This window comes from Gobio gobio, assembly GCF_949357685.1.
Source record: "Gobio gobio genome assembly, chromosome: 1".
Classification (NCBI taxonomy): Eukaryota; Metazoa; Chordata; class Actinopteri; order Cypriniformes; family Gobionidae; genus Gobio; species Gobio gobio.
In genome coordinates, this window is record NC_137097.1 from 81294012 (window position 1) to 81438190 (window position 144179).

The 144179-nt window shown below is 41.1% G+C and overlaps 3 protein-coding genes, 1 long non-coding RNA gene and 1 pseudogene across 5 annotated transcripts in view; 3 read left to right on the plus strand and 2 right to left on the minus strand.

The window, feature by feature from the left end:
• The first annotated feature begins 18174 nt into the window (after positions 1–18174).
• Positions 18175–20407, plus strand: LOC307123722. The gene is made up of 3 exons (XR_013816199.1): positions 18175–19692; positions 19837–19930; positions 20149–20407. It is a non-coding gene; the product is annotated as an uncharacterized lncRNA (long non-coding RNA).
• Positions 20408–21686: 1279 nt separating this feature from the next.
• On the minus strand, positions 21687–23444 carry LOC307123438 (annotated as a pseudogene). The gene has a single exon. The product of its transcript is annotated as an uncharacterized misc_RNA (transcript).
• A 37464-nt stretch (positions 23445–60908) lies between these two features.
• Positions 60909–69318, plus strand: LOC307129169 (uncharacterized protein). The gene is made up of 2 exons (XM_079821375.1): positions 60909–61158; positions 67758–69318. The coding sequence occupies exons 1-2, from the start codon at positions 61125–61127 to the stop codon at positions 69233–69235; spliced, it is 1512 nt and encodes a 503-aa protein (XP_079677501.1). The 5' UTR covers positions 60909–61124; the 3' UTR covers positions 69236–69318.
• Positions 69319–86009: 16691 nt separating this feature from the next.
• On the plus strand, positions 86010–102369 carry LOC307135959 (uncharacterized protein). The gene is made up of 2 exons (XM_079832692.1): positions 86010–86096; positions 100727–102369. The coding sequence occupies exon 2, from the start codon at positions 100732–100734 to the stop codon at positions 101878–101880; it is 1149 nt and encodes a 382-aa protein (XP_079688818.1). The 5' UTR covers positions 86010–86096; positions 100727–100731; the 3' UTR covers positions 101881–102369.
• Positions 102370–139932: 37563 nt separating this feature from the next.
• Positions 139933–144179, minus strand: part of LOC307129176 (uncharacterized protein) — an 8222-nt gene continuing 3975 nt past the window's right edge. The window contains exon 2 of the mRNA XM_079821388.1: positions 139933–141212. Coding sequence (XP_079677514.1) covers positions 140041–141207 — 1167 coding nt within the window. The 5' untranslated portion in view covers positions 141208–141212 and the 3' untranslated portion in view covers positions 139933–140040. The remainder of the gene's footprint in view (positions 141213–144179) is intronic.

Sequence of the window (144179 nt, forward strand, 5' to 3'; positions counted from 1 at the left end):
AAATTACAGATTTTAAAAACTACTTAAAAAAGTAGAAGTACACAGAAAAACTACTCAATTACAGTAACGCGAGTAAATGTAATTCGTTACTTTCCACCTCTGCTGATCTGTAACACAGAATACTAGCGCATACACAGATACACTCCAAGGTTGGTAGAGCTCCAGTTCTAACCATAAAGTTCTCCAAAACATACACATATCACTTTATTCTCTAAAGAAATATAAATTAAAAGAGGAACAATTCTTCTGTGAATTGGGTGCAGTCACAAATGGTCTGACCCTTCCGGACCCCCTGAGGTCAGATAACAACAGATCTTTTTGGAACTCAATGTATAATCAGATGGATGGAAAGAGGTCTGGAGTTTGCCCAGTAAATACTGTCTCACCAATAAAATTAAATAAATTACATATAAGGTTATTCATTTGATTTATCCAGTGAAACAAGTAGTCTCAAGATTTTTTAGAGACATGGAGACAACATGCATCTTTAGTAATATAGAAGAAGAATCCATAAAACACTGATTCTTTGAATGTGTATTGTTATTCGGTGTACAATCTAACTAGATCCCACACACCTTCTACCTATTTTTAGTTTACAACCTCAGGCTAGGTAAAGCAGGTCGAATCCTTAACTAGATCATAAATATATATTTATACTCACTTTCTAGAAGAACAGACCCCCTCCGTGTCTGGTTCAGATCAACTCGTTTAGAAAGCAGAGACGTGGCAAACGGTTTCTTTTATAAATCAATTATAAGTAGATTTATTTTTCTATTAACAAAAAGTTTTACATACAATCAAATAAAAGTTTATAAAAAGAAAAAGTCTTAAGTAACAAAAAGCGGCAGTTCACAAAAGTCACCAGCAGATGTCAGGCTCGGATCATCAAGCAATGGAGAAGCAGCATAACGCTCTCAGCTTCTGGTGTTCATACAGAGATCAATACCTTATATACCATTTCATTATCACACCTCTTCATCACATATTCAATTACATAGGCACAGTTCATCCAATCCTAGATTTTGAATGATTGTCAACTCCCTCAATTCCTTCAACATTTTAGTATATAATGCTCTGTATTCTTTCATTCTTCTTCTTCTGGCTTGGTTCCTTAATCTCCTCCTTCGTCTCGTCCGCAAGACATCATCCTGGGTAAAACCTGTTTCTTCATTCAATACTTGGTTACATTTTATAAATGACCTTTATACATATGACTTAGTGTTTTTCTTCATCTTTTTAATAAAGCAGATTGCCTAAAAGATATATCTCAGCATGTTCATTTCAATTATTCAATAAAATACTTTTACAAAGTCTTTGTCTCCATGTCTTTACTATAAAACCAAATAAAACATTTTTACAACAGTCTTTGCTTTCGTGTTTTTACTATAAAACCAAATAAAACATTTTCACCAAACCATGTGTCTGTATTCTTGCTATGAACCAAAGTAAAACATTTTTACAATATCATGTTGTCATGTTTTTCCATGCTTACAAAGTCATTCATGAAAGTTGTATAAGAAAAACCTCCTTTAGGCTCCTCGGCCTTATAAACAGCTTATACATAAAAGTTGTAAAATAAAAACTTCTTATAAAAGTTTCTTGGCCATATAAACAACTTCTTTATTTCACTTTGCTGCTTCTGTTCTACATGTGGCTCTTATAAAGTCCAGTATAAAGGTTCTCTATAAAACCTCCACTACATTTTCTATATATTTCCAACATCATAAAACCATGCATAACATATCTGTGTGGTTAACATAGGCCTCTTTACATTTGGCATCATCCTTGGTTATACATTGGGAGTAAGACCTCCTTACATCAGGCCTTATTCCTGTGTATATATTGGGAATAAAATAATTAATTTCATCATTATTCTAACAGTATCTACCCAATTGTTTTGGATTGATGTTGAATATCTGATATTTCTATTTACATTTACGCATTTGGCAGACGCTTTTATCCAAAGCGACTTACAGTGCACTTATTACAGGGACAATCCCCCTGGAGCAACGTGGAGTTGCTTTGCAAGTGCCTTGCTCAAGGACACACTGGTGGTGACCGCTGGGATCGAACCAGCAACCTTCTGTGTGTCAGTTCCATGGTTTAACCCACTGGACCACCATCTCACTGGACCACTATTTAAACTCACAAAATTAAAGATATGACTATCTGGTAAAGATATATTTTTGTTATACAACCCCAAATCAGAAAAAGTTGGGACAGTATGGAAAACGCAAATTAAAAAAAAAGAAGTGATTTCTAAATTTACTTTGACTTGTATTTCATTACAGACAATATGAACACAGAATATTTCATGTTTTTTTCTGGTCAACTTCATGTCATTTGTAAATATGCATCCTTTCCTGTCATTCAGACCTGCAACACATTTAAAAAAAAAGTTGGGACAGTAAAGCATTTACCACTTTATAATGTTGCCATTCCTTTTCACAACACTTAAAAGACGTTTAGGGACTGAAGACACCAAGTGATGAAGTGTTTCAGGTGTAATTTTGTCCCATTCTTCCTGCAAACAAGTCTTAAGGTGGGCAGCAGTACGGGGTCTTCGTTGTCGCATTTTGCGCTTCAGAATGCGCTACACATTCTCTATTGGAGACAGGTCGGGACTGCAGGCAGGCCAGTCAAGTACCGGTACCCTCTTCCTCCGCAGCCAGGACTTTGTAATGTGTGCAGAATGTGGTTTTGCATTGTCTTGTTGAAATATGCATGGACGTCCCTGGAAAAGATGTCTTCTTGAAGGCAGCATATTATGCTCCAAAATCTCTATGTACTTTTCAGCATTAATGGTGCCTTCACAGAAGTGCAAGTTACCTTTGCCAAGGGCACTGACACAACCCCATACCATGACAGACCCTGGCTTTTGGACTTGTTGCTGGTAACAGTCTGGATGATCCTTTTCTTCTTTGGTCCTGAGCACACGGCATCCATTCCTCCCAAAAAATACCTGAAATACTGATTCATCTGACCACAGTACACGTTTCCACTATGTGATGGTCCATCCCAGATGCCTCCGAGCCCAGAGAAGTCGACGGCGCTTCTGGACACTGTTAACATAGGGCTTCCTTTTGGCACAGTACAGTTTTAACTGGCATTTGTGGATGTAACTACGTATTGTGGTACTTGACAAAGGTTTGGCAAAGTAGTCCTGAGCCCATGTGGTGATATCGCTTATAGATGAATGACGATTCTTGATGCAGTGCCGCCTGAGGGATCGGAGATCACGGTTGTTCAGCTTAGGCTTGCGCCCTTGTCCTTTACGCACTGAAATTCCTCCAGATTCCTTGAATCTTTTAATTATGTTATGCACTGTTGAATGTGAAATATCCAAATCTCTTCCTATCTTTCTTTGAGGAACATTGTTTTTAAACATTTCAATAATTTTCTCACGTATTTGTTGGCAAACTGGCGATCCTCTGCCCATCTTTGCTCCTAAAGGATTAGACCTTTCTTGGATGCTGCTTTTGTACCAAATCATAATTACAATCACCTGTTGACATCACCTGTTTCAAATCACATCATTATTTAACCATTTTACCTCATTACTAGCCCTAAATAGCTCCTGTCCCAACTTTTTTTTAAATGTGTTGCAGGTCTGAATGACAGGAAAGGATGCATATTTACAAATGACATGAAGTTGACCAGACAAAACATGAAATATTTAGTGTTCATATTGTCTGCAATGAAAGACAAGTCAAAGTAAATTTAGAAATCACTTTGGTTTTTTTTTTTTTGCGTTTTCCATACTGTCCCAACTTTTTCTGATTTGGGGTTTTACAAAAATAAGAGTTTGGAGAGAAAATAGTGGTAAATTATCACCCGTTTGTAAAGTGGTGTCACAGTGTCGGGTTTGTGTTTGTTCTTGTGTTTGGATTGACTATTTGGAGTTTTACCCTTGCCTGGACTGGTTTTGTGAGTACGGATTACCCTAATAAAGATACTGCAAATGGATCTTACTGTTTCCTGTGTGTGTCTGTCGTGACAGAAGGACTCCGTCATGCATAGGTCCAGCAGTGGGGGGTTTCATGTCTCTTCCCCAGCTACCGAGAGGGAGAGGAGGAGGCATGCTCAGTCTGGAGATGTTCCGGCTCGTATGAACATTTTCGAGTGTTTTGCGTTGTGGGCTCGAATCACTGAGGAGACCACTAGGCCCCCTGTGAATTCCGAAGAGACAGCAGCGTTGACTCGCTCTCGAAGACAGCGGGGGAGAAAGAAGACTTTCTGCCTACCTAACGTCCCTGAACTGCCCGCTGTTGTTCCGGTGGTCCCTGTTCTGGTGATTCCAGTTCCGAAACAGAGGAGGAGAAGGAAGACTCCGTCCGGGACTGTTCCGGTGGTCCCGGTTCCGGTGGTCCCTGTTCCGGTGGTCCCAGTTCCGGTGGATCGTGTTCCAGTGGATCGTGTTCCAGTGGTCCCAGTTCCGGTGGTCCGTGTTCTGGTTGTCCCTGTTCCGGTGGACCCTGTTCCGGTGGACCATGTTCCGGTGGATCGTGTTCCGGTGGTCCCTGTTCCGGTGGTCCAGAGTGTTCCGGTGGTCCAGAGTGTTCCGGTGGTCCAGAGTGTTCCGGTGGTCCCGAGTGTTCCGGTGGTCCCTGTTCCGGTGGATCGTGTTCCGTTGGTCCCTGTTCCGGTCGATCGTGTTCCGGTGGTCCCGAGTGTTCCCTAGTCTGGTGGTCCCGAGTCCTGACACGGCCTGGAGGGCTGTGATGGGGTTCTTCGTGGCGGCAGTCCTGCGTGCCTGGGAGGAGCACAGGGTTTCCTCTGGAGTGGTCCCAGTTCCGGTGGTCCCGGTTCCAGTGGTCCCAGTGCCAGTGGTCCCAGTTCCGGTGGTCCCGAGTCCTGACACGGCCTGGAGGGCTGTGATGGGGTTCTTCGTGGTGGCAGTCCTGCGTGCCTGGGAGGAGCACAGGGTTTCCTCTGGAGTGGTCCCTGTTCCGGTGGTCCCTGTTCTGGTGGTACCGATTCCGGTGGTCCCAAGCCCAGAGACCATCTTGAAGGTTCCTGCCATGTCCGACGGGCCGCCCTGGCTCCCGAACTCTGCGGGCCGCCCTGGCCTCCCGAACTCTGCGGGCCGCCCTGGCCTCCCGAACTCTGCGGGCCGCCCTGGCTGCCTGAGGGGGGAGTCTTCCTCCTGGCCGCCCGATGGACTGCCGGTTTCGCTCTGGTCGCCGGTTAAGCCGTCACCCCCTGTTCCTGTTCCCCTTCATGGACCTGGCCCCCCATCCCTCCCCCTGATCCTCCACCGTTCCACCTCCCTCCTGGACTTTTGTTTTGTAGTTGTGTCTTGGAGCGTCTGGTAGCCGCTCCGTAGACGGGGGGTTATGTCACAGTGTCTGGTTTGTGTTTCCCCGGGTGACCACTAGAGGTCCTCCTCCCCCATGGTGTCATTCACTTCTAAACTACATTTCCCATCATCCTGTTCTGTCACTCATTGATCATTGCACACAGCTGTTTCCCGTCACCTTGTTAGTATCTGTGTGTATATATACCCTGTTTGTTTCAGTGTTGTTACGGAGTCCTTGTTATATGTCACGTCACTGCCGACGTCTGGGTCACTGTCTTCTTGTGTTTGTTCTTGTGTTTGGATTGACTATTTGGAGTTTTACCCTTGCCTGGACTGGTTTTGTGTGTACGGATTACCCTAATAAAGATACTGCAAATGGATCTTACGACACACACACAGGAAACAGGGACAAGTGGCAACTTCAGCTCCTAAAAGTAAAAGTTTGAGATCATTCGATTTTGTTAATTTACTTAAACCTTTATTTTTCTTTTAAATTATTTCAACTATTCTAATATTTACTGTATAAATGTACTATAAATATAGGCTACTAGAACAGATAACTTCTAGATACTTCATATCAACCCTGTAATGAGTAATGACCATGGGAAATGTCAAATATATACATAATAATAATACAAAATTTGCGTTGTATTGCTCTTTATTTTAGAGGTAATTGTCAGTTTCTGCACATAAAACTATATCATGTTATGATCTAATTTGTGTTGTAATAAAATGACAGTAGTTATTAGATTAAGACTCATATGTAGATATTATGCGGTGTAGTTATATACATGTAGAGGTTCATGAAGATGAAAGTCTCTATTTTATTGTTATGTTCTACACTTGTCATATTGTGAGATATTACAGTATTGTCTTTCAGTAGAGCAGTTTAATAGTCTTTTGTCATATATCCTGACTGGAATAATGTGTTTGTAAGAGCAAACAGTCAGAATAAAGTGAGATGATCTGCTGATGATCCTGAATGTCTTGTTGAATGAGTGTTGATAGTCTGAGGCTCATCAATATTAACAGAGCTGCTGAAAAGACTCTTTATTTCATCTCAATAGTTCCTGTTTTCACCTCATTTATTATGATGATGTCTTCACATCTCCTGCAAATTCACACTTAAAGCTCATTTCATTGGTGTCAACTAGGGTGGGAAAGCAGCCGCAAACATTCCACACATTTTCCATGGGAACTTAATCAGGGGAATTTTGGAATTGTTCCAATTTGGAGACTTAACAGGAATTTAGAAATGGATATATACAAACATGTATATACAAATCATATACAAACATACATATAACAATTTTATTTTGTCATGAGCTGACAGTATTTATTTATTAATTTTATTTTTTGCAAATTGAAAATATTTTCCAATTAATTACTTAATATAGTAAATATGTAAAATAAATATTTTATTGCAACAATTCTGCACATGTTATTTATTTCCCTGTCACATGATCCTTCAGAAATCATTCTAATATGCTGTTTTATGATCAATGTTGGAAACAGTTGCACTGCTAATGTTTGTTTGGAACCTGAGTTCATTGATGAATAAAAAGTTTTAAAACATCATATTATCTTCATCATATGAGAATGATTTCTGAAGGATCGTGTGACACTGAAGCCAGGAGTAATGATAAATTCAGCTTTGCATTACAGAAATGAATTATATTTTAAAGTCTATTAAAATAAATAAAAAACAATATTTTAAATTGTAATAATATTTCACAATATTACAGTTCCCTTTCGAAAGGGAACTCTCGCTGCGTCTAGCTGACGCTATGGGGGAACGCCCTCGGCGTGACTGGTGTCTGAAGCTACTATCGAATCACGGCAAAGTCTTTGACCGACGTCAGCCCATGACGTCATCAACGTGCGACCCGGAAGTATAAAAGGGCGCCGTGCCAACACATACCCATCTTTCTCGTCTTCAGGGACTGTCTGTTTGAACTGCTATACGAGTTAAGGTAAAACAAATTCAATTATTAATACACACGAGTGTGTATTTACTGCCTGGGATCAAGAGCATGCACAGTCAAGTTCATTTGAAGTTGTTTGTGTGTGAGTGTGAGCGGTTTTCAATCTGAGATCGCTCCACTCTAGTCTGGCTTTTTTCCTGAGGGAAGAAAGTTTGGCATCTGGGACTGGATGATGCTGTCCCGCTCAAGCTGAGGCTGAGCGTTGGCATACATCATGGGTTCTCAGATGCAGCTCGCCGATCGTCGCGACGATCTGGCGGCTAACGAGACTAAACAGCAAGTGCTCTTAGGGATGGCTGGTGAGAGTGGTATGAATCCTCTCAGCCACCTTGACCGTGTATGCTGAGCTGATGAATGTTATGGAACGTGCTGCGGGCAGGCTGCTGCTGCCATGTTGGCGCGTTAGAGGAGAGATCGCTCGTGATAAATTGCACGATCGATTTCTCCTTGGCCATAAACCATCAGCTCAGATGAGCCTTCCATTCCTTCTTGATCTTCTTACAGAGATCGAGAGGGCATGGAAGAATCCATATTCTACCCAATGTTCATCAACATCAGCGTTTTAACTTCGCTGATGTCGAGGGGATAGGGGAATATGGATATGTGTTGATGCTACCGACTGGCGAGGAAAGTTTGCGAACTTTTCTCGCATTTCGTGGGCATCAACACTGAAGAGCTCAAACTCTGCCTTTCTAAATCACGTTGTGCTTTAATGGCAGGGGCATACACGGCAACGGGTCAGGCTGGTGCTGCTTTTCACACCATGGCGGTGTTTTTCAGGCGGACCTGCTGGAGGATCTCGACCAGGGGGCCGGGCTGTCCCCTGAGGCGGTTGCTGAGCTGCGCCGCACCACAGATCTGTCTCTCCGGGCCACCAAGCAGACTGCTGCTGCTATCGGCCGCTCTATGGCGGCTATGGTGGTTACGGAGAGGCATCTGTGGTCGGGCCTGGCTGATATCGGGGAGAGAGAAAAGGGTTTTCTCTTCGATTCGCCGGTTTCGCCTACTGAACTTTTCGGCACCTCCGTGGAGGCGGTGGTTGGAAAGTTCAGGGAGGCGAAGGCGCGCTCAGCGGCATTTAAGAATAAAACATGCATACCGCTGAGATCCAGGCAGGCGGGACCTGGCCCTTCACGGTCTGAGGACCGTAGGCAGGACCAGAGTGCTAGCGTCTCCTCTCATGCCCCCCCCCCCTCCTTGGAGGAGCAGGGTACAGAGGAGATGGGATTCCCGCGGGAAAAAGGATCTAAGGGAGGTGATCCAGGACAAACGTTCTCAACGAAGGCGTTGGTGATGGATCACTTCCCTTGAGGGCGATTACATCATAGCCCTCTCCTTTTTCCTTTTTAATGTCTTTTTATGACTTTTACCCAGGCACCTCTTACATCAGGCCTGAGGCGGGCCTATGGTGAGTAGAACTATGTTCTGATGGCCCGCCCGGACTTGCTCAGTTAGAACGCCCCTTTCAGGCATTCAAGGGCGGTAGAACATGGTGGTGAGAACCGCACAATGAGTCTTCGCTCAGCATGCCGCAGGTGAGAGTGGTCATTTTTGTGTGTTATACTAAAAATATGTATTTCTTACAGACCCCAAGTTCCTGTATAGAGTTGGGTATTCATCAGAGAGAACTGTCTATTCCCCTGCTTAGTTAGGCTTTAACACAGCACCATTATCTGGGCTATGTTTGTAAGCGTGTGTTGGCTTTCCCTGGTTGGTCAAGATGGCGCCAGATAGGCCACCGCTTATGGTTATCAGAAGATGGGCCTCCTCTCATTTTGAGAGCAGTGTTTAGGCCGCCGCTCTTTTCTTTGAAATGTTTGCGGATTACTAGGCGGTAGCACACTTTTCTGATAGAATGTAGTGTTTGTCTACCGCCTAGGGTTACTATGTGTCTTCGGTTCCCTAGCCACTGCAGGTTGGATTAGTTTGTCTCTGTTACGACTGAGCGCTACGGCGTCAGTTGGTATGTGGATGAAGGAGGCGCGTTGCTGAGGCACCGTCACCTTTTTTGTTGTACTTAGATCGGAGGCCTCCTCTCATTGAGAGTCGTTGGTTTTAATAGCAGTCAGTTTGTTTGTCTGGCAGTTATTTCTCGTTTTTTGCGAAACTCGTACAGCTTGTAGGCTTCTACAAGCCTCCCTGGAACGGGTCCCCATAGTAATGGGTAGCTATCATGTGTTAGGCCTCAGCAGGCCTCCATGAAAACGAGCCGTAGGGTCTAATATTACTACAACCCACATTTTTCAAATATGGCTGTCCCAGTTAGCAGGAAGGATTGCACCGTTCTCAAGAGTAAACGGTGACAGTGGTAGGCCTTATCAGGCCTCTAGTAAGGCAGGTGACAATGCTTAAGCATCAAGGTACTACTAGCCTAGCTGGCTATCAGGTTAAATAGGGGTAAATACGCTCTCCTGAAGGTCGGCTGTCAATTGTAGGCCTCAGTAGGCCTCTTGAACAAGGCGCATTATCAGTTGGAAGGCCTCAAACAGGCCTCACTGGAGGTATGTACCGATGTGCGCATCAGGACAGCTAGCCTGGAGGCTATCAGGTTGTAGGCCTCATCAGGCCTCCCCGAAGGCCCGCTGGTAGGTGTAAGGCCTTACTAGGCCTCCTTGAGGGTGAGCTCTCAGGTTGTGATCACTACCAGAAGCAGGTTGTAGGCCTCATCAGGCCTCCCTGAAAGGCCTGCTGTTAACTCTAAGACCTTACTAGGCTTTCCTGAGGGTGAGTTCCCAGATTGTGGTCGCTCTCAGAGGTAGGTTGTAGGCCTCATCAGGCCTCCCTGAAAGCCTGCTGTTAATTCTAGGCTTTAATAGGCCTCCCTGACTCGAACAAGGTAGTAGGCCTCATCAGGCCTCCCTAAGGTGTTCCTGGGGTCCAGTCATCTGAAACAGTTAGCACGCATTGCAAACAGGTAGCAGGCCTCTCCAGGCCTCCCTAAAGGCTGCTTATCAGGTAGTAGGCCTCCCTTGAGGGCGAGTTCCTTAATCAGGATGCTCGAAAAGCCTGCGTAGCTTGACTGTCGAGTCCCAGATGGTGGTCACTCGAACGAGGTAGTAGGCCCCATCAGGCCTCCCTAAGGTGTTCCTGGGACCCAGTCATTTAGCACGTATTGCAATCAGGTAGTAGGCCTCTCCAGGCCTCCCTAAAGGCTGGTTATCAGGTAGTAGGCCTTAATAGGCCTCCCTTGAGGACGGGTTCCTTAAACAGGATGCCCGACTAGCCTGCGTAGCTTGACTGTCAAGTAGTAGGCCTCCATTAGGCCTCCTTGAGAAAACAAGGGTAACCTCAGCAGGTGGTATTGCTGTCAGGTAGTAGGCCTCACTAAGGCCTCCCTGAGGACGGAGTCCCGAGCCTGGATGCTTGGGTTTCCAGCATGGCTTGCGGTTAGGTAGTAGGCCTCTATAGGCCTCCCTGGAATACCCGCTATCAAGTAGTAGGCCCACAGGGCCTCCTTGAAGTTGAAGTTCCTGAGCTAGGCACTTTGATTACCAGTTCTTTGTGAGAACTTGTGGTAGTTGGGCCTATAGCTGGAGGTTACTCGCCAGGCAGGCTCAGCTGCTCCCCTCAATGAGGGTCGTCTATGAGTGCTCAGCCGCCTGAGCCTGGTCAGACGGTCGTAGGCCTCTCATGAGGCCTCCCTGTTAGATCAGTCCTTAGGCCCTTTCGGCCTCCCTACTGCTTTGAAACACAAGCACCTGGTAGATCCTTGATTTGAGCAGGCAGACTCCCCTCGATAGCAAGGGTTGAAAAGCACTACGCTGAGTGTTGCTCTCTTGGATAACCCGTCTCTGAGTTCCGGGCTAAGTAAGACTGCCTGTGTTTCAGTCCCTTAGCTTGGACGCCCTTTGGGCACCATCCAAAGGCTCTGTTTTGAACAGACAGGGTTGGCTAAACCGAAGTGTCCATAACACTTAGGGCACCAGGTCAGGCCTCCCTGGTGGCACTCGGGAGAACTTTTTCCCGAGTAGTGACTGGCTGGGGTTCCTTCGGGTCCCCTAGCCACATTCCCTTGAAGGGACCCCTTCATTGGAAGTAGTGGTCCCGGGCCTTCGAGCGGTCTAGATGGAACTCCACGCAGTGCGTTAGGGTTCCGTTTAGTTGTATAGCTCGGGCTATGACCGTAGGGAGTGCTGTCACTGTCAGCCCAGGACCTGAGGGGGAATCGCTCAGGTTTTTCTATGAATTACTTGAGTTGACAGTTGTCACTGCCAATGGGCAGACACTCCCCTCAGCATGGTGGCGTTGGTATATCGTTCCCCATAGCGTCAGCTAGACGCAGCGAGAGTTCCCTTTCGAAAGGGAACGTCTAAGGTTACGTATGTAACCTCTGTTCCCTGAGAACAGGGAACGAACGCTGCGTCACGTTGCCATGCTTCAGGGCCTATCTGCCATACAGTCCCTTCAGACGAGAAGATGTGTATGTGTTGGCACGGCGCCTTTTTATACTTCCGGGTCGCACGTTGATGACGTCATGGGCTGACGTCGGTCAAAGACTTTGCCGTGATTCGATAGTAGCTTCAGACACCAGTCACGCCGAGGGCGTTCCCCCATAGCGTCAGCTAGACGCAGCGTTCGTTCCCTGTTCTCAGGAAACAGAGGTTACATACGTAACCTTAGACGTTTTTTTTCTGTATTTTTGATCAAAAGTGCATGTTATGGAGGAATGCTCAGTGCATGCAGGGGTGTGGCCTCAGTTGTTTGTGTGTGTGTGTGTGTGTGTGTGTGTGTGTGTGTGTGTGTGTGTGTGTGTGTGTGATAGAGGTAGATATTCAATTGAAAGCGCATTCAATCTGGTTGTTTTAACCAAGATTATACTGCACATTTTTTTCAAATACATTTAAGTTCCCTGTTACAGGCTAACCTGCATTTTTGGAAATTCACAGTTTATTCCCATTAATTCCCACTGAAAATGTCCAGCCCTGAAAATTCTCGGAATTTTGCAAGCTTAGTGTCAACAGACTGAGGGTATTTGTTGACTACAAATATGTGCATTTATTTAGGTCTATGCTTTCAACTGTTTTTCTTACCATTATTTATATTTGGAATAATTTAATTTCATTATTTATATTCTGTTATCATTTAGAATAAAAACAAACTGATATATTTTTGATTTTGGCAAATCAGCCCCTCCCACACTGGAATTCATCATCAGTGAAGCTCCTCCCACAGCAGTTGATCAATAAATGCTGGAATATTCCCATCAGGCTACAAGTGAAGACGAGCATCAATGCATGAGGAAGAGCTGAAATCTGCAAAGACTGAGTTTATTAAAGAGGACAGTGAGAACACGAGTGATCCAGAACCTGCAGAATGAAACACACTGAAGATCCTGAAGAACAAAGAGGTTGGTGTTCATTCTTCATTCATTCATAATGCTGGAGAACATTCATGTTAGGAAGATACAACACTTCAGCATATTTAGAGAAACAGTTAAACTATCAAATAGGTACAAAAGTTTTTAGTTTTCAACAAAAGCTCAGTAAATGGAGGTTTGAGAAACGTTCATATTGATTGTCAAACTAAATATTATTTTAGCTCTTTCATCTTACATTTATATCTGGTTCACATTTTTTATAGCCATGTTATCAAACTTTTATATCTCAATATAGTTTACAACATATATTAGCAATAAACCCCAAACTGTATCATAAAAACTGAGCCAATGGATTGAGATAATTTTCTTGTCCTCCCATCATGCTTCAGAAAGAGCTCAAGGGCCGTATTCACAAAACATCTCAAGGCTAAAAGTAGTTCCTAACTTGCCGATTTAAGAGAAACTCTTAAAAGTAATGGGTGTCAATCCTAATTTTAGGCACTATACAATATACAAAGACACTATACAATATTGATAAGAGATGTATCTTTAATAAAAAATAATGTCAGATTACCTGTGACAGTTGTTTTTACAAGTTTACACTTACAAATGATCGAATAGAGTAAAAAAATATAAGCATATTAGGTGCACTGTCCGAAGGGATCGAGGGGTCCGAGCTTGGGATTTAGCCCAAACCCAGAGTTCTGCCCCACATTGCAGACCGCATTACTCTTAGCTTAAGACTTATCTCTATTCCATAGTAAAAGTTGCTCTCAGCAGCTTTGTGAATATGTTTTAAGAGAAAACTCTTAACTAAGAACTTTTACTGCCTTTTAGGAGAACTCTTAGTGCTAGGATAAAATGTTTTGTGAACACGGCCCCAGATAAGTAGCGATACTGATTTTTGTATAACCAATACAGATTATTTGCATGTTTATGTCCCTCATAACCAATATACAGAACCAATATTTATTTTCAATATTTTATTTGTTTTTGACAATTAGAGCAATAGCACTGAACTATAAAACTGATTATCAAATACAAAAAAATAATAAAGTTAAATAGAGAGCATAAAGTAAAGTAAAGTGCAGTCAGTCTTTTTCCTAAATAACAAGAATAAAGCATGTAATAAAAATACTTCAAACACATTCAAAAAACATAAAGTCTAAATCCCCTGAATAAAACCAACGCTGCTTCAGTGTAGTTTAATAATCCCAGTTGCATCTTTTATTTGTAACAACAGCATTTATATAACCTATATGCGAAATATGCTCCGGGTTTGAAGCCAATCAGGATAGGGGGATTATTAGGAGGTCATGCTGGACAGAGGCCAATGGGCAAATTTGGCCAGGATGCCGGGGTTACACTCCTACTCTTCAGAAGGACATCCTAGGATTTTTAATGACCACAGAAAGTCATCGTTTTGGACGTACCTCTGAACACAGTAGCTCCCTCCAAGTGCTCCTTCAGAGCAGCGTCCAACGACGAGGCGAAGTTAACAAGGCCCCTAAAAATGCCTGGGTTTTCAGAGGCTTCAGTCTCGTCGTGGCCACGCAAAGCCAATTCAAAGGCACCACAAAATTTTACACAGTCAATCAGTTTAGAAAGAATATATCGATTCTTGTCCACTTCCTCATTGTGCCTTCTTATACAAAGTCGATGGCCATCATCCAACTGAGTAGCAATGTTAGCCTTCCCCAGCAACGCAAATTTCAGGCAGTTGTCCATATGCATCTTTGTGTGTTCGTGTTTTCTTATTTTTTCCGAAAAATGTTTCATGTCCTGAACACCGTTTTCACACCAGGCTCGATCGGTCACTGCAGTTTTAAAAAGCAAACAAGGGAAGCAAAACACCGGTTAGCCACGGCTTCCTAGTGCACAATGTCCGTGAAAAGCCTCTAGTATAAGACGCTTCCTTGTCTTTCACCTGCTGTCTGATGTTAATTTGTGGCTGGTCCGGTCCCATTTCTTTTATTTTTTGTTTTTCAGCCAGTGGTCTTCTTTCAAACGGAGTTTGAAGAAGAGTTTGCACAGTTTCTTTCTCATGTGACGCCGGCGCCATTGTCAACTCGAATCTCACTGCCACGTGACCACACCAAACTCATGTTATTCTCCGATGGGCGCAGAGGCAAAGCGCCCATCGAAGAATTATTACTGCGCGTCACTGATTGGTTGAATTGATCATATTTAGTGACGTTTTATAGCATATCAGCGCTCCATTGGTTAGATCCCCCCCCTCCATTCTAGTGTGAAAAACACGTAAGTTTTTTTCAAACTTAATTTTTTTTTTTTTACTTGGTAGGAGGGGCGGCGCCCCAGCGCCCATAATAGATCAGCCGCCCCTGGTTAAAATTTAACTCTTTCTGGAGTTAAAATACTAATCCTACGGAGAGTTACTGTAACTCTGAAATGTAGTTCATTATAATTTAAACTTCTTACCAGTGTTAAAAATTAACACTTAAAACATATTTTATTTAACACTTCTTAAAGTTAACATTTATTTAACACAATATGTTTTATGTGGAAATGACTACACTGAACACCATAATCTTGATTTACTGCCTTTATTTGAGCAAATTCACACATTTGGTTCAGAAATTCAATGCATGCTGTCATACTGTAAAATCTAACAGCAAAACATATAGGCAGCTAACAGAGTGAATTACGTTACCTCGTCGGCATTAAAGTTAGTTTGTGGAAGCTGAACAGGTTTCTTGAGCTGAGTCGCCACTTCAATTTGACGGCAAAACACTCATTTCACGAGTTCACACTTACATCAAATTAAATGGAGTAAAGATTATGCGTATTTGGCGTGCTGTCCAGGGGAGGAATTTTGGCCCCCCATCCCCGCGATAGGATTGGTCTAGAACTAGACTGTATTTCATTATAGATTGAGTTGACGTCTAATAGGTTTTTATTCAATCAAAGTGAGGAGATGGGGTGGTGGAGGGATGCTAAGAAACTGTCAACGAAAGGAAGGTGAGTCAGCTGTATATAAACACTGCTCCTGTTGTTGATTGAATTGCTTAGTTTAGTATGCTCCACTCGTGTTTAATTAGGTTTTAATTATCTGGACGTGCTCCACTTGGGTTTGCTTAGGTTACATTATCTGGCGTGCTCCATTGTTTAGATAGGTTTAATTATCTGAACGTGCTCCTCCCGAAATTAGTTACTAAAACTTCACTTTCAGAAACACGGTGAATGGAAAGACGGTTAGCTCGTTTACATCGACAAAAAGCCTGGGCAATTAGCCATTTCAAATTTTGAAACAAGTTATACGTTCATACGTTGCCATGGTCGTTGACGTTAGTACACAGTATATAACGTAACAGCTACGACAAAACGTGTTTGTCAGAAAATATAGAACATGTTGAAATAGTTTTTTTTTGTATATATATATATATATATATACACACTTTTACCTACCTCACGACGAAGCACATAAGTCCATTATTTGTACTGCAGAACCAGGGTCGTGTCGTGACACACTACTCAAAATGTAACTCCAGATGTAGTGTTAAAACACGCTCCTGAACACCAATGAATGAACGCCAAAATATAACACACACGGTAGTCAAAATTTAAAAAATTATCATTCACTCATTCACACTTTTTTGTCTAACTCATGATTTTTCAACTCCTGAAATTTGCTGTGTATCAAGCTAGTTAAACGTGTTTAATGTGTGAGTTTTGGATAAAATGCAGTCATATTATGGGCTGTTGGCATGAATTGTACTCATGATGGAGCAGTAGTGGAGAGAGTAAAAACCACAACGCTCCGACTTTTTAAAAAAATCCACTCCTCACTCCATTTAAAATTACTCCGCTCCGACTCCGCTCACATACTCCGGTTACTACACCCTACAGTTTGCTAGCTAGCTATGCCTTCATCATGTAAATGCATATTACCTGGTTGGGATAATATACAAAACAATGATATGATGAAGATGTGGGTTAATTTTGGGTTAGTTTTGTAAAGAGCCATCTTGATGGAGAGTTGACGATCACACCAACTCTGCAATGATAATTTTACACCTAATCATTTTACAAACTTTCATCTGAGACAACTGGGATTCACTGATAATCCTCTGATACCGAAATGACTTATCTCCTATCTTGCCGACGAGGTGATTTCTTTTGTTTGTGCATCAGTATGACTCATTTGAGAAGTAATTTGAGGGAGATGGCATCTTTCTTACGAGTGGGTGTGGTTTCAGAGCAGATACCATACATGCCCCCAGCGTTTGAGAGCAGAGAATACTGCTTACTTTATCAAGATTTTGATAAATGATTTCATTTACTTGGCAGTTTCTCTGATGTGACAAACTCAGAACACATTTGAATATTGCTTTACAGGGACTATGTAAAACACAACAACGAAACAGTGCACTAACAAACTCGCTTAAATATGCGGCTTTACATTTCACTTTGAAGCCGAATCTTTCGCCGTCGTCTTGTCAGCTCCTCACTCTTGTGATGAATGAGATATGACGGCTGGTCATTGAGCAGACACGTTCAGTTTGAAATTGTAGTGTCTGTTCTCTAACTGAACTAAATGATTTTATTACTATACATTTTTTTCTTTGATTTCAGACATGATGGATGAGAGCGCGGAGAGTGAAGAACTGAGTGAAGTGGAGGAGGAACATCATGTCAAACCTGGAGAAAAACCTTTGAGTCCCTCAAAGACTACAAAGACATTAACCTCTTAACAAGCGCCCCATTTTTGTGGAATTTTTTGAAAACGATATACCCAAATGAAAATGTCTGCAGCTCTTAAACCCTATGGTCTATATTCATAAACCTGGTCTTATTTTAAACTAGACACTTGAAATATTGCTACCCAAGAGTCATAATAACTCAAAGTAATATGGGAACAGAGTAATATACATGTAAATATACATGTAAGTGACTCACGTTTTTTGTTTTTTGTATTCACTTAAGGAAAAAAATATTATAATTTAATGTTAAGAGCCTGAAAATAACTTAAATATAAAACTGAATGTCTAATCATGTCATGATTCAAATATGAGGATGATTCTCTCAGTAATGTAGCTTCTGTGAGCTTTTATGTCAAGAAAAGTCTAGGCGTCATTTCAAAAAGGCCATTTATTTCAGAACATTTGCTATTGTAAAGAGTAGTTTTTCATTCAAATAAATCTGCAATAAACTGCAATATACTACTAATTATAATGGATAAACAGTTACTGAAAAACTAAAGCAACTATTTACAGAGATTACAAAGTGTAAAAAACTCATTTAGCTGATGGGAAGCGTCAGTGAGAGACAGCGCGCTCCACTGGAGTTGCGCCATGGAGAACGTGCAGCCAGCGCGCAAACTGTATTCACCAAAGCCTACTTACGCAAACTGCGCAAGATAATGCCTTTTGATTGGTTACTAAGTCCATCAATCAAACCTTTGTTGGAAAGGCATTGGCTGGGCACCGAGTGCCTTTATCCAACGAAAACCATGGGCGCAATGATTGACAGCTCACCAAGCCTGTAAGGCACTTCCTCTATATGATGCATCCCAGAAGAGTCTCTGATTGAAGGAGAGAGACGGGGGAGGGCTTAAAATACGTGGGAGAAGCCATTCTAGCAGGGGGAGTTTGCCAGACACGGAATAGAATCGATATTTCATTGAAAATGGACATGATTGATCACGCTAACTCAAAACTCTCTTGCAAACAACGGAGGATTTTTAGTTTTTTCCCTATTTTTTCGTTGTTTTGGATTAAAAAGTGGGATGCATTTTGAAGAGTGGACTCTTACACAGAGATGTATGCGGGTGTTTATTGGATTCGTCCGATCTGATCTGAACGACAGGAGATGAAAGATGAGTAACGCTGATATTTTTCTAATGTTTACATGGCTGGTCCTTTAGGGTTTCATTTAACCCTTTCCTCTCTGATGTATTTATTGCAAAAACAAGTTCAGAACATGAATCTTGAGTGTTTTAGCTTTCAAATGATGCATAGTTTGTGATAGTTGATTGAATATTTTGTATAAAACAAAAGTAAATAAAAGTACACACACCCCCACTTCCGTCAACCCCCCCGTCCACGAACCGGTGCGGGTTATTAATAAAGAAAACAAGAGCCAAGAAATCTACAACCTGCACTCTGTGTGGAAAGAGTTTTACAACCAAACAATGTCTGGAGCGGCACATGAGAGTACACACTGGAGAGAAGCCGTTCACATGTGATCAGTGTGGAAAGAGTTTCACAAGGAAACAAGCTCTAGTGATTCATTTGAGGATCCACACTGGAGAGAAGCTGTTTTCATGTGATCAGTGCGGGAAGAGCAGCACACAATCATCAAACCTTTATTTTCACATGAGAATCCATAAGGGAGAGAGGACGTTAACATGTGATAAATGCGGCAAAACATTTCTTAGTGCATCAAACCTGAAGGCACACCTGACAGTTCATACGAAGGAGAAGCCACATTCATGTTCTGTGTGTGGAAAGAGTTTTTCACTGCTACAAAACTTACTTAGACATGAGAAAACACACACTGGTGTGAGAGAGTACATGTGCTTTGAGTGTAAGAAGACTTTTATTTCAGGGAGTGATTTAAAGGTGCACCAGAGAATTCACACTGGAGAAAAACCTTACAAGTGTTCACACTGTGACAAGAGATTCAGTCAGTCATCAAAGCTGAAAAGACATGAGAGGATTCACACTGGAGAAAAACCTTACAAGTGTTCACACTGTGACAAGAGATTCAATCAGTCATCAGATCTGAAAACACATGAGAGGATTGACACTGGAGAAAAACCTTACAAGTGTTCACACTGTGACAAGAGATTCAGTCAGTCATCAGCTCTGAAAACACATGAGAGGATCCACACTGGAGAAAAACCTTACAAGTGTTCACACTGGGACAAGAGAAGCAGTCGGTCATCAGCTCTGAAAACACATGAGAGGATTCACACCGAAGAGAAGCCGCACACGTGTGATCAGTGTGGAAAGAGTTTCTCTACTAAAAGTTACCTGAACAAACACATAACACATCACCACAATCCATGTGGGGATAGTTTCGCTCAGTCTTTATTCACTAGTACGAAGAACAATCAGTCTGAAGTCACAGTGAGTAGTTCATCTTTATGTGTTGAGAAACACAGTCTCTTCTGTGTAAGTTAGTTTCTTATCAGTCACAGTGAGCGACAGGATATTTTGTTGGTTGATCTCACATCATGTCTGTTGGAAATGAAACTTGTTTGTTTTGGGCAGAACTATCAGAAAGCATCTGGAAGGAGAGGACAGAGAGAACGCCAGTGATCCAGAACCTGCAGAATGAAACATCATGAGACTGAAGAACAAAGAGGTTGGTGTTTATTCTTCATTCCTCATTCATTCATCATGAGACTGAACAACATACTGATGCTCACCAGATTTACCAATCTAGTGATTTATTTATTTATCAGCCGTTGTCGAGCAGATTTGATGGTATTAAAATGACTATTGAACTCTTCAGTGATCTTGACTTTGAGCTTCACATTTGTCTCTCATTTGAAATCTTGCATGATTTAATGTTTCTTTTAGACCTGATGGACGTGATCAAGAAAAAAGAAAAAAAAAGAATCTTTCACTGCCCTCTAATAATGATTCACATGAGGATCCACAGCGGAGAGAGACACGTGATCAATGCGGGAAGAGTTTCACTCGTTCCTCCTGTAAAGTCCACCCACTGGCTCAATGACGAAATCCAGCAGCTGGTCGAAGGACTTCTGCGTGTATGTCTTTTCTGGCGCTTCTGTAAAAATCACTTTAATTCATTAAAATGTGAAGATCCATTTCCTCAAATCTGACTCCATATATATATAAGTTAATCTGACTCCAATTTCATGTGACTCCATAAAATGTTTTACGTTTAGAGTTTATCAGCTGATTTTAAGATTAGTTGCGATTTAATTTAGATCATTGATTTTCTTAGTATCACTTATTTTCAAATATTAATATCCTCCATGGGACACGGAGTCGCAAATAGGCTAAGCGTCCGGATATTCGCTTGCTCTAACGGTCACAGATTAATCAGTTCTGATATTACAGAGGATTGCAGGGTGAACTATCTTACCTCTAAGTGAGTCACACATGTACACTCATAATAAAACATGTAATTTTAGTGATAGTCACGGAAACTGCAACTTATAATAACAGTGACAGGTCAGAAATCAGGTTTTCCCTCATGCATGGCTCAATGCTCCCGCTATGGAGTTCCCAGTATGACCTGCCCTGACAGAGAGATCTGCGGTAACTCCTACAAAACTCCGCATAGACAAGAATAAAATAATGATTTCAGAAGAATACAAGATAAATCAAAATTAATGTTTATTTAGCCAGGCAAAATATCAAATAAAGGAATTTAAAAATCCAACATACACAACTGATCAGCATAGAAGACAATTCATAATTACCAATTAATAGTATCAAAATAGTATCAAAATAGTTTCAAAGAGTCATACCTGGCAGTAGAGACACACCGCAACAGTGTGGGAAGTTCTGATTACAGATGCTTCCTTGAGCGGTTTGTCAATTCCCCTTAAATACTCACCCAGAATAAAAGAACAATAAACATTCAGCACCCAAATATTTATGCAGCTTTTGGTGGAACTTTTCTCGTGCCCAAATGGTCACACCTATTTTGGGGGGATGACAACAAATGTTTATCAATGAGCATCTCCCACACCAGGAGAACAAGCATTGTTTTCTTTATTTGAACCTGCTCTACTGATGTGGGACTGAAACCTCTTTACCATTCGCACCAACAGTATTTTTTATTGACCCTCAAGAAAAGGCCTGCAGGGTCTGAGATTTGCATGATTGTCTAAGCCCTGAGAAAGAGAGGGTGAAAAAGGTCAGGCCTCAGCAGGGAGAGGAGATAAGGTTGAAACAGGTGGTGTCCTGTTTTCTCTTGTAGATCTCCTATTCAGATGAGTGGAGTTTTATTGTCTTATTGCACCTTAGATCTTGTGAGTTCATTTCCAGGTGAAATCCATTCTTACAGACCGCCCTTGGCCCTTTGGGGCAGATTCAGAGCAGTCCCCGAGGGGCCACTTTTCAGGGATTTCTTGAACGTTTGTTTACAGCTGCACTTTCCGTAGGGCTGGCACCTGTAATGGGCTGAGTGCGATGGCCACGTTGGTTGAAGTGCGCATCGCTCGAAGAAGACATCTGAAGTAACAGCACTGGCAGAGGGTGAATATGAAGATGAGCACACTGGCGATGGCACATCCACGGAACATCCAGTCCCACCAGGTGTAGGCCTCCCGCGCAGAGCGGGTAGAGGAACTGGACAGGATCTCTGCAGTCTTTTTTGCCAGATTGGCCTCTACTTGTGCTTGGTTGAGATGATATTCCGTCTGTGAAAGCAATTTTTGTACCAAGTCCATTGTGTTGACCAAACCTTGTGTGCTTTGTTCATAAAAAGTGTCCTCCCACCAAGGGGAAACGTTTGCGTCCATTGGTACCCTTCCCAGGATGTTTATCTGACCCATTGAAAAGTCCTCTTTCACTTCTAAACAGAAAGTGTGGTTCGCAGGGCAGGTCAGACCTCCGTAGGTGAAGGAATTCATCTCACTAACGACGCACCACTGTGTGTGAGACACTTGAACAGCATCAGAATGACCATGCAATGACTGGACATTAACAAGCTTAGAGTCTTTAGGAGAAAAAGGCTGCAAAGTGTTGCAAGTGCAAATAATGTAACTTGATGTTTCATGACAATAGGTGCGAGTGGTAAACAAAGTTTCAGTGCCTTTCAAAGTCATATACCCCGTAAGATGGTCCCATTTAATAATTTGATCTTTCACTACAACGCCAATAGAGCGTATGGTAGTGGAATCTAGGTAAACCTGATCTGGGTGAATTAAAGGGAAAGTGGCAAAGAACCCAATACATCCAATACATTCAGTACCAGTATACATCATTAGTGTTGATAATAATTCAGAGTACTTAATATTTTTCATTTTCTCTGATGCAAGCCATCTATGCAAATCTAAAATTTCAATAAGATCATTTAAAACATGTCTAGGTGTCTTATGGAGACGAAGATCTAAAATCTCTTGTCTTGCTGCAGTAAATAAATCTTGTGCATACAACCTACAGGCTAAGTCATGCTCGATGGTACGGGTCTGATTGAAAATTGTCTGGCTGATCGTCAGAAGCGCCTGCGCTTCAGATCGGACAGCTTTGATAATATTCTCATTGCTATTAGTGATGTGTTGAAAACCAGTGGCCACCTGATTTGCCAACCATGTTGAAAATTGAGATTGACCTGTTATTTTGTAAGTGTTGGATATAGAATTGACTGAACCAAAAAGGCCTGCTATATTTCCAAAAAGATCTCGTTTAGTGCGAGCAGGTGGAATTTGGACTGCAAGTCTGGTTTTCAGAAACTAAATCATCGATGCGTGACTGTAGCCATGTGTATGTTTTGTCATCAACTTTACAGTGTTCTACATAAGCAGACAAAATATTAGAGATATTATACGTCACATGTGTTATTACAAGATTTACATCATGAAGCAAAGTCTTATTTACATTTCCTTTGATCAGACCACCAGGAGGAGTGGGATGTAATTTTGGACACTGTGTGGGTTTCCTGTATCCACAGGTAGTCAAATTAAAGCAATAGTTTAAAGTCCATGAACAATTGTGAGGGCTTGTAAAATTGTCCATATTTGCCTCACATTTTCCCACACAATATGTTCCTTCTTTCCGACCGGTCCAAACAAAAGTTTTTACAATGTTACTTGGTGTCTTGATTAGATCAAAAAGAAGTTCAGTAAACTTCAAATGTGTATCATTATGTGTTGTTCTGTGTGTGCACCTATATCTTGTTGGTTCTAGATCAGTAATGGAATAACATTTTCTGGGATCTGTGCCATAATTGTTTGTCGTATAAAATACATCCATCCCGCCAACTTTTGAATCTGGGTATTCTTTAAATTGATCCCAGGTTGTCTGGTTATGGTGCATTTTCGGTGCTTGTGCGTAGCTAGTGAGGTTTTGGTATGGGAGATGGGTAGAACCCGCGTTACAGCAGATTTTTGTGATGCAATTTGGTTCCGGTGCTAATCCGGGGGGCCATGTGACTACTTCTTTGTATGTAATTGGAGTGTAAGATGTGAATGGCCCCTTAAAGTATTTCCATACCCATCTCTCACATCCTAAGGTGTGTGTGAGTGTGATGCGTTGTCCTAATTCGATGCAGGCTGGTCCGGATATTTCCCGGGCGTCCGGCCTCCATGGAAGTGCAGTGATTGTCCTGAGAAGGAAGAAGATCATAATTAATTCACTGAACCTTTGAATGGTTTACACTGGGACATGTGGTACCATCTTAATTTTCCTCTGATAGTCACGGCCACGCAGCTATTGCAAACAGCTTTAATTTCATAGGGCCCGTGCCATCTAGGGGAAAATGCGTTTTGTTTCACAAAGACGCGTACCATCACCACATCCCCTTCTGAAAATTTTGTTTCAGAGATTGGATTAAAGTGTGCATCATTTGACAGGTCTGACTGTTGTTGTTTCAGTCCAGCCTGTGCGTACAGCACCTTCAATCTTTCTTGCAATTTCACCAACACAGTCTGCTGAGTTGAAAGCATGAGAGGCCCCAGGTCTGCTGGGGAAATTTCTGGATCAATGGGCAACTTCATCACCCTTCCAGTCATAAGCTCATATGGGCTAACGCCTGTAGCTTTTGATGGGGTTGCTCGCAGTACAGTCAGAACTGTGGGTAAAGCATCAATCCACCTGTTTTGGTGTTGTGCTATTTGCTTTGCAATATTTTCTTTTACCGTGCGGTTAACACGTTCAACAAAGCCCGAACTTTGTGGACGGTAGGCCACGTGGAATCGTTGCTTGATGTTCAGTATTTTGCACATGTTTTTCATCACTTGTCCAGTAAAATGAGTTCCCTGATCAGATTCAATTTGAATTGGTGCTCCCCAAAGAGGGATGATTTGGTTCGCCATCACACGTGCCACAGTATTTGCCGTGTTATTACGAGTGGGAATTGCTTCAACCCATTTTGAGAATTTATCAATTATCACGAGGCAATACCGATACCCCCCTTTGGTACTGGATAGCGGACCAATGAAATCTAATTGCAAGGACTCCCAGGGCCCTTTCGGTGGTTCTGGCCTACGCAGGTTTGTTCGGCCTTGCTTTCCCTGGTTGATTGTGGCACACACCATGCAGGTGCTGCACCATCTTTCAATGTCAGCTGTCATTCCCGGCCACCAAAACTGATTTTGTATCAACTGTGTTGTTTTTTTCGCCGATACATGCGCATAATCATGATACAATTTGATTATTGGTTTTTGGAGGGCTTCTGGAACGACAAATTTTTCATCTCGGATTACTATGCCTTCGAGTACTTTTACCATCTGATCATGTTTCAAGTGAGGTACAAGTTCTCCATCAGAGACCCACAGATCTTGTTGATACTGTTTGAGGTCAATTGGTGTGACTTGGACAGCACTTGCTACAGAAGCAGAGGGTGTTTCTCTTTGCCACTGATCACCTTTCACAGCAGCCAGCTTAGCCAATTGGTCAACAACATTATTGTTTTCCTCATGGACATCCGGATTTTTGTTGATGTGTGCGCGCACTTTCACAACGGAAATGGGAGCTTCTCGCGCTTGTATTTCTTGCCATATTGACGTTATGGTGTTGAAATGTTTTATAGGCGTTCCGGCCGAAGTTAGGAATTTTCGCAACTGCCACTGAGCCATAAAATCAGTTACAACACCAAACGCATACCGACTGTCTGTATACACGCACAACGGTTCAGGGTGTGCCTTAATTGCTTCTAGCAATGCAATGAGTTCGGCTTCCTGTGCGGATATGTTAGATGGTAATTTAAACAACAATTGTTGCCTCGCATCTGTTTCAGGAAGATGGGGGGCCCACACTGCACATCCAGCATAAAAATGACCATTTTGACAGAATCGCGAACCATCTATGTACACAGGGGCTTGGCCTGGTAATGGCTGGTCATGTACAAGGCTTTGTGCCTCTTTTACAGGCTGGCATGTGTGTGGGCTTCCCTCAACATCCCCGAGCAGATGCGGCAAAATTCGTGTGTTCTTAATGGTAATTTCACGGGCTTGAATGTCTGCTAGCCATCTCGCTAATCTTTGGGAAGAAACTCCCTTTATTCGGCCCTGTAACAGCATTCGTACCGGCGTGTGCATTGTGTGTACAACAACAGGCTGAAAACCTACAATGGGTTCTGTTGTTTTTAGCATCCAATGCACCGCTAGAACATGCTGTGTACATGCGTCGAATCCTTGCTCGACCAGAGATTTTTTCCGGCTATAATAAGCGATTGGACGCAGTTTTCCCCCATATTCTTGAGCTAAGACTCCGCTTAGTGTGCTGTCATGCGCGTCTACTTGAATGTGGAAAACTTTTGAAACATTGGGCAATCCCAGGGCAGGCGCTGAGCACAAACGCTGTTTTAAATCAGTAAAAGCTTGTTCGTGTTCGTCAGTCCATTCAAGGACCTCGCTTGGTTTTGTTTTGCCTTTTAGAAGCGAGTACAACGGTGCCGCGGTGTTTGCAAAATCAGGGATAAATTCTCGCAAATAGTTTGCGGTTCCTAATACTTTTTGCAGCGAGTTTAAAGTATGAGGTCGAGGCAGTTCGGCAATGCATTTCTTTCTATCGTCTGTCAAAGCTCTGTGGCTTTGCGTCAGAATGTATCCTAAATAGTGTACCTCTTTTAGTGCAATCTGGGCTTTTTCTTTGTTCATTTTAAAGCCTGCGTCGCCTAACATCTGTAACACTTCGTCAACCAGCTGCAAGTGGTTCTCAAGTGGCCCTTCTGTTGCTATCAGAATGTCGTCTACATAGTGAACGACCTTGCCATTCCCTAGTAAGGGGCTGAGCACATCTGCCACAGCTCTGTGAAAAATGGCTGGGCTGTTGTGAAGGCCTTGTGGCATTCGTTCCCATGTATACTGCATTTGATTGACAGTAAATGCTAACTTCCATTGGTCTTGTCGTTTAACTTTAAGAGACCAGAAACCATTTTTGATATCAAGCACTGTGAACCACGAAGCATTGGTTGAAACTTGTGATAAGATGGTAGCTGGATTTGCCACTATTGGCGTCGCTTTAGGTAAAACTTTGTTAAGACGCTGATAATCAATGCACAAACGCCATCTACCGTTAGGTTTTGGCACAGGAAGGCACGGAGAATTTGTAGTTGAACTGCATCGCCTAACTATTCCTCTCGCCTCAAGCTGTTGCACTATCTCATGAACAGCGACTTCCGCCTCTGGCTTAATGCGGTATTGCTTTTGTGGAGGAGGGGGCTCTCCTTCGATGCAAACCTCAAAGTCAACAAGGCCGCAGTCGTGTTCATGATCAGCCCAAACATTGCTGTGTTTGCTGATGAGAAGTTGAATTGGATCTGTGCTGGATATGGACATAACGTTTGCAATGCCTTTAGGCAGGCATTTCTTTGTAGTTTTATTCGTTTGTAGTTCAATTTGCTTTTCAAAACAATGAATCACAAAGCCGTGTTTTCTCATAATGTCCATTCCCAGCACAGTTCCTTCACTATTATCTGGTAAATACCAGAATTGTTCTGTTAGCACTACCATACCTAGATCGAGTTTAACTGGTATTGTTTGCGTTGCCGTCATCAAAGTATCGCCTATACCTTTAATTTGAATTGTTCTCGTGCTTAGGGGTAACGGAATGTTTGTGCAAGAGCAGGCGGCTCCAGAATCAATGAGAATGTTAACTAACCGGCCTCCAAGATTAGCTCGTATTTTGATTCGATTACCGCTTGTGATAACGCTTCCTATAGCAACGGAGGCCACGTACCCCTATTGGGGTTTGCTATGTTTTGCTAGCAGGACAGCGAGCTCTGCCTGTAACGTGTTATACGGCCTTACTTGGTTCAAGGGCTGTTCTTCAGTTTGGTTTAAGCCGTTTTCTGAAGTACTTTTCTCTGCAATCAAATTCCCTAACCGCCTCAGAATTTCACTGTCACTTTTAGAGTGCAAGATTTGATTGTCTTGTGACGTTATTCGCTTCAATTTGAGACAATCCTGAATGGTGTGATTGATTTTCTTGCAATACTTACACCGAGGTATTACTCGAGGTTGAGAGCTAAGACTTTTAACACCCTTTCCTTCTGCTAACCATTGTGTTGTTGCAACGAAACGAGTTTTGTGTTGTTTTAGTCTGGCTTCTATTTTGGAAGCCCAATCCGCCAATGACCGGTAGGTATTCTCTGGTGGATCGGCTCCGTGAATTAATGCCTGCTGAATATGGGGTCCAGCGTTATTTTTCAGGAGTTGTAGTAACACTTCCTGATCACGCTGTGCATCCTCTAATCCCGAATGCTCTTTATATGTTACCCATAAGCGCTCAGCATAAATTTCAAACGGTTCTTTGTTGGCTTGTTTTATTTCTAAAATCCTATTCCACTCAGCATGTGTTGGTCCCCTAAGCTCTAATAAAACCTCCCTTAATCTTTCATAGACTTCATCGTCTCCCTCATCTTCTTGTTTGATTACAATTTCGCCATTTCTTAATTCGCGGGGCATTTTTGGTTTTAGATCGTCTGGAATAGTAAGGAGTGCTACTTGCCAAACATCTCTGACCTCTAATTTGTACACCGATGCTTGTAACATTAAGTTGTCCCAGTAGGGTTGGAAAGGGCCTTTTCGGGGCATCATTCCCACAACATCTTTGTGTTTGGTGCATTCTTCGCACGTTAACGGACGGCTAATTGTAGTGACTTCATCATCAGCGTTAGTCATTGTCTTAAGCACAGCAATTTTCACGGGTTTTCGGAGAACCGTGCCTGATTTAATTCGAGTCATTACAGGACTACGTTGTTTTGGCTCGTCGGGCATGCTTTGCACATTAGCGGGCGCTGAAGAAAGTTCACACTCTCTCAGATCCAGCTGTCCTTGCATACTGAATGAGAGAGCTGCTACATCATCTTCATCGCTATCACTATTTATCTCACTACCAAATTTACTATTTATCGCAGCGACTCTTACCGCAGATACAGGAAATCCTGCTGATTTACAACAATCCTCGAGCGCGGACGTGTACTTTTTATCTAGTTGACGCTTCTTTTCAAGCTTTTTCATTTGTGTTTCCATCGCGTCGCCCTGTCTTGCCCAAGTTTGTTTATCATACACAGATGCTTCGACCTGTGCTTTGAGTTTTTTCAGCTCGTCTGATCGCTGCGATTCTAGCTCTTTGATGCTCGCTATCACACGTTCGTTTTCCGCAATAGTTTTCAAATCATTTCGACGTAGTAGATAGACGATCGCGACTAGAGTTTTCTTAAAAGGACCTTTAGTTTCCAATCCTCGGCCCTCAGTATTGTACCAAGCTAAAATTTGATCATTGTTCCACTCAAAATCTAATCCCTTGTTAATCAAGCGAACGAGGAGATCTTTAATTTGTATTGCGTGAGCGTCCATTACCTTCTGATCTACGCTGGAGCTACCATTTCCCTGATAAGCCATGTTGTTTTCTAATATCTTAAACACCACCGGATTTCTACGGTCTCCGGTCTATGATGAGTATTCCGACTCGTTCTACAAATGTGTCTATATTGAGTGCGTCTAGGCTTTCCCTCAACACTTTCTAAAAGGAAACAAATGAACTTACCAGGACAGCTGTAGACAGAGAAGAAGAACCTCAAACCTCATCTCACTCAGTTTGGATCTGAATTGTCGCGCCAAAAGACGTCACTCTCCTGAGACTGGGAGATCACGTCGAGGTCACCACTTTGTAAAGTCCACCCACTGGCTCAATGACGAAATCCAGCAGCTGGTCGAAGGACTTCTGCGTGTATGTCTTTTCTGGCGCTTCTGTAAAAATCACTTTAATTCATTAAAATGTGAAGATCCATTTCCTCAAATCTGACTCCATATATATATAAGTTAATCTGACTCCAATTTCATGTGACTCCATAAAATGTTTTACGTTTAGAGTTTATCAGCTGATTTTAAGATTAGTTGCGATTTAATTTAGATCATTGATTTTCTTAGTATCACTTATTTTCAAATATTAATATCCTCCATGGGACACGGAGTCGCAAATAGGCTAAGCGTCCGGATATTCGCTTGCTCTAACGGTCACAGATTAATCAGTTCTGATATTACAGAGGATTGCAGGGTGAACTATCTTACCTCTAAGTGAGTCACACATGTACACTCATAATAAAACATGTAATTTTAGTGATAGTCACGGAAACTGCAACTTATAATAACAGTGACAGGTCAGAAATCAGGTTTTCCCTCATGCATGGCTCAATGCTCCCGCTATGGAGTTCCCAGTATGACCTGCCCTGACAGAGAGATCTGCGGTAACTCCTACAAAACTCCGCATAGACAAGAATAAAATAATGATTTCAGAAGAATACAAGATAAATCAAAATTAATGTTTATTTAGCCAGGCAAAATATCAAATAAAGGAATTTAAAAATCCAACATACACAACTGATCAGCATAGAAGACAATTCATAATTACCAATTAATAGTATCAAAATAGTATCAAAATAGTTTCAAAGAGTCATACCTGGCAGTAGAGACACACCGCAACAGTGTGGGAAGTTCTGATTACAGATGCTTCCTTGAGCGGTTTGTCAATTCCCCTTAAATACTCACCCAGAATAAAAGAACAATAAACATTCAGCACCCAAATATTTATGCAGCTTTTGGTGGAACTTTTCTCGTGCCCAAATGGTCACACCTATTTTGGGGGGATGACAACAAATGTTTATCAATGAGCATCTCCCACACCAGGAGAACAAGCATTGTTTTCTTTATTTGAACCTGCTCTACTGATGTGGGACTGAAACCTCTTTACCATTCGCACCAACAGTATTTTTTATTGACCCTCAAGAAAAGGCCTGCAGGGTCTGAGATTTGCATGATTGTCTAAGCCCTGAGAAAGAGAGGGTGAAAAAGGTCAGGCCTCAGCAGGGAGAGGAGATAAGGTTGAAACAGGTGGTGTCCTGTTTTCTCTTGTAGATCTCCTATTCAGATGAGTGGAGTTTTATTGTCTTATTGCACCTTAGATCTTGTGAGTTCATTTCCAGGTGAAATCCATTCTTACACTCCGTTCTGAAATCACATCTGCCTTCATTCTGAAGAAGAGCCCCAGAAAACTCACACCTTTCGAGGCATCGTTCAGGAGCTGAAGAAGAGGCTGTTACACTTTTAACAGAGACATGCGTGATATTCAAATGACGATTGTTTTCATTGATCATTTGTACGATGGGATTGGCGCCATGCGTTGCCTTTGAGTCTCGCTCTGCTATGTTTTTGTTTATGCTTGTAAAGATTAATGTCCACTTATTATAGGCATATTTGGGCTTGTTATTTTTCCAATATTAAAGGGTTAGTTCACCCAAAAATGAAAATTCTGTCATTAATTACTTACCCTCATGTCGTTGGACACCCGTGAGACCTCTGTTCATCTTCGGAACACAAATGAAGATATTTTAGTTGAAATCTGATCGCTCTGAAAGGCCTCCGTTGGCTCAATGGCACGTTACACTCTCAAGACCCTTAAAAGGTACTAAAGACGTCGTTACAAAGTCCATCTCACTACAGTGGTTCTACAATAACTTTATGAATCGGCGACAATAGTTTTTGTGCACAAAAAACCCCTAAATAACGACTTACATAGTGATGACGATTTCAAAACACGGCCACATGAAGCTTCAAAGCGTTATGAATCAGTGAGCCGAATGATGATTCGGATCGCGTGTCAAACCGCCAAACTGCTGAAATTTGGCAATTCAAACTGCTGATTCGACTCGCTGATTCATAACGCTTCGAAGCTTCATGAGGCCGTGTTTTGAAATCGTCGTGCCGACCGATCGCCGTATGACAACGAGTCCAGCAAGAGCATACGACTCAACAGTTCACTGAACTGATGAGAAGTGAACTCAGGTCCATCCGTCTCTCTGCTCGTGCCTCGTAGACCTCGTTAAACCACGCCCCCTCCGCTACAAGATCTGATACTCATTTCAAATGCGTGATGTCAGCCAATCACAACGGTGGGCGTTTTTACTGAAGTCTCACAGCAGACACCTCTTGAAACAGGGCATCCAGCCAGAGGGCAAACATCAGTATAGGAAAAAATGCCTTTTATTTCTAAATTATGACATTTTATGATGTAAAAATCATACTAACAATATAAGTACACCTTAGGAAACATTATAAAATAATCGAAAAATGCCATGCCAGGGGACCTTTAATTAACGATCAGTAAAGCGTTTCATTGTACCGGTCTTTAGCTTCAGCGCAGTTCAAACAGAAATGCACATCATTATTAACTACTGGGACTGTCATATACATAATGCTGTAATGAGAACACTATTGTAATAAAGGGTTGTGCATTCTCTGGGTTTATTTGTGTTTCAGCGCGCTGTTGTGGGAAGAGCGCATCCACAACACACAGTCAAGTTTGCTTGTGCATTCGTGTCATTTTAAGCATATACAAGTCGTAATAATAAGTATATGTATTATAATCATCTGATTTATCTAATATAGGATGCATTTGGTTGAGTTCATAACCCGCAGAGCTTCATTGTAGCGGTGATGGGTGATTATCTTCAGTTTCAGCGAGAGCTCTCAAACAGGGAAGACAGGAGTTATTGGCTTTCTGACTGCGTAACTTAGTTCACCTGTGCGTGATTTTGTGCAAATATAAGTTGTAATGTATTTATTTTGTATAAATATCTGATTGTTCTCATATTTGATGCGTTTAGTTAATGACGTGCTTCAGTTTACAGTTGTTCATTCTCTTCAGCTTCAGCTCATGCTCTCAAACAGCAACATTATTTGACACAATATATTCAAATTTTTTTTTTTTTCAAAAACACAGAATTGTTATTATTAATAACAGGCACTTTTCTTGCTCTCTTATTATTTTCATTATCAATATGGTTTGATTAAAATAATTTCCTTATTGTCCATGCGGAGGCTATGCATGGCACATACATTTTGATTCTTTATATGCAGCCTAAGAAATGCTGTCCAATGACTTATTTGCCTTATTTAGGTTTTTAATTTTTTGCTTGGCAATATAATTTTTGCTAATGTTTTATAAATAAGGTCTCATTTGTTAGTGAATTAACTAACACGCACAAACAGAGAGCAATAACCTTTGTAAATGTTAGTAATAACATGTTTGTGTTTATTAACAGTCCATTCACAGTGCATTACCTAATGTTAACACACACAACTCTGGATCTGAAAATGTTGAGATTAACATGAACTAAGATTCATAAATCCTGTAGAAGTATTGTTCATTCATTGTTGGTTAACTAATGCTAACAAAAAAAAAAAACTTATTGTAAAGTGTTATCAAGTGTTTGGGACATGGCTTTTAAAGATGAGCCTTTAGTTTTTGTAATCAGGCTCTCAAAGTTTAAAGGTTTTTAAAAAGTTTCAGTCAATCTTGTGTAAATCTTGAGTACCTATAGAGTAGTATTGCATCCTTCATATCTCTGAAAAGTCTTTAGTTTTATTATATTTATTAAAGAAAGATACGCTGTACAGAGTCTTTCCGAAGAAAACCGAGCAGCTGGAGGCGTGTCGTGTGGGTGGAGCTGAAGAATCACGAGCATGCACAGCTATTGCGTTGAGAGCGTCTGAAAGCTGTGACATGCTTAAACGTGGAAAAGAAAACGTTATCATAAACCATGACTATCAATCAGATTCAACCACACATATATGATCCAGAATCTGATCCGGAGGCTGAAATTGAACAGGAGCAGCAGCAGCAACTACTGCAGCAGGACGTCTCTATGTGTGTGTGTACTGTAACTGTATTTGCTTAGCGGCTTGTCATGCGCAAGTTTTACAACATTTTTGTGTGTTTACTCATGGTTTATTACTCATGGACATAAAGTTAGCAGTAGCAAGCGAAACGGTTTTGCATGTCATGTGGTTTACTTGAGGTGCACTTACACGCCGATAGCCAGTTGCTCCAGAAAACCGCGATTATGCGATCGCATGATTTAAAGGATAATCACCCACAGTCTGCATATTTATGCGGGGACGCATTTTTTCAAATACGCCGCACTTTCGCCACATAAATTGCCTATTTCCGCGTGTAAAATATGCGGGGCTAGCATGATTTCATAATCCCTGCATTTTCGTTGCAAAAAAGTCATATATATTAGCAGAAAGTTGAAAAATGTTTGTTTACTTCACACAAGAGCCGCCATTTCCCCTGATTGCCATGGGAACGTTTTGAAGTGACGTAATTACCCGACGCGAACGTCATTGAAAAGCTGCAAACCCCGTGGTGAAACCATAGATATCGGTGAAACCATGATGAAGCACGCAAATTCCCATTTGCCTACAAAAATAACAGCAAAAGAGCAAAGCAGTTTCCCGGTGTGTTGACCGATTTCAAAACAAAGCATCATGAAGCTTCGAAGCGTTATGAATCAGTGAGTCTATTCAGCGGTTTGGAGCGTTATGAATCAGTGAGTCGATTCAGCAGGTCTGGAGCATTATGAATCAGTGAGTCGATTCAGCGGTTTGGAGCGTTATGAATCAGTGAGTCGATTCAGCGAGTTTGGAGCGTTATGAATCAGTGAGTCGATTCAGCAGTTTGGAGCGTTATGAATCAGTGAGTCTATTCAGCGGTTTGGATCGCCAAATTCACGTATTTCAGCAGTTTGACACGCGATCTGAATCATGAATCGACTAGCTGATTCATAACGCTTCGGAGCTTCATGATGCCGTGTTTTGAAATCGGTCATCACTATATAAGTCGTTATTTAGTTTTTTTGCGCACAAAAACTATTCTCGTCGCTTCATAAAGTTATTGTAGAACCACTGTAGTGAGATGGACTTTGTAACAACGTCTTTAGTACCTTTTATGGGTCTTGAGAGTCAGAGTGTACCGTGCATTGTGCCAATGGAGGCCTTTCTGAGCCATCAGATTTACACTAAGGCCTAGTCCACACGTACATGGGTATTTTTATAACCAGAGTTTTTCCTCCTCCGTGTTCCGAAGATGAACAGAGGTCTTACAGGTGTCCAACGACATGAGGGGAAGTCATTAATGACAGAATTTTCATTTTTGGGTGAACTAACCCTTTAAGAGATTGCTCTTTGTGCATTGGAAGCACTCAAATGTCTGTTTTGTATAGCTACCTCTGTAAAACTGGAAGTTATTTATTAATTTTTTCAGAAGTTGTAGCATATTCCTTTTGTAAAGCTACAGAACTTGTTTGACTCCATGTTTTCTAAATTTGAGCCAAGTGTTTATTAAGGTCTTTTTTCTGTTTATGATTATTATCAATTATGGGGATGTTTAGGGTGTTTTAGGGTGTTACAGTGGTTGTCAAGTTGGCCCTAAATGATCAACGAGTTGTTAAGAATTCTTCTGATGAATTCCAGGAAACAATATCTCTCCAATGGTTTGAATATAACAATGAAAATGCCAAATAAAACTGAAATGTTTATGGATGATCTTTTAGTGGAGTGACACAAGAGAGAGCACAACAGACGAAGAGAAGATCTGGAGAAAACAGATTTCAAGGCAAGGCCAGTTTATTTGTATAGCACATTTCATACACAGTGGCAATTCAAAGTGCTTTACAGAGATGAAATTAAAATATTCGTAAGTGAATAAAAAAATAAATAAAAATATATATATTTTATATATAAATAAATAATAATATATAGTATAACCCCTATCTGGAGTGGAAGAAAGTGAAGAGTCAGATTTACTTTAAAAATATTTGCCAGGTAACTGTGCGTTTAGACAGTACCCTTGCAGACAAATCTTCCTGGACAGGAACACCAGGGCTATCTCTACTTTGTTTGACCGTCAGAGTGAATCTACAAAGGTTATCAGACCAAATGGAAAGGTTGAATAAGAAATAAATGAATGACGTTGAGTGTTTTATGTTGGAAAGTCAATTTGAATGCTCCAATTGTGAAATGTTCAGGAGAAGTTTGAATTACTGGACACATAAGATAATCCAAACTTGCCTTGCACAGAAGTTTGCATCTTTAAGTTTATACCTTAGACGTGAGTGTGTTTTTTCTTTTCTAGAAGTGTTTGCTTTGCTAAGTTTGATTATTATACATGAAAAAAGCCTCAGTCTGTTGACAGCAATGAAATGAGCTTTAAGTGTGAATTTACAGGTGATGTGAAGACTTCATCATAATAAATGAGGTGAAAACAGGAACTATTGAGATGAAATAAAGAGTCTTTTCAGCAGCTCTGTTAATATTGATGAGCCTCAGACTATCAACACTCATTCAACAAGACATTCAGGATCATCAGCAGATCATCTCACTTTATTCTGACTGTTTGCTCTTACAAACACATTATTCCAGTCAGGATATATGACAAAAGAGTATTAAACTTCTCTACTGAGAGACAATGCTGTTATTTATGGATAAAGCATCAGTAATGTAAAGAAGGCCACCCTCACAAATGGACTCTTCCAAACTCCCCCACCTCTGCTCGTGATTTGGACTGCTCCAAAACTTCCTGCGGAGAACCAGAGATCAGAGCGTGAGGATGCAGAGATGTGCTTGTGTATAGTTATTAACAGTTAAAGTAGTCAGAAGGGACAGACTTTGTGGATTGTGTGTAAGTATCTTCTCTTCATTAGTGATTACTATATTCCTAAGAGACATTAAGGAGCGCTCCCGCGGCATTCCGTCTGAATGTTTACATTAGTAATTCGATTTGCACATTATCTTGTCGCCTAAATTTGTATTCATATATTCGGGTTTGTAATCTATTTCTTTAACATGCTTTATAACTAAAAAAAGTTAAGTTCTGGCATCTAATGATGCTGTGATCTTCTTTATAACAATCAATGTTCTCATAAAAGCAAAACGTGTCTCGATTCACACTTATTTAGCAGTAGTGGCTGATGATTAGAGATTAGTGTCAATGGTGTTTGTTTTTGTATTACTGATGTTTTATCTATAAAAAACTGCATTGTCTTTCAGTAGAGCAGTTTAATAGTCTTTTGTCATATATCCTGACTTGAATAATGTGTTTGTGAGAGCAAACAGTCAGAATAAAGTGAGATGATCTGCTGATGATCCTGAATCCCAGCCAACATTTGTATGTGGGGCCCATATGGGTTTGAAATGGGCTGAAAAATGGGCCCCATATAGGATTGTCCGCGGGTTCCATAATGGCCCCATGTTAATTGCCCACATAGATTTCATGTTGGATTGTACTTGCCACTAGGTGGGACCCAAGTGGGCAACACGCACAAGACCCACCTTGGTCCCAGCTTTAACCCAGACAACATTTATATGTGGGGCCCATGTGGGTTTGAAATGGGCTGTAAAATGGGCTTTGTATGGGATTGTCCGCGGGTTCCATAATGGCCCCATGTTAATTGCCCACATAGATTTCATGTTGGATTGCACTTGCCACTAGGTGGGACCCAAGTGGGCAACACGCACAAGACCCACCTTGGTCCCAGCTTTAACCCAGACAACATTTATATGTGGGGCCCATGTGGGTTTGAAATGGGCTGTAAAATGGGCTTTGTATGGGATTGTCCGCGGGTTCCATAATGGCCCCATGTTAATTGCCCACATGGATTTCATGTTGGATTGCACTTGCCACTAGGTGGGACCCAAGTGGGCAACACGCACAAGACCCACCTTGGTCCCAGCTTTAACCCAGACAACATTTATATGTGGGGCCCATGTGGGTTTGAAATGGGCTGTAAAATGGGCTCTGTATGGGATTGTCTGCGGGTTCCATAATGGCCCCATGTTAATTGCCCACATGGATTTCATATGGGATGGCTCTTGTAAACAGGTGGGCCCCAACTGGGCAACATGTACAAGACTCGTCTCGGTCCCAGCTTTAAGTTTTTTTGTGGGTACTACAAGGTTACTACATGGGCTGAAATATGGGCTTTAAGTGGGTTTGTCCACGGGTTCCATGTTGGCCCCAGAAACTTACTCATGTAGGTTTTATGTAGGATTTCACAAGGCTTTAGGTGAGGCCCAACTAGGGATCATCTGGGTTACATCTAAAAGAGTAACAACACCACACAAATAAGTTTTAAAGCATTAGAGCGCACAGTTGGATTGTAATCTGTTATACCATAATAAAAGGCTTTGAACAATTTAAAATAAGATAAATGCCTTCCTCATTAAGACATACTAATATGTTAACCATACACAGCTTCTTTTTTATATACACATTTACATTACACGTCCTATAATCCATTTATAAGTGATAGAAGTTTGTTTCCGCAATGGAATAAAAAATAAAAAGGTAATTACAATTTTTTATCTCACAATTCTTAATCTCAAAATATATTTTTTTTAATTGTGAGATAAAAAGTCCTAATTAACTTTTAATTTTTTTATTCCATTTGCAAAAGCAAGCTTCCATATAAGGCAAATCTGAATAACAAAACCTCACAAATAAAATAGCATACAATTACCATGGCAGAAAGCAGTAGAGAACACAGTGAGAATGAAATTGTTTCAAATTTCAGTTTTATTTAACTAACCATCATTATATGTCATGTTTGTCACAATGGTTGAGACAACTATTTTAGAACCAGCCTTGTTTTGGAAAGCTTTTAACCCACTTTAATAAGACATTTGGGAAGACAATAGTCAGAAAAATACAAGAACTACAACAGTTGGAAGCAGCAACTTATAACCTTAAATGAATAGTTCACCCAAAAATGAAAATGTGATGTTTATCTGCTTACCCCCTGGGCATCCTAGATGTAGGTGTCTTTGTTTCTTCAGTAGAACACAAATTAAGATTTTTAACTCCAACCATTGCAATGTGCCAGTTGTATAATGCATGTCAATGTGAACATTTTAGAGTATGAGAGCTGAGAGTAAAAAAAACATAGACATACGAATCCTTATTAAACCCTGCGGCCAAAAGCAGCGAGCGCACCATCACTTCCGTTGAGTGAGGTCAAATGTACACGATACGGCGTATCTCAATGGGATACAAGCGGCGGAAGTCATCTCTTGCTCGTATCTCTACGCCGTATCGTGTACATTTGACCTCACTCACCGGAAGTGATGGCGCGCTCGCTGCTTTTGTACATAGTGTTGTATTTGAGATAAAAAAAAATTATATAAATACTGTTCGGTTTCTCACACAAACCGATTGTTTAGTGTCTTAAGACATCAATGTATTGTTATGAGCCGCAGGGTTTAATAAGGATTCGTATGTCTATGTTTTTTTTTACTCTCAGCTCTCATACTCTAAAATGTTCCCATTGACATGCATTATACGACTGGCACATTGTAATGGTTGGAGTTAAAAATCTTAATTTGCGTTCTACTGAAGAAACAAAGACACCTACATCTAGGATGCCCAGGGGGTAAGCAGATAAACATCACATTTTCATTTTTGGGTGAACTATCCCTTTAAACATTTTATAACTATAACGTTTTCAGTAAACCTTAAACTGCAGCCATCTTTTGGTGCATTCTTGATGCTCTCTGGCCTCCTCTGTCTCTTGCTCCAGTGAACCATTTTGACAGTGCCCTCTCAGCTTCTTGCTGGTTGACCTTTGATGTCAGGGGGTTGTTCTTAAGAGCCTCTGCAAAAACAAAATTAATTTTAAAGATAACAAAATACAAGCTAATTATTATTAAAAATAGGCATGGTCTGATCGTTTGGCCACAGATCAGTATTGTCAGATAATCTGTATTAATCTATTGTTAGTTACTAAATTTGGCTGATCTAGCAAACTGATGACAATGAACTTTAGCACTGCAGTGATGTCATCAAGAGTGTGGAATTATCTAAAAAATTATATTTCACCATTTTCTGGGTATGTTGTAAAGAAATATCATGTGGAGGAACACTGGCTAATGGATTTAATGTAACAAACCTGATTTGTTGTGTCTGCTCTCTGTCTAAAGGTGATGATACAAAAGGCAACTCATTTGAGCAATGTTGCTTGGGCACTTTCCAATTGAGAATGGGCAACAAATTTCAATCTGGATACTTTAGATCAGTCGTGGGCCTGTTGACGGCAACATTGCTTAAAAAGTTGCCCGATGTATCATCACCTTAAAGGATTAGTTCACTTTTAGATAAACTTTTGCTGATAATTTACTCACCCCCATGTAATCCAAGATGTCCATGTCTTTCTTTGTTCAGTCGAAAATAAATTAAGTTTTTTGATGAAAACTTTCCAGGATTTTTCTCCATATAATGGACTTCAATGGGCTCCAAACGGTTCAAGGTCCAATTATGACAGTTTCAGTACAGCTTCAAAGGGCTCTAAGTGATACCAGATGATGAATAAGGGTCTCATCTAGCAAAACGATCAGTTTCTGCGAGAACCCGAGCAGTATTTATGCTATTATTTTACCTCTTATCAGAGAAACGTGATCATCTCTGAGCTCCGCCATAACTTCCCCTAAGTGAGCTCAAAATACAAGCGTGGTCATAGATGTATACGTAGATGCCTCGACATTAGCGCTTGCACGGATCCGTAGAATGAGGAATCTATGATCAATATATCTTTGAGCAGGCTCGTATTTTGAGCTCACTTAGCGGAAGTTATGGCTGAGCTCAGAGATGATCACGTTCGTCTGTTAAGAGGTAAAATAATAGCATAAATACTGCTCGGTTTCTCGCAGAAGCTGATCGTTTAGCTAGATAAGACCCTTATTCATCGTCTGGTGTTGTTTAAAGCCCTTTGAAGCTGTACTGAAACTGTCATTTGGACCTTGAAACGTTTGGGGCCCATTGAAGTCCATTATATGGAGAAAAATCCTGGAAAGTTTTCATCAAAAACTATTTAATTTCGACTGCAGAAAGAAAGACATGGACATCTTGGGTGACATGAGTAAATTATCAGCAAAAGTTTATCTAAAAGTGAACTAATCCTTTAAGGCAGGGCTCAGGCAGCTCCTCCACACACTCACAGCAGAAAGTTACAGGGAAACCTAACTTGTGTGTTTATCTGCGCCTCCTGAGGAAACATGTGACCCCGTCTGTGAAACCCCGGCTAAAGTCGCATAATCTAATTAGGAGATATTGAGCGTCAAAGTAGTCATAGCCATAAAAATGACCACAACAGGCAATTTGTGTTTATTGCTATAAATGATAAATTATACCAAGGGCTTTGAGATGCAGTACTCAATTTCTCATTTATAATATTATAAATACTGAAATTAATGAATTTATTGACGCTACGTTTTATTATTTTGCACCAAAAAATACCGGACGTAGGCTTCTAAAATATTGATTTAATGTTTACTTTCGACGCAGAAACAACTGCTGATTCTTATATCATTCGGTTCAGAAACTTATTTTTTACAATTACAAAGTGCAAACAGACCATAATATCAATCCGCATGACCAAGGATCAGATCAGTGTCGGGAAAGGCAAGAAAACGACGACTTAAGTCGGGTTCCGATTTCTGTGTGGATTTCTTTGTGCCATCACTGATTTCAGGAACAGTTTATTTGTTTCCTAACTCCACCTTCTGCCTATACATCCATCTTATTTGAAAGACATTTAATGGCTGCTAAGTGTCTAAATAGTTTGGTTTTTGGATGCTGAGGCGCTGAGTTTATGAATTCGCTCTCTGACAGGGCGGCCGCGGCAAGTGAAGTGCAAGGAACAGAACAGCTGATAGTTTAATTAATAATGATTAATATAGGCCTACTGTTTTTTGTAGGCTAAATAAAGAACCCGTATTATATATTAATATAAAAAAGTTGCGTGTGTCCTTTGGAAGCAAAGCTCTTGCGTCTGATGTTTTGGTTTCGGTTTTTAAACCTATACGAATAGAACATGCATGAATATGAGAACATAAAGTGCAGAACGTGCTTTATGTAGGCTAAAAGAGTTGTTAAGCACAATGAGCCATGAAAAAATCCTAATGAATCATAATCTAATCGAATTGTGAGACAAGTGAAGATTCACAGTTATGACTTACTATCTGCACAAAGTTTGAGACTGACCTGTTAACTTGTTAGGGCATTAGGCCTAGTCCTGGATTTACTCCAAATGTTACACAGTGAGATTTTCTATGGATGTTTTATATATTAATGGATATATATAGGCCTATTAATGAAATTTTCTACTGAGATTTAATTTTACTAATAAAGTTATAGCCTACAAATCATTAGAGTGAACTGACTTGGTAAATCAAGCTCTTGTGGTGCCCCCATTAATTTCAACGTTTCACGCTTTTTGGACATGCACATCATAATAAATAGAAGAATTTTCCCATAAATGTGTCCTATATCACTGAAAATGGGATAATCTTAGCTTTAATGTGGTATATGGCACATTATCAGAATAATAATGGTTAAAATGTTTTACAATTTCAAAAATAAGCTTGATTTTAAAATTGGAATTTCTCAAAATCATGATTTTCTGAGGCCGAAATTCAGCTAACTTTTGACATGATCTTACTCACAGTCAATATTAAAGATATCAAGGTTATATTTTCACAGAATGTTCTTTACATTATGTAGGATGATTTTATGTATAAAACAGCGAATGACAAAAAAATGACTTTAGCTGGGTTTTCACAGACAGGGTCACACATGTTCAGTTCATGACGTTACGTGATAATTTTATTTAATATCAAAAGTAACCTGCGTTGTCAGTGTCTTTGCTCCGCAATGTATTTTTCACTGCATGAGAACATGTGTGGCGGGAGAGGCATGGCTTGTCGGACCCAGCAACAGTAACTAAAGGGGGTGGGTCTTTGCAAACGGTTAACTGATTGGAACCTTATTGTAAAGCAGTGGTTCCCAACCACGTTCCTGGAGGACCCCCAACAGTGCACATTTTGCATGTCTCCTCAATCAAACACACCTGATTCAGGTCATCAGCTCATTAGTAGCTACTCCAAGACCTGATGTGGGTGTGTCAGACAAAGGACACATCCAAAATGCGCACTGTTGGGGGTCCTCCAGGAACGTGGTTGGGAACCACTGTTGTAAAGTGTTACCATCAATATTAACAACTTAAGCCAGAGGTCTTCAACCCTGTTCCTGGGGACCCACTGTCCCACAGAGTTTAGCTCCAACCCTAATTAAAGAGCTAATCAAGCTCCTCAGCATCACTTGTTGAAAATACACAGGCAGGTGTGCTGAAGCAGGTTGGAAATAAACTTTGCAGGACATTGGGTCCCCAGGAGCAGGGTTGAAGACCTCTGACTTAAGCTATACCAAGTTAAAGGGATAGCTCACCCAAAAATGAAAACTACCCCATGATGTACTCTCTCTTAAGTCATATTAAAAAACATCCTGGTTTAACCAAGCTTTATAATAGCAGTGAATGCGGGGCCAAAGGGGGAGATTTGTTCATTTTGAACAAATCTTTAATACACTGTCAGAAAAAAAGGTACAGTGGAGGTAGAAATGGGTTGACTTGAGATCAACGAGCTGTCTCAGAGAGTGATTTGTTTTTTTTGTGTTGTCAAAATTAACGAATCATTCATGACTGACCCATCACACTTACACATTTTTCTTAAGTTGAATATGGAAGGCGGTTAGGCGGAAGCTAGATATTTTACTTTATAATTAAAATGGATATTTTAATTGCTGTTAACTGCTGTTAAAAATTGATATTTTTCTTACACAAATGCATTGCTTTGCTTCAGAGGGCCTTTATTAACCCCAGGAGCCGTGTGGATTACTTATGATGGATGGATGCACTTTTTTGGACTTCAAAACATGGCCACTCATTCACTGCTATTATAAAGCGTGGAAGAGTCAGGACATATTTTTATTTACCTGGGAGTGTTTGTCTGAAAGAAGAATGTCATATACGCCTAGGCTGACTTGAGGGTGAGTAAATCATGGGCTAATTTAAATTTTTGGGTGAACTATCCCATTAATTTACTTACCATACATAACGTTGAAAAGACGCAAATCTTTAAACTTTTTTTTCCCATGACGGCCAAACAAATTGTACTCCAATGCCAGCTCATTTGTTAAGATAAATTTCATCATTCTTCTTGTTGCATCATCGACACTTGTGCCACCCACATCGGCCACCATGGTAACCTAAGAAGGAGAGCCAAAAGGAGAAAACAAAGGTTTACATAAACTGCAAAAACAATAAGCTACTTCTTTATTTCAGACTTACAAAAGGGTATAGCAATAAAAAGAAAGAAAGATGAGACCGCAACAATTCACCAATAAAAAAAAAAGTTGTAGGCTTAGGCTAACAGTGTTTTTGACCTTAGATGAGTCCCAGGAAGAGAAAATTGCGAAATAAATAATGTAAACTTACAACAGCAGACATGACACCACGATCCCCCAGCTTCTGCTCAAGAGCCTCAAGGTCAGTCTGTGTTTTCAGGGGTAACACCACGCCTTCAGGAACCTCACCAACCGATCCATCTTGCTTTTTCAGCAGGGCATTCAAAATTTTGCCATGAACACGTTGTGTCTCCTTCACTTCTTCTAAAACTGTTAGAAGTTTAGTGAACATGGCTTCACAAGTGGGGCTGGTGATTCCTCGGGCTGTGGGGCTGGTGATTCCTCGGGCTGTGGGGCTGGTGATTCCTCGGGCTGTGGGGCTGGTGATTCCTCGGGCTGTGGGGCTGGTAAATCCTCGGGTTGTGGGGCTGGTAACTGTAGCTGTGGGGCTGGTGCCTCGTTGAGCAGTGGGGTTTTGAAAGTAGTTGCCGACTTCCTTCACTCCTGGCCAAAGGAGTTGATTTGGTGGAGTGGGTGGAAGCTCCTCCGAAGAATCTGAATGCTCACTTGATTCCAGTTGGGTGCTCAGTTGACTCTGGAGAAGTTTTGCACTTGGCCTAGAGAAGTTAACACAAGCATATACGGCACAACTTAGCTGTCTTTATATTATTTCTAGAGGGCATGGAATTTGACCTTCATTGCTCCACAAACACCTACCTTCTTTTTCTTGAGGTATTTTCTGTGTCCGTCAAGTCTGATGAATATTCAGCTTGGTGTAGTTTAACCCTGGCTTCGGCATAAGAGGCTGTAAAACACAATGATGCACAATAACAGGAGGGAGGCAGATTTTGAAATTTACATAAGCATTTAGTTCCACAAAAGCAACATTTGTTCCAGAATATATGCATACATATACCTATAAATCAGACTTCACATCTTATCTGCAAAGTGCTATTTTGCAGCTTTTGTTTCATACCTAGCAAGAGCACATCTGACTTGATCAATAGAATGTGTCAAGTCTGGTGTGATCCTGCTTGTTAGGAGTGAAAACCTATAGTTATATCAGCCTTATGTATTACTTTGGAAAACAAAAATGTAAATAAATGAACACAAAAAAATAACTCATATAAGTAAGTATGGAAGTATTTATTCTACTATATTTATTAAAGGAGGAAAGTCAGTTACCTGCATTTCCTATTACACGCACATTACACACTATCCAGTTGCTGGCTGGTGGTGTGTGCTCTTTCACTGCCTTTGTTACACTGACCAGAGAGGCTGGTGGCCACCAGCATACTTTTCTGTCAGTGTCCTTGAACCACCCAACTGGAATTATGTCCATTTTCTTGCAGCCATCAGGGTCAACTTCATCCACAAACTCCACAACACTGAACGAGGACACCCTGCAAAGTTCAATGAGTCATGTGCTGTGTAGCTGAGGCAAAGCCACAAACATATTCCGAAGAGGCAATAAAAGCAGTGGTTTAGTGAAGTCTGTTACTGGAGCACTGGAAAGCTGACCAGACAGTTTTGATAGCAAACAGATTGCTAGAGATGTAGAATCGACGGGGTAGTTGAAAAAACTTGTCCCTGTCTCAAAAAGTTCATACACCACATGTGTTCCTCCAGTGGAATGCACAATGTTCCGCACAATCCCAACTCTTCCCTCAAGTTCAAAACAATTGGTTCCAGTGGAGTTTGAGATTATTGTGTCTTTATATTTATACATCTTGTATTGAACATACTGATGCATGGGAAATTCTGTCAGCATTGGTCCAGATTCATGAGGTTGTGTCAATTTAACATCTTCAGGGATTTCTTCAGACCTGTGAGCAAATAATTGCCTTTCATAAATACGCCTGACAATTTGTTGCACAGGATTCTGTGGTCTTCTCACCATTTTTTTCAACTGTCCCAAATAATTCTCAAATGGAAAACATGAAACTGAATCCAGAGGGCCATACTTTTTAGCATCATCTGCTAAATGTAAAAGACTGTGTGTATTGTTAACCAGAAATGATGTCCCATATATCTTCTCAAAGTTGGTAACAAAACATCTTAATAATTTTTGGGCATACCCACAGTATTCTCTACACATAGGAGACAAAAGTATTCTCATAGCAGATGATAAAACAAGAAAGTTTTTGTACTGTTGATGGGGCAATCTTTGAAAAAGCACAACAGGCCCTGTATATAATAAAAACTGCCTGAATTCGGTAGCCTTCCATTGGCTGTACTCAGTCAAAGAACGTGGCTTTCTGGAGAAGCTCCGAGGTAAGCTTTGTCTACACTGTTTCAAGTGATCAGAGATAGCGGATAGAATGGAAGATGAAACCCGACACTGCAATGGTCCCTTGAACCACAGAGCAATTAATTTACGGACAATGCCCAAGCAAACTAAATGCATATAGTCCAAAGGAAAACTGGAAACCATGCCAATGCCTTGGCCCTGGAGAGGTGATTTAGAATGATGGTGCTCTTCATCAGACATTTGATCGAACTGAATATCTGTCCTTAGGCTGGAATCCATGTCAGGAAACACAACTTTACCATCAAGATAAATGCCATACTGCGTGCAACGCTCACAAGAACTGTAGCCACCGTGACCTTTGACACATTTTAAAAAGGCTCTTGCTGGAGTGTCACAGATAAAAGCATCTGGCAGTGGTACATTGTAGTGTTTACCATTAAAAGTTACACCAACTGTTGTGACAACTTTTAAATCTTCTATAAAATCATGCATGTAGTCATTTACGGATTCAGGTTTACATGGGCCTGCATAGACACCTATTATAAACACATTTGCTTTTGGTAATTCAACTATTTGACCTAATATAGGCCACAGCTGCATATTCGAGCTCCTAGAAAGAGGTAATCCGTCAACATTCACACGAACAGTCAATGTATCTGTTGTCAGTTCACTCTCGCTTGTAATTTTCAATTCTGAAATGATTGCACTTGTAAGGCCAAAATGGTAGTAGCTACCCTGACCCATCTCTTTCACATCACATTCTTTCACTGTATTGAGGAGAGTTCTGGGATCCTTTGGTAAATCCAAACCTAGCTCCAAAAGTATACCTAATAGTTCTGAAAGTGCAGAATGAGACACATTTCGGTTAGCTGCCCATTCAGCCAGTTTCCTTTTACCATCATAACGGGGTTCCTCTTCAGGATTATCAGAGCAAAAATCTTCATCAGAATCACTAGCCATGTAAAAGTCATCAACTTCAGTATCAACATCAAAATCCAGATTTACAGCTTCATCAGCATTGTCCCTCACATCTTCCTCAATATTTTGCACTGCCTGGTCCACAGCCTGATCTGTCTGCTCCATAGCCTCCATTGCAAGACTCAATAAATGCTGCTGCACTCTGACTTTGATTCTCCTCCTCCTCGTCCGTGAATTTCCATTAAGGTAATCCATTTTGCTACAACACACAGATACCAGGGGCAGAAATGGATATATAAAGTCTTCTCCAAAACTATTGGAACAGTAAAGTCCAGTCATCATATACTAATTCTATTTTGTTTTGAGATCAAAATATGCATAATGGAAGAGAGTTTAGTATTTTCAGCCTTTAACCCCTTACGGTTCAAAGATCGCAGACGGCCCCATATTATTGTTGTTCGACATTCACTGCACTTTAAAACATCACACTTTATCTGGACAAACTGAGTATAATTACAAAGATTAAAGACTCCAGCTTTGATATTTGAGCACTGTTTGTGATAAAACTAGGTTGCAGTGACATTAATTACTTAATTTACCAATATAACAATTTGGAATAATACAAAGTATTGAATATTTTCCTCTTTTCCTTTTTTAATTTTCCTCTTTTCCTTTTTTGCCCACTTGACACCCCAGACATTTCAAATAAAATGTGATGCATCGTGATTTACATGTTATGATTTTAATATCCTTAGCGAAACTCTATATTTGCATATGGTAAAATAATTACATTAAATTACTTACATGGTATATTGAAGAACACCTGCCAGCTATTCAGGATCTGAAAAAAAAAAAATCCAGATAAGTATGTACATATAATAATGCTTGTAGTAGAAAAGGCTGTTTGTTTGATTAGAGGTTACTGTTGCCACCTTCAGTGCGGTACAATATGGGAAACCAATTTATGCCCCTCAAAAAAATAGATAATGAATAATAAATAAATAAATAAAAACCATGACAGACTTGAAGGACACAAATAAAGATTATTTCAACACATGACAACTTGATGGCTCAACAATAAAACATGAGAACAAATGTGAAGTGAACTTGATATTATTTTACATTTGATTATTTTATTTATTTCTAAAGAATTATATCATGATATGTCAGTGTGTCTTAAGTAGTCATTCTGTCTGGAACCATTGATCACTTTTTAGACAATTCTGCATGGGTGAATTTTTAATCTTTAATCAACCTACTTAAATTAGGACTATACACAATTATATGTCCCATTTTTAACTATAAATTACTTCTGTTTAATGCCATAATATGACAGGAGTATTATGTAGCCTATGATCATAAAAATATTAAACATTATGTATAAAATTACACATTCTAATCTTAATACCAACCACACAAAATAACATTATAGTTATAATGATTTTTTTTTTGTAGTGGTTGCAAACTGTGCAGTTTGCCTTAATGGACAGACGGACATCCTAGTAAACACAGAACGTTCCCAAATTATTCCCGTTTGGTTATTTGTGTGGGGAACAAATAACGTTCTGGGAATGTTCTCTATTGGTTGTGTTTTTGTAACCAAAAGAGAACGTTCCCTGCAGGTTATTTTGGGGGTTTATTTTATAACCTAAAGAGAACCTTCCCAGAACGTTCCCTGCAGGTTATTTTTTGATTTCATTTTTTTATAATATATACGCAGGTTTATTTGTATATTTCGTTACTGCGCGCCTCTGATCTGCGCGCGCTTCTCCAGCACGCGCTTTCTTCTGTCTTCCACAGAAAGACGCGCCCTCGCGTAATTTAAAAATTAATGGTCATTTCGTTTTTACCGACTTACTAACATTAGTTTATCGATCTTTATTGAATAATGGGTTATAATGAATAAATACACCAGTGTAAATAGTGTGATATCAGAGAGATTTGACACGTAAGACAACATGATGTTAACCGAGAAGTTTTTGTTAACTGACCAAGAAGTAGCTACGTTCCGTTAATTCAGTGGTAAGAAAATAATGCAATGTTATCCCAGTTAAAGTAATCTTTATTCATTAATAATGTCTGTGAATAAAATTAATATTTTAAAACCACATCATTGTATTGAAGTCATGTTATTTGGCACTTAAACGTAAAACCTGGTTGTGGTAACGTTAGGTCAGTGATAAATTACGAAATATACATATTAATGCATAATTCAATCTTATTTAATCCTCCATATGAAGGTTTATGTGCTTGAATTATTTCTATTGATTAAATAAGTTCAAAACAAGACCTGGTTTGTGACGTCCATTTATCCGTTTTCCATGCCGCTTATACCATATGGGACGCGGGCATTGCTGGACGATTACTGAGTACAGCAGGGTAAATGATATCGGAGTAAAGAGGTTAGGGGAACGTTCTGGGAAGGTTAGGGGAATGTTCTCCAAACCAACAGGGAACGTTCTATTTACGTAAAGAAAACTTTTCTGGCTAACCAATAGAGAACGTTAGGATGCCTGTTCTGTGAACGTCCTGAGAACCAAAAAATGTTATCTGGGATGAGATCAAAGGGTTAAAAAATGCGCGGGTTATCTCGACAGCTTTGGAAACAAAGACATTAAAATGCAATCACGCTTAATGGGATTATTCTACTACTTATTATGAAATGTATTTCTTTTTATTGAAAATTAGTATCATCCACACTGCAAATAGGCTAAGTTACGTGTTTATTCAGCTATGTGTTTTTAACGTTAGGCCTTGGGATGATGCAAGACTCATTTTACCTTTCAATATGATCCCGTATTTTACGGAATGGGTGGCCTATTAGAAGTGGATATCTTTGATTAAACAGCGTGTACAGTAGAATATATATTTTTTTAAAAAGGGGCATCAAATTAAATTTCAAAAATCTTAGAAGAGTGATAAAAAATAAAGGGATATTCTACTGATAAACAAACGTTTTGTGTTTAAACTTACAACAATTTTTCTCCGCGATCTGGATTTTTTTTATTTTACATTTCATGAATTAGGCCTACAAATGTTGGAACGTCAGTTAATTAGCAAATTGAACTCCCCCTTACATCTTAAGAAACTTATTTATGAAATACTTGAATTACTATTGAATACTTGAATACTGTTCGGTTATGGAATTATATACACTTAGTTAAAAAACACTTTTACATCATATAATCAAATATATAAGTTACTCACCGTCCGCGGTGGTAGGCAGCTCGCTTGCAGCACTCCAGACTCCAGAAAAAGACCGCCAAGTGGTCGCAAAATGTTCAGCTAACCTCGAGTTTCTCATGGTTAAATGTAGACCGTTTTATCTGCCGCGAGAGTTCACTTCCACCATTATAACTGCAGCCTATATTCCCCCGGATGCTGATGCCAAGCTTGCTATGAAAGAACTTCATGCAGCCATCAGTAAACAACAGACTGATCACCCGGAAGCTGCTTTTATTGTTGCAGGTGACTTTAATCATTCAAACTTAAAGTCAGTGCTACCCAAGTTTCACCAGCATGTTTCCTGCCACACCAGAGGAAACAAAACCTTAGACCATGTTTACACAAACATGGCTGGTGCTTACGTTGCGACACCCCTCCCCCACCTGGGACAGTCAGACCACATCTCTTTGTTCCTCATCCCCAAATATTCACCCCTCATCAACCGTGTGAAGCCATCAGTAAAGACCATCAAGGTGTGGCCTGCGGGGGTTGATTCCACACTCCAGGAAAGGTTTCTACACACAGACTGGAGTGTGTTTGCTTCTCAAGCCACCAGTGGCGCTCACACGGACATTGACTCCTACACCTCCTCTGTATTGGATCATATCAATACCACCATTGACAGTGTTACAACCCAGAAACAGATCACCACATACCCAAATCAGAAGCCATGGATGAACAGGGAAGTGCGACTCCTGCTGAAGTCACGCAATACTGCCTTCAGATCAGGAGATGCACAAGCCTACAGCGCATCCAGAGCTAACCTGAAGAGGGGCATCAAAAAGGCCAAGCACTGCTACAAGCTAAAGATAGAGGGTCACTTTTCCAACTCTGACCCTCGACGCATGTGGCAGGGCATCCAGGCCATCAGTGATTACAAACCCCCCCACTCCACCCCCGCAGCCACTGATGTCAACTTCCTGAACGAGCTAAATCACTTTTATGCTCGCTTTGAAAGAGACAACAGAGAAACTGCCACCAAGCTCAAACCCTCAGCTGACCCACCAATCACACTCTCCTCCACAGATGTCTGCAAGTCACTGAGCCGGATCAGCGCGCACAAGGCTGCTGGACCAGACAACATCCCTGGTCGTGTTCTCAGGGCATGTGCGGAGCAGCTCGCTGAGGTTTTTACAGACATTTTCAACCTGTCTCTTGCCCAAGCAGCTGTACCTTCATGCTTCAAACGCACGTCCATTGTGCCAGTGCCAAAACACTCTAACCCGAGGTGCCCTAACGACTACCGCCCTGTAGCACTCACACCCATCGTCATGAAGTGCTTTGAGCGGCTGGTCCTGGAACACCTAAAAGACTCTCTACCATCCACATTGGACTCACACCAGTTTGCCTACCGCAGCAATAGGAGCACAGAGGATGCCGTTTCCATGGCACTGCACTCTGTGCTCACTCACCTGGACAATAAGAACACTTATGCACGCATGCTGTTTGTTGACTTCAGCTCAGCATTCAACACTGTCATCCCAACCAAGTTAATAGCCAAACTTGGAGACCTGGGCATCAATACCTCAATGTGCAACTGGATTTTGGACTTCCTAACTGACAGACCCCAGAATGTTCGTTCAGGATCCACCTGCTCCACATCCATCACACTCAACACTGGTGTACCACAGGGCTGTGTGCTAAGTCCGTTTCTCTACTCCCTCTTCACCTCCGACTGCAAGCCTGTGTATGGATCTAATTCTATCGTCAAGTTTGCGGACGACACAACGGTGATTGGGCTCATCAGCAACAACGATGAGACTGCCTACAGGGAGGAGATCCAGCACCTGGCCACATGGTGCACCGAAAATAACCTGCTCCTCAACACCACCAAAACGAAGGAGCTCATCGTGGACTTCAGGAAGGAGCCAAGAGGCACACATGACACCATCCACATCAATGGAATGGCTGTTGAACGTGTCTCCAGTTTCAAGTTCCTGGGGATCCACATCTCAGCGGACATGTCGTGGACGACCAACACCTCCAGCCTGGTCAAGAAGGCTCACCAGCGCCTCTTCTTCCTGAGGACACTGAGGAAGAATCAGCTCTCCTCGGCCATCCTGGTGAACTTCTATCGCTGCGCAATAGAAAGCATCCTGACCAACTGTGTTGCAGTGTGGTATGGGAGCTGCTCTGTTGCGGAGCGCAAGGCACTGCAGCGGGTGGTGAAAACTGCCCAGCGCATCACAGGGACTCCACTGCCTGCCATCGAGCACATCCAGAGGAAACGCTGTCTGCATCGAGCTCGCAGCATCCTCAAGGACTCCTCTCACCCAGCCCACAGACTGTTTTCTCTCCTGCCCTCCGGCAGGCGTTTCAGGATCCACCGGACCAGGACCAGCAGACTTAAGAACAGTTTTTTCCCCAGAGCTGTCTCTTTATTGAACTCAAACCCCCGCTGATCCACTCCCCTCATATACTGATAACTCTCCTACCTCACATCCACCTTCACTTTGTTATTTGCACTACCGACTCTTTATTACAGTAACAACTGTTTACTTATTCATCTTGCACTACCACACCGTAACTGGATTATGCTCATTTGCACTGCCGACTGTTATTTACAGTACCTACTGTTTACATTTGTATTTTGCACCGTACTTCTAACTGTAATATGCAATCACTTCCACTGCACTTTACACTTTTTTTCGGATAGCTTCTGTCCATAATTTATTGCACTACCTTAATCCACTGCCATATTCCTAATTTTAGCCTAACATATCATTGTATACCTCTATCTGTAAAATTCTGTTTATAGTAATAGCCATCTGTATATTATATTATATTCATAGTACATATCCACCTGTAAATTCTGTTTATAGTATTAACCATCTGTATATTATTCACTGTACATATTCACCTGTAAATTCTGTTTATAGTAATAACCATCTCTCTATTTATAGACATATTTATATATACTCAGTACATATCCATGTCCTGCACTTATGCAAACGTTGTATATCCTGCACTTGCTGCTATTGCACTTCTGGTTAGACCTAAACTGCATTTCGTTGCCTTGTACTTGTACTTGTGTAATGACAATAAAGTTGAATCTAATCTAATCTAATCTAATCTAAAAAATGGCGCAATAGCCTTTGACCTTTTGAATTTTTTTAAAAAAAATGACATTAAATTATAAATTTTTTTTAAAATACATTTCTTTTACGAAATCTAAAATATAATGCCTTTATCAAACAGCAGAATTATAGATTATTAAAAGGTTGTATATTTTTACTTTTTATTGAATGCTACAGAACAAATTAATTATCAGCATTGTAAATCCAGCAAAGTATTTTATATATATTTTTTTTAAAGATACGTACATTTATAAAACTATACTTTATATTTTATTACCTTTGCATCAAATTACAAAAGTAAAAAAAAAGAGTTAATGCTGCTATGAGGGTGTTTCTACAGCGGCTGTGGGAGTGATGGTCAAATGGACATCTTTCTCTCTTCTGACTGCCGTTATCAATATCTCTATTTTTTTCCTTCTTATTGAAAGTTGTGAAAACACCATTATGGAGTTGTAAAAAAAATGTATGTTATTTTTTAGGAAGTAACACAACCCACATGGAAAGAACCTGTATGAGGATATATGCACATATGCTGCATATATACAGCATATATGCACATATATGATAATATATATGCTGCATATATGCTTATATATGCCACATATAGGCAAAATGGAGGTGCATATGTGCATATACAGGCCATATAGGTATCTTGTAATGCTTCTTTATATACACATATGAGCCCTATACATACAAGATATGTCTCTTATATAGCTCATGGCAGGATCTGGTCATTTTGTAGCTCATATCTCACTTTGGCAACTGTCATACACGATACCTAGTTCATATTTTCTATTATCAAAGCAAGAACTAAGAATTATGCAAGAACTTATGTATGTGCGAACACGTGAAATTGGTATCACATGTAATTGGCATGTTATGGGATTTAACTATGGCAATTAAGTGAGAGGAGATGGAAAGCTATGATGTCTACACATTTTCCTGAAACATTTACACAGTCAATTCTTTCTTGTATGAAGAAAATGGAAAAAAAGGAAATGTATTACAAAATGGTATGTCTTTTTTTATTTTGTCAATCAAGCCTTTTTTCCCAATTTCAAGTCACTTCCAGATTCACATTACAGCTCATACACATCCACACATTCACTGTTACATCCACCAAATGCAATGCAAAATGCAATGTTTTGCAATGTATTCTCTTAATGCAGTTTCTAGATGAATATGGCTGAAAGGTCATTACTATTAGTCTAAATAGCAACAACAACAAAAAGTACATAGATCATCATCATCTCACATCTATCTGAGCATTTCACGGTGGTTAATGAATTTGAAGACACACATATAGGTTTACATACAGGTGCACATATATATGTGCATATATGTACCTATATAGATATATGTATGCACGTATATATGTACATAGGTACACATATGTGCATATATGTACATATAATATAGGAAAACGGCCAATTTTATATATGTCACATATATTAAAAACCTCTATTAAAACATATATGTTTATATAGGTTATTTCCATGTGGGAATATTGTAATTCATTACTTTTAACTAATGTTTACTCTATGAAGTACCAGTTCAGTTTTGCAAACCAGTTCAGTTCAGTTTCAGTTTGGCTTGAATAATTCCAAAGGTTCCGTCTTTCATGACGTCATAACAGTATCAATTTTAAAAGGACGAATATACTCTTTTATTATTCTAACTGATAAACACCACAATGTAATTATCACTCATAATAGTGTAGAGTCTGGACTAAATCACGATGAGTCAATTCTGCTGCTTCAGAAAGCTTTTAGCCTTGTGACATTTGCATATAAATGAATGTCCTAACTCCTGGCGCCAAGAAGTCTACGGTGAATGCCTCCGTTGTCACTTTTGTAGTTGAACGACGCAAAGCAGTAACACCGTTAGGGTCCTGTGGGTAGTTCAAAGAGATTTCAATCTCTCTCCATATCTCTAAGCATCATAGTGTATTTACCACCCTTTGGAGTAAACTGTACCAATTCTGACACCATCATAAAGGCAAATGGAGTCGTCAAATAGACAAAGAAAGTTTTCTCCTGCCTAAAGTTCACACATATGATTGGTCATTTCAGAAAAGAGGGGCGTAATGTGCCTTAAAGGACAATGACACAAGCGCATCTTTGCTCAGTCAACTTGCTCAGTCGATTCACAACTTTTGATGAGACGACCATCCTTTCCCCCTTTTCCGGCAAGACTTCGCTTTCAAGTTAACTCTTCACATTTCCCACAGATCGGAGACACAATCTCTGGAAAAGAACGCTTCACCTCAAAGAACGCTCTGAGAAGCCTCATGTTTGTGAAATTATCATTCCTTGATCTTTCTTTCTTTCTTTCTTTCTTTCTTTCTTTCTCTTTTTCATTCTCTACTTTTCGTTATTCTGTATATCTATTCTTGTTCAGTCATATGTACTCGTAGTATCATCTATTAAAACCATTGTATCCACGTTTGATTGTCATTGTTGCCGCAAACCACACTTCAATGTTCAGATTTTGCTACAAGCTTTCATATAGTATCGTTGAGTACTTTAATATTCTAATAGTTAAGAAAGTTATTCTTCGCGGCCAGAAGGATAATCTTCCTGAAGATTTGATAGAAAGAATAACACTTTGTGAGATTTTATAAGAAGATCGTCGGACGAACGGATCAGTCAATTTGAAATTAATTCTTTAAAGGTTATTCTGTACTGTAGCATATATATTCGTAGTTAATTGCAATCCATCATAACCTATATAATATATATATATATATATATATAGGTTAGGTATTTCCCTTTTGAGTAATTTAGAGATTCATAAATAATTTGATCATAACACTTAACGATTAATTGTGAATAATCAAATATAAATACATATAATTCCATATTGAGCTAATTTAATTTATTAACATATGTAGCGAGTTGTTACAATAGTGTAAATGATACTTGATATTGCATTGTTTATTGTAAATTCCTTTGATTTGGCCAAGCAGGACCCATATGCGTTTCTCCATGAGGAACCCATATAGAGAAGACCTAAGTGGGTCCTACCTTGGGCCCATGTTGGCAGCCTATATGGGACTGATTGTGTTAGCCCTTGTTTGACCCATATGGTTTGGCCAAGTGGCCCCATATGTGCTTCCCATAAGGAACCCATATAGAGAAGACCTAAGTGGGTCCTACCTTGGGCCCATGTTGGCAGCCTATATGGGACTGATTGTGTTAGCCCTTGTTTGACCCATATGGTTTGGCCAAGTGGGCCCCATATGTGCTTCCCATAAGGAACCCATATAGAGAAGACCTAAGTGGGTCCTACCTTGGGCCCATGTTGGCAGCCTATATGGGATTGATTGTGTTAGCCCTTGTTTGACCCATATGGTTTGGCCAAGAAGCCAAGATATGGTTTTTTTAAGAAGGGGGACCGGAGGGTGTGTTCCAACTATAGGGGGATCACACTTCTCAGCCTCCCCGGGAAAGTCTATGCCAGGGTACTGGAGAGGAGAATCCGGCCGATAGTGGAACCTCGGATTCAGGAGGAACAGTGTGGTTTTCGTCCTGGTCGCGGAACACTGGACCAGCTCTATACCCTCTACAGGGTGCTGGAGGGTTCATGGGAGTTTGCCCAACCAGTCCACATTTGTTTTGTGGATTTGGAGAAGGCATTCGACTGTGTCCCTCGCGGCATCCTGTGGAGGGTGCTGGGGGAGTATGGGGTCCGGGGTCCTTTGCTGAGGGCTGTCCGGTCCCTGTATGACCGAAGCAGGAGTTTGGTCCGCATTGCCGGCAGTAAGTCAGACTTGTTCCCGGTGCATGTTGGACTCCGGCAGGGCTGCCCTTTGTCGCCGGTTCTGTTCATAATTTTTATGGACAGAATTTCTAGGCGCAGCCAAGGGCCGGAGGGTGTCAGGTTTGGGGACCACACGGTTTCGTCTCTGCTCTTTGCGGATGACGTTGTCGTGTTGGCCCCTTCTAACCAGGACCTTCAGCATGCATTGGGACGGTTTGCAGCCGAGTGTGAAGCGGCTGGGATGGGGATCAGCACCTCCAAATCCGAGGCCATGGTCCTCAGTCGGAAAAGGGTGGCTTGCCCACTCCAGGTTGGTGGAGAGTTCCTGCCCCAAGTGGAGGAGTTTAAGTATCTAGGGGTCTTGTTCACGAGTGAGGGGAGGATGGAACGGGAGATTGACAGACGGATCGGTGCAGCTTCTGCAGTAATGCGGTCGATGTACCGGTCTGTCGTGGTGAAGAAAGAGCTAAGCCGTAAGGCGAAGCTCTCGATTTACCGGTCAATCTACGTTCCTACTCTCACCTATGGTCATGAGCTTTGGGTCATGACCGAAAGGACAAGATCCCGGATACAGGCGGCTGAAATGAGCTTTCTCCGCAGGGTGGCTGGGCGCTCCCTTAGAGATAGGGTGAGGAGCTCAGTCACTCGGGAGGAACTCGGAGTAGAGCCGCTGCTCCTCCACATCGAGAGGGGACAGCTGAGGTGGCTCGGGCATCTGTTCCGGATGCCTCCTGAACGCCTTCCCGGGAAGGTGTTTCGGGCATGTCCAACCGGGAGGAGGCCCCGGGGAAGACCGAGGACACGCTGGAGGGACTATGTCTCCCGGCTGGCCTTGGAACGCCTCGGTGTCCCCCCGGAAGAGCTAGAGGAAGTGTCTAGGGAGAGGGAAGTCTGGGCATCTCGGCTTAGACTGCTGCCCCCGCGACCCGGCCCCGGATAAGCGGAAGAAGATGGATGGATGGATGGTTTGGCCAAGCAGGCCCCATATGCGTTTCTCCATGAGGAACCCATATTGAGAAGACCTAAGTGGGTCCTACCTTGGGCCCATGTTGGCAGCCTATATGGGACTGATTGTGTTAGCCCTTGTTTGACCCATATGGTTTGGCCAAGTGGGCCCCATGTGTGTTTCCCCATAAGGAACCCATATAGAGATTACCTAAGTGGGTCCTACCTTGGGCCCATGTTGGCAGCCTATATGGGACTGATTGTGTTAGCCCTTGTTTGACCAATATGGTTTGGCCAAGTGGGCCCCATATGTGCTTCCCATAAGGAACCCATATAGAGAAGACCTAAGTGGGTCCTACCTTGGGCCCATGTTGGCAGCCTATATGGGACTGATTGTGTTAGCCCTTGTTTGACCCATATGGTTTGGCCAAGTGGGCCCCATATGTGCTTCCCATAAGGAACCCATATAGAGAAGACCTAAGTGGGTCCTACCTTGGGCCCATGTTGGCAGCCTATATGGGATTGATTGTGTTAGCCCTTGTTTGACCCATATGGTATGGCCAAGCAGGCCCCATATGCGTTTCTCCATGAGGAACCCATATAGAGAAGACCTAAGTGGGTCCTACCTTGGGCCCATGTTGGCAGCCTATATGGGACTGATTGTGTTAGCCCTTGTTTGACCCATATGGTTTGGCCAAGTGGGCCCCATGTGTGTTTCCCCATAAGGAACCCATATAGAGATTACCTAAGTGGGTCCTACCTTGGGCCCATGTTGGCAGCCTATATGGGACTGATTGTGTTAGCCCTTGTTTGACCAATATGGTTTGGCCAAGTGGGCCCCATATGTGCTTCCCATAAGGAACCCATATAGAGAAGACCTAAGTGGGTCCTACCTTGGGCCCATGTTGGCAGCCTATATGGGACTGATTGTGTTAGCCCTTGTTTGACCCATATGGTTTGGCCAAGTGGGCCCCATATGTGCTTCCCATAAGGAACCCATATAGAGAAGACCTAAGTGAGTCCTACCTTGGGCCCATGTTGGCAGCCTATATGGGATTGATTGTGTTAGCCCTTGTTTGACCCATATGGTTTGGCCAAGTGGGCCCCATATGTGCTTCCCATAAGGAACCCATATAGAGAAGACCTAAGTGGGTCCTACCTTGGGCCCATGTTGGCAGCCTATATGGGACTGATTGTGTTAGCCCTTGTTTGACCCATATGGTTTGGCCAAGTGGGCCCCATGTGTGTTTCCCCATAAGGAACCCATATAGAGATTACCTAAGTGGGTCCTACCTTGGGCCCATGTTGGCAGCCTATATGGGACTGATTGTGTTAGCCCTTGTTTGACCCATATGGTTTGGCCAAGTGGGCCCCATATGTGCTTCCCATAAGGAACCCATATAGAGAAGACCTAAGTGGGTCCTACCTTGGGCCCATGTTGGCAGCCTATATGGGATTGATTGTGTTAGCCCTTGTTTGACCCATATGGTTTGGCCAAGTGGGCCCCATATGTGCTTCCCATAAGGAACCCATATAGAGAAGACCTAAGTGGGTCCTACCTTGGGCCCATGTTGGCAGCCTATATGGGACTGATTGTGTTAGCCCTTGTTTGACCCATATGGTTTGGCCAAGTGGGCCCCATGTGTGTTTCCCCATAAGGAACCCATATAGAGATTACCTAAGTGGGTCCTACCTTGGGCCCATGTTGGCAGCCTATATGGGACTGATTGTGTTAGCCCTTGTTTGACCCATATGGTTTGGCCAAGTGGGCCCCATATGTGCTTCCCATAAGGAACCCATATAGAGATTACCTAAGTGGGTCCTACCTTGGGCCCATGTTGGCAGCCTATATGGGACTGATTGTGTTAGCCCTTGTTTGACCCATATGGTTTGGCCAAGTGGGCCCCATATGTGCTTCCCATAAGGAACCCATATAGAGAAGACCTAAGTGGGTCCTACCTTGGGCCCATGTTGGCAGCCTATATGGGATTGATTGTGTTAGCCCTGGTTTGACCCATGTGGTTTGGCCAAGTGGGCCCCATATGAGTTGCCCATTTTGAGCCCATGCACCCATTTCCCATTAGTGACCCAGCTAGGACCCACATAGGTAGCCCAACTTTTTTCGCCCATGTGGGACCTACTTAACTGACCCAGATGGGTCCCAGATAAGATGCCCATTTTGGAACCATGCCCACTTCGTACCCATTTAGCCCAAGCATAAACCATGTGGGGCCCACATATACATGTTGGCTGGGATGTCTTGTTGAATGAGTGTTGATAGTCTGAGGCTCATCAATATTAACAGAGCTGCTGAAAAGACTCTTTATTTCATCTCAATAGTTCCTGTTTTCACCTCATTTATTATGGTTATGATGTCTTCACATCTCCTGTAAATTCACACCTAAAGCTCATTTCATTGGAAGTTTGTGCATGTGCTTTAAACTTTGACCATGTATGGAAAACTACAGCAGAAGCAGAATGTGAGGTGGGGTAAGACATATATTTGTATGGGTCCATTGACCCTAGAGGTGATCATGCTCCTAAAGTTAGAGGGTCCAGGTGTCCAGAAGTAGGACATATGGGATTATTTTGCATGTGCTTCAAACTTTGACCATGTGTGGAAAACTACAGAAGAAACAGAATGCTGACATTGAGCTTAGAGAGGGTAGAAGAAGGGACTGAGAGTTTAGTCTGCAGACATTGATGATGGCTGTGTGACTGTTGACTCTTCTTTTGCAAAAGAATATATGTCATTTAGGAATATATGTCATTTAGGAAATCTACAAAAATGTCTCTTATTCAGAAATACTTTTTTCAGATAAAATTTGCCATGGCAAGAACAATAACAGAAGTATATAAAAACAAATTACAAAACAAAAAGGACATACATTCTTAGATGTTTCAATTAGTATAAAACAAACTAAGTAACTGATAAATTTTTTCATCAGTGCAGCTCCTCCCACATCAGTCAAATCATCAGTGAAGCTCCTCCCACTGCAGGCACATCATCAGTGAAGCTCCTCCCACATCAGTTCATCAATAAATGCTGGAATATTCCCATCAGGCTACAAGTGAAGATGAGCATCAAAGCATCAGGAAGAGCTGAAATCTGCAAAGTTTATTAAAGAGGACAGTGAGAACACGAGTGATCCAGAACCAGCAGAATGAAACACACTGAAGATCCTGAAGAACAAAGAGGTTGGTGTTTATTCTTCATTCATTCATGATAAAGTTTCTCTTATAGAAGTTACTCATAGTTACAGAGATTATTCTTCTCACAGAAACTTTGGTAACAGGGTTGATGAATGCAAACACTGTACAGTTTGTGTCAAAACTGAGAAAATGGAGAAAGGGTCTCGTGCTGTAGAAAGGGTCCAGATGATGTCACTTCCCGTGTGTCACAGTTTTAAGAAATGCTCTTTTTTTAAAGGAGGAAACTCATGTCAGAAGTCACAGGGTTGAGTGGAACATGTAGGATAGTGGTTTTCAAACTTTTTCTGTTGCGACCCATATACTAGGCCTACAACCATTTACATTCAAACAAGCCAAGCATAAGAATACCTACATACAATTGGCCATTTGACTCTATTCTCCATTAAACCACTAGATGGCACAAAAATTCAGCTTAGCACTTTTCAACAGAACTGCTTTTGATTATTAATGCATTCGCAATGCAAAGTTGATTCTGCACTAATTTGATAGCTAGACCTATATATGGGATAGGTTTCCTTGGTTTCAGTGAACTTGTTTGACCGCCGCGCCTCACAAAAATGAACCAAACTCAGCAGCACAGTTGCACAGTTTTTTCTTTCTTTTTGTTAATGTGACGGCAAAATTCAAACTCTATCTTATAATTCTGAATAAGAGACAAAACTTCTCCAATTGCCTTTTATAAAGATTTTATTCCCTTGCAAGGAAAGAGCCACAGTCAACAGACATACAAAATGTCAGCAGAGCGTGTCTGAATTAGACACAACATGGTCCTGCTTATATCCACGTTTCCCCAAACAATTTACGACTCCTCCCGTAATCACATGCTCATGCCCTGGATACCATAAATGTTCATATACAAAAAGTTGCCTGTAACCTTCCCCTAGTTAATGTTACCTTTCACCCAGATGCACTGTTTCTGTATGAATGCATGCATTGAAATGACAATGCACAATTACAATTATTGTGAAATTGAATATATGCATCGTAATGAACATTCATTGTAAACTGGAATCTCGTGGTCATGATTTAAATTTTTCCACAACATTAATCTTTTAATTATTTAAGTAAAATATATTTCACGTATTATGCCTTGTATATAGGCCTATATGCTTAATTTGTGAAACTTTTATTTTATTTTATTTTAATCATCCTAGCGACCCATTTTTTAAGTCTCGCGACCCACCTGAGGGTCGTGACACAGGGTTTGAAAACCCCTGATGTAGGACACAGTTAATGCTAGAATTATAATGTCAATTATGACGTCCCACTCTGTGCATTTGTGTTATTTTTTAAAACATAAATTGAACATTACAAATGCTAACTAGATAATAAATTTGTCAGGACAAAAGCCTAGCAGAAAGGTTTAAGTAGTTTTAACAGTTTTAAGGTTTGTGTTGTATTTTTATACCGCTGTAACATCCCCATAACCTAAAATCATTATAAACAGATTCTCACCTGAAGGTTAAAGATGTCAGGAGCAGGGGCCCGTTTCAGAAAGGAGGTTAAGTGAAAACTCTGAGTATGTTAACCCTGAAATAAGGGAAACTCTGGGTTTTCTGTTTCAGAATGGGAGGTATGTCAAACCCGAGAAATCAGGGTAAGCCAAGCCCGTTTCTGAAAGAGAGGTAACTTGTACTCAGAGTCAGTTACCAGGGTAACTTACTCTTTGAACCTAACCTGGTCAGAAGCAGGTTTTCTTTGGTAAACCCAGAGTTTCTTTTGTTCTCCTCCCCCTTTTAAAAGCACCAGCAGTGTTTAAATACTTTATTAATTCATTCAAACGCCACAAATGCTTTTCTTACTGAGTATTTTGGTCGTATTTCAAGTATAAATATAAAAAAAATTATAAATTTAATCTAAATCTAAAGTAAGCAAAGTTTACTTAAAACTAATTAAATTATCTGCCACTTGACAAAAATACAAAGAAAAGCATTCTTTGCAGGAACATTCATTGCTCATATTTTCATCATGAGGACACTGTCAAAGTGACAAAAATGGCATGTCCTTTTATACAGGATCCTGACGTTCACTTGATAATCCTCTAGAAGTAACCTAATAATTAGAATTTCCTTCAGGATTTCCAGTGGTTGGACGCATTTATGACACTCATATACCCATCATCACACTTTCTGAAAACGGATTATTGTATGGAATGGAAGGATGCTGCCAGATGGTAGTACGAGATATATGCCATAACCACCACCACAGCTGTTAAATACATTTATTTACAATTTTTATGGTCATCTTTATTTCCTACAAATACTTTATTCTTTTTCCTCTTGGATGTTAATATTCTTCCTCCATCTCCTCTTCACATGTCAGTGGTGCTGGAGTTTGGCTGGCCTGAGTAGAAGTCAAATGTTAATGTCATTACCCTGATTAATAAATGTAACAGGTGGGATCAGAGAAAATTTCATTATGTGAAAAGAGCATAGAGCCTTTTCACATCTCTGAGTTTCCGAAGCTGAAGTCGTCATAGATGGGTTAACTCTTATAGCGGTGAATGAGAGAATACATTAAATATATATTTTTGTGTCTCCATTTGCTCAAATAGCAAAAGAAAAACTCCACAATAGTGATTTCACAACTTTCAAAAAGATGGAAAAATTAAAGTAAGATTGATAACTGCAGTGAAAAGAGAGAAAGATGTTAATTTTAACTATCACTCCCATAGACGCTGTATTAGAAACACTCTCACAGCAGCGGTAACTTGATTTTTGTAATTTGATGCAAAAGTAATATAATACAAAGTATTAGTGTTATAAATGTACATACATAAAAAAAAATACAAAAAAACGTTGCAGGATTTACGATATTGATGACTATTAAAACACGTCATCACAGTCTGTAAAAAGGGTCTATGGGGGAAAAGCTGCTGCACATTGGACACTGAATGATATTTATTTAATATGTCAAATGTTTGTAAAGTCATTAAACCTACACCCATGAACATTTTATGCTTAAAGCTTTTCCTGATTGAATTATGTTTTTTTTTTTAGCTGCTGCCACATTCTTTGTTTGCCTTTTGGATACCATGAAAATTAAACTTAATTAAAATAATGAAGAATTAAACTTGTGTATTGACCCGGAATTATGCAAACGTCTTTTTGTTGGGTGCTGTTGCCATGGTGAATCGTAATTTCGGAGCTCCATTGATCGTGGCTTTTCATAGTTGGAGTGCATGAGCTTAACTCAGAGTCAGTCTACTCAGAGTTGATTGAACTACCTCAATTCAGCTGTTCTGAAACCCAAAACTCAGAGTTTCCCCTCTCAGAGTAAGTCAGGTTTAAACTCAGAGTTGGTTGAACCTCCTTTCTGAAACAGGCCCCTGGTGTTGCTTTAGGGTCTCGGCGGTGGCCTTAAACCAGCTCAATCTCAAGTGCACTTGGCAGGATGCTAATATTAATATCTAAACTACAACAAAATAAAGATATCTCTAGGAAAAATCACACTGAGACTTGATTTAAAAGTGTTCGAATCACCACAGAATGGCTTTGGTTTACTCAAAAAAGAAGTTTCAGAATAATACAAACATTAATGATCCAAAAGGCAAAAATAACAAAAAAATTTGTAAGTCTTCACCCGAAGAACGGCCCCGAAAAACCCTGTACAAAGCGGTTTATACTTGGACATATCCTAGGGCCTTAAGAGGCTATGACTGTCCTCACAATATAATAACTCCTTATAAACTATTTGCCTTGGACAACAGCAATCATAATATGTATCCAATGTTATTAAAACTTTTGCAGCAAGCACACACACATTTCTTTCATCTTGATTTGCAGGGACAAAACAACAACTCTTATCACAGCCGAAAAGTCAGCTTGAATTCCCCTTTATTCATGATTGGAAATGTGCAAGCAGTAATACTTATTAAAGCTAGATAAGAAAATAAGCAATTAAAATCACATCTTAAAGGGTTAGTTCACCCAAAAAGGTAAATTGTGTCATCATTTACTCACCTTGAAGTTGTTCCAAACCTGTATGAGTTTATTTGTTCTGCTGAACACAAAAGAAGATATTTTTAAGAATGTTTGATGTAGAATACTATGAAAGAATACTATGGTAGGTAGTCAATGGTTGCTCTATCTGCTTATTTACAAACATTGAATGTAAGTAAATGATGACACAATTTTCATTTTTGGGTGAACCATCCCTTTAAAATATAAACTTTGTTGCAAAGCAAGTTTGAATTATACTATATTTCTCTTGCAAGTTGAACAATTCAAATGGAGTTTCCAACATAACATTTCTAACATCATGCATTAATTTCTTGTTTGAACTTATCCATTTGTCTGATGACTGGAATGATCTGTTTTCCCCTCCGGATCAGTCCTCCACTTGTAGGGTAATTCTTGCTTCTTTTCTCTTTCTTCTCTGCTTTCCGGAGGTGCCTGGTGAACTAAAAGATTGTCCATAAACATTTCAGTTTTATCTGTCTTCTTTTTACACATAAATCATTTAGGATAGATCTTGTTTCCGGGAAATCATCAGAGGAATGGCCAACATGTAAATTTGAGGATTAGTATCTTGGAAAAACAACTAGTATAATAATATGTATTGTCGTCATTACAAAGACAAAATAAATTAGTTTAGACTTCAGAAAAATAATTGTTAATGCTCACAAAGGAGGAGAAGGATGTACATCCTTGTTTATCAAATCATGGCAGAGACCGAAATATTTCAAAAACGTTGGAAAGAACCTAATGTGAGATGTTGGGGTAACAGCTTAGGACCCAGGACCAGTAGTGAAAAATTAAGACCAGGAGTCAGGAGTCAGATTAATTAAAGAAAATTTTACTGAAGAATAGTTTGCAGTTTCATCAGCAGAAGCCAGCCCAAGAGGAGTTCGTAGGCCGCACTCCCTCCAACAGTCTCCCCGCCTCCGTCCAACGTACATACAATTTTCTGAACAGTTATACTGTTTTCAAGGTCTAGACACGTCATTACTGCCATGTGGAATGATTCTGATTGGTTCTAACAACATGCAACGTAAGCAACTTTCCACACGTAGACAGATAGGAGCATATATCACTAAAAATGCGTAGACTTGATGTCGCCCAGGCCCAGATTAGTCCCTAGTGACCTCGGAGGTCATAGAAAAGACGCCTCCAAGTCTAGAATCGTCTGCCGAAAGGACCATCTCCAATACTGGATCTGCACAAATCATACAACGCACACACACAATACTCCAGAGAATACCAGTTTCCTCAAGGTTGGGAATATCTTAACTAACTATCAACAAAGCACTTCTCCAAAACATGCTGATACTACATTGAGTACAGAAGTGAATTTATTCTATTCTATTTAGTAAGAAAAGTATATCAAAGAGGTACATTTCTCTGAGTCCCCAAAGAGTCCCATAGCTGTAACATAGGTGACCCCAGGGGTCACTCTAGTAAGACATACAGTTAACACATGCTGAGCTCCCTTCACTCCCTGGAGTGTCAAACACCAAGGACATTCGCCTGTCAGCACGTCTTGACACAGACTCAGAGCAGCACCTGAATAATCTGGATTCAAAAGCACAGAGCAACTAAAACACTACAATATCCAAAATCACTCCTTGAATATAGAGAACTGAGTTATCAAATGTAGGAAATGGTTATAACGTGATTATCATTAATTCTTATTTTAATATTGAACATAAAATCATTCTTGAAGGATATGTGTCTGATGAAGAGACAAGTGATGTTTGGCTTGACCCTTGACCCTTCAGAGAGATTTATAAAGACCCAAGAACAACTGCCAAGACACTAGTGAACTATTTAGCCAAGTTTGGGATTGAAAATGGTCAAGAAGACGGTCACTAGAGCCGTCTCTGATCTTTAAAATATTACTATCTAATAATTACCATATTGACACGGCATCCTCAATAAACCTGTCTTCGGTGTGATGACTCCAATCTTTCGACTTTTCCTATCTAATAATTGCCTCATCGTCACGACATTCTCAATAAACCCGTCTCCGGCATAATGACTCCGTTCTTTCAAATATTCCGATCAAATATTCTTGGTTTGGGTCAACGTTTTGTCTTCCAGCATGATAACCTCACTTTTCAAACTACCTCCAAACAAGCAAAGTGAGTCCTTAACTGGCCTCCACAAAGCCCAGACTTGAATCCAATAGAAATTCTGTGGGGCAAACTGAAGTCCATGTCAAGAGACCAACAAATCTGGAGGAGCTTGAGAGAATTGCTAAGGAGGAATGGGCTACGACTCAGGAGACATGCCTGGAACTTGTTGAGAACTGCAACAAATGAATAAAGGCTGTTATCAAGCAAAAGGGAAACACTATTGACTATTAGCATCAGAGGGCTAATAATTATACCCTGTAGACTATTTTATTTTTCGGTATGACTTTATTTAAATTTGTATTACAAAACCTCCAGGTTTCCTAAATAAAGTATTATGTTTAGAAATGCTGTGTTGAAAGAAATCTTTGCTCCTTTTAACAGCACTATATGAAACATAATGAAACCTTTCATAGGGGGCTAATAATTTTGTCTTTCACTGTATGTCCTTTCACAAAAATTTGAATTTTGATGTACTAAAAGTTTAATTAAATTATTTATCTCATTTCAGACATGATGGAAGACAGCGAGGAGAGTGAAGTGGAGGAGGAACATCATGCCAAACCTGGAGAAAAACCTTTGAAATGCTCAAAGACTAAAAAGACATTTATAAAGAAAACAAAAGCCAAGAACTCTATAACCTGCACTCAGTGTGGAAAGAGTTTCTCAACTAAACAACATCTTGATGTCCACATGAGAGTTCACACTGGAGAGAAGCCATTTGAATGTGATCAGTGTGGAAAGAGTTTCTCAGGGAAAGGTGGTCTAGAGCGGCACATGAGAATCCACACTGGAGAGAAGCCGTACTCATGTGATCAGTGTGGAAAGAGATTCTCAAGGAAATGTGGTCTTGAGCTTCACATGAGAGTTCATACTGGAGAGAAGCCGTTTGAATGTGATCAGTGTGGAAAGAGTTTCTCAGGGAAAGCTGGTCTAGAGCGGCACATGAGAATCCACACTGGAGAGAAGCCGTACTCATGTGATCAGTGTGGAAAGAGATTCTCAAGGAAATGTGGTCTTGAGCTTCACATGAGAGTTCATACTGGAGAGAAGCCATACGCATGCGATCAGTGTGGAAAGAGTTTCAGACAAAAGCCAAGTCTTCAGATTCACATGAGAGTTCACACTGGAGAGAAGCCGTACTCGTGTGATGAGTGCGGGAAAAGTTTCAAAGAATTATCAGTCCTTAAAAGACACATGAGGATCCACACTGGAGTCAAACTGTACGCATGCGATCAATGTTGGAAGAGTTTCACGCGATCATCACAACTTAAAGAACACTTGAGGATTCACACCGGAGAGAAGCCGTACTCATGTGATCAGTGTGGAAAGAGATTCACACAGTCAGGACACCTTAAAGAACACATGAGGATCCACACTGGAGGGAAACCATTCAAGTGTGACCAGTGTGGAAAGAGTTTCTTACGATCATCAGATCTTAAAGGACACATGAAAATCCACTCTGGAGATAAGCCGTTCTCATGTGGTCAGTGTGGGAAGAGTTTCTTACGATCATCAATCCTTAAAGGACACATGAAAATCCACTCTGGAGAGAAGCCGTACGCATGTGATCAGTGTGGGAAGAGTTTCTCAAAATCAGCAGATCTTAAACCTCACATGAGGATCCACACTGGAGAGAAGCCATTCAAGTGCGATCAGTGTGGGAAAACGTTTCATTATAAATCAAACCTGAAGACACACCTGGCAGTTCATACGAAGGAGAAGCCACATTCATGTTCTGTGTGTGGAAAGAGTTTCTCACTGCTGCAATATTTACATATGCATGAGAAAACACACACTGGTGTGAGAGAGTACATGTGCTTTGAGTGTGAGAAGACTTTTACTACAGCAAACTGTTTAAAACTGCACCAGAGGATTCACACTGGAGAAAAACCTTACAAGTGTTCACACTGTGATCAGAGATTCAGTCAGTCAGGAAGTCTGAAAACACATGAGAGGATCCACAGCAGAGAGAAGCCACATGTGTGATCTGGGGCGTTTCCTGCTAGAAAGCAAGGGTGGCAGTGCCTCCTCAAAACAAAAAAACTGGATGACAAAATAATCCATATTACAAAAATGAAACAAAGCAAATATTAATAAAATTGACTAATAAAAGAGTAAAAGTTGCTGTTTTTCAGAAAATAATACTGTCCAGCAGCGACACCCACATGTAAAGTTACAGAAGGAGACGCGCCTCCCCTCTCTGCATTGACTTAAAACAGATTCCCTAATGCGTGAAGTCCCGTAAGAGGAGGAAATGCCTCCATCGCTTATGATTGGATATGATCGGTTATGATTGGATGTGATTGTTTTGTTCACAAATAATATACCGAATGGTTGGGTAAGAAACCTCTTCAACATATAATCAGTGATAATAATTTTTATATAATCATTTTTATATTCTATAAGTGATTCAAATATACTTTTAGTCATATGTTTGCATATTTTTATTCAACTTTTTCTGGTATTTGGGTATTTTGAGTCCCTCAACATGTCACTCATATATCTGTTCCTAGTTGACCTTAAGGTTACAGGGGTCTAACCATCCTTGACTTCACCTGGTTTACAGAATTGCACCTCTTTCATGTGTATTCCTCTAGGGCTGGGGTCTCCAATCTCGGTCCTGGAGGGCCACTGTCCGGCAGAGTTTAGCTCCAACCCCAAATAAACACACCTGAACAGCTAATGCCTTGTAAGACACTGTTTAGCTGGGTCAGGTGTGTTTATTTGAACAGCTGATGCCTTGTAAGACACTGTTTAGCTGGGTCAGGTGTGTTTATTTGAACAGGTAATGCCTTGTAAGACACTGTTTAGCTTGGTCTGGTGTGTTTATTTGAACAGCTAATGCCTTGTAAGACACTGTTTAGCTGGGTCAGGTGTGTTTATTTGGGGTTGGAGCTAAACTCTGTAGGACAGTGGCCATCCAGGACCGAGATTGGAGACCCCTGCTCTAGGGAATAAAGTGAATATTATTTGTACTCCTTCCCTAGGTCACCACCGGTCTAAATCTTGGAATTGTGCGACGACTGTTTTGACTAATGGTGACATGCTCTCCTATCTATTCATGTGTGGGAAATTGCTTAGACTATATGTGTTCTTTGCCAATCAGAAGTAGTCCACCTGTTGGCAATGATGTAATCAAATGTTGTGTAAGGTCGAGTCTGGCCTCCTCGAGAGACTCTGTCGCTGGCTCTACCGATGAAACTGCAAACTATTCTTTAGTAAATTCTCTCCATTTGATTGAACATCTTGACTCCTGGTCTTCTTTCAAACATATCTGGTCCCTGGGTCCTGAACTGTTCTCCCCAACAATATATTGTTTAAATTGGTACTGCCTTTAGTTATTATTTTGGAATAAATGTAAAAATATGAACTTGATGAAATGCATACTTGGTTTTAATGAATAGAACATTACATAGTGTAAAAATACAGAATAGAACTGTATTTGGTCTCTTTTTATGTAATGTTTATTAAGTGTAATGGACATAAATTAACATTTGATGTATATAAAAATTGTGAGGACTTTGCCTCCTCATTTTAAAACACCACCGCACACCACTGGTGCGATCAGTGCGGAAAGAGTTTCGCGATTGAAAGTCACCAGAAGAAACACATGAGGATCCATGCACAGTCTGAAATCACGATAAGTAGTTGATCTTCATGTGCTAAGCAGTTACTCAGGGAAAGACCACACAGACCACAGGGTGAGCAGCGCCCCCTGCTGGCTTCACTAACACCTCTTCCAGCGGCAGTCCAGTTTTCCCTAGTCTTAGCCCATGGACCGTTGGCTGAAGGTCTGATGCATGTGGTGCACAACAGGCACCATTCTTCAGATGAGAAGCTAACCTAGGTCCTGACTCTCTGTGGTCATAAAAATCCCATGGCACTCCTCATAAAGAGCAGGACTGTTTGTCCTGGCCAGATCCCCTTGAAAGGTGGATTCTGAAATCCACTACCGCTTCAATATAATTGTATATATCCTACTTAAATGTATAATCAAAGCCTTAATCAATATTCATCCTCCTATATAATTATGATTTTAATGATTCTTTCCAGTTATGAGTTTGCTTGTATCAATAGGACCCATGATTGTTTCTTCCTTTCTAATTTTTAAAGTTTGTATTTGGTCCTCTGAGGGTCTGTCCTGGTTGTGTGTGGTGTTTCGCAAAAACACTTGATTTCAACATGTTGTCGTGTGTTTGGATTTTAGAGGCATCACACACCTCCAACTCGACAGGAATGCAGTAACAGTGATTGCTCATTTAGCCCGGCTTCCAGAGATGAAATATGGATTTGTCTTTCATTTTATTTTATTTCATTTTTATTTTCCTTTTACTGAAACCCTAAAGAATTGTATGAATACAACTGTACTATTGTCTGTACCTCTTACTGAGAGAGAAGCACCTAGTATCAGCATGTTTTGGGTAAGTGTTTTGTTGATATGTAGTTAAGACTCTCCAACCTTGGGAGAGCTGTGATCTAGGGAGCTTTGTGTGTGTGCGTTGCATGATCTGTGCAGGCCTAATATTGAAGATGGACGTTTTCTGCACATGACACCAGACCTGAAGACGCCTTTCTAGGACCTCCTGGGTCATTGTGATCTAAATCTAGTCATGGGGCGACAACTAGTCTACCCATTTTAGTGATATGCTCTGCTATCTATCCTTGTGTGGAAATTTACTGTGACTGTGCATTTTCTCTGCCAATCAGAATCATTCCACATGGCAGTAATGACGTGGCTAGACCTTGAAAACAGTATAACTGTTCAGAAATTGTATGTACGTTAGGTGGAGGCAGGGAGACTGTTAGAGGGAGTGCGGCCTACGAACTCCTTGAGAGACTTGAAGCTGGCTTCTGCTGATGAAACTGCAAACTATTGTTCAGTAAATTTTTCTTAAATTAATCTAACTCCTGACTCTTGGTCTTCATTTTTCACTACTGGTCCTGGGTCCTAAGCTGTTACCCCAACACCCTCAATTGGCCTTCATCAATCCTGGCCTTCTAATAATCCCCGTCCACTAAACCGGCTCTATCTCTCGCTCTTCTCACCTATGGCTAGTGACGCACAGGTGCTGTATCACTGTGGCTGGTGTCATCAGTGGTGGGTGAGGACAGACCTCGGGTGTACAGTAGAACATAGTAAAGCACTATATAAACGCTTCATTCATTCATTCATTCATTCATGGTGCCGTATCACTGTAACGCATTACACATACGTATTACATATTACCTCTTTTAAATAATGTGGCTTTTTTCTCCATATAAAGTCATAAAGTATCTTATCTAACTCCTTAATCACCTTAGGAGGCACATCTAATGATACAGATCTAGATATACCATCCGTCTTTGACAATAATACACTCCCAATTATTGATATATCCCTCATTAACCAAAAATTATAATTTTTTCTCAATAATTGGTTCAAAGTTTAACTGACTGTTAAATGTTTTTCATATGTACAAATTATTACACCTAGATATGTTAATTTATGTTTAACGTGTTTTCTATTTCTGAGGAGCCGTCTTTAAGGGGAAACAATAAAGATTTATCACAATTCATTTTAAGGCCTGACACAGCAGTGAATGTCTCAATATATCTACTTATTTTGGGTATCAAATTTGTTTCTCAGTGTCATCAGCAAACTTGATAAGTTTAAATTCTACACCTAAAGCTGAGATACCATTATACGGATGTATTTATACATGCATTGCCAAAATCTGGGTGAACAATACAAATAAAAAAGGAGAGAGAGGGCACCCTTGCCTAATGCCACGATGAATATCAAACCTTTGTGAAGTATCATAAGCAAGTTTGACAGAACTATTACATCCATTGTACAATGTTTTAACTGCTTTCAAAAATACATCTCCAAAACCTAACAATTTGATAACTTTGAAAATAATATCATGGCTCACCGTATCAAATGCTTTATAGAAATCAATAAATGAAATGAAACTATCATCATCAATAAATCATATCTAAGACTAGTCTAATATTATTTAGACGGCCTTGCATAAAACCAGACTGTTATAAATCTTATATTTTGTCTAAACCTTGTTTCATTCTTCTAGGAAAAATCATTGCAAACAACTTACTGTCATTATTGAGCAAACTAATAGGCCTCCAGTTTTCAATAAGTTAGGTTTGGGAATCAGTGTTATAACTCCTTGTTTTAGTGTAGCAGGAAATTCACCTTTCTCTATAGCTTCTACAAATACTAATAATAGAAAAGGTGAAAGTTCGTTATAAAACGTCTTATACAATTCTCCTGTTAGGCCGTCATTGCCTGGAGATTTATTATTTTTTAGCAAGTTAATGCACTCTCTCAATCACACACATTCTGAAAGTTTTCATCAATGGTTTGGTATCACTCATAAAGATTTAAAAAAAAACATCAATGTTGGAAGTAGTCAAAGGGGAAGAATACAAATTACTGAAAAATTTAGCAACAAATTTCGGAATATCTAAAGAATTATCTACAATTTTGTTGTTAATCATTAGTTTGAAACTGAGGCAAAATCACTGTTTCTTTTTTCAAGGCCAAAAAAAAAACATTTAATATTTTTTCCCCCTTTTTCTAACCATTTAAGTCTTGATCTCCTTTTAGGAAATACTCTTGTGAAGACCCTGAGAAGTCTCATATATGGGAGTTTCACGCCCCTGTTGTTCCTGAAGCGGCCAGTAGGGGAGAAGGATATACGTAAATATTATATTGATGCATGTCTTCAGTAAAATACAGGTTTGTGTACAGTTATCCTCACAGTAGAGGGTTGATCTGGAGAGGAAAACAGATGATAAAGGTTATCAGACAAATGGAAAGATTGAATAATGAATGAATGACGTTGAGTGTTTTATGTTGGAAAGTCAATTTGAATGCTCCAATTGTGAAATGTTCAGGTTGCAAGAGAAGTTTGAATTACTCGACACATAAGATAATCCAAACTTGCTTTACACAGAAGTTTGCATCTTTAAGTTTATACCTTAGACGTGAGTGTGTTTTTCTTTTCTTGAAGTGTTTGCTTTGCTAAGCTTGATTATGAAAAAGCCTTGGTCTGTTGACACCAATGAAAAGAGCTTTAAGTGTGAATTTACAGGAGATGTGAAGACATCATCATAATAAATGAAGTGAAAACAGGAACTATTGAGATGAAATAAAGAGTCTTTTCAGCAGCTCTGTTAATATTGATGAGCCTCAGACTATCAACACTCATTCAACAAGACATTCAGGATCATCAGCAGATCATCTCACTTTATTCTGTCTGTTTGCTCTTACAAACACATTATTCCAGTCAGGATATATGACAAAAGACTAATAAACTGCTCTACTGAGAGACAATGCTGTGATTTAGGGATAAAACATCAGTAATGTAAAGAAGGCCACCCTCACAAATGGACTCAAATGGAACTCCCCCACCTATGCTCGTGATTTGGACTGCTCCAAAACTTCCCGCGGAGAACCAGAGATCAGAGCGTGAGGATGTAGAGATGTGCTTGTGTTTAGTTATTAACAGTTAAAGTAGTCAGAAGGGACAGACTTTGTGGATTGTGTGTAAGTATCTTCTCTTCATTAGTGATTACTATATTCCTAAGAGACATTAAGGAGCGCTCCCGCGGCATTCCGTCTGAATGTTTACATTAATATGTCGGTTTGCACATTATCTTGTCGCCTATATAGGCTACATTGTCTTAATGCCATATAATCTTCTTGTGTTGTTTATCGGTGAAGTATTTGATGTGCTCTTATATTATATTGTGTAAGTTTGAAACTATGTCTCAGTTTCACAAGTGAGACGCATGCGCAGTTAACATCACGTGCAATAATCCTGCAGTGCCAGAGCATAAACACTGAAGATTGCAATTTTATTGTTTAATCTACATTTTCAGTGTTTTTTTTTTATTATTAATTTTTATACTTATTTGTATAATGTACAATGTAAAGTCAGGCTGTGTCTGTACATTAGTCCCAAGGAGAGACATGTTTGAGTTATATTTGGTACAGGAATATATATAGGTTTCCACTGATGCATACAGTGGCATGCATTTGTTCCATGATGTTTACAATCTATTTTAAGAAAGGGCATATGTTTCTCTACCTTCTAAGGAAATCTCCTTCTAGTGAGCTCCTCTGTTGGGAGTATATAACACCCAAATTTAGTCTACTGCCCCACCGGAGACTAGAGACACATGAGACAGAGACACAAGAGAGGGGGGACAGAGACACACACAAGACGGGGGACAGAGACACAAGACAGGGGGACAGAGACACACACAAGACGTGGGACAGAGACACAAGACGGGGGACAGAGACACAAGACAGGGGGACAGAGACACAAGACAGGGGGACAGAGACACACAAGACGTGGGACAGAGACACAAGACAGGGGGACAGAGACACAAGACAGGGGGACAGAGACACAAGACAGGGGGACAGAGACACACACAAGACAGGGGGACAGAGACACAAGACAGGGGGACAGAGACACAAGACAGGGGGACAGAGACACAAGACAGGGGGACAGAGACACACACAAGACGTGGGACAGAGACACAAGACAGGGGGACAGAAACACAAGACAGGGTGGACAGAGACACAAGACAGGGGGACAGAGACACAAGACGTGGGACAGAGACACAAGACAGGGGGACAGAGACACACACAAGACAGGGGGACAGAGACACACACAAGACAGGGGGACAGAGACACAAGACAGGGGGACAGAGACACAAGACAGGGGGACAGAGACACACACAAGACGTGGGACAGAGACACAAGACGTGGGACAGAGACACAAGACAGGGGGACAGAGACACAAGACAGGGGGACAGAGACACAAGACAGGGGGACAGAGACACACACAAGACAGGGGGACAGAGACACACACAAGACAGGGGGACAGAGACACAAGACAGGGGGACAGAGACACAAGACAGGGGGACAGAGACACAAGACAGGGGGACAGAGACACACACAAGACGTGGGACAGAGACACAAGACAGGGGGACAGAGACACAAGACAGGGGGACAGAGACACAAGACAGGGGGACAGAGACACAAGACAGGGGGATAGAGACACAAGACAGGGTGGACAGAGAGACAAGACAGTGGGGACAGAGACACAAGACAGGGTGGACAGAGAGACAAGACAGTGGGGACAGAGACACAAGACAGGGGGGACAGAGACACAAGACAGTAGGGACAGAGACACAAGACAGGGGGGGACAGAGACACAAGACAGGGTGGACAGAGACACAAGACAGGGGGACAGAGACACAAGACAGGGGGACAGAGACACAAGACAGGGGGATAGAGACACAAGACAGGGTGGACAGAGAGACAAGACAGTGGGGACAGAGACACATGACCGGGGGACAGAGACACAAGACAGGGGGACAGAGACACAAGACAGGGGGACAGAGACACAAGACAGGGTGGACAGAGAGACAAGACAGTGGGGACAGAGACACATGACCGGGGGACAGAGACACAAGACAGGGGGACAGAGACACAAGACAGGGTGGATAGAGACACAAGACAGGGTGGACAGAGACACATGACCGGGGGACAGAGACACAAGACAGGGGGACAGAGACACAAGACAGGGGGACAGAGACACAAGACAGGGGGATAGAGACACAAGACAGGGTGGACAGAGAGACAAGACAGTGGGGACAGAGACACAAGACAGGGTGGACAGAGAGACAAGACAGTGGGGACAGAGACACAAGACAGGGGGGACAGAGACACAAGACAGTGGGGACAGAGACACAAGACAGGGGGGACAGAGACACAAGACGGGGACAGAGACACAAGACAGGGTGGACAGAGACACAAGACAGGGGGGCAGAGACACAAGACAGGGTGGACAGAGACACAAGACAGGGGGACAGAGACACAAGACAGGGTGGACAGAGACACAAGACAGGGGGACAGAGACACAAGACAGGGTGGACAGAGAGACAAGACAGTGGGGACAGAGACACAAGACAGGGTGGAAGGAGACAAGACAGGGGGGGCAGAGACACAAGACAGGGGGGACAGAGACACAAGACGGGGACAGAGATACAAGACAGGGTGGACAGAGAGACAAGACAGGGGGACATAGACACAAGACAGTGGGGACAGAGACACAAGACAGTGGGGACAGAGACACAAGACAGTGGGGACAGAGACACAAGACAGGGGGACAGAGACACAAGACAGTGGGGACAGAGACACAAGACAGGGGGGACAGAGACACAAGACAGGGGGGACAGAGACACAAGAGAGGGGGGACAGAGACACAAGAGAGGGGGGACAGAGAGACAACACAGGGGGGACAGAGACACAAGACAGTGGGGACAGAGACACAAGACAGGGGGGACAGAGACACAAGACAGGGGGACAGAGAGACAAGACAGTGGGGACAGAGACACAAGACAGTGGGGACAGAGACACAAGACAGGGTGGACAGAGAGACAAGACAGGGTGGACAGAGAGACAAGACAGGGGGACATAGACACAAGACAGTGGGGACAGAGACACAAGACAGTGGGGACAGAGACACAAGACAGGGTGGACAGAGAGACAAGACAGTGGGGACAGAGACACAAGACGGGGGGGGCAGAGACAAGACAGGGTGGACAGAGAGACAAGACAGTGGGGACAGAGACACAAGACAGGGGGACAGAGACACAAGACAGTGGGGACAGAGACACAAGACAGTGGGGACAGAGACACAAGACAGTGGGGACAGAGACACAAGAGAGGGGGGACAGAGAGACAAGACAGTGGGGACAGAGACACAAGACAGGGTGGACAGAGAGACAAGACAGTGGGGACAGAGACACAAGACAGTGGGGACAGAAACACAAGACAGGGGGACAGAGACACAAGACAGGGGGACAGAGACACAAGACAGTGGGGACAGAGACACAAGACAGGGGGGACAGAGACACAAGAGAGGGGGGACAGAGAGACAACACAGGGGGGACAGAGACACAAGACAGTGGGGACAGAGACACAAGACAGGGGGACAGAGACACAAGACAGGGGGACAGATACACAAGACAGTGGGGACAGAGACACAAGACAGTGGGGACAGAGACACAAGACAGGGGGGACAGAGACACAATAGAGGGGGGACAGAGAGACAAGACAGGGGGGACAGAGAGACAAGACAGGGGGGACAGAGAGACAAGACAGTGGGGACAGAGACACAAGACAGTGGGGACAGAGACACAAGACAGTGGGGACAGAGACACAAGACGGGGGACAGAGACACAAGACAGGGGGGACAGAGACACAAGACAGGGGGGACAGAGACACGGTATCCGGTCCAGTGATTCAATCATAACGGGGACAAGGCTGAATAAATTTTCAGATCAACAACATTGATTGAGTTTGTATATTCATCAGGGGCGTAGCCAGCGGGCGGGCCTGCCGCCCACTATGATGACTAGGCCTCTCCAGTTTATTAAACAAATATAATAATATTTGTTAAATAACAGTTGTTTAAATTATTTTAATGTAATTACAAAATTATTATATCTCAAATACTGAAATAAATAAAATGTGTTTTTTTTACAGTCTCTGGTTTTTGCATAATGCTTGATGAGTTTGATTGACAGCTGTGTTAGGCAATTAGGTGTCAGGCTGTCTCATGCGTGTTCATGAAGTGTGTTTACCTATTCAGTCTTAGCCTATAATTTGCAGTTGTGTGATAGATAAACAGCAGCGATGCAAAATTCTATATAAAGGACTTTTAAAAACTTGCATTAAACACGGGAGAGCCCATCCATCAGACCACAAGTAACGGTAAGCTTTTCAATTCCAAGCGTAGGTTCATTCTGGAAACCTAGGAACAGGTCTGTCAGTTGTGATAGTGTAGGGGTAAAGTGCTTGGCACGATGTTTTGACGCAATTCAACCTGCGGTTCGAAACCGCCTTTTGCCGAACTCGCTCACATATCAGATCGTAAAGGCGTTTATTTTCAATAAAAATGAGGAAAATATTAGAAAAGTGGAAATAAAGTGTCTAACGTTTGTTGTAACTGCTGTTCATGTTTTGTATGTGGACAGGTTGTAGCTACAGTTTTGGTTTATGTAGACAGTGACAGTGACACCCAAGCCCCCATTTTTTTTAAGATAGATTCTATTCTTTGGGATTTCCTTCCTTATAATGGCCGTTGCAGTGTTTCCCACAGATAAGAAACCAATTTGTGGTGGTGGGCGGGCAGCGGCGGGCGGGTGGGGATTAGGGTGGGGTATTTGGGGTTGGTGATTGGCAGAAATATCGATTTATTTCTTGATTCAGTATCAATTCATATGTATATAGCCTACTGTACATATAAGGAAAAATAAGTTTGCCTTTTTATCACTATTTCAAACTATAGACAAACATTTAAAGAAATCTATTGTTTGATCATGTCTAAATGTATTCAAATACAAAACCTAAAAATAAGTAAGCAGTTATGATCTGCAATACTTTGAGCAACTAGACTAGATACATGTATATGGATTAAAGAGCCATACAGACACCTATAGTGGGTAAACCATGGCATTACAAATGAAATTAATTATTTTTCCAGACACATAATGACTCTAATTTGCATTGGATTTCTCCATTTTAACATTAATTACTACACTAATTGTAATATAAATAAAAATATATATATTAGAAGTATTTATTTTTATTTAATTCATTAAATGGTCATTAATGGACCATAATTATTGCACAAATAATAGGCCTATTTAGTACCAAAAGATCTCCTCAAAATATTCAATAAATATTATTAAACTAAAATATAGAACATTTATTTAATTGAAAAATAGTTAAGGTGTTTGGTCACATTTGACCACCAATGAGTACAAGTGTAACCAATAAGTGAGGAATACCTGAGGGCTAAATACAAGAAAAACATTAACATTAATGTCAAGATGTTGGATCTCCATCACTCTCCATAATAAAATTATACTGTAAATGTGGTTGACGTAATAAGCAATGCACACTATGCTGTACTGTTTACCAAAACTTGCTGCAAATATCTGAATAGTGAAACTGTCGTCTATCCATTCAAATGTATTGACCCAGCGCTAGAAGTATAGAGAGCTCCGTGAACCATGTGACCGTGCGCGCCGTACCTCCGGGAGATGAGTGCATGTCGCCTCTGGCTTTAACTGTTATGCCACATTAGCGCCAAAACGCTATTTATTGTTTGAATTCCGTATTAAAACTTTTAAAAAAATGTAAAAGCTTAGATTTTGCTTCATGACAAAAGCAGGATTGGCGTTTGAGAGCGAGAGACGCACGTGAGTGACATAGAGACGGAGGGAGAGCAGGGAAAGAAAGTGCAGCTGAACGAATACACTGCGTGTTTTAAATAGGGTAAAAAAAAAAATTTTAAAAGAAGAACGACACGCAATATGTGGCGGCCGTGTTGATTCTGTGGCGCACCGCGACGAATTAATCTATGTGTGGGAAACACTGGTGGCGCACCGCCACGAATTAGTCTATGTGTGGGAAACACTGCGTTGTCAATAGCAACGCATATATAATAATAATTTGGTGTAAATATAATCTCTAATATTATCTCTGGAAATATATTCTCAAGCAATATTCTCATCAGTGTTCTATCAGCTATGACACATTTAAATCTAGCATATTTTGTGTATGAGCCCAAACAGTATACTACTAGTGAAATAATGCATATCCATATTTTCATATGATTTGACAGTTTATTTGATTAAATATCAAAAGTTGTGCATCATACCTGACACCTAGATGAACACTTTACAGTCAGTTTTATGACTGTAATGGTGCGTTCACACCGGACGCGATTCACGTGAGTGATTTACATGTTAAGTTAATGCAGAGACACAAAATGGCATTCTGCGGCGCGATCCGCGCGAATGAGGCGGCGTGAATTATGCGAATTGAGCGTTTTGAATTTTTCAAGTTGAAAAATCTGAACTTTGCCGAATATTCGCGCCACGTTAACCAATCAGGAGCTTGCTCTAGTAGTGACAACAATGAGGAGAAAATCTGTATATTAATATCTGGTTCAGACAATATGATTATCACTAGCTTGGTCAGGTGTGTTTATTTGAACAGGTAATGCCTTGTAAGACACTGTTTAGCTTGGTCAGGTGTGTTTATTTGAACAGCTAATGCCTTGTAAGACACTGTTTAGCTGGGTCAGGTGTGTTTATTTGGGGTTGGAGCTAAACTCTGTAGGACAGTGGCCATCCAGGACCGAGATTGGAGACCCCTGCTCTAGGGAATAAAGTGAATATTATTTGTACTCCTTCCCTAGGTCACCACCGGTCTAAATCTTGGAATTGTGCGACGACTGTTTTGACTAATGGTGACATGCTCTCCTATCTATTCATGTGTGGGAAATTGCTTAGACTATATGTGTTCTTTGCCAATCAGAAGTAGTCCACCTGTTGGCAATGATGTAATCAAATGTTGTGTAAGGTCGAGTCTGGCCTCCTCGAGAGACTCTGTCGCTGGCTCTACCGATGAAACTGCAAACTATTCTTTAGTAAATTCTCTCCATTTGATTGAACATCTTGACTCCTGGTCTTCTTTCAAACATATCTGGTCCCTGGGTCCTGAACTGTTCTCCCCAACAATATATTGTTTAAATTGGTACTGCCTTTAGTTATTATTTTGGAATAAATGTAAAAATATGAACTTGATGAAATGCATACTTGGTTTTAATGAATAGAACATTACATAGTGTAAAAATACAGAATAGAACTGTATTTGGTCTCTTTTTATGTAATGTTTATTAAGTGTAATGGACATAAATTAACATTTGATGTATATAAAAATTGTGAGGACTTTGCCTCCTCATTTTAAAACACCACCGCACACCACTGGTGCGATCAGTGCGGAAAGAGTTTCGCGATTGAAAGTCACCAGAAGAAACACATGAGGATCCATGCACAGTCTGAAATCACGATAAGTAGTTGATCTTCATGTGCTAAGCAGTTACTCAGGGAAAGACCACACAGACCACAGGGTGAGCAGCGCCCCCTGCTGGCTTCACTAACACCTCTTCCAGCGGCAGTCCAGTTTTCCCTAGTCTTAGCCCATGGACCGTTGGCTGAAGGTCTGATGCATGTGGTGCACAACAGGCACCATTCTTCAGATGAGAAGCTAACCTAGGTCCTGACTCTCTGTGGTCATAAAAATCCCATGGCACTCCTCATAAAGAGCAGGACTGTTTGTCCTGGCCAGATCCCCTTGAAAGGTGGATTCTGAAATCCACTACCGCTTCAATATAATTGTATATATCCTACTTAAATGTATAATCAAAGCCTTAATCAATATTCATCCTCCTATATAATTATGATTTTAATGATTCTTTCCAGTTATGAGTTTGCTTGTATCAATAGGACCCATGATTGTTTCTTCCTTTCTAATTTTTAAAGTTTGTATTTGGTCCTCTGAGGGTCTGTCCTGGTTGTGTGTGGTGTTTCGCAAAAACACTTGATTTCAACATGTTGTCGTGTGTTTGGATTTTAGAGGCATCACACACCTCCAACTCGACAGGAATGCAGTAACAGTGATTGCTCATTTAGCCCGGCTTCCAGAGATGAAATATGGATTTGTCTTTCATTTTATTTTATTTCATTTTTATTTTCCTTTTACTGAAACCCTAAAGAATTGTATGAATACAACTGTACTATTGTCTGTACCTCTTACTGAGAGAGAAGCACCTAGTATCAGCATGTTTTGGGTAAGTGTTTTGTTGATATGTAGTTAAGACTCTCCAACCTTGGGAGAGCTGTGATCTAGGGAGCTTTGTGTGTGTGCGTTGCATGATCTGTGCAGGCCTAATATTGAAGATGGACGTTTTCTGCACATGACACCAGACCTGAAGACGCCTTTCTAGGACCTCCTGGGTCATTGTGATCTAAATCTAGTCATGGGGCGACAACTAGTCTACCCATTTTAGTGATATGCTCTGCTATCTATCCTTGTGTGGAAATTTACTGTGACTGTGCATTTTCTCTGCCAATCAGAATCATTCCACATGGCAGTAATGACGTGGCTAGACCTTGAAAACAGTATAACTGTTCAGAAATTGTATGTACGTTAGGTGGAGGCAGGGAGACTGTTAGAGGGAGTGCGGCCTACGAACTCCTTGAGAGACTTGAAGCTGGCTTCTGCTGATGAAACTGCAAACTATTGTTCAGTAAATTTTTCTTAAATTAATCTAACTCCTGACTCTTGGTCTTCATTTTTCACTACTGGTCCTGGGTCCTAAGCTGTTACCCCAACACCCTCAATTGGCCTTCATCAATCCTGGCCTTCTAATAATCCCCGTCCACTAAACCGGCTCTATCTCTCGCTCTTCTCACCTATGGCTAGTGACGCACAGGTGCTGTATCACTGTGGCTGGTGTCATCAGTGGTGGGTGAGGACAGACCTCGGGTGTACAGTAGAACATAGTAAAGCACTATATAAACGCTTCATTCATTCATTCATTCATTCATGGTGCCGTATCACTGTAACGCATTACACATACGTATTACATATTACCTCTTTTAAATAATGTGGCTTTTTTCTCCATATAAAGTCATAAAGTATCTTATCTAACTCCTTAATCACCTTAGGAGGCACATCTAATGATACAGATCTAGATATACCATCCGTCTTTGACAATAATACACTCCCAATTATTGATATATCCCTCATTAACCAAAAATTATAATTTTTTCTCAATAATTGGTTCAAAGTTTAACTGACTGTTAAATGTTTTTCATATGTACAAATTATTACACCTAGATATGTTAATTTATGTTTAACGTGTTTTCTATTTCTGAGGAGCCGTCTTTAAGGGGAAACAATAAAGATTTATCACAATTCATTTTAAGGCCTGACACAGCAGTGAATGTCTCAATATATCTACTTATTTTGGGTATCAAATTTGTTTCTCAGTGTCATCAGCAAACTTGATAAGTTTAAATTCTACACCTAAAGCTGAGATACCATTATACGGATGTATTTATACATGCATTGCCAAAATCTGGGTGAACAATACAAATAAAAAAGGAGAGAGAGGGCACCCTTGCCTAATGCCACGATGAATATCAAACCTTTGTGAAGTATCATAAGCAAGTTTGACAGAACTATTACATCCATTGTACAATGTTTTAACTGCTTTCAAAAATACATCTCCAAAACCTAACAATTTGATAACTTTGAAAATAATATCATGGCTCACCGTATCAAATGCTTTATAGAAATCAATAAATGAAATGAAACTATCATCATCAATAAATCATATCTAAGACTAGTCTAATATTATTTAGACGGCCTTGCATAAAACCAGACTGTTATAAATCTTATATTTTGTCTAAACCTTGTTTCATTCTTCTAGGAAAAATCATTGCAAACAACTTACTGTCATTATTGAGCAAACTAATAGGCCTCCAGTTTTCAATAAGTTAGGTTTGGGAATCAGTGTTATAACTCCTTGTTTTAGTGTAGCAGGAAATTCACCTTTCTCTATAGCTTCTACAAATACTAATAATAGAAAAGGTGAAAGTTCGTTATAAAACGTCTTATACAATTCTCCTGTTAGGCCGTCATTGCCTGGAGATTTATTATTTTTTAGCAAGTTAATGCACTCTCTCAATCACACACATTCTGAAAGTTTTCATCAATGGTTTGGTATCACTCATAAAGATTTAAAAAAAAACATCAATGTTGGAAGTAGTCAAAGGGGAAGAATACAAATTACTGAAAAATTTAGCAACAAATTTCGGAATATCTAAAGAATTATCTACAATTTTGTTGTTAATCATTAGTTTGAAACTGAGGCAAAATCACTGTTTCTTTTTTCAAGGCCAAAAAAAAAACATTTAATATTTTTTCCCCCTTTTTCTAACCATTTAAGTCTTGATCTCCTTTTAGGAAATACTCTTGTGAAGACCCTGAGAAGTCTCATATATGGGAGTTTCACGCCCCTGTTGTTCCTGAAGCGGCCAGTAGGGGAGAAGGATATACGTAAATATTATATTGATGCATGTCTTCAGTAAAATACAGGTTTGTGTACAGTTATCCTCACAGTAGAGGGTTGATCTGGAGAGGAAAACAGATGATAAAGGTTATCAGACAAATGGAAAGATTGAATAATGAATGAATGACGTTGAGTGTTTTATGTTGGAAAGTCAATTTGAATGCTCCAATTGTGAAATGTTCAGGTTGCAAGAGAAGTTTGAATTACTCGACACATAAGATAATCCAAACTTGCTTTACACAGAAGTTTGCATCTTTAAGTTTATACCTTAGACGTGAGTGTGTTTTTCTTTTCTTGAAGTGTTTGCTTTGCTAAGCTTGATTATGAAAAAGCCTTGGTCTGTTGACACCAATGAAAAGAGCTTTAAGTGTGAATTTACAGGAGATGTGAAGACATCATCATAATAAATGAAGTGAAAACAGGAACTATTGAGATGAAATAAAGAGTCTTTTCAGCAGCTCTGTTAATATTGATGAGCCTCAGACTATCAACACTCATTCAACAAGACATTCAGGATCATCAGCAGATCATCTCACTTTATTCTGACTGTTTGCTCTTACAAACACATTATTCCAGTCAGGATATATGACAAAAGACTAATAAACTGCTCTACTGAGAGACAATGCTGTGATTTAGGGATAAAACATCAGTAATGTAAAGAAGGCCACCCTCACAAATGGACTCAAATGGAACTCCCCCACCTATGCTCGTGATTTGGACTGCTCCAAAACTTCCCGCGGAGAACCAGAGATCAGAGCGTGAGGATGTAGAGATGTGCTTGTGTTTAGTTATTAACAGTTAAAGTAGTCAGAAGGGACAGACTTTGTGGATTGTGTGTAAGTATCTTCTCTTCATTAGTGATTACTATATTCCTAAGAGACATTAAGGAGCGCTCCCGCGGCATTCCGTCTGAATGTTTACATTAATATGTCGGTTTGCACATTATCTTGTCGCCTATATAGGCTACATTGTCTTAATGCCATATAATCTTCTTGTGTTGTTTATCGGTGAAGTATTTGATGTGCTCTTATATTATATTGTGTAAGTTTGAAACTATGTCTCAGTTTCACAAGTGAGACGCATGCGCAGTTAACATCACGTGCAATAATCCTGCAGTGCCAGAGCATAAACACTGAAGATTGCAATTTTATTGTTTAATCTACATTTTCAGTGTTTTTTTTTTATTATTAATTTTTATACTTATTTGTATAATGTACAATGTAAAGTCAGGCTGTGTCTGTACATTAGTCCCAAGGAGAGACATGTTTGAGTTATATTTGGTACAGGAATATATATAGGTTTCCACTGATGCATACAGTGGCATGCATTTGTTCCATGATGTTTACAATCTATTTTAAGAAAGGGCATATGTTTCTCTACCTTCTAAGGAAATCTCCTTCTAGTGAGCTCCTCTGTTGGGAGTATATAACACCCAAATTTAGTCTACTGCCCCACCGGAGACTAGAGACACATGAGACAGAGACACAAGAGAGGGGGGACAGAGACACACACAAGACGGGGGACAGAGACACAAGACAGGGGGACAGAGACACACACAAGACGTGGGACAGAGACACAAGACGGGGGACAGAGACACAAGACAGGGGGACAGAGACACAAGACAGGGGGACAGAGACACACAAGACGTGGGACAGAGACACAAGACAGGGGGACAGAGACACAAGACAGGGGGACAGAGACACAAGACAGGGGGACAGAGACACACACAAGACAGGGGGACAGAGACACAAGACAGGGGGACAGAGACACAAGACAGGGGGACAGAGACACAAGACAGGGGGACAGAGACACACACAAGACGTGGGACAGAGACACAAGACAGGGGGACAGAAACACAAGACAGGGTGGACAGAGACACAAGACAGGGGGACAGAGACACAAGACGTGGGACAGAGACACAAGACAGGGGGACAGAGACACACACAAGACAGGGGGACAGAGACACACACAAGACAGGGGGACAGAGACACAAGACAGGGGGACAGAGACACAAGACAGGGGGACAGAGACACACACAAGACGTGGGACAGAGACACAAGACGTGGGACAGAGACACAAGACAGGGGGACAGAGACACAAGACAGGGGGACAGAGACACACACAAGACAGGGGGACAGAGACACACACAAGACAGGGGGACAGAGACACAAGACAGGGGGACAGAGACACAAGACAGGGGGACAGAGACACAAGACAGGGGGACAGAGACACACACAAGACGTGGGACAGAGACACAAGACAGGGGGACAGAGACACAAGACAGGGGGACAGAGACACAAGACAGGGGGATAGAGACACAAGACAGGGTGGACAGAGAGACAAGACAGTGGGGACAGAGACACAAGACAGGGTGGACAGAGAGACAAGACAGTGGGGACAGAGACACAAGACAGGGGGGACAGAGACACAAGACAGTAGGGACAGAGACACAAGACAGGGGGGGACAGAGACACAAGACAGGGTGGACAGAGACACAAGACAGGGGGACAGAGACACAAGACAGGGGGACAGAGACACAAGACAGGGGGATAGAGACACAAGACAGGGTGGACAGAGAGACAAGACAGTGGGGACAGAGACACATGACCGGGGGACAGAGACACAAGACAGGGGGACAGAGACACAAGACAGGGGGACAGAGACACAAGACAGGGTGGACAGAGAGACAAGACAGTGGGGACAGAGACACATGACCGGGGGACAGAGACACAAGACAGGGGGACAGAGACACAAGACAGGGTGGATAGAGACACAAGACAGGGTGGACAGAGACACATGACCGGGGGACAGAGACACAAGACAGGGGGACAGAGACACAAGACAGGGGGACAGAGACACAAGACAGGGGGATAGAGACACAAGACAGGGTGGACAGAGAGACAAGACAGTGGGGACAGAGACACAAGACAGGGTGGACAGAGAGACAAGACAGTGGGGACAGAGACACAAGACAGGGGGGACAGAGACACAAGACAGTGGGGACAGAGACACAAGACAGGGGGACAGAGACACAAGACAGGGTGGACAGAGACACAAGACAGGGGGGCAGAGACACAAGACAGGGTGGACAGAGACACAAGACAGGGGGACAGAGACACAAGACAGGGGGGACAGAGACACAAGACAGTGGGGACAGAGACACAAGACAGGGGGACAGAGACACAAGACAGGGTGGACAGAGACACAAGACAGGGGGGCAGAGACACAAGACAGGGTGGACAGAGACACAAGACAGGGGGACAGAGACACACACAAGACAGGGGGACAGAGACACACACAAGACAGGGGGACAGAGACACAAGACAGGGGGACAGAGACACAAGACAGGGGGACAGAGACACAAGACAGGGGGACAGAGACACACACAAGACGTGGGACAGAGACACAAGACAGGGGGACAGAGACACAAGACAGGGGGACAGAGACACAAGACAGGGGGATAGAGACACAAGACAGGGTGGACAGAGAGACAAGACAGTGGGGACAGAGACACAAGACAGGGTGGACAGAGAGACAAGACAGTGGGGACAGAGACACAAGACAGGGGGGACAGAGACACAAGACAGTAGGGACAGAGACACAAGACAGGGGGGGACAGAGACACAAGACAGGGTGGACAGAGACACAAGACAGGGGGACAGAGACACAAGACAGGGGGACAGAGACACAAGACAGGGGGATAGAGACACAAGACAGGGTGGACAGAGAGACAAGACAGTGGGGACAGAGACACATGACCGGGGGACAGAGACACAAGACAGGGGGACAGAGACACAAGACAGGGGGACAGAGACACAAGACAGGGTGGACAGAGAGACAAGACAGTGGGGACAGAGACACATGACCGGGGGACAGAGACACAAGACAGGGGGACAGAGACACAAGACAGGGTGGATAGAGACACAAGACAGGGTGGACAGAGACACATGACCGGGGGACAGAGACACAAGACAGGGGGACAGAGACACAAGACAGGGGGACAGAGACACAAGACAGGGGGATAGAGACACAAGACAGGGTGGACAGAGAGACAAGACAGTGGGGACAGAGACACAAGACAGGGTGGACAGAGAGACAAGACAGTGGGGACAGAGACACAAGACAGGGGGGACAGAGACACAAGACAGTGGGGACAGAGACACAAGACAGGGGGGACAGAGACACAAGACAGGGGGACAGAGACACAAGACAGGGTGGACAGAGACACAAGACAGGGGGGCAGAGACACAAGACAGGGTGGACAGAGACACAAGACAGGGGGACAGAGACACAAGACAGGGTGGACAGAGACACAAGACAGGGGGACAGAGACACAAGACAGGGTGGACAGAGAGACAAGACAGTGGGGACAGAGACACAAGACAGGGTGGAAGGAGACAAGACAGGGGGGGCAGAGACACAAGACAGGGGGGACAGAGACACAAGACGGGGACAGAGATACAAGACAGGGTGGACAGAGAGACAAGACAGGGGGACATAGACACAAGACAGTGGGGACAGAGACACAAGACAGTGGGGACAGAGACACAAGACAGTGGGGACAGAGACACAAGACAGGGGGACAGAGACACAAGACAGTGGGGACAGAGACACAAGACAGGGGGGACAGAGACACAAGACAGGGGGGACAGAGACACAAGAGAGGGGGGACAGAGACACAAGAGAGGGGGGACAGAGAGACAACACAGGGGGGACAGAGACACAAGACAGTGGGGACAGAGACACAAGACAGGGGGGACAGAGACACAAGACAGGGGGACAGAGAGACAAGACAGTGGGGACAGAGACACAAGACAGTGGGGACAGAGACACAAGACAGGGTGGACAGAGAGACAAGACAGGGTGGACAGAGAGACAAGACAGGGGGACATAGACACAAGACAGTGGGGACAGAGACACAAGACAGTGGGGACAGAGACACAAGACAGGGTGGACAGAGAGACAAGACAGTGGGGACAGAGACACAAGACGGGGGGGGCAGAGACAAGACAGGGTGGACAGAGAGACAAGACAGTGGGGACAGAGACACAAGACAGGGGGACAGAGACACAAGACAGTGGGGACAGAGACACAAGACAGTGGGGACAGAGACACAAGACAGTGGGGACAGAGACACAAGAGAGGGGGGACAGAGAGACAAGACAGTGGGGACAGAGACACAAGACAGGGTGGACAGAGAGACAAGACAGTGGGGACAGAGACACAAGACAGTGGGGACAGAAACACAAGACAGGGGGACAGAGACACAAGACAGGGGGACAGAGACACAAGACAGTGGGGACAGAGACACAAGACAGGGGGGACAGAGACACAAGAGAGGGGGGACAGAGAGACAACACAGGGGGGACAGAGACACAAGACAGTGGGGACAGAGACACAAGACAGGGGGACAGAGACACAAGACAGGGGGACAGATACACAAGACAGTGGGGACAGAGACACAAGACAGTGGGGACAGAGACACAAGACAGGGGGGACAGAGACACAAGAGAGGGGGGACAGAGAGACAAGACAGGGGGGACAGAGAGACAAGACAGGGGGGACAGAGAGACAAGACAGTGGGGACAGAGACACAAGACAGTGGGGACAGAGACACAAGACAGTGGGGACAGAGACACAAGACGGGGGACAGAGACACAAGACAGGGGGGACAGAGACACAAGACAGGGGGGACAGAGACACGGTATCCGGTCCAGTGATTCAATCATAACGGGGACAAGGCTGAATAAATTTTCAGATCAACAACATTGATTGAGTTTGTATATTCATCAGGGGCGTAGCCAGCGGGCGGGCCTGCCGCCCACTATGATGACTAGGCCTCTCCAGTTTATTAAACAAATATAATAATATTTGTTAAATAACAGTTGTTTAAATTATTTTAATGTAATTACAAAATTATTATATCTCAAATACTGAAATAAATAAAATGTGTTTTTTTTACAGTCTCTGGTTTTTGCATAATGCTTGATGAGTTTGATTGACAGCTGTGTTAGGCAATTAGGTGTCAGGCTGTCTCATGCGTGTTCATGAAGTGTGTTTACCTATTCAGTCTTAGCCTATAATTTGCAGTTGTGTGATAGATAAACAGCAGCGATGCAAAATTCTATATAAAGGACTTTTAAAAACTTGCATTAAACACGGGAGAGCCCATCCATCAGACCACAAGTAACGGTAAGCTTTTCAATTCCAAGCGTAGGTTCATTCTGGAAACCTAGGAACAGGTCTGTCAGTTGTGATAGTGTAGGGGTAAAGTGCTTGGCACGATGTTTTGACGCAATTCAACCTGCGGTTCGAAACCGCCTTTTGCCGAACTCGCTCACATATCAGATCGTAAAGGCGTTTATTTTCAATAAAAATGAGGAAAATATTAGAAAAGTGGAAATAAAGTGTCTAACGTTTGTTGTAACTGCTGTTCATGTTTTGTATGTGGACAGGTTGTAGCTACAGTTTTGGTTTATGTAGACAGTGACAGTGACACCCAAGCCCCCATTTTTTTTAAGATAGATTCTATTCTTTGGGATTTCCTTCCTTATAATGGCCGTTGCAGTGTTTCCCACAGATAAGAAACCAATTTGTGGTGGTGGGCGGGCAGCGGCGGGCGGGTGGGGATTAGGGTGGGGTATTTGGGGTTGGTGATTGGCAGAAATATCGATTTATTTCTTGATTCAGTATCAATTCATATGTATATAGCCTACTGTACATATAAGGAAAAATAAGTTTGCCTTTTTATCACTATTTCAAACTATAGACAAACATTTAAAGAAATCTATTGTTTGATCATGTCTAAATGTATTCAAATACAAAACCTAAAAATAAGTAAGCAGTTATGATCTGCAATACTTTGAGCAACTAGACTAGATACATGTATATGGATTAAAGAGCCATACAGACACCTATAGTGGGTAAACCATGGCATTACAAATGAAATTAATTATTTTTCCAGACACATAATGACTCTAATTTGCATTGGATTTCTCCATTTTAACATTAATTACTACACTAATTGTAATATAAATAAAAATATATATATTAGAAGTATTTATTTTTATTTAATTCATTAAATGGTCATTAATGGACCATAATTATTGCACAAATAATAGGCCTATTTAGTACCAAAAGATCTCCTCAAAATATTCAATAAATATTATTAAACTAAAATATAGAACATTTATTTAATTGAAAAATAGTTAAGGTGTTTGGTCACATTTGACCACCAATGAGTACAAGTGTAACCAATAAGTGAGGAATACCTGAGGGCTAAATACAAGAAAAACATTAACATTAATGTCAAGATGTTGGATCTCCATCACTCTCCATAATAAAATTATACTGTAAATGTGGTTGACGTAATAAGCAATGCACACTATGCTGTACTGTTTACCAAAACTTGCTGCAAATATCTGAATAGTGAAACTGTCGTCTATCCATTCAAATGTATTGACCCAGCGCTAGAAGTATAGAGAGCTCCGTGAACCATGTGACCGTGCGCGCCGTACCTCCGGGAGATGAGTGCATGTCGCCTCTGGCTTTAACTGTTATGCCACATTAGCGCCAAAACGCTATTTATTGTTTGAATTCCGTATTAAAACTTTTAAAAAAATGTAAAAGCTTAGATTTTGCTTCATGACAAAAGCAGGATTGGCGTTTGAGAGCGAGAGACGCACGTGAGTGACATAGAGACGGAGGGAGAGCAGGGAAAGAAAGTGCAGCTGAACGAATACACTGCGTGTTTTAAATAGGGTAAAAAAAAAAATTTTAAAAGAAGAACGACACGCAATATGTGGCGGCCGTGTTGATTCTGTGGCGCACCGCGACGAATTAATCTATGTGTGGGAAACACTGGTGGCGCACCGCCACGAATTAGTCTATGTGTGGGAAACACTGCGTTGTCAATAGCAACGCATATATAATAATAATTTGGTGTAAATATAATCTCTAATATTATCTCTGGAAATATATTCTCAAGCAATATTCTCATCAGTGTTCTATCAGCTATGACACATTTAAATCTAGCATATTTTGTGTATGAGCCCAAACAGTATACTACTAGTGAAATAATGCATATCCATATTTTCATATGATTTGACAGTTTATTTGATTAAATATCAAAAGTTGTGCATCATACCTGACACCTAGATGAACACTTTACAGTCAGTTTTATGACTGTAATGGTGCGTTCACACCGGACGCGATTCACGTGAGTGATTTACATGTTAAGTTAATGCAGAGACACAAAATGGCATTCTGCGGCGCGATCCGCGCGAATGAGGCGGCGTGAATTATGCGAATTGAGCGTTTTGAATTTTTCAAGTTGAAAAATCTGAACTTTGCCGAATATTCGCGCCACGTTAACCAATCAGGAGCTTGCTCTAGTAGTGACAACAATGAGGAGAAAATCTGTATATTAATATCTGGTTCAGACAATATGATTATCACTGTGATAACATTAAATGACATGAAACACAACCCAGTCTCTTTTTGTTAAATGCAAGTTTATGTATGATCAATAATACAAAAGTATAAGTAAAAGGTATAATAAGCTACACATGAAATAAAGCAAACAATTCACTCACACATTCAAAGTCAGTGCTAGTAGGCTAACGTTACAACTGTAACGTACAGTTATAGTCTAAAATTAAAAAAGTAATGAAACTTCACTTTGCCCTCAGCCTAAACGATTTCCCAGGGAACAAATTATAGATCCATGAGACCAAAGATCGGCCGTTACAAGACGAATTATAGCTCGAGACACACCACAGAGACATCAGAGCCAGCGGCAGAAGGACTGGCTGAGGAAAGGTTGCCCCGCTGCTGATGTAGTACCCTAACCACCTGATTAGGGGAGATATAAAGTCAATAAAAGACACAGGAACACGGCTGCTGCAATATCTTCTGAGTCTCTGTATTGTCTGAAATTAATGCAAATATTTCTGCATTCTCATATATCAATGAAAAGTATAACAACATATCTCTTTTAGAGAAAAACAATATACAGACAAATAAAATATAGAATTACTCACATATAGCTTCTCAACAGATACAGTCTCCATCAATTAAACAAATAATTTCAATAGAAACTTGAATTACAATGCATATTAATAATACGTACTGCTTATTACATACAATATTCACATATGATACTCTACATTTTAAACATATGTGCCGTTTACCATATCTTCAACTCTTTTAAACTTCTTAAATTAACTCAGGAATTATAGCATATCAGCAAAACTAATCTCTTTACACACCATTAGCATGAACACATATTACACTTTCTCTTCTGAACCAACAGATTCCTTTTTTTTTAAGCACTGTCACCTGTAACTTAACTGTTAAATTAGTTCTCAAAAACACCAATGTGGTATTAATTCACTCCGTTTTCACATTTATATGACCGCATGGTCTCTGCCATTAATTTAACATTCGCCAGTTGTACATGTGATACACACGCGGGAAACTTGAACCGAACTTTTAGACACATATATATATATACAATGAATACACTTCAAACAATGACACTTGCCATTTTTCACAGCCTTGACTTATATAAAGTGTATTTTTACTACAATTTGCTAATATCATACCTGATTAGGGGAGATATAAAGTCAATAAAAGACACAGGAACACGGCTGCTGCAATATCTTCTGAGTCTCTGTATTGTCTGAGCAGCGCGCCCCTCCCCCAGCAGGTGAAAGTCCCAAGACAAAAATAATCAAATGATCGATCATCCATAGTAAGCAAGGAATACCAATCGCCATCATCCAAAATCATACACTGTGCATTAATGACATTCAGTTTATTTTTCAATGACGACATATTCTGATGACACTAATTATTATTAGTTTTATATATTTTTATAACCACCACACTGATCCGCTGGAGCTCACAACTCCGAAAACGCCAGATAAAATGTTCAAATAGGCACTCTTTATATAAATAAACCACAGATTTGAGCTTTAAACAACTACATTATCGACTGAAAAAGTCTTAAAACTACGTTTTGTCACACATTAACAGTAGATTTTAACAAAAAAAGACATGTAAACAGCCCATGTCAACCATTTCTCAACGAGACGAGCCGCTGACAGAAGCCCCGCCCATGACGCGAATTCGCGTCTGTTGTGCAGTGAATGTCACACGCGATTCACGCGAATCGCATCCGGTGTGAACGCCACAAGTCATTCTCTTCAAATGCTATTGAACTTAGAAACGTGTATAACGTTACCAACATTGTATGTAACTTTAGAGACGGTCCCTAAATTCGCCAACTTTATGCCAGTCATATCAGATGCACTGTGGTTCTGCTGTGTTTGTTTGAAACTATTTTCGCTGCTGAAATAGAACAAAAACAGTCAACCACTGTATGATGAGTGAATCTCCTGCGTACATCGCCCGTTTATCTCTGCTTTGAGAGATTTCAGTGAGTGAGAGCGCACTCTGAACAAAACTCCGGCTAATCTGAACGCCTCTGATTATGAGACATTGCATTCATAAACTCAATAGAAACACGTGTGATTGGTTATAATGCGCAACGCAAACAGATGGCTTTTGAGAAGACTATAAGTTCAACCGCCAAAGTGGCTAGTGTGCAGCCGAAATATACCCGCAAAAGGCGGTTGTTAATGTTAGGCCCTGATTATTATCCCTTAATGTCGCCCTAGTCTTGTCTGAATTTGTTTGTTCGCTTCACGTTATTATTTCCCAGACGTAGTTTTGATATTGAGGTCAAAGTCCGCTTGCCTTGCGTTCGTAGTTTTGAAGAGTTTCCCCCTATTACAGCGACTTTCTTCTATTCTTTAACTAATATTTAACTTATATTATTTAGCCTACATTTCAATTATTTACAGATATTTATTTAAATGTTTTAAAGGCTGTAGTAGGCTATGTTGTTTCACTGACGGAAGTAGGCCTACTAAAATAAACACGCATGTTTGAGCCTTATATTTTTTATTTTCAAAATGTAGGCTATTTAATTGAGGTATATATACACACACCTCAATCTCAATTAAATAGCCTACATTTTAAAAATATAAACTATTAATATATTTAACGAATATATAACGAATTTATATATATAAATAGGCGTGCATGCGTGTGTAGCCACCACCCCCAACCACCGCGCCACTGCACAGCTACACTGCAGTGTTATATTTCGTTCTCCCTTCTCTTTCTTTAATATGAAATGCTGTTTGAATTTCCAAGATAGAAACGCATTCTTGCCCTGGATCTGTTGTTCTGGCTCCATCTCTACCTCTAGCTCCTGCTGCTCCTCTTCCGACTCCATTATGACTGATCACGCAAACCGTGAATTTTTTCGTTTTCATTTTGGGGCTTCTGAGAAATGCATTGAGTTGCCTTAATTTATTTAGAAAGTAAATAAACTTATGAAACAGAGAAGTATCGTTAATGTTATCCATTGATTTCAACAATGTAACTGTATTCTAAATATCAACTATTTAAATTGTAACTGTAACGAAATACAGTTACTCATAATATGTATTCTGAATACGTAATGCCGGTATTCCGTTACTGCCCAACACTGAACACGACCTATTAAAGCACTAAGACATGGGAACAGTATAGCTAACATTCACATTTAAATATTTATCGAAAGTCATATCGTCATCGCAATATTAAACAATGTTATCGCACATCGCAGCTTTTCCTCATATCGTGCAGCCCTAGATATCAATAAAAAATGCATTCGATAAAGCTTTCGATAAATTTGTTTTCTTCGTCGGAAGAAACCAGAAGTTGCGAAGCAAGTTTGGTTGCATGAACAAAGGCACTCGCTCTCTGGTAACCAAGCAACGTAGGGAGTGACAGGCTAACAGCCAATCAGATAACTATCATTTTGGTTGCGCCATATCGTTGTCTCGTGGTGGATTCATTCCTCAGTAAACAGAACCGGCGTGGAGTGATAAGTGGAAAATGAGTGCCACAGCGAGTGAGGAAATTGTTGATAAAACAGGAAAACAAGTCAGCTCGCCAGTATGGCAGTTTTTTGGATTTTATAAGCCTGACCGTAGTCAGAGCAATGTCGTCTGCAAATTATGCAAGACTGTCTTATTTATACTTCTGTCTGACTCAGCAGCACGAGCCTCCGCTGACAGCGCGCGCGCCTCGTTCGTTTGGGGAGGTGTTTATACTCGACACGCTCACCATTATGCTATTCACGCTATTCTTTTTTTTTTAATTTTTTTTTTATTGATGCTCAAAACAATACACGTTGTAACGAAAGAAACAACAGAATACGGACAAAACAAAACCAATTACATTACAAAGTTGCATCAAGCTGCAATGGCTCAGCCCAAAAAAAGGAGAGAGAGAAAAAACCCCCCCAAAAAACAAAAGGAGACAGAGAACAAAAGAAAAACCAAGGGAAAGAGAATAGAAATAGAGTTGCAGTAGAAGTAGTAATCATAATAGTAACAATAGTTATAACAACAATAGTAATAGTACCAGTAGTAGTGGTATATTCATGATAATATTATGCTGCGTTCACACCAAACACAAATTGAGCGTCAAAATCGCGTCTACCGCGTCTAGTTTCACGCGCGAACATTTTGAATGCATTCGCGCGTCAGCAGAGAATTGGACGCGCGTAGAAATCGAGCGCTGGAAGCGAAATTGACGCGCCTTCAAGGCACTCCAGGAGAAATATGTCATAAAACGCAACTCTGCCTCTTTTCATTTTCATTAAAAATATATATTAAGCATTAATAGCCACACAAATGTGGTCCAGACAACTGCATGTATGTTTAAATATCCTTAAAATATAAAGTTATGAAACTTCTCTTTGCCCTCAGTCAAAACGATTTGGCAGACAACAAATTATAGATTCATGAGAGCAAAGGTCGGCCGTTAGATCTACACAAAACGAACCACTACAGGACATCAGAGCCAGCGGCAGACGCCAGAAGGACTAGCCGAGGAATGCCTGCTCTCGCCGGTGTTATGAGCAGTGATTGCCCGTGATCGCCTGGATCTCACAACTCCAAAAACACAAGATTATTTTTTTTAAATAGGCGCTCTCTTTATAAATAAACCACAGATTTGAGCTTTAAACAACTACATTCCCACCTGAAAAAGTCTTAAAACTACATTTTGTGACACAATAGTACTATTTTTAATTTATGCAGGGTTTCTCATACACGTCACTTTACCACGTGACAGCAGCAAGCAGGCTCCTGATTGGTTAACGCGGCGCGAATTGACGCCAAAGTAAAAAAATTTCAACTCGGGCGTCAGACGCGAATTCGCTTCAAACGCGTGAATGCACAAAAGCACCATTCGCGTGTAACGCGCGTATCGCGCAAGACGCTCAATGGCACGAACTGGACGCGCGAATGAGGCGGATTCGCGTCCTTCGCGCCGCGCGTAACGCGCCTTCCGCGCCGCGAGACCTCCAGACGCGCGTCAACGCGCCTTTCCATTGACTTAACATTGAAATCACTCACGCCTGACGCTCAATTCGCGTTTGGTGTGAACGCAGCATTAGTAATAGTAGTGGTAACATTTCTAATGTATAATAACAATAATGGTATTAATAATAATAATAGTAGTAATAGTATTAGTAGTAGTAATAATAATATTCATGATAATAAGAGTGATTGTGGTAGAAACATTTGTGATGTATAATAATAATAATAATAATAGTATTAAAATTAGTAATAATAATAATAGTAGTAGTGGTAGCATTAGTAATTTATAATAATAGTAATAGTAACAATAATAATAATTATACATTTAGACTAGTCAAAAAGATTGATGTGGATACTATTCTCTAGGTCTGGGCGCCCTTCCACGACCACCAGTGACGCTCAACCCCAAAAATTAACCCTCTGTGCTTTGTTGAGTCATAACAGGCACCTCCAGACCAAGCTCGCTTAGTTTGGTTGTGACTCGTAGGAATAGAAGGTTTATTTATTTATTTATTTATTTTTATGTGGCTTGGACCATGGTGTGCACCAGTTAGCTCCCCAGCCAGAGACACCATATCCAACTCAGATATTAGTCAAACAGTATAGTATTATTAGTCAAACAGTATATGCTATATATGCTGTTGTGCTATTTTTGACTTTGGCTGAATCCGAAATCGCCCCTATTTAAGGGTATAGGGGGCAATATCGGATTCAGCCTTTGAAACAACATGTTACACAGGTAATGTTACTCTGCATCAGTGACTTATGACAAAGCATCTAAACGGTAACCGTTACAAAGAAATAACGGAGGCACTGCACCTTAATGTTAAGAGATAATTGTTAAGTGTTCATTGTGATTTTAGACTTTTAATTATTTTGAGTGTTTTCCATGGTTGTGTTGACATTTCTGCCTTTATAACTGAGGGGATTATAATCAGAGGAAGATTACGTTTAAAATAAAAATGTTTAAATGTAAAATATTTTTCTCCTGGTCCTTATTTTAAATAGGTCATAAAAATATCAATAATTATCGATTTCGACCGATATGAAACACTTATATCGTGATACAGTTTTCAGCCATATCGCCCAGCCCTATTCAGAATTCACTGTTGACTTATTTTGTCATTCTCCACAATATCCAAAATAACTATTTTGATACATCTGGACCACATCTCAATCCCTTCATTCTATACTTCAGCATCAGAATGATTTAATCAGATTCTGTTGCATTTCTCTTTTTGCTGCTAAGCACTGAGGTGCTCGTCGATCCTTCCTATATGTACTATGATATTCTTATCAACTGAAGCAAACAGCATGCTATTAAGCCACTAGTTGAATCTTCTCGTTGGTCCCCCTAAGGAACTCTTCTGCCTCTGCCAATGTTATGATGCCAAGGTTATGAACCAGCATACCTTGAGTAAGCAAGGTTTGGGTTAATCAACCGAGAGTTAAAGGTATATATGGGGATATGTTAACCATGCTTTCTGGAATACCCCCATGGTGAAGAACTGCCTCCAAACTAGCCAAGTGAGTCCTTGCAGCCCAGACTTGAATCCAATAGAAAATCTGTGGGGCAAACTGAAGACCAGAGTCCATGTCAGGAGACCAACAAAGCTTGAGAGAACTGCTAAGGAGGAATGGGCTGCGACTCAGGAGACATGCCTGAAACTTGTTGAGAACTACAACAAATGACTAAAGGCTGTTATCAAGCAAAAGAGATACACTATTGAATATTAACATCAGAGGGCTAATAATTATATGCGGTAGACTTTTTTTATTCTTTGTTATACATTTGTTTCTATTTGTATTACAAAAACTCCTGGTTTCTTAAATAAAGTATTATGTTTAGAAATGCTGTGTTGAAAGAAATCTTTGCTCCATAAAACAACACTTGGGACTTATTTAAAAAAATTATGAAACATTTCATAGGGGGCTAATCATTTTGTCTTTCACTGTATGTCCTTTCACAAAAATTAGAATTTTGATACTAAAAGTTAAATTAATTATTTCCCTCATTTCAGACGTGATGGAAGAGAGCAAGGAGAGTGAAGAACTGAGTGAAGTGGAGGAGGAACATCATGTCAAACCTGGAGAAAAACCTTTGAGTCCCTCAAAGACTAAAAAGACATTTATAAAGAAAACAAGAGCCAAGAAATCTACAACCTGCACTCAGTGTGGAAAGAGTCTCTCAACCAAACAATGTCTTGTTATCCATATGAGAGTTCACACTGGAGAGAAGCCGTACTCATGTGATCAGTGCGGGAAGAGTTTCTCACAGTCAGTAAACCTTAAAGGACACATGAGGATCCACACTGGAGAGAAGCCGTTCAAGTGTGGTCAGTGTGGGAAGAGTTTCTCACAAACATCAGTTCTTAAAGGACACATGAGGATCCACACCGGAGAGAAGCCGTTCTCGTGTGGTCAGTGTGGGAAGAGTTTCACAAGGAAACGTAATCTTGAGCGGCACATGAGGATTCACACTGGAGAGAAGCCATACTCATGTGATCAGTGCGGGAAGAATTTCACACAGTCAGTAAACCTTAAAGAACACATGAGGATCCACACCGTAGAGAAGCCGGTCAAGTGTGGTCAGTGTGGGAAGAGTTTCTCACAAACATCAGTTGTTAAAAAACACATGAGGATCCACACCGGAGAGAAGCCGTTCTCGTGTGATCAGTGTGGGAAGAGTTTCTCAAGGAAAGATAGTCTAGAGATTCACATGAGGATCCACACTGGAGAGAAGCCATTCACATGTGACCAGTGTGGGAAGAGATGTACAAAATTATCAAACCTTCATATTCACATGAGGATCCACATGGGAGAAAAACCTTTCAAGTGTGATCAGTGTGGAAAAACGTTTCATTGTCCATCAAAACTGAAGACACACCTGACAGTTCATACGAAGGAGAAGCCACATTCATGTTCTGTGTGTGGAAAGAGTTTCTCACTGATGCAATATTTACATAGACATGAGAAAACACACACTGGTGTGAGAGAGTACATGTGCTTTGAGTGTGAGAAGACTTTTACTACAGCAGGAAGTTTAAAACTGCACCAGAGGATTCACACTGGAGAAAAACCTTACAAGTGTTCACACTGTGACCAGAGATTCAGTCAGTCAGGAAATCTGAAAAAACACGAGAGGATCCACAGCAGAGAGAAGCCACATGTGTGATATGGGGCGTTTCCTCTGAGGAGGCAAGGGAGGCAGTGCCTCCTCAAAACCAAACAAAAACTGGATTACAAAATAATCCATATTACAATAATAAAACAAAGCAAATATTAATAAAATTGACTAATAAAAGAGTAAAAGTCACTGTTTTTTATAAAGTAATACTGTCCAGCAGCGACACGCAGGTAAAGTTACAGAAGGAGACGTGCTTCCTCTCTCTGCATTGACTTAAAGCAGATTCCCTAATGCGTGAAGTCGTGATATGATTGGATATGATTGTTATAATTGGAGATGATGGTCCAGTGGGTTAAACCACTGAACTGATATGCAGAAGGTTGCTGGTCACCACCAGTGTGTCCTTGAGCAAGGCACTCTACTCCACGTTGCTCCCGGGGGATTGTCCCTGTAATAAGTGCAGTGTAAGTCGCTTTGGATAAAAGCGTCTGCCAAAAGCATAAATGTAAAATGTAAATAAATGTAAACGTACAATTGAATATGATGTTTTGTGCAATTAATCCCGCTGCTTGTTTTCGTGTGCGTTTACTGATCGGCCTGAAGATAATGATGCTGATAATGAGACTAATTAAAGTAAACAACTCTGCCACTTATAGACCGTTGTGGCAGAGGGGGCGTGGTTCAGCGAGGTTTGCAGCAGGAGAGAAAGGCGGGAGACGAGCGGTAAGTGAGTGGGTTAGACACAAACCACCTACACCTGTCTCTCATTCCAGTAATGGGCGCGGGGAGAGTATAAGAGCCATGGAGAAACGGAGGACGGGAAGAGAGAGGAGGAACTACTGACGTGCATTGAGTTCCCGGATGGACGCAACCCGGAAGTGTTGACGACGGATGTTATGAGTTGACAACGAATGTTATGAGTTAAAAGTGCACTCTAGTGCGAACACGAAACGACCTTGAGTTTATTAATAAAAACGTCAGTAGTTCAGCCGACCCCTGTGTCCTCTTCCTTGCCTTCCTTACCCGAACCTCTACACTGGTGCCGAAACCCGGGAGGAAGAAGGACCCACGCCGCCGCCATGCAGGCACAACCGTCCTCTTCGCCATTTGCGGATGTCATCACGTCCCTCGCGGTCCTACATCGCGAACAACATCAAGCCCTGCTGGACCTGCGTGCGGATCAAGAACGCCGCTTCCAGGCGATCATCCAAGCCCAGCAGGAGGACCGCGAGACGTTCCGGAGCTGGACGGAGGTTCGCGACGGAGCCACCGAGCAGTCCACCGTCCCGCTGACTGTCCCGCTGCACAAGATGGGACCGCAAGATGACCCGGAGGTCTTCCTGGAACTGTTCCAAAGATCCGCGGAAGCCGGCCGGTGGCCCCGTGAGCAATGGCCGATGCGCCTAATTCCGTTATTGTCTGGAGAAGCTCAGGTGGCTGCCCACCAACTTCCCGTCGCGAACCTCCTCGTTTTCGACGATCTGAAGCGGGCCATTGTCCAGCGGGTCGGCCGCTCGCCCGAACAACACCGCCAGCACTTCCGGTCTCTGGACAGGGGCGATGCGAGCCGGCCCTTCGCGTTGGCCCAACAGCTCCGGGACTCGTGCCGCAAATGGCTCCGGGCCGAGGAAAGCGACGTGGACCAAGTTATCGATCTGGTGGTACTCGAACAGTTCATCGCTCGGCTGCCCAAGAAGACGGCCGAATGGGTTCAGTGCCACCGACCCACGTCGCTGGACTCGGCCATCGATCTGGCGGAGGACCACATGGTGGCGTGCCCAGGGGTCGGCGACATTACCATCACTAACTCTCTCCCTCTCTCTCTTCCCTCCCCCTCTCTCTCTCGCCCTGTCCCTCTGCCTAGGTCGAGACCACCAGTACCTCCTCGGGCCCCGCCCCGGAGCCGGGGACAAGGTTACTTCGGGTCCTCCAGGTTCCCGCCTAGGGGGGCGGGGCCTACGACGGGCGGAGGCGACAGTCCTTCCGTTGCTCCGCTCTCTCCGCGCCCAGTCTCCAGCCCACTCCCCGCCACCGGAGCGGCGGGTAGGTCTGGGCTGGCCTGTTGGCGTTGCGGCGACCCGGACCATTTTATCGATCGGTGCCCGGTGATGGAGGTGGGGCTGATGGTCCGGGTCCCGGACGGTCCCCAGGTCACCCCCGGTCAGGCGGGCGAGTACCAAATACCTGTGAGTATCGAGGGGGGTACTTATCAGGCCTTGGTGGATTCAGGTTGCAACCAAACCTCCATCCATCAAAGCCTGATTCAATCGGGGGCATTGGATACAAGCCGCGTGGTTAAGGTGCGGTGTGTGCACGGGGATGTGGTGGAATATCCGGTGGTCCCAATCTCTATTCAGTTTCGGGGGAAAAAGCATAGAGTTGAGGTGGCGGTTAGTCCCCACCTCCGGCATCCACTAATTTTGGGGACGAATTGGCCCGCTTTTCCGGTTTTATTGGGGGCTTTAAGGGTGGATGCTTCTTGGGGAAAAAAGGCACGGGAGGAGGGGGCGCGAGTCCAGCTGGGTGAGACTGAGCCAGGACCCAGGGCTGCTGCCTCAGAGGAACCGACCGGGATCGAGAGACTAATTCTCTCGGACCGGGATGACTTTCCTCTGGAGCAGTCCCAGGATGAGACGCTAAAACACGCATTTCAGCAGGTCCGTTCCATCGATGGCCAGGCTCTCCCACCCGCTCGCCCGCTCTCCTATCCGTATTTTGCCATTATAAAAGATCGGTTGTATCGAGTGACCCAAGACGCTCAGACAAAAATAGATACGACCCAATTATTAGTTCCGAAGAGCCGCAGGGAAATGCTTTTCCACGCGGCTCATACGAATCCTATGGCGGGACATTTGGGACAGGCGGCTACACTGAATCGTCTCATGACCCGATTTTTCTGGCCAGGCATTCATGACAATGTGCGCAGGTGGTGCGCGGCGTGTCCGGAATGTCAGTTAGTGAATCCCCTGGCCGCCCCAAAAGCGCCTTTGCGCCCCCTTCCATTAATGCAGGTCCCCTTCGAGAGAATTGCGATGGACCTCATCGGGCCATTAGAGCGATCCGCACGAGGACACCGCTTTGCATTAGTCATAGTGGACTATGCAACGCGGTATCCGGAGGCAATAGCCCTCCGCACCATTTCAGCGAAGAGTGTTGCGGACGCGCTATTCCGTCTTATCTCCCGGGTGGGGGTTCCAAAGGAAATCCTCACCGATCAAGGCACGGCGTTTATGTCACGGACGTTACGCGAACTGTACGGGTTATTGGGCGTTAAATCGATTCGAACTAGCGTCTATCACCCACAAACAGACGGTTTGGTCGAACGCTTTAATCGCACGCTTAAATCCATGATCCGGAAGTTCGTGCAGGATGACGCCAAAAATTGGGACAAGTGGTTAGAACCCCTCTTATTCGCTGTGCGGGAAGTCCCACAAGCCTCCACGGGGTTTTCCCCCTTTGAGCTCCTCTATGGACGCCAGCCCCGAGGGGTACTGGATGTCCTGCGAGAGGCTTGGGAGGAGGGACCTTCTCAAGGCAAAAACGAAATTCAATATGTGCTGGACTTGAGAACAAAACTCCACACGTTGGGGCGGCTATCACGGGAGAATTTGTTACAAGCCCAGGATCGCCAAAGCCGGCTGTATAACAGGGGAACGAGGCTGCGCAAATTTTCACCGGGAGAGAAAGTACTCGTATTACTCCCAACGTCTAGCTCTAAATTAATGGCTAAGTGGCAGGGGCCGTTTGAGGTCGCACGACAAGTCGGGGATCTTGATTATGAGGTTATACGGTCCGATAGAGGAGGGGCGCGTCAAGTATATCACCTCAATCTCCTAAAAAAATGGAATGAGGCCGAATCAGTGATGTTGGCGTCGGTGGTTAGCGGAGAGGATGATCTCGGCCCAGAGGCGAACATCAAACCGCAATCCTTCGCTCTGGCCCCAGGGGGAGATCACCTCTCACCGGCCCAACTCATTGATTTAACAACATTGCAGGCGGAGTTCGCCGACGTGTTTTCGCCTCTACCGGGCCGTACGAACCTCATTCAGCACCACATTGAGACCGAGCCGGGCGTGGTAGTTCGCAGTCGGCCGTATCGTTTACCTGAACATAAAAAAAAGGTGGTTCAGGACGAATTGAGCGCGATGTTAGACATGGGAGTAATCGAGGAATCTAACAGTGACTGGGCCAGCCCGATAGTTTTAGTTCCGAAAACAGACGGCTCTGTCCGGTTCTGCGTAGATTACCGCAAGGTGAATGCTGTGTCGAAATTCGACGCGTATCCAATGCCTCGGGTTGACGAGCTGTTAGATCGGCTAGGCACGGCTCGTTTTTATTCGACATTGGACTTAACAAAGGGCTATTGGCAGATCCCCTTGTCTCCATTGTCCAAAGAAAAGACTGCTTTCACAACGCCGTTTGGGTTACACCAATTTGTCACCCTTCCTTTTGGATTGTTCGGGGCACCCGCCACTTTTCAGCGTCTCATGGACCGGATTCTACGGCCCCATGCGGCATATGCGGCTGCCTATCTAGATGATATCATCATTTTTAGTAATGATTGGCAGCGGCATATGCAGCATTTGAGGGCCGTCCTGAGGTCGCTGAGAGGGGCGGGGCTCACGGCCAATCCAAAGAAGTGTGCGATTGGGCGTGTGGAAGTGAGGTATCTGGGCTTCCACTTGGGGCATGGACAGGTGCGTCCCCAAATTGATAAGACTGCTGCGATTGCGACCTGCCCGCGCCCCAAGACCAAAAAGGAGGTAAGGCAGTTCCTGGGGCTGGCGGGATATTACAGACGCTTTATTCCCAATTATTCGGACCTCACTAGCCCTCTGACTGACCTTACTAAAAAGGAGGTGCCAGATACGGTCCAATGGACGGAGCTGTGTCAGCAGGCCTTCACTCAGGTAAAGGCTGCTCTATGTGGCGGGCCGTTATTACACTCTCCTGACTTTTCTCTCCCTTTTTTGTTGCAGACCGACGCGTCGGACAGGGGGTTGGGCGCGGTCCTGTCCCAGGAGATGGAGGGGGGGGAGCGGCCGGTGCTGTACATTAGCCGCAAGCTCTCTAAGAGAGAGGCTAAGTACAGCACCATTGAGAAAGAGTGCCTGGCGATCAGGTGGGCCGTTCTCACCCTCCGCTATTATCTCCTGGGGCGGGAGTTCACCCTCTGTTCGGACCATGCCCCGCTGCAGTGGCTCCACCGCATGAAGGATACCAACGCGCGGATCACCCGTTGGTATCTAGCTCTTCAGCCATTTAAGTTCAAGGTGATCCACAGGCCGGGTGTTCAGATGGCGGTGGCTGACTTCCTCTCCAGGAATGGGGGGGGGGCCGCAGGCCGGATGGCTCCCCGGCCTGAGACGGGCGGTGGGGGTATGTGGCAGAGGGGGCGTGGTTCAGCGAGGTTTGCAGCAGGAGAGAAAGGCGGGAGACGAGCGGTAAGTGAGTGGGTTAGACACAAACCACCTACACCTGTCTCTCATTCCAGTAATGGGCGCGGGGAGAGTATAAGAGCCATGGAGAAACGGAGGACGGGAAGAGAGAGGAGGAACTACTGACGTGCATTGAGTTCCCGGATGGACGCAACCCGGAAGTGTTGACGACGGATGTTATGAGTTGACAACGAATGTTATGAGTTAAAAGTGCACTCTAGTGCGAACACGAAACGACCTTGAGTTTATTAATAAAAACGTCAGTAGTTCAGCCGACCCCTGTGTCCTCTTCCTTGCCTTCCTTACCCGAACCTCTACAACCGTTTTGTCATGTCAGAATCAAACTTTAAATGACCTGAAAGTCACCTGTGGAGTTTTAGTGAGCACACAGCTTGGGGAAATGAAAGGTACATCGTCGTGTACTGGAGATATAACAAAGATTTGTCTCCAGCCCTTCCACAACAATTGATCGCATTCTGTGCAGCCTTTCAAAGACAAATCTCTGGGATGAAAACAGTTCAAGATCTGGACAGTTTTTTTTATTGTTGAGAACAACTCTATCACATCTAGCTTCAGTGACGGGCACCGTTTTTATTCTCTTTCTTATCATGCCTGTTACCGTTTTCTCATAATAACAAGATAATAAGATGTTATTGATGATATTTTCTCTTGGACATGTCATAGTGATGTGTAGAAAATATGCCTTTATGTGCATATTTATTTAGAACGTTTAGTTAATTACCGTTCCCCTGGCGGGTTGTAGTCACCGCTAAGGGCGAAATGTTTGAATTCGCATGGTAGCAGCTCAAAGGTTTTTTTTTTACCACTTCGTTATTTTGGCTTGGAATTTCGTTTGTTGGAAATATGAACACAATTTGTATATGCTTTTGAAATTGAAAACTTTGCGTTAAATAAACGAAATACCTTTTTTAAATGAAGACAACATTTGGAGTGCATGCAAAATAATCTGTTCCCTGAATCCACGGTATTTGTTGTTATTGTGAGTGTACACAAATACAATTTTACCATTTATAGTTTATAATATAAAGCTGATGCCTTGTAAGACACTGTTTAGCTGGGTCAGGTGTGTTTATTTGAACAGGTAATGCCTTGTAAGACACTGTTTAGCTGGGTCAGGTGTGTTTATTTGAACAGCTAATGCCCTGTAAGACACTGTTTAGCTGGGTCAGGTGTGTTTATTTGAACAGCTAATGCCTTGTAAGACACTGTTTAGCTGGGTCAGGTGTGTTTATTTGAACAGGTAATGCCTTGTAAGACACTGTTTAGCTGGGTCAGGTGTGTTTATTTGAACAGCTAATGCCTTGTAAGACACTGTTTAGCTGGGTCAGGTCTGTTTATTTGAACAGCTAATGCCTTGTAAGTCACTATTTAGCTTGGTCAGGTGTGTTTATTTGAACAGCTGATGCCTTGTAAGTCACTATTTAGCTTGGTCAGGTGTGTTTATTTGAGTAGGTAATGCCTTGTAAGACACTGTTTAACTGGGTCAGGTGTGTTTATTTGAACAAGTAATGCCTTGTAAGTCACTGTTTAGCTGGGTCAGGTGTGTTTATTTGAACAGCTAATGCCTTGTAAGACACTGTTTAGCTGGGTCAGGTGTGTTTATTTGAACAGCTAATGCCTTGTAAGTCACTGTTTAGCTGGGTCAGGTGTGTTTATTTGAACAGGTAATGCCTTGTAAGACACTGTTTAGCTGGGTCAGGTGTGTTTATTTGAACAGCTAATGCCTTGTAAGTCACTGTTTAGCTGGGTCAGGTGTGTTTATTTGAACAGCTGATGCCTTGTAAGACCCTGTTTAGCTGGGTCAGGTGTGTTTATTTGAACAGCTAATGCCTTGTAAGTCACTGTTTAGCTGGGTCAGGTGTGTTTATTTGAACAGCTAATGCCTTGTAAGACACTGTTTAGCTGGGTCAGGTGTGTTTATTTGAACAGGTAATGCCTTGTAAGACACTGTTTAGCTGGGTCAGGTGTGTTTATTTGAACAGGTAATGCCTTGTAAGACACTGTTTAGCTGGGTCAGGTGTGTTTATTTGAACAGGTAATGCCTTGTAAGACACTGTTTAGCTGGGTCAGGTGTGTTTATTTGAACAGCTAATGCCTTGTAAGTCACTGTTTAGCTGGGTCAGGTGTGTTTATTTGAACAGCTAATGCCTTGTAAGTCACTGTTTAGCTGGGTCAGGTGTGTTTATTTGAACAGGTAATGCCTTGTAAGACACTGTTTAGCTGGGTCAGGTGTGTTTATTTGAACAGGTAATGCCTTGTAAGACACTGTTTAGCTGGGTCAGGTGTGTTTATTTGAACAGGTAATGCCTTGTAAGACACTGTTTAGCTGGGTCAGGTGTGTTTATTTGAACAGCTGATGCCTTGTAAGACCCTGTTTAGCTGGGTCAGGTGTGTTTATTTGAGTAGGTAATGCCTTGTAAGACACTGTTTAGCTGGGTCAGGAGTGTTTATTTGAACAGCTGATGCCTTGTAAGACACTGTTTAGTTGGGTCAGGTGTGTTTATTTGGATTTGGAGCTAAACTCTCCAGGACCGAGATTGGAGACCCCTGCTCTAGGGAATAAAGTGAATATTATTTGTACTCCTTCCCGAGGAAAGAACGTATTATCAGCATGTTTTGGTAGTCTGTCCTGTTGATAGTTAAGGTTCTTCAACCTTGAAGGAGCTGTGATTCCCTAGTGCTTTTGTGTGTGTGTTGGATGTTCTGTGCCGTTCTGGTATTGGAGTTATGGGATAGTTCAGACCCGAAGACGTCTTTCCACAACCCCCGAGGTCACCACCGTCCTAAATCTAGGAATTGTGCGACGACTGTTTTGACTAATGGTGACATGCTCTCCTATCTATCCATGTGTGGGAAATTGCTTCGACTATATGTGTTCTTTGCCAATCAGAAGTAGTCCACCTGTTGGCAATGATTTAATCAAATGTTGTGTAAGGTCGAGTCTGGCCTCCTCGAGAGACTCTGTGGCTGGCTCTATCGATGAAACTGCAAACTATTCTTCAGTAAATTCTCTCCATTTGATTGAACATCTTGATTCCTGGTCTTCTTTCAAACATATCTGGTCCCTGCATCCTGAACTGTTCTCCCCAACAATATATTGTTTAAATTGTTACTGCCTTTAGTTGTTATTTTGTAATAAATGTAAAAATATAAACTTGCATGCTTGGTTATAATGAATAGAACATTACATAGTGTAAAAATACAAAATAGAACTGTATTTGGTCTCTTTTATGTAATGTTTATTAAGTGTACCAGGGACATAAATTAGCATCTGATGTATATAAAAAAAATGTGAGGACTTTGCCTCCTAATAGAAAAAAACCCCACTAATAATCCTAGGACGTTGTTTAGTAATATAAATACAGTTGTACATCCTCCTATATCTGTATGTAGATCCATCCACCATTGTCGCGTTCACTACGTCGCGGGTGTTCAGCGGAAATGTAGCGCAGGATAATAGGTGGGAGGTTCACTTACCTGATTGAAGCACGGACCAGTCAAAAGTTGAAACGTGGACCAGTAAAATCCCACACTGGTGTGTTGAATCCAGTAATGAATGAGCGCGGGCATATAAGCGGGAGCGAGTATTAGTTTTGGCATGATGTATCGTCAGGAGAGATGCGCCACCGGTAAGCTGCTGTTTCTACCTATTTAGCTGCGGTTTAAGTTTGTTGTCTGTTTGCTCTGCCGCTGTATATGTCCGAAATTAGTGAGCTTGATAACTGTTACTTGGTCACGCTGATAAAACTTTGTGTGCGGTCTGATGTTAATGTTGTCGGCTCGATAGTATCCGTGGCTATAAAAAAGCAAATGTTTGAAATTGGAGCGTTTCACTGTCACACGAGTTACTTCCTGTTTGCGGTGCTGGATGGGTAATGTAGTTAATCACTTTACATTGGTAATGGATTACTATGCTCAGCGATGCCACTTAAAACTACACTCACTGTTTTTCACTTTAAGCCAATATACTGAGAACACTTTGGGCTATTGGTTTAGTGTGAAACATTGACATCGATGTATATATAGTGTGTGTGAAATTGTTGCATTTCTGTGTTTAGATGCATGTGCTTTAGTCATTCAGTTTAAACACTAAGTATATTATGAGATTTATAATATTAAATACTGACTATATTGAAATTTATATTTTATTTATATTTGTATATATTAAATTATGTAATGTCTATTTATATTCAGATTTTATGGTATATTATGTATGTGGCTATTAATATTGTTGTTTACTATAGCCTTTCTATTTCTACAGGTTTATAACCTGCTATTTGTGGATAAATCAACTGTTTATGGAAAATAAATCAGAGTAAATAAAAAACCACATTGAGTCATAACAACGTGTCCTGTCCTGACGCCCTGTTCGGTGGGGATATTCTTAAAGAACCGAACAGTTATAAACCGATGGTTCACTGCACTGGATTGAATGCAGCTAAAAAACAGCCACGGACTGCTTCATTAAGGAAGCTCAATCAACCCAAAATCAGCAGCTGGCCTCTCACTTCTGTGACTGACCCCAAGTTTATCATTAATCAAACTGCCCGTTGATCAAGGATAAAGGAGCGCGTGTGCTCATTGGCATTGACGTCTCTCCAGTCAACACAAAGGGAGTATCAATGGCAGACTTGGAAAAGCTTAAAAGTGTGCGATCAAGAGCACAGGCTTCATTCACCAAAAGGGCTCATACTCTCACCAAACCGGGACTCTTGGAACCGACTGAAGTTCTCAGTGAATGGAAGATTTTCAGGACAGACTTTTCTAAAGTCATGGATGCGGGATATGAGTATGCTGAAGCCCTGAGAGAGTCAACGGATGAGGAGGTCATAGAATCTGCAAACCAAATTGATGAAAAGACAGCGGAGTGTGAGAACAGGTTCCTCGAGGTAAAGAATGCCACCCAGGAAACCTTTTGGACCAGCTACGCAGAGGAGGTGTTTTTTAAGCAGGTCAAAACAGCTGAGTCGGCCATCACTCAGGCAGAGGAAGAGGAAGGTAACCCTCGGAAGTCAGTCAAGGACCGTAGACTAAGAAATAGAGGTCTTGAGAGAGAGGTCATTGAACTCAGAGAAATGCTGGTAGAGTGGAAGGAGTTGGTTCCTGGTTCGAGGGCATTAGATCTCAGGGCACGCCACAAGACGCTCGAGAAGAGGATCCTGGCGTTGTCTGACAAACTGGAGGAGGACGGAGCAGACCAAGTGAAGGGTAGAGAAAGATATCTGGGAGATGAGAGCAGCGCGGTTGGTGATCCGATACGAGATGCTCTCCCTGACATGTCTGCCGATCTCAAGTTGAAGCCCAAAACATACACGGGGGCATTGAACATGAACACACGGCCTCTCTCACAGCAAAGCAGCCCAGAAGGACCAAAGGAAGCTTTAATCTCACGCCTCAAATCAGCCTTGAAAGAGCACGACTACCGACTTTCTCTGGTGACATGAGGGACTATTATCGCTGGAAGACTGAGTGGGAGACAGCTGGAGGATGTGGGACCTTCTGCACCCACCACCACCACCACGGGGAGGACTTCTCATTGGTCTACAAGTTGACTTTAACCTTTTATGGGGATGTGTAGGATGTTTTAGGATGTTACAGCGGTATAAAAATACAACAGAAACCTTAAAACCGTTAAAACTACTTCAACCTTTCTTAGCATCTAGTTATTAGGATTTGTTATGTTCAATTTATGTTTTTAAAAATAACACAAATGCACATAGTGTGACATCATATCCTGAACATTGCAGTGTCCAGAGAAACTGCTGAGAGCAAAACATGCTGAACGTCGAGTGACCGCGGCTTTAACTACTGTAGTTTTAAATAAACCATTATAATACTAGCATTATCGCTGTCCTACATGTTCCACTCAACCCTGTGATTTCTGACATGAGTTTCATCCTTTAAAAAAAGAGCTTTTCTTAAAACTGCGACACACAGGAAGTGACATCATCTGGACCCTTTAAACAGCATGATGGGAGGACAAGAAAATAATCTGAATCCATTGTCTCAGTTTTGACACAAACTGTACAGTGTTGACCGCGTTCATCAACCCTGTTACCAAAGTTACTGTGAGAAGAATAATCTCTATAACTATGAGTAACTTCTATAAGAGAAACTTCATCATGAATGAATGAAGAAAACAACTAAAAACCTTCATTTGGAAAATGAAATTATGTAATGTAAAGTCTTCTAAGTAAAAATAATGGTAAGGACTACAGTTGAAAGACAAAAAACAAATATACATGAAAAAGCCTCAGTCTGTTGACACCAATGAAATGAGCTTTAACTGTGAATTTACAGGAGATGTGAAGACATCATCATAATAAATGAGGTGAAAACAGGAACTATTGAGATGAAATAAAGAGTATTTTCAGCAGCTCTGTTAATATTGATGAGCCTCAGACTATCAACACTCATTCAACAAGACATTCAGGATCATCAGCAGATCATCTCACTTTATTCTGACTGTTTGCTCTTACAAACACGTTATTCCAGTCAGGATATATGATTCACGTGTCCATGTATCACTTGTTGATGCTGGCCGGCGCCATCTTGCCCAGAACAACAAGTCTCTCAGGATGCCCGTAATCCACATCCAATACTGATATGTAACACAGAAGACTGTGCACATACACAGATACACAGTCTCTCCAATGAGTTGGTGAGCTCCGGTTCCAACCAAGGAAAGTTTTCCAAAACATACAGATAACATGTACTTTCTCTCGGTGAGAGGTACAGACAACAGTACAGGCAATATTCACACCATTCTTTAGGGTTTCAGTAAAAGGAAATATAAAATAAAATGGAAGACATATCCATATTTCATCTCTGGAAGCCGGGCTAAGTGAGTAAACTTTGTCACTGCATTCTTATCGAGTTAGGGGTGTGTGAAGCATCAAATCCAAACAAACGACAACATGTTCTGAAATCAAGTGTTTTGGCGAAACATCACATCTCTAGGACAGACCCTCAGTCACGACTTATACCCCTTTTCCACCAGAATGAACCGGGTGCTAGTTCAGAGCCAGTGCTAGTCCCAGTTCATAGTTGGTTCGACTGAGGAGCCTTCTAAGAACCGTTTGCTTTTCCACATGCTGAGAGCCACAACAGAGCCATGTCTTACGTCACTGTATACATCTCATCTTTATCAGCAAGCCACAAGCTATTTTTCATGTCCACGGTTTGAAGCGACCCCAATTATGTGATATTTAGCCCCGGGAATGCAAATTTTAGTACGCAACCATGCCAAAAAAATGCTACTGTAATTGACCATGTTCTTGTCCATGGTATGAGCATGAGGGAGGCTGGATAAAGGGTACAACCAAACATCAGTAGATTCACTGTGTCCACCATAATCCCAAGATTTAGAGAAGAGAACAGGTAAATTACCTTTTTTTAATTATAGCACAGTATGTAAATGTTGAGAGCAGTTACTGTATGACATACTATATACTGTACCACAGTATACTGTAAGTAAATATGTTTCAGTACATCACTGTACCAATATACTGTACACTGTAAAACCGAATGTTCAAAATAATTAATTGTAATAAGTAGAGTAAACTTAAAATGTTCTTAAAGTTATACTTACTTAAAAACATTGTCTTTGAGCATACTCAGAATCTCCAAGACACAAACTCTAACGTCACTATTGATGTGGATGAAAAGTGTCCAGTTCAGAGCACAGAAATGCCGGATGATGAGCAGTGTGATACTTCAAAACTAAAACATCAACTCAAACTTAATGCAGCATCTTTATTTTTAAAGATGCACGCTCTCCTTCATGTGTCAAACACAGCTACACAAGAAATAGTTGATCACTTGAATCAGATCTTTTCTTTATCTCAGCCATTGATCAAGGATGCAATTAATGATATATTGCAGAAACATGGTCACAGTATCACGGATTCCACACTCAATGAAGTTGTCAGTGCTGTCATGGACTCGAATGTTGTATTTAGTGCAACCTCCAAAGGTGCAGAGTTGTCCTCTTATAAGCGAAGGAAGACATTTATAGAGCACAACTATCCAATGGTAATGCCAGTAGAGTACCATTTAGAAGCACCTGGGCATTCCATCATGTATGTTCCAATCCTTCAAATGATTCAGGATCTGTTTAAAAACACAGATATCCTGAGCAAGATCAGAGAACAAAACACTGAGCCTGGTTATTATGTGTCATATCGTGATGGCTCTCATTTCCAGGAAAATGAGTTACTCTCAACAGAAGATCTACACCTAGCAATACAGCTATATATTGACGATCTTGAAATTGCTAACCCTCTCGGCACATCACGTAAAGTTCACAAACTTTGTGCCGTATACTGGGTCCTAGCAAATGTGCCGCCCAAGTATAGATCAGCAATGCACACTATACAGTTGGCCATGCAAGCTAAAGTGACAGACATCCAGAAATATGGATATGCAGCTGTACTTGCTCCACTGGTTCATGATGTTCACACACTTGAACAGGATGGTGTTTTCATTGAATCTGTTGGTCAGAATGTGAAAGGCACCATATTCTGTGTTGCTGCTGACAATCTGGCTGCACATGGGTTAGGTGGCTTTGTGGAGTCATTCAGAGCAGATTATGTTTGCAGATTCTGTATGGCCACAAGTGAACAGTTTCAAACAACTGAGGTAAAAAAGGAGGAATTTGTCCAGAGAAGCAAAGCGAGTCATGACATTCATGTACAAAATGTCCTCCAAGATGAGAGTTCAAGCAGCCAATTTGGGGTTAAAGGTGATTGTGTCTTCCGTGAGTCACTTGAGCACTTCCACCCTATCACAGCTTTTCCTCCAGATCTACTACACGATCTTTTGGAAGGAATCGTTCCAGTTGAACTTGCACTTTGCATTAGAGAAATGATTCGGCTTAAGTACTTCACTTTAGAGTATTTGAACCAAAGGATCACTACAGTCAAAATTTTGCAGACTAACAGAAATCTACCTTGTGAATCACAATGTTTCTTTTCTCTGTTGTGATTATGACTCCTGGTATGTAGAGCATCTTCGATCCTACGAGCTGTCAGCCACACAGGGAAGCCTGTCTATCCACCTGCAAACTGACTTCAATGATACAATCCCACTCTCTGCATACAAGATTGATGGCTTGCTGCTGTTGACTCCCAAGAGGTTCATACAAGTGAGACAAAATTAAGACCACTCTATGGTAAGTAATTCTTCTTAAATCATTACTTGTTAATTTATTGGAAAATGTGCTCCGTATAATCAATCATTATATACATCCACATTAGGGCTGACCCCCAAAAAAATAGAAGCTTTGAAGTTTTGTTAGTTACCATGGTAATCGGTCATGAAGTCTGATCGTTTTTTAACACCGTTTCTCATCAGCAATTGTTACATTGAAATGAGTAGGCTACTTGGCATTCCCAAAGCCTGCCTGATAAGTTTTGGAGACATGCAGCAGTTGTTTTTCTATACATTCATTATGTCCGCCAGTCAGCTGGCCGTCGGAGCTTCGATTAAGATCAATTTTGTCTGCGAATAATCAATTATCTAAACATGGTAATCGGGACAGCCCTAATCAGCATACATGACCTGCATTTTTTAATTGCACTCTGGTAACTCATTCTAAAGAACATGTCTATAATGCATTAAAATCACAAATATAACTGGCTAATGTTATGGTAGTTATAATGTACTGTGGAACCCAGGTCTCAGGTTTTTCTTTCAAAAACTGTCACTTTGGCTTGTAGGTATAAAGCATTATGAATGCCGAACACATTGGAGGTTGTCATTAATGATTATAAACATTTAGAAAGCCTTATAAATGTACTATAATGTCTGTGCTGATGTGTTTTTAACCTCCAAATCTCCTCATTTATTAAAGTGATGGCAGCTGAAGCCCTACAAAACATGATCCTTCGTGTCATCCAGGCAGACCGTGTTAGAAAATTAAAACTCAGCTCCCGTCCAGCCTCTGTTGATGCACTGATTGAGATTTTGAAAGAACAATTGGAATTGGACTGTGACTTCAGTTTGCAATACGAAGATCCTGACTTTGATGGAAAACTCACTTGCCTGGTTGACATCGAGGAGTTACCACAAAAAGCCTGTGTTCATATTTCACTTAAACAGGACTCAAGTTATCTTACATCAACTGATACCCTTTCAGATGTGTCATCCCCGGAACGTCTGAGCAGATGGCCTCCAGGTCCTTTTCAAATTCCCACATTTGCATTGGATGTTGAGCTAACACTTAGAGATGGGAATGCTGAATTTGAAAAGAATGAAACACCTCTTCAGTTGTCAAGGGACCAAAAGCACAATATTTTAGACAAACTGGCATCTACCATATATGGTTTTAAGGCTTACCCCAGTGATAAAGAGATAGCAATGGTGGCTGAAGCTCTTGTGAGGAAACACCAATGTTTAAAAGAAGCAGGATCTGACAATGGATGGAACGGCTGGAAGAACAGCATCAAGTTTAAAATGGGCAATTACAGGACCAAGATGAGAAGGGCTGGATGTCAGGAAGTTGCTGTAAATGCTGGGAAAAGAAGCTGAAAAAACCCTGAGAATGAAGCTTCACACTCCAACATCAAAAGGCCTAAGCGTGCAGAGGTCAACTTTCTGCCTAACTTTCCTAAAGGAAAGGATCCCTCAAGTCTTGACCTTATGAGGCAGGCTATTGTTGACGAAGTAAAGAAGACTGAGAAAAACCTACCCCTTATTGGTAAGATGATGCAGAACACGTTTGCCTTGCAACGACAGACTATTGTGATGTCCTGCCCACCGGTGAAAGAGCTAATGGACCTCTGGCCTGCTCTTCATATGCAGTCTGAGGTAATATGGGCTATCATCTGTTTTTATCTTTGGTAAATATATGTAATTAAATCATTTTTTAGGTTCTTTTTTTGTATTTTTTTATTTGCTACTGTATGTCACATTGTGTGTAATGTTGCCAAATGTCATTCATCATAAAATAAATAATTGCTGTTACTGTCCTTTCCTCAATGCAGGTATATGCAGAGTTCCAACGGATAACTAACAAGAACCTACCTAACACTTTCTATGCCGAGCTTGATCGCCATACTCCTCGTTTGATGGCCTTATTTAGACAGAAAGCTTCCAAAACTGGAAAGACTGCAGATGCTTTGGCAGACATTTTCAAAGTCCATGATACACAGGTGATTATACATTTCACAGGTAGTCTTAGTATAATATTGGGAGTTTAATGCTTCAAATGAGCTATTCTAAGTTGCACCAGTCAGCAGGTTATTAGTGGATTTATGTGCAGATATTGATAATGAATTAATAATTAGTTGAGACTGTTTGGCATTGGTTTGATTAGTAAACTTGACACAACACTATTTTAATCTTCTAGGAATTACATGATGTCCACACAAGGCGTACCACTGTTCTACATGCCCTTCCTTTGTATCTACGTGAGGTAGTCTCTGGATTTTTCAGAACATGTGTGGTAAGTCCCATTTAAGAGATATTAGGCCTATTGTACTGTAAATTAACCAATTCATATTTTCATTTCCAACACTAGAATTTCTGTATTTGTACCAGTGTTTCAACTACAAACCTCTGGCAAGATGTTTATAAGTGTGAAGTGTCATTTTAAGCCCATTACGGCATCAAAAAAAATCAACTGCAAAGAAAATAAAGTAGCAGTCATTAGCCTAACAGTGGAACATATAAAAGTCATCTTACTTTCTCAGCAACGAGAACACAATGCAGCAGAGTGAACAGGAGTCTTTCAGACTTGTGTATTTATTGTTATATATGACATCCAACTCTAATCAAAATTGTCACAGCCATAGTTTCATTGAATGTGATTAGTATGTGATCTCCCTTTCATTTTTTTTAAGGATGATATGGATGAGCCAGACCTGGGGGATGCATCAGTGGTCCTCCTTACAACCGTCAGTGATGATGCCACAAGCCCAGTTCACTACCACCCAGTGAGAGTCTCTGTCGTCCTAGAGGGTGATGTGGTTGTCAATCTCCCCAGGCTTGCTGATGCCTTCCTGGTAATGTTCGGCCTTATCTATGCACTACATCTGAGCTATCCCAAGGGACTGACAAACACGTTTGAGTTCACACAGAAAATCTTACTTGGTCTTGATGACTCTAAACTGTCACCCAAGCTGCAGTCTCTTAAAAATGACCTGATGTTGTATGTGTAACTCAAGATCCAAAAAGGAGTGGTGGGTTCTGATGGCTCACTCTGTTAGAGCATAGTCCACAATGAGACTGTCATGTCAGGTCCATGATGACTACTGTTCAACTGTTGATGTTAAAGTTGCTGCTCTACTCAGCTGGTTTTCAGCCAAATGGCACAAAGTACACACTGTTTTTGTACTTGTAAATGTAACTTTTATTGTTGTTTAAACTGAAATGCAAGGTTGAATTAAGTGTTAATACACTATGGCATTTTGTTTTTCAAAGGTGTACTATATAGTTTTGGGAAATATTTTTTTTATCAGAAAAGAAAGATTTTCATTGACACCATTTCATAAATAAATAAACAACAGTCCTCAAAGTTTCAGGCTGCTTTACTGTAGTAAATGTTACGAACGCAGCCATAACACAAGAGAGGACATAGACAACACGGCTCGTACAACAGGGGTTTATTAACAAAATGATATAGACATAACGGTAGGAAAATGAACCGGGGTTAGACACAACAGGAGAGCACAAAGAACCGCCGCCGAGCACCCTGCCCGCCGCACAGGTTTGGCTGCTTGGACTTCTTATGCCAAACAAACAGGATCCACAGGTGCCGGCAATCAGTCCCTAATGAAAACAAAGACACATACCCGCCCCCTTGAGGACAGACAGATCATAACAAAACAAACAAATCACAAATACATGAATATGTAACAGTAAAGTAGCCACCTTTCTAGTTGAAAACAGTCTGGGACTTTATTTTCTTCTGAGGATGGGATGTTTATTCAGTTATGGAAATGGATCAAATAGTTTTAATTGTCTTATTAAACTAGTTATTTTGCTTTTCGAGTTTGAATTACTTTTCTAAAACTCTACAGTGCACCCTGATGTTGCTAGATTTGAACCAAACGAAGGCTACACGCTGCCTTTGTACATGTTAATGTACAGTTTTGAACTTTTAGCAGTTTTAGTTGTGAAGAATTTACAAGCTTGTTTGTACAATGCTGCACTGCAAGTTTACAACCAGATGGAATGTGCAATTTTTATTACTACTGATATTATTATATTATTACTATTATTAATTAGGTTTCATTTTGAGCTAAAAGGCACAGGTGTGGGCAAATATTTCTAAACTCAAATTTTTGGTCACCACCCAAGACTTGCTGATGCCCCCCTGGTAATGTTCTATTAACAGTTTATAAGCTATTTGTGAAAAAGATATTTTCTTAATGTAATTTTAGCTTTTCAGAGTTTGAATATTTTCTACTAGTTCATCTTAAAGTATAAACAACATGGCCAGAAGTAGACTTGTTAATTGATATTTGTTATTTATGTATTTATTTATTTGTTATTTCATATATTTTTTTGCTAAAAGACTGGCCAAGGAAAGTTTCTACTAAACATCTGAATAGAAAAATATATATATATATTTTCACTTTTAATTTGATGTGTTTGATCTGTAATCAATTTTTGAAAAAAAAATTGTTTGACTTTTAAGTCAAGTGTACTTATAATTTTTAAGGCAATCGGTTGCCACAAATATTTTAAGTTTGGAGGTAAATGATTTTGAGTTGTAACAAGTCTATGTTTTTGAGTTATGGGTAATCAGAAGATTGATTGAAAAAACTAATAAATGTTATGTTCATGAAACATAAAAATTCTGAGTTTTCATGCTTGAAATGATTAAGTTCTCTTGAATTATTGCAATGAGAAAGATGAATAAATATTCTGAGTAGCAGAAACTGAAAATGTTTGAGTTTGCTTAATCAGTAAATTTAAGTTAATTATAATTTAAAATTATATTTAAAATAAACTCCAAAAATATAAGTGATGATGTACTCAAATGTTTGAGTTTATGAACTTAAAAAAATTGTGGCAACTGATTGCCTCACTTTTTTTAAGTTCTGCTTACTTATTCAGGTTTACAGTGTAGTATTGTAATGGAGGGTTGGTCTAACTGTTTGTAGGCCTAGTATTCCATGTATATTTTTGTACTTTATTTTTTACATGGGCTTACTGTACACAAGTGGCAAACGCATACGATTTCTGTTTTGTCTTTTTGTACAAGGGCTAAATGCACAGGTTTTTTGTTTTGCAACATGCATTTAGCCTACAGTGAACAATAAACATTTATTTCTCCAGCTTCATATCCTGAGCATTGTGTTTTCTATTTTTCTACGTAGTGTTTAGTGACTGTTCAGTAGTGTTTTTAATTTTGATTGACTCGGGGCACGATTTGACAACATAGTTCAGTTTTGAGCACAGATTGAACTGTTTTGAGGTGAAAGTTTGGTTTTACAAGAAGAGTCTGAGGTTTTGTGAATGTAGCTTGAAAATTGGGTTTTGTGTTCACAGTTTAGAGATAAGGAGAGCAGCTTTCAAGAAATGTGTCTAAGCAATCGAGAAAAACTGTAATCATGTAAACACAAGGCATCAGTGAGTTTTCATTTGGCCTCTAGAGGGCTCTCTCGTGCTTTATAATGCTAGCAGCAGGCCCTTCTCAGAGCTCTTGTACTGTGTAATGACAGCGCACCCATCTCAGCCGCTCCAGAAACGGACGCAACACTGAAAAACTATCGGTGTGGATTTTTGCCGATAGCTGATTGGTGCCGATTAATCGGCAGAACCGATGAATCGGTCGACCTCTACTAATGAGATGATCTCCTGTACATGTCGGGATGGGTATCGTTCAGGTTTTAATGGTATCATTCTTACAATACTGCTCATTGATATGGTACTTCTTATCACCTCTTTTTTTAGGAAAAACAAGGCTTTATATTCTGAAATGTAATCATCTATAGCAAACAAACAGCAGGTTTGAACAAATGACTATTATTAAAATCAATATAAAACATGTATTTGTAAATGAACCCTGTGAAGGCATTTTAGTGTTTAAGATGTATACAGTATCTAAAGTTTGTATGTAATTTTGATATATACTAAAGAAAGAAATATACTAACAGTAGTATTCAGGTAAATAATAGCCTAGAAGAAACTGAATACATGAATCAAATGTAAAATCACACAGCCTCTTCTTCACTGTATAAACTGATGGAGTGGACCAAGACTTTAGGACTTTTGTCGTACTTCAACCACACACACACACTTAGTGTGTATATGTAGACTCGTGTTATGTTTGATTGGATTAAAACGAACCCTGGTGCGATTGCTCGGTTAGTGCGGTTCATTTGAACATATGTGACCAGTCACGGAAAGTAGGGACACAAGTCGGGGGCATTTTGAGTTATTTACAGATTCTGAAAGTGTAGTCTCCAAGCTTTCCAACAATGTAAAACACAAGGAAATCTCATAAAATTTGGAGAAGTTGTGGCCATTTGAAAGTAGGCACTAAAAAAACTTAATAGGAAAAAACGACCTCTAAAGATTTTGCAGTTCTCACCTACTGGGAGTGACAATAGCGCTCATTTACATCTCATTTAGATAAGCCATACCCCCTGTAAAGCTGCATGATTGCATAGCAATGACTGACCCAATGGGATGCATTGTGTAGCATTAGGACTTTTTGAACAGGATTCTGTGATAACCGTGATTATTTTGGTCACTATAATCATGAAATTAAATTTTCATGCTATTTCATCTCTAGTTATGATCAACTATGATAAACTAAAATCAACTATAATTATGTGTTTTTATAGTATAATATGAAAAGTACAATTTTCTATAAGAAAAAAATATAGAATTCTATATTTTTTTATATTTATTCTATATTTTGTTCTTTTCTCTGACATTTAAGGGTAACATACGCCTACAAAGACTCTTTTAGGTCTAAAACAGTTTGGATAGTTGTTAATACAGCGTTCCCACAGCTTGGTTAACTTCAAATTCAAGAACCTTTCAAGGACTTTCCAGGTCCAGCTTTTTTTTTTGCATTTATTTTTGGCCATATGACAGAGGTCTGATATTCTATTTGTCATATTTTTGTTTTGCATAAAACTGAAGAATATTCGGTACATCCTATACTGTATTCTAAAATGATCTGATATTAACTTTTGCATGGATTCTATTGAAAAGAGCTTAGGCTCATGTAACCAGTCTATTTTTGAAATATTTCACAGTATGTCTGTGAAACGCTGAGGTACCGTATAGTTTTGGGTGCGTGTGAACATCATGGCAACGTACAACACAAAGTACTTTACGCGGGAAACACTTAACGTAACGCGTATATGCAAGTAACAAACGTAAATCAAGCATAGTCCACGAAGTGTTGGCTAAATAACACATTATCGGACCGGAGAGAATAATATGGAATTTCTTCCAGAAAACTTCTTGCACAAAATAAATTCAAGCACTTTCAAGGACCTGTATGTATGTTTATTTTCAGTCATGTCGTTGTACACAGCCTTCTCTTTCTGCACAAGGGAAAGATGATCGTGTTGCTTCTTTACTGCTTCAGACTTTCTGTCATCTGGAATGTCTTCACTTCGTATCACAAGCTCGTTATTGTTTTAGCACTGCTCAGTGCGCGGCCAGCCACCAGGGTTGCCAGGTTTTCACAACAAAACCCACACAATTGCTCCTCAAAACAAGCCCAATCGCGTTTCAGGGGGGGCCTCTCCGCATTTGGGAGGTAAAATATATTTTTTTTGGCATGGTTGCCTACTAAAATTCGCATTCCCGGGGCTAAATATCACATAATTGGGCTCGCTTCAACCCGCGGACATGAAAAACAGCAACACTGAGCCACGCTTCCCTTAGAGGGCGGGGGTAAGAACAAAAGAAACATGCCTCTGCTGCATGCTACAATCTCCGAAAAACAAGCCGATTTCAACCTCAAAGTGTATGCTTTTAAATATACCAATACTGCTATCTCAAACACGGAGAGGCTTCTTCGTGATCTCAACTAACAGAAAACCCATACTGTTGCCCTTGACTGTTCTAGTTGCTTCTTTTGCTCTCATTTGTAAGTCGCTTTGGATAAAAGCGTCTGCTAAATGACTAAATGTACATGTAAAACCCGCTTCTTTCTCATTTTTCTCGAAACTTGTGCTGCCGACTTGTGTCCCTACTTTTCGTGACTTGTCACATATGTGAACGTTGCCATCCGAACCTTGGTGCGCACCAAACAAGCGGACCGAGACTGCTAAAAAGATGGGTCTCAGTCCGCTTCCAAACAAACTCTGGTGCGGTTCGATTGATATATGAATGCAACACGGACCAAAGACATGTAAACAAACCAAAAATAGGACTTGATGTCACAAGATGCGACACTACAATTCAGCTGATTTGATGACGCGGAAAGATCGGTGTATCCAAAATGAGTAGAGGGCAAACGTGGGGCAACGAGGAGGTAAAGTGCCTCATCAATATATCCAGATCTTCGTTTCTGCATACAACTGAGGAAATCCTGGAGCTGTTCTGAATGTTTTGACCATTTTATGAGCTCTTCGTGAGTTCTCAGCTGGTAAAAATAAAACCATATGTACACGCATGAAATGATGGCGTTTAATCCAGAACACAGCATTGTTTTCAATGTTCGGTAAGCAAGCTCCGTCGCAAAATATATATCATAAAAGCCGACCAATCAGGTTGTGACCGTATCCCTATGCCTGTGGTTCGGTAACTTTAGATTCGCTGTTAAAAATGCCAGTGTGAACGCTAAGCCAACCAGGACTATAGGTTTTGTTTTTTGGTCCGGACCAAACGAACTGAACTACAAGTGTGAACGCACCCTAAAAATGCGAATGGATTTGGGGAGTTTATGGTTGTAATCAGATGGAAAGTAACGAATTACATTTACTTGCGTTACTGTAATTGAGTAGTTTTTCTGTGTACTTCTACTTTTTTAAGTAGTTTTAAAAATCTGTAATTTTACTTTTACTTAAGTATGTTTTGTTTGAAGTACTGTACTTTGCTACATCTTAAACCACATCTGTTAATGAGTAAAATAAATAAATAAATTAATTAATAAATAATACAAAGGGGGAAAATTGCGCGCTCCAGAAAGACGGGCAGGAAAACAAATGCCCAAAAATAACAAAAAGATGCAGACGGACAAGACAGATGCAGACCTAGCTGAAACCTAAACGCCGTCACGAATCCCTGGCTACTCTAGTATGGAAATACTTTTTTTGGATAACAACGTGTGTCCTGGATATCCAATTCGCAAAAAATGTGGATGCAAAAGGAGGAAGAGCCCTGCATTTCTGCCCGAGCCTGACGGGCCCTGACTTTTTTACACCCCCAAAGGCCGGGCTTCGTGCCAATTCTCCGGGCTTCGGGCCTTTTTCCTTCAATTTAATATTTTAGACATTCATTAATTAAAAGAAACAATGAGATGTGCTGCGCTGGTGGAAACATGAGACTATGATACTCCAACTGTCAAGACTGGCTCGCACAGTGTTTAGAGGACGGCGCTATGCAACACGCAAACTGCCACAAGTGAAACTGAAAATAAGCTACGTCTTAGATGCTCAAAAACACAATCATCTTCATTAAAACAAATGAGACTAAATGCTCTTACCAGAGCTTAAGTCACTCGTTCTCATATTGCAGTCTTTGATCTAATGAGCTGATGAATAAAAGCAGCTCATATCTGTTGCTTTCGTTGACGTGAACTCCGTTAAATGCGAATATGGCGCGGGTATTGAAGATCAGATTTATATTCATTTTGTAGAGAGATGTAAGGTAAGATAACCAGCATGTTTTTTTTTTTATTTGTTTCGATTGTGTAGCCCATTTGGTTTGCGTGCGCCGTTGCGAGCAGCATCGATCAGCCCGCCTCAGCTTGTCAAAAATACCTTTTTTAGGCTAAACGTTTAAACTAACATTGTGATGCGTGACATTTTTTATATCTATGGATTTTATTATAAGCAAGAAAAGTCCAGTGTTGATTTGAGAGGCTAAATTGATCAAACATGCGGTTAACTCACTGTCGGCCGCATGGTCGTTACTTTAAAAAACAAAAACTTTAATTTAACAAACAAAAAAAATGCTTCAAACATTTTTCTAAATTAACCTAATAAAGAAACTAAACAAAATATTACTACTTTGACATTAAAAACAAAACTGAACTATTTTAATGGCTGCAACAATGTGCAATAGGGGGGATAAAAAAATAGAAAAAAATCAGGGGCTCCAGGACTCGGGCCGAAAATTTTAATATGCTGACGGACACGGGCCGGGCTAAGGCCTCAGCATCTCGGGCCAGGGCCAGGCTAGAACTCATAGAACACATAAAAACACATAGAATATACATCCCTCTGTGCTGATAAAGGTATGTTTATAACTTAAAGCCAAATGATTCATGTGATGCAGAGAATATAATCCAGATCCCGGGATAAACAGTATTATTTGAATTTATGAATTTACAATACAACGCCTAAGTCACGTAGGCTAAAACACGCAAACTGATGGATTAATGAATAAATCGAAAGTAGAGCTGTGATTTAGCTATATCAAATCACGTCATGTCCTGTGAATATTAAAGCGCAAAACAATGCCATATAAATATATGATCTGCTTGTTTTGTCTCTGAAACAGGTCTTCACTAAAACCCGTCAAAATAAACGTTTGGTTTAAATACAATAAATTATAACAGAAATATATTACTAGGACTAGAATGTACTTGTCAAAATAATAATAATAGGCTAACAATACATAATTTAAACATTCTTTAAGAACATATTTTTTAATCCATGGTTTAATTTAAGAAATCTGTTTTGCAGCATATAATAAAAGGGAAAAAAAGTTATTTTTTTATCTGATTACAACTGTTTTTTGATAATATATTTGCATTAAATCATAAAAAGAAGAAAATCAAAGGACTATTATTCTTAAATTTTTTTATAAATTAAATGATAAAAATAAGTTGTTAATCTAATGCTAGGGGTGCTCCGATGGATCGGCAACCAATCTCTATCGGCCGATAAACGCTTTGGAATGATTGATCGGTGGTCTCTAAAAAGGTCGATCCCATGAACCGATCGCATGCTGACGACACATAAAAACCCGCGCCTGCCGTGAGATCTAGGGCATGATATGCAGCGACACGGTCTCATTCTCTTTCCAGCGTGGGTAAAATAATTATAATGCTGAAGGTGAGGTACAATTCATATTTCTATACTAAATAACTTACGCAGTCATTTGAAAACTTTCTGTGATCTGTAAGTTCACAAACAGCGCGAGTGAATCGCCGCGCGTGCGCTCTCTCTCTCTCTCCCTTTAAAAATGCTCAAATGGCTTCACATCAGCGCATCTCATCTGCACTAAAATCGAGCTGCACCGTTGACAGGATTTGCCACTTGCACAATCGAGGCAGTGTCGCATCATCCCTAAAGTTTATCATTTGCATTTATTTTTAAGTCTTGCCAGTGTTCAAACCGCTCAGCACTCGCGCGCTCTCCAGGCCGTGACACATACACACACACACAGGCCATCTCACAAAAAGCTTGCGAGTACAAATTGCGCTGAAATGGTCAGATACACACAAATGTATGTACCAAATGACCGTCTTGACGAGTATGCACGTAAACCCCGTCGTGACTCTCGAGTGAACGTTTGTGCAACTGCATGTAACCGTATCCGTGTTCGCTCTTAAAGTGACAGCTGTCGAATAAACTGCTGCTGTCTCTGAGTTTCTCTTTGTCTTGTGTTGTTTGATGAACCTTTATGACACTCACTGCTATTGAATGACTAAGTTTTGCAACCTTAAGTGTAAGGATTAATCTAATTTAATTTATTCAGGTAAGACCAATATTAATTTACATTTGATTTCTTATTAAATGTCTTTAGTATTTTTTTACCTCAATACTAATGTTAGACCTACCTGAAAATATGTCTTTAAAAACAAAAATGCACTGCACGATCAAAAATTTAGGTGAGATAATTATTGTAACTCCCTCCAAGCATACGCAGACACAAGTGGTTCTCTTGCTACTGGTTTAATTGAAGACTTTTCTCCAATCCACCGTGAAAACTAAACACAGTATAAACAACATAATAAAGAAATGACATTAGCTTGACACAAAACGAAAGCATGCACAAAAGTGTGCGCAACAGATGTAATAGCATTTTACTGACACAAAATACAGACAAATAAAACAAAATACCTCGTTGGCTGCATGCTGTGAGAAAGAGAAATAATCTTGACTCTTCTTTATGACCATTCAAGTCCTTTGTGACGAGAATACACTTTTAATCAGAGCATATAATGTCCGTGCTTGCCGCTTGCTTGCTTGCATACGAGTCTAACGTGAAGTCAGCATTTGCGCATAAACTTGGACCGACATTTCAAAATAAAAGTACTGCAACTTAAAATAAATGCAATAATGTATAAATAACAAACAACTTAAATTCTCAATTATGAAAGTGATTTTAAAAAACAAACAAATTATATAAACAATATAATGGCATTTACACTCCCACCAAATCACACAAACCTTAATGTGGGATTTCTCTAAATACGACGATTGTTGCTGGTAACTACAGCTCTTCATTGAAATATTTTCTAGCTATTAACCAATTAGGCTGTAACTTCAAGAAAATATTATTCCTCTTCATCTGTCTCAATTAAAGTAACAACCTTCTGTACGGGTCGTTCAAGGAACACTGTTTTAGTTATAGGTTTCCCTTTTTTGTCAAATGTGGTTTCACTAACTAGCAATCTTAGTTTTCTCACCCTACCATCTGACCCTGGGTAGACTTCTGTTATTCTGGCTAGCTTCCATTTGTTGCGTGACGCCAGATCATCTTGCAAGAGGACAATGTCATTGACCTTTAAGTTCCTTCTGTTCTTGTGCCACTTTTGTCTCGACTGCAAGTTCAAAAGATATTCCTTCTTCCATCGAGTCCAGAATTCATTAGCCAAATACTGTACCCTGCGCCACCTCTTTCGAAGATAAAGATCTTCTCTTGTAAATTGTCCAGGTGGGGGCAGAATGATTGTGGACTTCATTGTAAGGATGTGGTTCGGAGTTAAAGGTTCAGGTCCAGATGGGTCATTCAAATATTCAGTGGTGAGTGGTCTGCTGTTAATGACGGCCATAACCTCATATAGGAATGTCCTCAGAGAGGTACTGTCAAGCCTGTGTGCTGACTGGTCAAGAATAGCGGTAAGAACACTTCTTATGGTTCTTATTTGTCTCTCCCAGACACCTCCCATATGACTTGCAGCTGGAGGATTCATCAAAAATTCACATCCTAAAGCCTTTACTCTTTCTTGATCCATTCCTTTCATGAGTTCTGTAAACTCTCTTCTTGCTCCAACAAAATTGGTTCCTTGGTCACATCTCAATTGACGAACATTTCCTCTTATGGCAATGAATGCTCTTAAAGCATTGATAAAGGAGTCAGTTGTCATGTCATCAATCATCTCTATGTGAATGGCCCTTGAACATAGACAGGTAAGTAAAAGACCATATCTCTTGAGATCCTTCCTTCCTTCTTTGACATATATTGGACCAAAGCAGTCAATACCGACGTAAGTGAATGGTGGAGTTGATTCCATTCTATCTTGCGGTAAGTCACCCATTCTTTGTTGTTCTGTAGGTCTTCTATATTTTCTGCATTTGACACATTTGAAGATATGTGATGAGACTACACTGCTACATCCTAGGATCCACCATCCATTAGCTCGCAATTCGTTCATTGTCATTCCACGACCTTGATGATGTATCCTTTCGTGAAAATGCTTAATAAGTAAAGCTGATATGTGGCTGTTCTTTGGAAGTATTGCAGGATGCTTCACGTGTAGGTGTAACGCGGCTTGACTTAAGCGTCCTCCGACCCTTAGGATACCTTCTTCGTCCAAGAATGGATTTAACTTGTAAAGCCTACTGTCTTTGGTCTTGGCAATTCCTTTCTTTAGCTTCAAACTCTTTATCTCATCTGAGAATGCTTCCTTTTGAACCAGCTTGATGATAACATGTTCTGCTTCTTTCACTTCTTCTAGACTGGTACTTTCGTTGGTTCTTTGCTTCACACCTTTGAATTCTTGAATTTTGCGTTTCAGTCTAGCAACTGCCTTAACTCCCCTTGACCAATCAGAGAATTTCTGTAGGCGATCCAATAATGATCTGCACTCTTTTGCCTTAGTGTTACACACAAGAGCCTTGCGAAGTTCAGGATCATCTTCTTTAATTTCTCCCACCTTGCATTCTCTGTCAGGTAGTTCCTTCTTCCAAAGAAACTTTGGTCCTGTGAACCAATTGGAGGTCTTAAGTTGATCTGCTGTCAAACCTCGAGAGGCATGATCTGCTGGATTGTCCTCAGAAGCAACATAAGCCCATTGTTCAGGCTTTGTGCTAGACTTGATTCTCTGTATACGATTGGCTACGAACACATGAAACCGTCTGGCATCATTGTTTATGTAGCTGAGAACAACTGTAGAATCCGTCCAAAAGAACTCTTTTAGATCTTGGATTTCTAGTTCATTCCGAAGCATGTTGCTGGTTTGAACTGCAACAACTGCTGCTGAGAGTTCCAGTCTTGGTATAGTTGTAACTTTTGTTGGTGAAACTCTCGCTTTACCCATTACCAAACAGCAGTGGATGTTGTCAGACTCATTAATCGCTCGCAGGTAAGTACATTCACCATATCCAGAGACACTTGCATCCGCAAAATGGTGGAGCTCATACATTTTGACCGTGCCGAAATTTGAAGGTAAGAAGCCTCTCTTGATTTCCATTTCAGCTAAATTGGGTAGGTCTCTGATCCAGGATTCCCACTGAGGTCTTAAGTTCTGTGGAAGTTCCTCATCCCAACCAACCTTCTCTCTGCACATTTGCTGGAGTATTTGTTTCCCCAAAAGAACAAATGGTGCCATGAACCCCAGAGGGTCATACATGGAGGCTACGGTAGAAAGCACACCCCTTCTTGTAAGTGGATTGGGTTTTACTTGAACTCTGAATTTGAATGAGTCAGATGCAATGCACCACTCCACTCCTAGAGCTCTCTCCATCTGAGGTAAACTCAAAGCCATATCCAGATCTTTGACTGTGGCGCGTTCTTCTTCTGGGATGGTTGCCATCACACTCTCACTGTTAGAAACAAACTTGTGAAGTCTTAACTTGCCGATGGAACAAAGTTCTCTTGATTCTTTGATAAGCTGAATAGCTTCTGTCTCAGATTGAACACTTGTCAGACCATCGTCTACATAGAAATTTCTTTGAATGAAGCGTATGGTGTCTTCACTGTACTGACCATGTCCTTGTGTTGCCAGATGTTTCAGGCCAAAGTTGGAACAACCAGGAGACGAGGCAGCTCCAAACAAGTGGACCTTCATTCTGTAGATTGATGTTGTGATTTCCAAGTTACCATTCTCCCACCACAGAAATCTCAAGTAATCTTGATCCTCCCTTTTCACGTGAAACTGGTGAAACATTCTTTCAATGTCACACATGACTGCGATGGAACCTTTTCGGAAGCGGCACAGGACACCTACCAATGTATTGGTCAAGTCAGGACCAGTGAGCAGATGGTCATTGAGAGATGTGTCCTGAAACTTGGCAGAACAGTCAAATACTACACGTATTTTCCCTGGTTTCTGTGGATGATAAACTCCATGATGTGGAATATACCAAACTGGACTGTTGTCAATTTCTTCCTCAGGGACCTTCTCTGCGTCACCACGTGAAATGATGTCATCCATGAATTTTACATAGTCTTTGTAGTACCTCTGATCTTTCTTTAATCTCTTTTCAAGACATTTCAGGCGGTGCACTGCACAAGTCTTGTTATTAGGAAGTTTAGGTTTTTCCCTTTTGAATGGTAATGGCATTTCGTAGTGACCATTGCTTTTTTGTGTGATGTTTTCTCTCAAAATGGATAGGAACTTGAGATCCTCTTGGGACACATGATCATCTTCTCCAGCTTTTTCTGAGAAGTCTGATTCAAGAACCTTTATTATCTCTGAAGGAGTAATTTCTTTTACCTTAATTCGGCTCACATAGTGTACTTCAGTTTTGAGATTGACAGAAGATTCCATATCTGGTGTCACTTGCCTTACTACTATGCGATGACTGGTTCCAAAAGCATCACCATAATCAACATGGGAATTCCAGTGACCAACAATGCTCCATCCAAGGTCCGTACGCTGTGCATAAGGCTGATGTTCTTGGCCAGAAACTACTTCTCTTGGAAGTAGGGCTTGTGAGCAGTTGTACCCAATGAGTAGACCTACTTCACAATCCTGCATAGGTGCTATCTCTTCTTGGAGGTGCTCTAGATGGGACCAAGCTTTTGCGGTTTCATTTGTTGGTATGTGAGTTCTGTTGGCTGGAATAAACTCTCGAGTGTAGACTGGTGGTAAAGAGATCCTTTTACCAGAATAAAAGCCTCGGACTTGTAGGTTCTTTATTCTTTGAGAGCTTACCACTGCGGTTCTTGACGTCATAGTAGAGAGTTTGAGCTTAACTTGTTCTTTGCTCGCTTCCAATCCTTCGGCTACTTCACTCAAAATGAAGGTTGTGTCGCTTTGCGAATCCAACAGAGCATATACAAGCACTTCTTGTGTTGGTTGAGCTATGGAGGAAATCCAGACAGGAATTATTGCTGCTGTTTGTGCGTTAACTTCGTCAAGTATTACTCTATTTGAAGTACCGGCTGTGGTTGTTTCTTTATGTTGTGTTGATTGAGGTCTTTCTTGGTATCTTTCTTGACTTACACTTTGCTTAACTTGTGGTAATTTTTGGTTTTCTTTGGTACGCTCCTCGTGTAGACAGGTTGGATGCATCTTATGGCACGTGTCGCAGACACTCCTACTGTTGCAGTTCTTTGAGAAGTGACCAGACTTAAGACAACCAAAGCATAGCTTTTCAGCTTGAACAAATTTAACTCTGTCTGAAACTGCTTTCTCCATGAGCTTCCTGCATTTGTGCAAAGTATGTCCAGTCTTCTGGCAGAAAATGCATGTTAAGACAGACTTTTCACTGGAATTTGTGGTGAGTGTTTTCGCTCCAAAGCTTTGACGTTTTGGGAATTTTGGCTTTTCAACCTCACCTAGTTTAAGTGCCTGTAATGACGTGACAGGGTTGCAGGCAATTTTCACCTCTCTTGTCATAAACTTAACAAATTGGCTGAAAGAGGGAAATTGATTACTCTCCTCTTCTATTTCGATAACCTTCCGGTTCCATCTCACTGCTAGCCAATCTGGTAGCTTTGAAAGAATGTTTCTGTTTTCATTACAGTCATTCAAGATTTCTAATGCCTTGATATGGACCATGGCGGCTTCACAACTGCGCAGAAAATCAACAAACTCTCTGAGCTCAAAGCTGTCCCTAGATCCCATCTTAGGCCATGCATGGAGCTTGTCTCTGTACGATTTTGCAATCGTAAATGGGTTTCCATATCGCTCTTCCAAAACTTCCCATGCAGCAACATAGGCAGATTCAGTTCCGAGTAGGAAGTATCCATCAAGTGCTTTCTTAGCTTGTCCACTTACATACCTGCGGAGGTAGTATATCTTCTCCTTTTCTTGAATGTTCTTCTGGTCGATCAGTGTTTCAAAGGAAAGTTTCCAGTCATTGTATTTCAATGGATCCCCACTGAATAACGAAGGTTCAGGAACAGGAATTCTGTTTACACTTAAAGCACCTACCAGCACCTTCACAAGCTCTGCTGTACTTTCATTTGAGGAGGTGGTTACAGCTTGTGGTACAGGAGACATTTTCAGGAAGTCCTTCTGATCTTCTTCCATTACTTTCTCTTGATCGTACACCTGCATTCTTGCTCGTGCTGCATTTAGACTTTTCACTGCTTCCAAATGCTGTATCTTTCTCCGTTTTTCCTCAAGAGTCTTTTGTAGAGCTGCGTGTTCTTCTTCCAGTTGAGCTTTAATTTTTGCTTCCTCTTCCTCTCTTTTTATTCTTCGTTTCACCTCTTCTGCTTCTTGATCTAAACGACGTTTTACCTCTGCTGCGTCTTGATCAGCTAACCTCTTTTTAACTTGTGCTTCCAGGAGCTGTATTTCCAATTGTTCTTTATTTTGTTCTTGTAACACTTCCAGAACAGCTTGGCTTGCAGCAGCTTCAGCGGCAGCTTCTTGTCGCTTTACAGAAGATCTACTTGAATGCGCGGAGGAACCTCCCAAGATAGACGTGACAGATCCTGATTTACAGGTACTTGAATTGAAGAGAGAGCCTGCTTCCGGCCATTCTTGTTCTTCACCTTCTGGAATCCTTCCATCCAGTCGACTTGAGGCTCTGGATGCAACAAAACTAGAAATCTCCACACACAGATCCACTCTTCGACGCGTGTCTTGATCTGGAGTCGTGATTTTGCGTAGTTCATCATAAACACGCTGGACATCTGCAGAAAGACCTATGACATCACCAATGATATCATTAAGCAGGTCATCAGATAAAATCTCTGTTACTTGTGATAATGTCCGCTTAGAAGATTTAACATGTGTTCTCCATTTGTCATAAATGTAGTTAAACCTTTGTTGAAGTGATTGAATTTTGGCAACTTGCATTTCTCTACCCTTCTCTGTCAGAGTTCTGGTTCTTTTACTTCGTCTTGACTGTTGTGTTTCTTCTTGCTGAGTTTCAGCACCACTCATTTGAGTTTCTTCCGATTGGTCTTGGGAATTTGCACTTTCCCTAACGCTGTCCCTTACCTGAACTGTAGGCTCACTTGACTCTGACATTTTGAATCACTACTTTAAATTTACCTGGATTTTATACGTAGAAAATATGCATAGGTAACAAAACATCTAAATCAACCTTCAACACTCAAATGTCAATAAATGTAAATACTTCAAAGCTTAAAGTGATGCTTTTAAGTAATAATATTGCACAGGAAATTAAAATGTGCAAAACAGCTTATTTCAGCTTGAATATAACCCTTTAAAATACACTTAGGACTTTGAAATCAAATGGCAAATAGCCTTCTCTTATTTTTTACCAAAACACTTTAAATTTGAAATACAGAATGTTCGATGACCCTTTAAACGTGTCTATAAATAGCAAGCTTCAAGTGAGCAAATAAGTCAAAACATTTACTACAAACACTACAGTAACATAGCTTTCTTTACAATGAAAATCTTTTGGCAAGCTTTGCAAAAACCTTCTTCTTAAGCCACTCTTAAGTTTTCAAGTTCGTTATGACTTAGTCCATTGCACCTTGTAACTGTATGCGTCTTCTTACGGCTTTAAGTGTGTGTGTAGTGCATGTTTTCGGCTCATCTGTATCCTTCGATGACGCTCCACGGTGCAGAAACTTCGTGATAAGCCCGCTAGTCGTACAAACTTGCTGCGTCATTCACTCGTGTCGTTGAACAGTCGAGTTTTCACTGTAACTCCCTCCAAGCATACGCAGACACAAGTGGTTCTCTTGCTACTGGTTTAATTGAAGACTTTTCTCCAATCCACCGTGAAAACTAAACACAGTATAAACAACATAATAAAGAAATGACATTAGCTTGACACAAAACGAAAGCATGCACAAAAGTGTGCGCAACAGATGTAATAGCATTTTACTGACACAAAATACAGACAAATAAAACAAAATACCTCGTTGGCTGCATGCTGTGAGAAAGAGAAATAATCTTGACTCTTCTTTATGACCATTCAAGTCCTTTGTGACGAGAATACACTTTTAATCAGAGCATATAATGTCCGTGCTTGCCGCTTGCTTGCTTGCATACGAGTCTAACGTGAAGTCAGCATTTGCGCATAAACTTGGACCGACATTTCAAAATAAAAGTACTGCAACTTAAAATAAATGCAATAATGTATAAATAACAAACAACTTAAATTCTCAATTATGAAAGTGATTTTAAAAAACAAACAAATTATATAAACAATATAATGGCATTTACAATTATATACATTTATTATATACATTTATTTGGGAAAGATGGCCTACAGTAGCCTTAAGTTATCTCATTTTATAAAATAAACACTTGGTGGTTCTTCAAGATCTTGACTCTAGCCTATTTCTACAGTTTTTTTTCTCAATACAGTTAATTTAGAGTTAGTTTAATTTCGACAAATGGTGCAAACTCTGCAAGATTATAGATAAAAGATTCCCATTCCCCTGCCATTCTGTGATCGGCAGTGATCGGCCATCGGCAGATCATGATCTTGGTAATCGGTGATCGGCCCCAAAAATGCTGATCGGAGCATCTCTATCTAATGCATAATCATTTATTGAATTAAGTTGATTAGACCATGTTTTGTTTAAATTTTAATAAACAAAACAAATGGTTTCAAGTTTGATATAATAAAGCATTTGTTCAACCAAGGAACCCATTTTCATTCAACGGCCATTTTAACTCATGATAATAACCATAATTGAATAATCGTTTATTTATTAAATAATGGTGTAATACTGTAATGCTGATGTTTATCATATCGTCTCATTCTATCACAACTCTACACAGGAGAGTCCCCACCCTCGCTATTAAAAAAGTACTCAGTAACTCAGTAACTTTTACTCTGCGTACATTTTAAATGGACTACTTTTTACTTTTACTTGTACTTAAGTAAATTGTAAGTGAAGTAATAGAAGTTTTACTTGAGTAGTATATTGTGTTACTCTTTCCTCCTCTTGTTATATAAAAAAAGTTGAAAATAATTTCCTCGCGGGTCAATTTGACCCCATGACTCACTGCAAAAAAAGCTCTTCTTATTTAGTATTTTTTTCTTGTTTCCAGTCCAAATATCTAAAAATTCTTAAATCAAGGTGCATTTACTAGACAAGTAAAATGACATGATATATTTTTTCTTGTTTTCTGGGGGGAAAAATAAAAATTAAGCGAGTTTTTGCTTTAAACAAGCAAAATGATCTGCCAATGGGGTGAGAAAAATAATCATATTTCTGTTTGGGACAGAAACAAGAAACAAGTTTTCAATCAGAAACAAGATTTTTTTTCACACCCCATTGGCAGATCATTTTGCTTGTTTTAAGGAAAAACTCACTTCACTTTGATTTTATTTTCAAGAAAAAATATCATATGTCATTTTACTTATCTAGTAAATGCATCTTGATTTAAGAATTTTTAGATATTTTGACTAGAAACAAGACAAAAATACTAAGTAAGAAGAGTATTTTTTGCAGTGCGGGGTGGATATGAGTGCCACCCCTCAGGTCACCCCTGTTGCACGGGCTTTTTTTACAGCTTTAACAGCTGATTTTTCTCTGTTAAAAAGAACTGACACTTGCACAAAGGCCCTGTACACACTCCAGCTGAACCAAGTTGCCACTTCACCTTTTTACATCATAAAATGTCATAATTTAGAAATAAAAGGCATTTTTTTCTATACTGATTTCAGCTTATGGCTTGAATTACCTGTTTGAAGGGGTGTGTCTGCTGTGAGACTTCAGTAAAAACGCCCACTGTTGTGATTGGTTGACATCTTTGTATTTGAAATGAGTATTAAAGCTTGTGGCGGAGGGGCGTGGTTTAGAGAGGTTTGCGAGCCTGCCACAGAGAGAGAGAGAGAGAGAGAGAGAGAGAGAGAGAGAGAGAGAGAGAGAGAGAGACGACTAGAAAGACGAATAGCAGGAAAAATATAGATTGCTGAGGAAGTTGTACTGAGTTGTTGAGAGCGCTGTGAGCACAAATTTATTTTGTTTGTATCTGAGCGTTCTGAATAAACAGTCCCAGTCACGCCGACCCGGTCTCCTCCCTCCTTATTCTACGAGCTTTGTAACACATGTAATGTACCATTACAGCTATCGAGATGAACGAATGGTTAAAGTGTTGATTATAGCATTATTTTTAGATATTTTCCCATCACATGAACGGCTGCACAGACAGTCTGTTGATCGCATGAATGCTGTGATCTAGTCATTGCAATGCATTTTTTCTTTCACCTCAACTAATAGCAAACACGACATTGACATGAATACAGTAAGCAGCATAATCATTCATTATAACGGCAGTTTGGGCAAGTGTGCAGAAACACTTGCGACGTGTGATTGACAGATCCGAACGTTATAAAGGGAGTGTTGTGATTGTCATCTAATCACAATTTAAATAACAGATTTGTTTCATGCTAGGCTACTAAGAGAAATGAGGTGAAGTTGATCGTTTAGTTACTGGCTAGATTCACGGATGTGAAGGGTCAAGTCAGATGCCCCTTGTCTCTTCAAAAGGCCATATCCTTCAGAGAACCATTTTTATTACATTTTATTATCTAAATTAAAAAAGGATCAATAATAATCAACTATTTCCATTTATGATCTATAAGTTAATATTCAATCTATATATATTTAATGAATGATTTTGATGATGGATGCTGCTTGCTGGGTTGAGTCCACATTTTTAGGTGCAACTGTGATGTCTGTATCCAAGACCTGCTGACCGGCAGCTGTCCTTTACAGTGGTAAAACACCCTGAGAGTGAGAAACTAGATCTCAGGAGGGAGAAAAGTCCTCAGCATGTGTTAACGATGTTTTACTTGACCTTCGGGTCACCAGTACCCGCGCTTTGGATGGCCATGGGTCTGTTGAAAGCGCTATATAAATGCAGTCCATTTAGAATATTATGAAATCAGCTCTAGATGTAGTATCAACATGTTTTGGTGAAGTGTTTTGTTGATAGTTAGCTAAGACGTTCCAACCTTGGGAGAGCTGTGAATCTAGGGAGATTTTGTGTGTGTGCGTTGCATGATCTGTGCAGGCCCAATGTTGAAGATGGACGACACCAGACTTCCTCTCTCCGACCTCTGAGGTCAACAATGATCGAATTCTAGGGATGGGCGACAACTAGCATGCCTAGTTTAAAGATATTCCTGCTATCTATCCTCGTGTGGCAATTTACCGTGACTGTGCATTTTCTCTGGGCCAATCAGAATTATCCACATGGCAATAATGACGTGGCTGGACCTTGAAAACAGTATAACTGTTGAGATATTGTATGTATGATAGGCGGGGTAGAGGGAGCGTGGCCTACGAACTCCTTGTGAGATTTGAAGCTTGAACTATTTCTTCAGTAAATGTTTCTTTAATTAATTTAACTCCTGACTCCTGGTCTTGGGTCTTAAAACCTGTTACCCCAACACATGCATAAACAGTATAAGACAAACAATTTAGAGAGAAAGTCTGAGTGAACTTGAATGATTAGCTACACATTAGAAATCACTGATCACAGATCAGGCATTTAATGAACACTGTTACTCACTGTTTGTCACAGTGCTGTCAAATCCATATTGTCTGACATTGCGCGTAAAATAAACTGAATCCATTTCATCCAAATTCTCGGGGCGGTCAAAGCAGAGGAAGGGGAGGGTTCCCCATATGATGGCATACAGGGAAAGATTCCAGATCGGCTCATCTGAGCTCTAATTTTCTCAAAAGGCAGAGAAAGTCAGCCAGAACTGGGTTTACCTTGATTTACATGTGAATCATTGTTTGAGGGCAGATACATATTTTCTATTTTTTCTTTCTTTCCTGTTCACATCCATCAGGTCTAAAAGAAACATTAGATCATTTGAGATGTCATATGAGAGTCAAATGTGAAGCTCTAAGTCAAGATCACTGAATAGTTCAATAGTCATTTCAATCCCATCAAATCTGCTCGACAACTGCTGTGCACGATTATGATCTATTTTAATGTCATGAAGATAACAGGTGGAGAGGAGAGATTTTTCTGTGAATAACTTACACAGAAGATACTTTATTGCTACTATAGATTAACTACTTACAGTGATTTCAGACTGTGGTGATGTGGTTTCTCCACTGCATGGATCTTCATGTGTCTCTTCAGGTGACTTTTAATAGGGAAACTCTTCACACACTGATCACACGTGTGGGGTTTCTCTCCAGTGTGGATCCACTCATGTGATTTCAGATGTCCTGACTGATTAAATCTCTTGTCACAGTGTGAACACGTGTAAGGTTTTTCTCCAGTGTGAATCCTCTGGTGTAGTTTTAAATCGCTCCCTGAAGTAAAAGTCTTCTCACACTCAAAGCACATGTACTCTCTCACACCAGTGTGTATTTTCTCATGTCTGTGTAAAGTTTGTAGCAGTGAAAAACTCTTTCCACACACAGAACATGAATGTGGCTTCTCCTTCGTATGAACTGTCAGGTGTGCCTTCAGGTTTGATGCCCTAAGAAATGTTTTCCCACATTGATCACATGTGTACGGCTTCTCTCCAGTGTGGATCTTCTCATGTATTTTCAGATGTCCTGACCGATTAAATCTCTTGTCACAGTGTGAACACTTGTAAGGTTTCTCTCCAGTGTGAATCCTCTGATGCTTTTTTAAATGGCTCGCAGTAATAAAAGTCTTCTCACACTCAAAGCACATGTACTCTCTCACACCAGTGTGTATTTTCTCATGTCTGTGTAAATGTTGCAGCTGTGAAAATCTCTTTCCACACACAGAACATGAATGTGGCTTCTCCTTAGTATGAACTGTCAGGTGTCTCTTCAGGTGTGATGCTCTAAGAAATGTTTTGCCGCACTGATCACATGTGAACGGCTTGTCTCCGGTGTGAACTTTCTTGTGCCGCTCAAGACAATGTTTTATTGGGAAACTCTTCCCACACTGATCACATGAGAATGGTTTCTCTCCGGTGTGGATTCTCATGTGACGCTCAAGACATTGTTTGGTTGTGAAACTCTTCCCACACTGATCACATGAGAATGGCTTCTCTCCGGTGTGGATTCTAATGTGACGCTCAAGACATTGTTTGGTTGTGAAACTCTTCCCACACTGAGTGCAGGTTGTAGATTTCTTGGATCTTGTTTTCTTTATAAATGTCTTTTTAGTCTTTGAGCGACTCAAAGGTTTTTCTCCAGGTTTGACATGATGTTCCTCCTTAACTTCACTCAGTTCTTCACTCTCCTCACCCTCTTCCATCACGTCTGAAATCAAAGAAGAAAAAAAAGTATTAATAGAACATGTTCACTCTGCTCCGCACCATTATGTACGCCCGTGCGGGCATGCACATTTTACTTTTGCTTTGCGAGGTGCAAAAGAGGGAAAACTCCAACTGAGATACCGGTAGGGCTGGGACGGTATGGATTTTTTCTTACCGCGGTTGAAAAGCAAGAAATTCCCGCGGTTCAGCGGTTGAAAAGCAAGAAATTCCCGCGGTTCAGCGGTAAACCGCTTTAAACGGCTCCCGCTCGACTTTGGCGCACGGCCGCACACGCACACACCAGCGCAGGCAATTGAACATAATAAGGAACATGTTTATTTTACATTTATTTTTTCACGTTTAGAACAGGAACAATTAGAACAGAAATGGAATGATATCTGAAAAAAAAGTGCTGGCAAAACGAAATATAGACTAGGCTATGGTTTACATCCCAGGCCCAGCCTTCATATTTTTTGCTGATCAGATTTTAGCAGATCAGATCACGACTGAGAGATCTGAAGATGGAACAGCATAAACAAAGATAAACAAACACATTTTTATTTTTCGGTATTGATCAGTAATATATATGTATTTGTTTATTTATTTCCCATATTTTTACTTTCAGATTACAGTCGTCGTCATCAAACAATCACTTAAACTATAGACTTTCGCGCACACCCGCCCATATAATATAATATATTATTTATATTTATAGTATTTATATTTTTATATTACATATTTTTAAATATTCAGGCTATTAATTTACATTTACACCTCGTGTGCGCTTTTGTCTCAGTGGTTAATGAAGACTATAACGAAGGCGCACGGCTATTTAATTTAACAAAGTGTAGTCACTCGCTGCTCACACTACCTTGATTGTATATTATGCTACTTTTATTATTTATATTTATTTTTATAACATTTACATATTTATATTATTTTACATATCTTGTGTGGTGTGCGCTTTTGTCTCAGTGGTTCAAGGCTATTTAACAAAGCTTTTTAGGCTAATTTAACAAGGCTATTTAGGCTAATGATTGTATTTTACACACACACACACATACACATATATATACATATATATATATATATATATATAGGCCTATATAATTATTTATATTTGTTATTTATATTACATAAATAATTTTTACATATTATATTAGGCCTATTTTTACATATTTATATTAATTTATATATAGGCTATATTTCTATCTCGTGTGCGCTTTTGTCTCAGTGGTGCTATTTAACGAAGGCTATTTAATTTAACAAAGTGTCGCTGCTCACACTACCGTGATTGTATATTACTTATTATTTATATTTATATTACATATTTTTACATAGTCATATTAATTTATATATCTCGTGTGCGCTGTTGTCTCAGTGGTTCAAATATTTAACGAAGGCTATTTACTTTAACAAAGTGTCGCACACTACTGTGGTTGTAAGCCTGCCAGACGGATATCTTTTTCGATAGCCTTTTAATGAAATTGGAATTTCAGAATCACATAGCCAACTTATACTTAATTGCCTACAATAGATTATTTATTGATTATATTGAATGAAATTTCGCAGGCCCAGCTTATTTGTAGTCAATCTTTCCCAAACAGAGTTGGAAGAGAGTTAAAACTTACCAGTAGCCTACTAAGGAGTGCTGAGGCAGGTCCAGCTCAGTTTGTTCTTTCTGAAGCCGTGTTTTTTTTGCCAGCTATGGGAGAAAGCGGTCACCAGCGGTCGACACAAACCCATGGCCCGGGCGGTGCGTTCTTTTTCTGCGTTCATGACTTCTATCTCCCTACCCGCTATTGTCGGCTGCGCAACCATGTGAGAGAATTGTGTTAAGCACGTGCAATTAAAAACTGAGGTCCTGCTTATGCGCCTGTATTTTATGCTTTAGTAAAATTAAATTCAAATTATAGGCTGCAAGACATTACACAGGTAAAAATGGAATGTTATAATGGAACATTGCGCTCCCCAACTCGCGAAAGGTCGGATTTGCTCCATCTTTTGATTAGGTTTTGTTTAGAAAACCTTGAATCCATATAAGACACACATGTCATTAGACACAATCCATGTCATTAGAATCAATGAATCCATGGAATTAGACACAACGTGCACACATGGGCAGGCCAAGGTTTTTTTTTTTTTTTTTTTTTTTTTGCGGTGATGGCGGTGACGTTCTCAGACCCGCGGTAGGCGTCACGTGACCACGGTATTGCGATAATGCGGTAACCGTCCCAGCCCTAGATACCGGTATTGGCACATGTCAAATAACCGGTGGGAAATTTCTTCACCATCACATCCCTGGTCTACAGTAGTGTTATGGTGCGTTCACACCGGACGCGATTCGCGCGATTAGCGCGAGTGATTTACATGTTAAGTCAATGCAGAGACGCGAAATGGCATTCTGCGGCGCGATTCGCGCGAATGAGGCGGCGAGATTCGCGCGATTCGCGCGATTGAGGCGGCGAGAAGGACGCGACTTGAGCGTTTTGAACGCGCGATTCGCGCGAATCGCGTGAATCGCGCGAAACGCTCAAGTTGAAAAATCTGAACTTTGGCGGATATTTCGCGCCGCGTTAACCAATCAGGAGCTTGCTCTAGTAGTGACAACAATGAAGAGAAAATCTGTATATTGATATCTGGTTCAGACAATATGATTATCACTGTGATAACATTAAATTACATGAAACACAACCCAGTCTCTTTTTGTTAAATGCAAGTTTATGTATGATCAATAATACAAAAGTATCAGTAATGTATAACAAGCTATACATGAAACAAAGCAACAATGCAGTCAAACATTCAAAGTCAGTGCTAGTAGGCTAACGTTACAACTGCAACGTACAGTTATAGCCTAAAAATATAAAGTAATGAAACTTATCTTTGCCCTCAGCCTAAACGATTTGCCAGGGAACAAATTATAGATCCATGAGACCAAAGATCGGCCGTTACAAGACGAATTATAGCTCGA

Coding starts and splice junctions, on each gene's coding strand:
- LOC307135959 (XM_079832692.1), top strand. CDS start 100,732: ATGGAAGAGAGCAAGGAGAGTGAAGAACTGAGTGAAGTGGAGGAGGAA.
- LOC307129169 (XM_079821375.1), top strand. CDS start 61,125: ATGAAACACACTGAAGATCCTGAAGAACAAAGAG. Junction 61,159..67,757: donor AGATCCTGAAGAACAAAGAG/GTTGGTGTTTAT, acceptor ATCTCATTTCAG/ACATGATGGAAGACAGCGAG.